The sequence below is a fragment of the Pseudophryne corroboree genome, chromosome 6 (genome assembly GCF_028390025.1).
Source record: "Pseudophryne corroboree isolate aPseCor3 chromosome 6, aPseCor3.hap2, whole genome shotgun sequence".
Lineage (NCBI taxonomy): Eukaryota > Metazoa > Chordata > Amphibia > Anura > Myobatrachidae > Pseudophryne > Pseudophryne corroboree.
In genome coordinates, this window is record NC_086449.1 from 118,518,508 (window position 1) to 118,662,686 (window position 144,179).

The following is a 144,179-nucleotide window of genomic DNA, read 5'->3' on the forward strand; positions in this document are numbered from 1 at the left end:
TTAGGCATGTGTGGAAAAAATGCTGCAAAGTAACAATGCTTTCAAAAATATGTGTAAATAGTTTATTTTTAGCAATTAACAAAATGCAAAGTGAATGAACAGAACAGAACCACATCAACATTTCAATATCCAAATCAAATCACCCTTTGCCTTCAAAACAGTATCAATTCTCTACATACAGTTTTTGCAGAAACTCGGCAGGGAGGTTGTTCCAAACATCTTAGAGAACTAACAACAGATCTTCTGTGGATGTAGGCTTTCTCAAATCCTTCTGCTCTTCATGTAAATCCCAGACAGACTCTATGGTGTTGAGATCAGGGCTCTGTTGGGGCCATATCATCACTTCCACATCACTTCCAGGACTCCTAGTTCTTCTTTACTCTGAAGATAGTTCTTAATAACATTGGCTGTATGTTTGGGGTCGTTGTCCTGCTGCAGAATAAAATCTGAACACAGTAGTCTGACATCTAGGGGTACAGCTGAAATAGCAACATTGTTTTGGGCACCTTGCTGGAGCTTTGGAAGTTCTTTTATTCCCCCTGCTGCACTGTGGCTGGTGGAGAGAATCAGATGACTGGACCGGAGCTTGCGGTTAGTGGAACAGTAGTCAGTTGATCACTGGCAGCACTCAGCAGCAGGAGATGGCAGGAAAGGCCGCCCCTGCAGAGTGAATTGCACTGTCAACAGCAATGGGGATCAGGCAGCATCGGACTGGGGCATAAAGGACCCACTGGAGGAATGCAGTGTTAGGGGCCCATGCTTAAAGAGTGTGGCCAGGTACCATGGGTTGAAACCAGCCCACACAGAGACTTGAACAGCCATTAGAGACCATGTATCTGACCCTCTAATAGAGTAACAGTGTATAATTTGAGTGTACTGTCTGGAACCTGACATTAGAGGAAGGGGTGAGACCCTCAGGCAGTAGGGCCCACCAGATAGTTTCACTGTACCCCTGTGGGCCAGTCCAACCCTGGGACCAGGGGAGATTCTGCGGCCTCACAAAGGGTAATCTTAACATTGCTTTTGTAACACATTTTTCCAAGCAGTTAAATTATTGGAGAATAACATTATTGTATAAATGGTGTAATTCACATTAATATGCAACATAACATCCCAATACTCTGCTGTACTTACCAGGCATGACATTGTAGTGACTATAGCTTTATGATGATGAATAGTAGGCTGTGCCCCATCACAAATCACCTCCTCTTCCACTGACTTTCCAGCTGCTGGGAATCTTCAAGTTGCAGATATCAACTGTCACTAACTCATGGGTATAGTCCCAACTTTTCAAGATTTGACACTGGAGACTTTTTGATCATGGTAATGGTCTCAGTTTTCCATACTGACCAATGAAAACTGTACAATTCCATTTATTACGTTTATACTCGCCTACTCTCTTGAAATATCTGGGATATAGGCTTGTAGTGCATCACAAGGCCAGATTAACAGTGGAGCGGATGCAGCTGCAATTCCAGGCCCCCTATGAAAATATGCTCACCTCCCACAGGATCTGCTGTGAAGGTGTACACAGCAAGATGTATTTTTCCTGTTACAGCCTTAAAGAGCCATCTGACCAAGGCCCTCCTCCAGTGGCGTAACTACTGTGGGTGCAGCTGCTATGGGGCCCGGTCGGCTTCCAGGTCCATTGCTCCCGGCGCACAGCGTCTATTCACTGTAGTCAGAGGGAGAGGGGGCATGCCAGCGGCTCACAGAGCGCTGGGCATGCCCGCTCAGTGCTGAAAAACGGGGGCGTGGCTAGCGATGGCGGCACTCCCTCGAAGCCACGCCCCTTCTAGAGGCCACACCCCCTTTTGGCCCTCCTTGTACAGGAAAAAAGTTGGGAGGTATGCAATAGGCACTTCATAAATTTCATCTCCAGGCCCACGTGAACCTTTATCTGGCATTAAGGGCCTAATTCAGGGGTGGTATTCATGTGACCGCCGGTCTGCTGACCGACAGTCACATGACCTCCTCCACCATCCCGCCGGCTCAGTATCCCGATGGTCGGCATGCCGACCAACCGGGACTATTTCCACACGTGGGTGTCCACGACACCCATGGAGTGGGAATAGAACCTGTGGCGACCGCAGGTCGCCACCGAGCCCGCAAGGGGCTTGCTGCACTCGCCCCCGGCGTCGGTAAGCTGACCGGCAGTCAGGAGACCGCCGGTCAGGCATACTACACCCCTAATTCAGATCTGATCGCATCAGCAAATTTGTTAGCTAATGGGCGAAACCATGTGCACTGCAGGGGGGGCAGATATAACATGTGCAGAGAGAGTTAGATTTGGGTGGGGTGTGTTCAAACTGAAATCAAAATTGCAGTGTAAAAATAAAGCAGCCAGTATTTACCCTGCACAGAACCAAAATATAACCCACCCAAATCTAACTCTCTCTGCACGTTATATCTGCCCCACCTGCAGTGAACATAGTTTTGCCCAATTGCTAACAAATTTGCTGTTGCGATCAGATCTGAATTCGGCCTTTAGAGCATATGCCGGGTCCAGATACAAATTTAATTCTCAGTAGCAAACGGACTCTGGAAAATCTTGCCAATTATGACAGGTCTCACTATACTGTGCTAGCATTTGGCTGACATAACATGCTGGGACTTCTAGTACTACAAACTGCAGGTTATGTGGTCCTGCTGTAAATACATCACTGTCAATATTTTGCAGGGACACTCCTGCTGAGCCCTACAACGCTGCTCCTGTCATGGTAACCCAGTGTGAGATTCTAGTGCACAAGTCTGCATTTTAATTACTCAATAGCAATAAAAGTTGACTTCTAAACCCCAGAGAATACCAACAGATGGTAAAACAATGCATCTAACATGCAAACAGGGAGGGATTTTATGGCGCAGTTTAATAGAGCCGGTCAATATTGGAAAACAGGGACATTTCCAACAACAAAAACTGGGACTCTTGGAAATTGGTGTCACACATTAAATATTAAAGTATTATTTCTGATAAAGGCATGAAAACTAACTGGGAACCACATATTTAAAGGTAGTATGTATAATTATGAATCCAGTATAACAAATCCAGCATTATAACAGGGAGAAAACACTGATGAGTGATATATGTCTTACTCCCTGGCTTTGAACACACACTGATATGCAAATACATCTCGTTTGCATACCAATATTAAGGCTAGCTTGCATATGCATGAAGGGAGGGGTTATGTAGGGTAACACTACAATGTATCAGGGAAGTAATGGGTTAAAAAGATGGACGCCTATTGTTTTGCCCACAACTAACATGGCTGTTTCGGCGGCTCTGCCCGTTATCGGTCACATGGTCTCGCCCGCTAACCCAAGCGCCTTTTTCCCTGACCGCTCTTTCCCATCAGCAAATGCGAGCTGCTATTCCACTCACGTCCGCCCCTCCCTCTCTGACTCACTGAATCCGTCCAACAACAACCAAACGGCCCCTCCTACCGATGACGTAAACCAGCCAATCAGCAACCAGTTTCAGCCGCTGTTCCTTGGCTGGTTTCCTCCCTGACCTACTGTACTCACAGCTCCTCCCCTATGTAGCAAAGACCGGTTTCCATGCACTGAGGATACGCCCACAACGTGATATACACACAACAACTCCACCCCTTGTTCCGGCTGTTCTATTCACCTCCCGCTGCATTTTCCTGCGCTGTTCTGTCTTTTTGTCTGTGGACCCGCCGCGCTGTTTCAATTACCTGTCTGTACGCCACCCGCGCTCTTCCAAGCAACTGTACATCCACCCGCCGCGCTGTTCCAGGCTTCGCCATACCTCCCCGGGTTTCAGCTTTCAAGATGGCCGCCGCATCAGCCCGGGGTGTCTCCGCGCTCCGTCGCTGCTGCCTCCTGGGACTCCCGGTAAGAGATCACCCTCATCTCGCTCTTTCACCGTTTCTTTCCGACTACTGCTTCTCCCGGTGCTACGGTGGCTGTCTCTCTAACCGCCCGGCTCCACCCAGGGCCGCCTTCCGACCTCTTTCCAGGCCCTGGCCTAAGGCCTACGCCGCCTCAGCGAGCCGGGGACTTGCGTACATTTTGTTGCCGGCTGGGGGGGCGGTTGGTCCGGCTGATGTAGGGCATGATGCGAGAGTGTTTGTATCGTTCTGCTGCAGTGTATAGTTAAGTGCAGTGGCCGCTACATCGTATGTGGGCAACTGTGTGCTTCTGTCATGTCCCCAGACTGGGCATGCTGCTTCTTCTAGTGATACTGAGCATTATATAATGTGTGTTACAGGGAATTGTGTCTGAGCAGCTCCTAATTCCTTACACATGGGGTGAGAGTGTGTACACACAGCCCATAATGCCCACACAGCAGCTCTGAGTGTTTGTATACAAAACAAGCAACATGTGACTTTCCTGGACTGCAAGTCCCAGCATCTCCTGCCAAGCAGCTCCTGACATAGCATGCTGAGACTTGTAGTTCTTGCAGGAGCTCCATGGTTACAGATAGCCAACGCTTACATACATGGCAACCAGGAACATGATTAGTCTTATCCTGCTAGCTTTCCCATCATTTTGGTTTTGTGTCCTGTTGTGTGAGGTCATCGTTTTGTGGTGTTGAATGTTATTGGCTACATTAGTGTTGGCATAGCCAAAATGTTTTGCACACTTTTATTTATTTATTTGTTCTTTTATATAATTTGGACGTACAACTGACAGCGTGTGTTTATCACTAGATGCCTGCAGGTTATGATGCTGTGTTCAGTGATGTTGTTATTGTGATGACATTTTATTCAGTTAGTGCCACAATGTGTATTTAGCGCCGTACAGGTGTTAGAACACATGTAACACATGCTTATGTTTATATATGTGGTGAGTGACAGGTGCCTCTGTATAAAAAGTATTGCTGTCTGCTATAGGGTTTCGTTGCATCATTTTGGAGTTGGCTTGATATTTTCACACTTAGCAATTTTGCAGAAATTGTTTCATGCCACATCGTTCACCATTTTGGTCTGGGTTTATTAGCAATAGATTGTTCCTTGGCTTTCAGGAACAATGTTAACTTATTCGATAATTAACCTAGACATAGAATTTGATGGCAGATAAGGACAACTTGGCCCATCTAGTCTGCAAGTATCACAGCTTGTCTGTGATCTTAATGTCTGTCGTTGTGTTTACTTCAGCTAACATACTGCGAGTAGTATAGTTGCATGCAAAATTAACAACGCTTCCAAAGTAAGCTTAATTTTCATCTTGTACATTGACATTGTATAGTAGGCTGTCGCTAATATGACACAGTAAGTATGTTTTTGCAATTACCATGTGTCTTATTCCTTTGTTTAGTAGATGGGGTAATCTTTTTCCTGGTACATTTAAAAATATTGTTTTTGGGTACATACAATGTGCTGCTCCATAGTGGTGGTACTTATTAAAACTTGTGACATACACTCCTTTTTCTTTTCTCAGGTTTGAGACGATCATTCTTTGTCGCATTGTCCATCACCTGGTATAACAGAAGTCTTCCAGGTTATATTCTGTCCTACTTTGTCACAACATACCAAGAATCCTAGAATTTGGTACGGTTGGCGTGACAGGAGCTTGGTGTATGCTATGGTGAGCCAGCCTCCGGGCAGCGCCAGCCTCCTTTCCTCCCTCCAGGACCAAGGCTAAACCTCTATGGATATACAGTCATCATGGTGAAGTTGGCAAATCCTTTGTATACGCAATGGATCCTGGAGGCCATCAGGAAGGTGAAGAAACAGAAGCAGCGCCCATCAGAAGAGCGCGTCTGCAATGCTGTGTCCACTTCGCATGGCCTTGATCGCCACACTGTCTTGGAGCAGCTGGAACTCAGTGTTAAGGATGGAACAGTGCTTAAGGTTACCAACAAAGGGCAGAACTCCTACAAGGACCCTGATAACCCAGGCCGTTTGTCACTACCTAAGACTGGTAGGAGCCCAGGGCGGCCAGAGGGTGTGGACTGGCACCGGCTCTTGAGAAGGGCATTGGAAGGGCTCTCCGAGCCAGGGGGCTCTTCGTTGAAGAGTATTGAACGCTTTCTGCGGAGTCAGCGGGATGTTGGGGCAGCTTTTGGTGCAGCTTCGGCTTTCCACCAACAGCTAAGGCTTGCAGTTAAGCGGGCACTGGGCCATGGGAGAATCGTAAAGGATGGATCGCTGTACAAACTAAATTCAAAGCAGACAGAGGGCAAACAGGGATGGGAATCGTTGGCCTCGCTGCCGCCAGTGTGTCTACTGTCTCATGAAAAAGACAAGGTGAGTAAATGCCTGTTTGCCACTTTAGAGTTCCTGCCTCAGAGCAATTCCTCAGTTTCTGGATGGTGGCATCATTTTCCTGAGTTCATCTTCATGCTGCCTATATTATTCCGGTGCCTGTGGACACCATGCGAGTCACTTCGTGTTTGTAAATGGATCAAGATAATGTATAGTTCCTGTATTTATTTTGTTATAAGGAAGAACATGAGGTCCGTGGGAAGTTGGTTGAATACTGTTTATGGTAATCTAAAAATGACACACGCCATTGGCATGATTCAGTTCACAGAGAGTTGAATAGCGCTGGGAATTAGCTCCCGGGGCTATTCAATACAGCGCAATGGTAAGTCCGAGAATGCCCGTTCTCCCGGACTAAACATTGTGCCAGGCACTTAAGTGCCTTGCACAATGCTGTTTCCATCGCGATAAGGGTAGAAATCAGCATCGGACCGGCGCATTTCTCGGATATCTGCTCGCATCCCTCCAGGGGTGCGAGAAAAAATACAGTCGTCTGGTGTCACAGGGGGCGCTGTATTGAATAGCCCCAGGAGCTAATTCCCGGTGCTATTCAGCTCTCTGTGAATTGAATCGTTCCCTAGGAAAAAAATAGTGTATGCAGGCATATTGATCAGTCGGCATGCCAGATCGTCTAACATGTCCGATAATATATTTTGAAGTTGAAAATTGGCGGCGGTGTATGTGCTGCTGCTGTTGACCGACGGGCATTTCCCCTGTTCTTTCACGGCGGAGAAACCGGGAAATGTCCCTACCCCAGGGGAGAGACATATATGTTGGCCATTCACTGTGAGATATCTCAGAGCAGATGCCTACGATATCTGATGGGTGTCAGGCTGCTAGATAAAATACCTGTCGGTCTGACAGGCATTATATTCGTATATTCCCAGGATTACTCAGCAGTGTTACTCATGGTAATGGCAGTAGAAGGCATTTATATCCCTTTTTTTCTGCTGCCGCAATAACCCGGGTTATTGCTGGGTCTAGCCGGGTCACAGCTCTTTGTAAAAGGGTCTCAACTCCCCCCCCCCCCCCCCCCCCAAAAAAAAAAAAACCCTGGTCCAGTTACCTAAGAATCCGGCCATGGCTGCCAGGGTCGAATCCGGGTAGGACCCGGGTAAGCTGCAGTATACATTTGTGACCCTGGTAATACTAAAACCCTATAGAGAGCCGGCTCCCCTTTGGCAGAGGGAAGATCCCCCACTCACCCAGGTCCAACCTGTGGTGTGAACGGTGTTTAAAGCCAATGTGATATGGCTGGAAACGGTGTTCAATTACCTGGGTCGGACACACGTTTTTTTTTTTGTTTTTGTTTTTTGGTGAAAAAGGAGTAATTGTGTTTGTAGGATAAGATCAACAAGCTTTCCTCTTTTCTTCTACAGCTAGTCCCATAGGGGTGTAAATGTTTCGGACACCAAAGTGCAAGTTGCATTGACTTCAGCATCCTCCTATTGCACCAGCATTTTAGAATTTGTTTTAATCCTTAAGTCTTGATGTATTGGGTTGCTTTTGTATAATTATAGCAGTGGTATCAAACTATTGTCAGTTATTTCTGTGCACTCGTTTGTCATAGACAGTCAATTCTACTGATGGCTTTGGGGCCGATTCAGTTGTTTTGGGTGGCTAAAACAAGACTTTTTAGACACAGAAACTATTGTCAATATTCATTTGTATTTGGGTGCCCGTGCACATTGCGCATGTCTCGCCCAAACAGACTTGATTTAGCCACCTAAAATGGCTCAACCCGTCTAATCTCCCTGCTTTGTTTGGACGCCCAAAGTGCTGAGTTTCCACACTTTTTTTTTTCTCACACCCCAGGAGGCTGCGAGAAAAAATGTCAGACCCGTGGCTACTGGGCGTCTAAATGGAGCAACAATTGTTTTGTTCTGTTTTGCGTCCTGGGGGTAGCCGCAAGGGGAAACAATTGAATCGGCCCAGTGAGGTAAAATCCTTAATGTATTTTGGTGTTGGTGCTTTTTTTATTTTTGAGCATGTACCCAATAGTACCTTAGTCTATAGGGGGTCATTCCGAGTTGATCGTAGCTGTGCTAAATTTAGCACAGCTACGATCATTCACACTGACATGTGGGGGATGCCCAGCACAGGGCTAGTCCGCCCCGCATGTCAGTGCCCCCCCCCCCCCCCCCCCCCCCCCCGCAGAAGTGCAAAGGCATCGCACAGCGGCGATGCCCTTGCACTTCAAGAGTAGCTGCCGACCAGCGCAGCTTTAGCGTGCTGGCCGGGTGCTACTCGACGCTCCCCGGCCCGCAGCGGCTGCGTGTGACGTCACGCAGCCACCGCGGACCCCCCCTCCAACGGTCCTGCGTTGGCCAGACCGCGCTCGCTTAACGCCGCCGTCCAGCCCCCTCCCGCCCAGCGGCTGCCTCTGCCTCAGAGGCGATCGCTAGGCAATGACGGCTGCCATGCACCGGTGCATGCGCAGTTCCGACCTGATCACTGCGCTGCGAGAAACTGCAGCGAGCGATCGGGTCGGAATGACCCCCCTAGTGTTTTCAGTACCTAATTAAATTGGCAAGAGAGCTGGCAGACTCGGTGGGCAATGAGGTTTTTTGTACAGGAAATGTTATTTTGGAATTTTATGGATGATACACACACACTATGCAAATGTATGAACAGTTATGGGGGAGAAGCGGTATCCGCGCATGTTATGTGCGCTATACCGCTTTTCCCCAATGTATGATGGCTGTGGTGCGGGCACAGTCACAGGAGTGCTATGCGCCCTGATATGCGCAGGCAATGTATGAATGACCGTTCCGACACCTGCAGTTGTCAATTTTACCACATACACGTGGTCAGCTCAGAGCTAACGCGCTGTCTCTTCTTCCCGGCCGGCTCCTCTACGAGTGTGCGGGATCCTACTACTCACGCAAGATCACCAGTCCGGAGACGGCACCGCCACAGGCTATCCCTGCTGTGGTGTATGTGGTGAAGTTGACAGCTGCAGGTGTTGGAACGGTCAGTCATACATTGCCTGCGCATGTCTGGGCACATAGCACTACTGTGACTGTGCCCACACCGCAGCCATCATACATGGGGGAGAAGCTGTATAGCGCACATAACATGCGCTGATGCCGCTTCTCCCCCATAACAACTATTCATACATTTGCATAGTGTGTGTGTCATTCATAAATTTCCAAAATAACATTTCCTGTACAAAAACTCATGGCCCACCGAGTCTGACGGCTCTCTTACCAATTTAATTAGGTATTGAAAACACTATAAACCAAGGCCCTATTAGGTACATGCTCAAAAATAAAAAAACACCAAAATACATTAAGGATTTTACCTCATTGGGACCGATTCAATTGTTTTCCCTTGCGGCTATCACCAGGGACGCAAAACAGAGCAATTCAATTGCTGCTTCGTTTAGACGCCCAGTAGCCACGGGTCTGGCATTTTTTTCTCGCAGCCTCCTGAGGTGCAAGAAAAAAATGTGTGGAAACTCAGCACTTTGGGAGTCCAAACAAAGCAGGGAGATTAGACGGGCTGAGCCTTTTTAGACGGCTAAATCCGGTCTGTTTGGGCGCAACATGCGCGATGTGCCCAGGCACCCAAATACAAATGAATATTGACAAGAGTTTATGCGTCTAAAAAATCCTGTTTTAGCCACCCAAAACATCTGATTAATTTATTTATTTATTGTTTGTGTCCGTAGCTCTCATCTAAATTGATAGGAGTTATTCAGTTGTTTGATGCTGGTTGCTCATTACTTATCACACCCCCTAAGATGTGAGCAAAAATTGGTCTAAAGTCTGGCGTTTGGGAACCCAAACAGCAGCTCACTCAGTAGTTTGCACAGGTTTATCCGCTTTACACTGCTAATCCCAGTGCGTTTGGGTGCAACATCTGCGATAAGTTACGGGCATTCAGTGGCACAAACAATTGAATAGCTCCCATCGCTTTAGACGGGGAGCTACAGATACGAAAAAAACAATTGAATTCACTCCTTAAAAGTTAACCATTCTATATTTGCAGCACTATCTACCCACTTGCTATTTTCTGTTTCCATGATGGCAGTCTTTAGACTGTTGGGTAATGACAGGATGTAATGGGCATTTCAGAGTGTCCTCTTTAGGACCCACAGGATGGTGCTTTAGACTTCTGCAGAACATGTTCATATTCCTGGTCTGTACAACAGGCTGCGATGTGATAACTCGTTTCCAACTTTCCAGCTATCGCCTATGAATTGCCTCCTGCTACACTAACATGCTATAAATATGTTTTGCTGTGAATGTGGACCAACATACATTTATCTAACAAACATGAACAGATGGGTGCCTTGTTTCCAGACTTATGTTCAGCAATGCTGTCAGGATTTCCACGGCAACTGCCTCCTTCCCTCTGTCAAGTAATGACTAGTTTACATAACAAGTTTTATACATTTTTAAGGTACAAAGGAAGCTTCCCCCGCATCGTGTCCATTGTGTAAGGAATAAAATGCACCATGCCAGTAAAATCACAAGCTGGCAACAGGTTGTAGGGTAGCTCCATTAGTGTATACTATCTCGAAAATGTGTTTATAAAATGTTAGTGCTTATTTTCAAAGAGGGGAATTCAATTGTTTCTCCCCACGAACACTACTAGATGGCGCCCAATGGAGCATGTCAATTGTTGCTCCGTTTGGGCACTCTGAGCCGCAGGGAGACATATTTCAGTTGGCAGCCCCCTGTGCTGGTTAGCTGAAATTCGCTAGAAGTGACTTGAGTGTGCAAATGGCACTTTTCGTGTTGCGCCCAGCACTTTGGTTGGGGTTAGCCATGTTACACAGCTAAACCCAGCCTGTGTGGGCGCGATAAAAAAAAATACAATTGAATTGAGCCCCCCGGTCTCCCGTCACTTTAGACGGGTAATTGGGCGAGCAAAGCAATTGAATCGCCCACTTAGAGCTAATGTAATACATACCATAGCACGCATAGGGAGTCAGAAAATAGTCAGTTTTGGGGCAGTGGTTACCATAAGGATCTTTATCTGTGGCAGTGCCACAGGTAATAAAAAAAATACTATGTGGCACGTAGTGCCATGGTGCCTGGCTGTGCGCATATTGGCCAGTCACTGTGGTGTTGGCCTCACTAGTTTCCCACGAGGGAAAACTTGCAATGCTGACTGGATTCGATGTGACGTTTCAGAAAGGCACGTCACATCAATGCCAGGAACTGAATATCCCCCCCCCCCCCCCCCCCCCCCCCCCCCCAATCTTAGTCCGAGCCAGTCAGTCACCAAGCTCCTTGTGATCATGCGGAGGAGAGATGTTGGGAACTTATGCTAAGCACATTCTGTGTATCTGGTTGAATTAACTAATTTAGTAGCAGCTTAATCGAAATAATAAGAATTTACTCACCGGTAATTCTATTTCTCGTAGTCCGTAGTGGATGCTGGGAACTCCGTAAGGACCATGGGGAATAGACGGGCTCTGCAGGAGACTGGGCACTCGAAGAAGGAATTAGGACTACTGGTGTGCACTGGCTCCTCCCTCCTATGCCCCTCCTCCAGACCTCAGTTAGGGAAACTGCCCGGAAGAGCTGACACAATAAGGAAAGGATTTGGAATCCCGGGTAAGACTCATACCAGCCACACCAATCACACCGTACAACTCGTGATACTATACCCAGTTAACAGTATGAATAACAACTGAGCCTCACGAACAGAAGGCTCATAACAATAACCCTTTAGTTAGGCAATAACTATATACAAGTATTGCAGACAATCCGCACTTGGGATGGGCGCCCAGCATCCACTACGGACTACGAGAAATAGAATTACCGATGAGTAAATTCTTATTTTCTCTGACGTCCTAGTGGATGCTGGGAACTCCGTAAGGACCATGGGGATTATACCAAAGCTCCCAAACGGGCGGGAGAGTGCGGATGACTCTGCAGCACCGAATGAGCAAACTCAAGGTCCTCCTCAGCCAGGGTATCAAACTTGTAGAATTTTGCAAACGTGTTTTATCCCGACCAGGTAGCAGCTCGGCAAAGTTGTAAAGCCGAGACCCCTCGGGCAGCCGCCCAAGAAGAGCCCACCTTCCTCGTGGAATGGGCTTTGACTGATTTAGGATGCTGCAGTCCAGCCGCAGAATGTGCAAGTTGAATCATGGAGCAGATCCAGCGAGCAATAGTCTGCTTAGAAGCAGGAGCACCCAACTTGTTGGGTGCATGCAGGATAAACAGCGAGTCAGTCTTTCTGACTCTAGCCGTCCTGGAAACATAGATTTTCAGGGGCCGGACTACGTCCAGCAACTTGGAAGCCTCCAAGTCCCGAGTAGCCGCAGGCACCACAATAGGTTGGTTCAAATGAAACGCTGATACCACCTTAGGGAGGAATTGGGGACGCGTCCTCAATTCTGCTCTGTCCATATGGAAGATCAGATAGGGGCTTTTACAGGACAAAGCCGCCAATTCTGACACCCGCCTAGCCGAAGCCAAGGCCAAAAGCATGACCACTTTCCACGTGAGATATTTTAATTCCACGGTCTGAAGTGGCTCAAACCAATGTGATTTTAGGAATCCAACACAACGTTGAGATCCCAAGGTGCCACTGGGGGCACAAAAGGGGGCTGAATATGCAGCACTCCCTTAACAAACGTCTGAACTTCAGGCAGTGAAGCCAGTTCTTTTTGAAAGAAAATAGACAGGGCTGAAATCTGGACTTTAATGGATCCCAATTTTAGGCCCATAGTCACTCCTGACTGTAGGAAGTGCAGAAATCGACCTAGCTGAAATTCTTCTGTGGGGGCCTTCATAGCCTCACACCAAGCAACATATTTTCGCCATATGCGGTGATAATGCTTTGCTGTCACATCTTTCCTAGCTTTTATCAGCGTAGGAATGACTTCAACCGGAATGCCCTTTTTCCACGAGGATCCGGCGTTCAACCGCCATGCCGTCAAACGCAGCCGCGGTAAGTCTTGGAACAGACAGGGCCCCTGCTGTAGCAGGTCCAGTCTGAGAGGCAGAGGCCAAGGGTCCTCTGAGATCATTTCTTGTAGTTCCGGGTACCAAGTCCTTCTTGGCCAATCCGGAACGATGAGTATAGTTCTTACTTCTTCTCTCTTTCTTATTATCCTCAGCACCTTTGGTATGAGAGGAAGAGGAGGGAACACATAAACCGACTGGTACACCCACGGTGTCACTAGAGCGTCCACAGCTATCGCCTGAGGGTCCCTTGACCTGGCGCAATATCTTTTTAGCTTTTTGTTTAGGCGGGACGCCATCATGTTCACCTGTGGCCTTTCCCAACTGTTTACAATCAGTTGGAAAACTTCTGGATGAAGTCCCCACTCTCCCGGGTGGAGGTCGTGCCTGCTGAGGAAGTCTGCTTCCCAGTTGTCCACTGCTGACAGTGCTATCACGTGATTTTCCGCCCATCGGAGAATCCTTGTGGCTTCTGCCATCGCCATCCTGTTTCTTGTGCCGCCCTGTCGGTTTACATGGGCGACTGCCGTGATGTTGTCTGACTGAATCAACACCGGCTGGTTTTGAAGCAGGGGTCTTGCCTGACTTAGGGCATTGTAAATGGCCCTTAGTTCCAGAATATTTATGTGTAGGGAAGCCTCCTGACTCGACCATTGTCCTTGGAAGTTTCTTCCCTGCGTGACTGCCCCCCAACCTCGGAGGCTTGCATCCGTGGTCACCAGGACCCAGTCCTGTATGCCGAATCTGCGGCCCTCTAGAAGATGAGCACTCTGCAGCCACCACAGCAGAGACACCCTGGCCCTCGGGGACAGGGTGATCAGCCGATGCATCTGAAGATGCGATCCGGACCACTTGTCTAACAGATCCCACTGAAAGATCCTTGCATGGAACCTGCCGAATGGAATTGCTTCGTAAGAAGCTACCATCTTTCCCAGGACTCGCGTGCAGTGATGCACCGACACCTGTTTTGGTTTCAGGAGGTCTCTGACCAGAGATGACAACTCCTTGGCCTTCTCCTCCGGGAGAAACACCTTCTTCTGTTCTGTGTCCAGAATCATACCCAGGAACAGCAGACGCGTCGTAGGAACCAGCTGCAACTTTGGAATATTCAGAATCCAGCCGTGCTGTTGTAGCACTTCCTGAGATAGTGCTACTCCGACCAACAACTGTTCCCTGGACCTCGCCTTTATAAGGAGATCGTCCAAGAATGGGATAATTATAACTCCCTTCTTTCGAAGGAGTATCATCATTTCGGCCATTACCTTGGTAAATACCCTCGGTGCCGTGGACAGACCAAACGGCAACGTCTGGAATTGGTAATGGCAGTTTTGTACCACAAAACGGAGGTACACCTGGTGAGGTGGGTAAATGGGGACATGCAGGTACGCATCCTTGATGTCCAGTGATACCATGTAATCCCCTTCTTCCAGGCTTGCAATAACCGCCCTGAGCGATTCCATTTTGAATTTGAACCTTCTTATATAAGTGTTCAAGGATTTTAAATTTAGAATGGGTCTCACCGAACCGTCTGGTTTCGGTACCACAAACATTGTGGAATAGTAACCCCGTCCCTGTTGAAGGAGGGGAACTTTTATTATCACCTGCTGGAGGAACAGCCTGTGAATTGCCGCCAGCACTACCTCCCTGTCCGGGGGAGTAGCTGGCAAGGCTGATTTGAAGTAACGGCGAGGGGGAGACGTCTCGAATTCCAGCTTGTATCCCTGAGATACCACTTGTAGAACCCAGGGATCCACCAGTGAGCGAACCCACCGGTCGCTGAAGTTCCGGAGACGGGCCCCCACCGCACCTGGCTCCACCAGTGGAGCCCCAGCGTCATGCGGTGGATTTAGTGGAAGCAGGGGAGGATTTCTGTTCTTGGGAACTGGCTGTATGGTGCAGCTTTTTCCCTCTACCCCTGCCTCTGGGCAGAAAGGACGCGCCTTTAACCCTCTTGCCTTTCTGGGGCCGAAAGGACTGTACCTGATAATACGGTGCTTTCTTTGGCTGTGAGGGAACCTGGGGTAAAAATGTCGACTTCCCAGCTGTCGCTGTGGAAACGAGGTCCGAGAGACCATCCCCAAACAATCCCTCACCCTTGTAAGGCAAAACCTCCATGTGCCTTTTAGAATCCGCATCACCTGTGCACTGCCGAGTCCATAATACTCTCCTGGCAGAAATGGACATTGCATTTATTCTAGAAGCCAGCCGGCAAATATCCCTCTGTGCATCTTTCATGTATAAGACTACGTCTTTAATATGCTCTATGGTTAGCAATATAGTGTCCCTGTCAAGGGAATCAATATTATCAGACAGGGAATCGGACCACGCTGCTGCAGCACTGCACATCCATGCTGAAGCAATAGCAGGTCTCAGTATAGTACCTGAGTGTGTATATACAGACTTCAGGATAGCCTCCTGCTTTCTATCCGCAGGCTCCTTTAAGGCGGCCGTATCCTGAGACGGTAGTGCCACCTTTTTTGACAAGCGTGTGAGCGCTTTATCCACCCTCTGGGATGTCTCCCAACGTACCCTGTCCTCTGGCGGGAAAGGGTACGCCATTAGTAACTTTGAAATTACTATTTTTTTTGTCAGGGGAAGCCCACACTTCTTCACACACTTCATTTAACTCATCTGAATGGGGAAAAACCACTGGTTGCTTTCTCTCCCCAAACATAATACCCTTTTTAGTGGTACCTGGGTTAATGTCAGAAATGTGCAACACATTTTTCATTGCCGTAATCATGCAACGGATAGCCCTAGTGGAATGTACATTAGTCTCGTCGTCGTCGACACTGGAGTCAGACTCCGTGTCGACATCTGTGTCTGCCATCTGAGTTAGCGGGCGTTTTTGAGCCCCTGATGGCCTTTGAGACGCCTGGGCAGGCACGGGCTGAGAAGCCGGCTGTCCCACAGCTGTTATGTCATCGAACCTTTTATGTAAGGAGTTGACACTGTCGGTTAATACCTTCCACATATCCATCCACTCTGGTGTTGACCCCGCAGGGGGTGACATCACATTTATCGGCACCTGCTCTGCCTCCACGTAAGCCTCCTCATCAAACATGTCGACACAGCCGTACCGACACCGCGCACACACAGGGAATGCTCTGACTGAGGACAGGACCCCACAAAGTCCTTTGGGGAGACAGAGAGAGAGAGTATGCCAGCACACACCACAGCGCTATATAAACAGGGATTTACACTACACAAAGTGATTTTCCCTATAGCAGCTATAATACACAGTTTTGCGCCTAAATTTAGTGCCCCCCCTCTCTTTTTTACCCTATTGAGCCTGGAAACTGCAGGGGAGAGCCTGGGGAGCGTCCTTCCAGCGGAGCTGTGAAGAGGAAATGGCGCCAGTGTGCTGAGGGAGATAGCCCCGCCCCTTTTTCGGCGGGCTTCTCCCGCTCTTTATATTAATATTATGGCAAGGGATTTTTACACATATAGTTTATTAGACTATATTATGTGTTTTTTGCCATTTTAAGGTAATCTAATTGCAGCCCAGGGCGCCCCAGCGCCCTGCACCCATCAGTGACCGGAGTATGTGGTGTGCATGGGGAGCAATGGCGCACAGCTGCAGTGCTGTGCGCTACCTTAATGAAGACCGGAGTCTTCAGCCGCCGATTTCCAGGATGTTCTTCTGGCTCTGCAAGGGGGACGGCGGCGCGGCTTCGGGACCGGACGACCGAGGCTGGGCCTGTGTTCGATCCCTCTGGAGCTAATGGTGTCCAGTAGCCTAGAAGCCCAAGCTAGCTGCAAGCAGGTAGGTTCGCTTCTCTCCCCTTAGTCCCACGTAGCAGTGAGTCTGTTGCCAGCAGATCTCACTGAAAATAAAAAAACCTAATAAATACTTTCTTTACTAGGAGCTCAGGAGAGCCCCTAGTGTGCAACCAGCTCGAGCCGGGCACAGATTCTAACTGAGGTCTGGAGGAGGGGCATAGAGGGAGGAGCCAGTGCACACCAGTAGTCCTAATTCTTTCTTAGAGTGCCCAGTCTCCTGCGGAGCCCGTCTATTCCCCATGGTCCTTACGGAGTTCCCAACATCCACTAGGACGTCAGAGAAATCAAAGTAACCAGAGGGATTTATGTTAAAGCATTCAATATACTCCATTTATTTCAAGGAATTGTGTCCTTAAATATATAGTGTGGATTAAGGGTAGATTTGCTATGGAATAGTTTGTCAAAGCCACGAGCATCTGCTTCTTAGTAAATCTACACCTTGGAGTTGCTGCTTCTACTTCATAATGGTATGTGATTTTTGCAAGTCCTTTTTACCGTGGTTAGTGGGTGCATGTTTTCCATGTTCCTTTTAACATATCTTCCTGCTCGAGATTGCCCAATGCCTGGATAATGAGACAAGATGGATATAGCTGGGTACATACTGTATGTGATGAGAGCAGAATGATGTGTACGACCTCCTGGCTTCTTGACGGGTGTTACTTGTACGATTGTCTGAGCACAGTAGGACTGGGTGTGCTTTATTAGGACGGGGGCTCCACCATTTACAGTAAAGAGAATTGGATGTACTTGTTATCAGTGTAACTCTATATCATGATTATTAAAATATGCACACGCAAACCAATTTTATTTGAATAACTTGACCTCTTTCCCAAATGTTAGGAGCTACAAATATAAAATGAGTCCTGAATGTATTTGGGAATGGGACTACACATAGTCTATTGTATCTGTTTAAATTCAGACCTTTATTTGTCACACAGGACACCTGCCATGTACAGGCAGCCCAGTTATATGGAAACAAATATAATGTGACATGTCCTGAAGTGAGAGATTTTTTTTTATTTTTATTTTTTTTTGGGGGGGGGGGGGGGGGGGGGATTTGGAGGAATGTAGAGATACCGGGAAGTGTGTGGTCATTTCTCAGCCTTTTTTGGGCTAATATCAAGTGTAGTATCTGTTCTGGGAAGGACCCAGGGTGGTGACCCAGAGTTCTTTAAAATCTCTAGCGATGGCCATCCTTATAGACTCTGTGGGTGATATTTAATTGTTAGAGGAGCGGCAGCCAGTAGGTGGTGCCCAGCGGAGCTATTCAATTGTTGCCCCATTCGTGCGCCGGTGCCTGCATTTCAGCTCGCTGTCTTTGGGAGGTGGCAAGCTGAAATGAGGAAAGAGTGAAGTGTTTGAGCGCTCAAATGGAACTTTTTGCGTTGCGACCATTAAAAACTGCGCACTTTCTGGGCGCAACAAGTGAAATAAATAAGCAAAAATGAATATGTTCTCCCACCCACCAATCTCCCGTCACTAGGTGTGGGGGATGTGGTATGGCCCAGAGCAAAGTCTGTTGGTGTTGTGTAGCAGAACTGATCGCTTCTTGGACCCCTGTGCCTTATGGCTCCATGGCCTGGAAATGAGCGAACCATTTCCCTATTTGAAGATTGGCTGAAGTGACTGCCCTGTGCAGTCTTTATGAGCACCTCGGACACATGAGCACCAATCCCAGAGAGAGGAAAAAAAACACTTCAGAAACCTAAACCCTTTGGGGCCACAGTCTGATCTTTTAGTTGACCTGCATTGTTTCCTCTGCTTCTGTCTCTCAGAACAGTGATAATCAGAGGCATATGGCGGTTTGGGTGAGGCCTTGAATCTTATTCAAATTGTTTTCCTTTCCGCTGTTGGCAGGTAATTCCACAGCTAGTTTCCCACCAACAGAAAAAGAGACTGAGCCTGCAGCAGAACCGTTCAGTGTGTAACAGGGCTTGACATGTACTAGGGATGTCATGGATTGCCCATGAGACTGAAAGCATTTACTGCTGGCACCTAACAGTAGGATGTACTTTCCATCAATGACAATGGATCTGCATCTTTATTGGCTCCTAAATTTATACATTTTTTGGTCCTGATGTAACGAGTGGGCCCTAATTCAGAGTTATTTGTAATAAATGTAGCACAAGCTACTAATACCCCTTTCACACTGACAAATATTTCCCGGGTTATTGCACATGAACGCGCATCAACCCGGGAATTTGCTCAGTGTGAAAGGGTCCTGAAAGAATATCCCGGGTCGAGCATCCCAGCATTTCATCCCAGGTCTCAACCTGGGTTGAATCCGGAATCGACCCGGGATGCGGTGCAGTGTGAACGGTTAAGCCGGGTCAAGGCGACCCGGCACCCGTTCTCTGCATAGGAGGAGGCGGTGCTTAGAGATGATTATATCCAAGCACCGCCTCCGGTAGCGTCAGCAGTGACGTCACCAACCCAGCAATATGCCGGGTCGGGCCGCAAGTCTGAAGGCGTCGCACCTGGGAAGCACCAGTGTACACATTCCCAGGTGCGACCCGGCTATTGTCAGTCTGATAGGGTATAAATAACACTGGGGAACACAACTTTTGGTGACGAAGATGTTAGATTCTTTTTGGGGTAATTTGGGGTTTCAGATTCTGAAAATGACATTAGTTTTTGTCCATGAGGTATGCTTCTTAAGATATGACATGTATCTGTACAAATGTATACATATTGTATTATGCATGTGATAATGCCAGTCAAATGAAGGTACAAGGATCAATTCCAAGAAGCCTAGCACTACACGAACAACAAAAGGAAAGTTTCTTCATTGAGACATGTTGCTGAAACCACGTTTCTTTGATTTCATGTAATTAAATGTTCCTGGACATTCGCGGTGGATGCTCTAACAGTAGTCGGCCGTCATATGCGTATCCCATTGTACCATTCTTCCATGGTCCTTATTTCCTGGTGAAATGGCTCACCCTGTCTCTTATATCACCAAGACAATGTGGAAATCTATTCAAATGACTGTGGAGGTAATGCACTTTGATGCCCGTGTTACAACCAAGTGTACGGAAGAAGTGCGCATTTTCTCCACGAGTTCAGTGTAGTTAGTGGCATTATAATTCCCAAGAAAAGTATGAACATGTAAAGTACACGCGCAAGCCTCTTTAGAACGTCGGCAAAATCATAAGTAATCCTAAGAACAATAGGTAATGACGTCAAAAATATTGAAAAAAATTAGAGCTCCTAGAACGAAATGGATGCTGTTTTCGGAATCGGCTGCACATAAATTCTAGGAACTACAGGTTTTTTTTTTTTTTTTGTTTGTTTGTTTCCAGTGTAATTTATGTCAATTTGCACTTAACAGGAGGTAGTGGCACAGAGCCACACATTGCTCACACACAGCCTCTGATTGTCATCCTGACATAACTCTTGGAATCTCCGGATGTAGAAAGGCCTAGGAACGCTCCATACTCCCTGCCACGGGTGGTAGTCATGTCACCGCCAGTCGGCTGACCGACAGACCACATGACGGCTCACTATCCCGATGGTCGGCATGCCGACCAACAGGGACTATTTCCACTCGTGGGTGTCCACGACACCCATAGAGTGGGAATAGAACCCGTGGCGACCGCAGGTCGCCACCGAGCCCGCAGCGTGGCGAGCGCAGCGAGCCCGCAAGGGGCTTGCTGCACTCGCCCCTCCCCGCCGGGATCCCGGCGTCGGTATGCTGCCGGGATCCCGGCGTCGGTAAGGTGACCGGCGGTCAGGAGACCGCCGGTCACCCGTACTACACCCCCTGCCACAAGTCTGTTGTGAAAGCACCGTAGTCAGCTGTGTATGATCTGTGAATGTTGTCTAAAAGGAAATCTAAATGACATAAGCTTGCTGTATTAGATCAGAACCTGTATTCAGATAGGAGTATTTACTAGTCTAAAGCTGTACTGTCCTAGTAACTTACTAGGATGGTTATTTGGTTTTGTACATATACAGTAAATGCTGCCTCCTTGTGGAGAATTGTATGTGATTTTGAATAGTTCCCTGAGCTATTCAGTTGTCTGCATAGTGCTCGGTATATAAGTTGGGAGATGTAGGTTACAGCGCTTGATGTACAGGGTTTAATGGTGGTAAACGGTATTACGCTGTTGGCAAATGCAGCACTAGTTTAGCTGGATTTCTATAGTCACCTTGGGAGGGTACAAGCAGGAATCCTATAGTCACTGGTTTACAGCGCAGCCAATTGAATAGCTCCAGGCACTCATTCCAGGAGCTAAACATCGCATTCAATTGAATTCCCCCCCATAAGTGTTAGTATTTGAAGGCAGCAAATCTGAGTGTGGTTAACATAGTCTCTGCGAAATGCAGGCTATTCTGCTACCCTGGTGTTGTATCAACAAGCAGTGCCTAATACCTGCCCATGTTACTGCATGATGAGGGGGCGCACTGTCGGGGCTGGTGGCTAATGTCCTTTATACATGTGACGTCCGTCCTTAGTGGAGTTTGTATCCATTGTGACTGCAGTGTACACTACAGAGGAGAATCCGAGTGCAGCAAAATACAAAATGTATCATCACGCATGAAGTATAAAGTCCTGTGTAATAGAACGCACACAACGGATCTATCCATCACCAGTACTAGTCTCTCGGCACACGGTTATTAGATATTTAGATTTACATACAAAGCATTCTGAGAGCTGACTTGGTAGTTATGTTGGGGAACACGAAGGCAGTTGCCATACTATCTAAGACTTAGGTTCTCAAACTCTGTCCTCAGGACCCCACACGGTGCATGTTTTGCAGGTCTCACAGAATCACAAGTGAAGTAATTAACTCCACCTGTGGACCTTTTAAAATGTGTCAGTGAGCAATTAATACACCTGTGCACCTGCTGGGTTACCTGCAAAACATGCACTGTGTGGGGGTTAATGAGGACCGAGTTTGCAGACCTATGATCTAAGGCCATGTACTCTCTGGCTGTCTGTTTAGAATTTATTTTCATATGCACTTAAAATAAGTTTATACTACTACTAGGTAAGTGCAGGACAAGGGTGAGCACAGTATGACCTATGGGAGTCTGCTCCACCAGCGTATACACCAGCAGCTGTGCTGTCTGGATGCTACGTGTACCTTTCCTTGTGTTTACACTCCATAGGGGCCCAGGCATTTGGTTCCTCCAGGTGCCTTATGAAAAAGGTCTGTGACAGCAGCTCTTTATCAGACACCTATAGGGGCTGGTGCAAGGATATTGGCAAAATGCATGTAGGTCAGCAGATATGCAAAGTGTTCCCAACTAAAAATGTGTTGGTCTCTTAATCTGTATCATGTACGTCTGGCTTACGACAAGTCGTCGTCATCCATAGGTACCTGCTCTATTGTAGGATGGGCAAAATCCTGAATGTTAACCAGGCAGGTCATAGATAAAGATTCCCTCTGATGATGATTAGGACACAGAGAGTTGCACTTTCCTATACACCTGATCTTCCTGTAATGATGAATAGCAGAGTTCTTATGCAGTAATATGGCCGTTATTACTCCTCTCACTAGGCATGCACAGGATTCTATGGGGTCAATTCTATTCGGCAACTTATGAATAGCGCCGGGAATTAGCTCCCGACGCTATTCAATTCAGCTCCAGTTAAGTCGGCGATGTCCCGTTCTCGCCGACTAAACAGGTCGAATTGTCGGGAGAACGGGCATTCTCCGACTTAACTCCCCGGCGCGAGGCTGATTCCCGTCAGAATCAGTCTCGCGCCGGCCGCGAGGCCGCACTTTTTATGTCGGGTTTCTTCTCTCATCCCCCGGGGATGAGAGAAGAATTCCCGACAATTGCGGGTCACTAGCAGCTGAATTGAATAGCGTCGGGAGCTAATTCCCGGCGCTATTCTTAATTTGCCGAATAGAATTGACCCCTATGTCCAGGTAAACATGGTTACATTAACAGGAAATTACTTTCCCATTAATCCTGTATGGTCACTTTCTACGTGTGGCGTTAATCTCTCTACAAGGGCAGTTCTGCCAGTCATTTGTGGGATACGTATAATCTAGAGCTGGAAAGGGGGTGTACCACACATCTAGCTCACACGCCTCACTACCGGTAAGAAGTGTGAGAGTTATACACTAGCGCAGGACGGTACCTTTTTGTCTCTCCGGTCAGGTGATGCCAGCAGTGGGAGTATCTGGAAGTTATTTATATCCTCAGCTTGTTGTGTTTCTGGGTGTCAGACCAATGACAAACTCTTCCTGCTTCCCCTGTCTGTGATACTTTGTACTAATCCTTCTATATGGGCAGCCTGGTGTCATTTGAGACAGGGAGATGACCCCTTACCAGCTGCTACATTTCTGACCCTTTCATAGCCCTCACTTGTTGGCAGTGTTGGTTCGTGTTTTCTACAGAGCTGGCTGTGTTGTTCTTCCATAAATAAGTAATGCATGGGTGTAATTTTTGTATGTTATGCCTACATATCGACTTCATTTAGTTCTCACAAACGAGCAGAAGTTGGCGTGCTTAGCTTACTGTGAAGATAAATAAAGAGGACTGGGATAACTGTGACCGTTACCGGTAGGGACTACAGATGATGAGGCACAACGCGTGCAGCCTGCTGGGGTTGAATGTTACAGTGACCGGAAAAAAGTGAAGCCAGTTAAAGTAGTGCCCATAGGGGTATTCCTGTCCAGGAGGTGACCATAGATTAAAGGAGTTAGGGTTGACATTGGTTAAATGGGCTCCAGGTCATGTCATTGAACAGGACCACAGTGGTAATGGATGGGCAGGGCATCAGAATGTTCTCCTTGCCAATCCGGGATGAGCATAGTTGCAGTGGAGGTCAGTTTATTAGTGGCAATGGACAAGATGCAGAGCACTTCTGTGCCCTACGTATGGTTACATAAAGGAATATCTTAAAGGGGCTGTGAACATGGCGCTGTTTCCGGAGTTCCAATAGCACAGCGTAGGCTTCACCTGCAATTCGTTCCTATTTACAGTGACCTCTTAGCCTTTCTCAAAGTTGTACAGAACTTTGGTTAGTGTGTGTGTGTGTGTGTGTGTGTGTGTGTGTGTGTGTGTGTGTGTGTGTGTGTGTGTGTATTACACACATACGCACGCTCAAACGGACATCATCCATTATTTTTTTTTATTTTTATTTTTTTATTATATACTGTATTCTTATTTTTGTTATATGCAGTTTCATTCCTGGGGTCCCACATGTTGATCTGCAGCCTTCACATACTGGAACCTGTGAAGAGGCTATCCATTAGTAAATTGATAAGATTGCTTGCTTATTCTTGTCGGGTGTTTTTTGTAGTAACTGCAGCAATCCCCTGTTTATCCATAATGCAGTTCCACAGCAGTAGATCAGACCTGCTTTCTCTGTTATGTACAAAGCTTCCTGCACCTCCCCGAGGCCATGGTAAAAGAAAAGTTGGTACTGGATAGAACAGAAGACTAGAACGTTTATTAGATTATTTGTATTTAAAAAAAAAAAATAATAATAATAATTGTTTTTACAGCTACCCAAATAAGTTGTCTGAGTGTAGGATGCTGCAATTTACTATTCCTGCTTTAATAAGTGATGGGACTCTTCCAGAGCACCTGGTCTGAAAGTGTTCTGAGCAACAAATGGGATCCCTGAGGTGGCAACTTTCTTAGCCCTGCGGTGCTTGCACGAGACCGCTACCTGTCTATTACATAGTGTATTTATTTATAAGCTTTTCTATACCTCCTGCATAAATACATATTAATTGCACAAAATAGACTCCTCATTATTATCATATTATATATTTGTGCACCCCACCCAATCTCAAGTGAAATAGACAAAGCAACCCGGAAGATTTCTAGAAGACAGCGGTATCCCACTGCTCACAATATGGCAGAGCTGAGACTTGTAGTTCCATGGAAGCTGGGCAGCCGTAGGTTGCGTAGTGGTGATGTATACATTACAGTTTAGGTTGAGAGAAGTATTGTAAGGTTTCCATGTCTCCCTCAGTCTATTGTCTCTGCCTGACAGCTGCAGTACAGCTAATAGTCTTAAGTACACAACAGGGTGGTCTTCTCCTAATTGTTTTACAGCATCCCTGGAGTGAGCACTGGTTCTAGGGAATAACTAGCCAGAGCCAGCCATCCCAGTACAGATCTATACAATGGGCATGTCCGTAATGCACGTCTCGCAACAAACGGCACACCCTCAATGTCTGCAATCTAGAGGGTGATATTGTCCACGTGTGTGTGTGTGTGTGTGTGTGTGTGTGTGTGTGTGTGTGTGTAAACTGCTAGGGAAGTGAGTGCACACGTATCGGTGTGGGCTGTCTCCTCTGATAAACAAGCGTCTCGTATTCCTGCAGTCCCGTCTCGGGTTCTCAGCTCTTCTCTCTGCAGATGGAGAACATCTGCTGTGACCGGGGGACAGCTGGGAGCCTGTCCACTACTTCAAGATGAATTGTTTTCATAGTATAGCTGTCCATTGTTTCTGCTATATGGGTAAAATTGTAGTATGCAGTTACCTGTTGTAAGCCATACAGCAAGTTAAGCCCCATACACACTAGGCAATCTTTATTAATGATGTAGACGATAACAACATTTCTGTACTATACCTTCCAGTGTGTGTGCACTATTTTGACAACTATGCGCACTTCTGTCTTCTGTCGTTTGTACGTGCAGGGCAGTTTTGACTATATCGTCTGAAACTGCGTGTTCACGTTGGTGGGAGGATGATGTCACTGAACGATTTTGTTGCCTGGGAGTTCAAGGGCAAACACTGAAAATATCGCTCATGGAGCATATAGTCTAGTGTGTATCCAGCTTTGGACTGATCCCTGCGACAGCCGCTTTATAATGTCTAGTGGCACTTTTAAAAATTTTTATTTATGCTTTATGAAGTCTAATATACATTTGTCATTGTTTTGGAAATCTGCCCACACAAAATATGACTTAAGTTAAATGGAGAGATGTTGATTTATGTTGAAGGTAGTTTTCTCAGAAACGCCTCCATTTACCTGCATGGGATCCTTAATGAGCTCTGACACCACCTATGAGCGTGTATGTTTTGTAGGTGAGCTCACAGAAGGACTAATCGCTGATTTCTGTCTGTTGGATGGCCGTCCTGAGCTCCGTGTAAGGGTTCCCTAACACCTCCAGCATTGCTGATGTTGTTCTGGGGTCACTTTTGCTGATGGTCTGGTACTGGGTGCCATTAAACATGGAGCACCCTCATTGGGCCTTTGTTACAGCACCACACACCCCATCAGGACCAATTGGAGCAGTCCCTCTTTCCTCTGTGACGCTATAAAGCGGCCACCAGGAGAAACCATGGACAGGAAGTGAACGAGCCCGGCCGACATGGGCGAAAAATGTTTTCGGCAGCGGGACCCCAAAGGCATCTTAACAGCAGCAGCAGGGAAACACTGACACATCGGCACTGGTAACCCCATTTACACGAAGCAGCGGGAGCGGCGACTGGACACCAGCTGGTGCAGCACAGACAGCGGACAGGTCTCTCTCCTCACCATCATCTTTAGTGTTTAACTCGCACACACACGGAGATACTGCACACGATATACCAGTGTGGCTCTCTTTTTGGAGACCATATGCATTTATTAAACACAGACTATGAAACCACTCTGTTTTTGTAAGTTTTAGTATTCATTTTTGATCCTACCAATACCTTTTCATACCTGTGGATTTTAAGTGTTTTATATATTTATCCGGTTGGTCAGTATCATTGAAATTGCGAATTGTGAACAGCATGCACTATATGTATTACACTGGGTAAACACCATTATATCTGTCAGTAACGGATCCCACAAGATCTATTGTCTGGTCCCTGGTTTCCTTATAGATGGGAACCTTACCACACTCCCTTTGACACTTCAGGGAGTCTAGCAGAGCTGTCTATAACTCTTGAACCTTAAGTTTTGGAGCTTCTGAATAGTACAACCTCCCCCATCTTGTTATTGAATATCTTGAGTTATTAGCACCATTTACCTTTTCCTTCTGTGTATTTTCTCCTTTCTGGGACTCTCTCATTGGTGATCCAGTGAACCCTTTTACCAACGACAGTTATCCAACTGGTAGGTCCACATTCTCTGCCTAACACCAACAGCAGATACCACCTAGATATCACTGACTAGGGATAACCATAGCCTTTGGTTTTTCGTGAACTCCCATCAATGATTCAGGAGAAAAATTACTGAGTTTCTAGTGACTATCATACCATACTGCATATGTCCAATCATGTCCGATCTTGGAAGCTATACAGTATAGGGTCAAGCCAGTACCTGCTGGGAGACCACCCGTGAATACCTGGTGCAGTAGGTCAGGGCCTTTGGGACACTCCAGTCTAACATTGACAGCAGATTCACCTTTAGCTTCTCTGCCTTTGCAGCTGATTCTTGACAGCAAGCATATAACCACTCTGCCTTCCACCCAGAGTTTGAGATATTAGTTTTGCTGTATTCATGTAAGGTATTTCCTTGTCTTGACCTATGTACTGGTTACCGTAAATCTATGCACTGGACATTTAGAATCACTACCTTTCTGCATAAAGATATTCCTTTGATATGTTTGGTTATTGCAAAATTCAGGTACTGGACTTCTATCTGTCACCACAGCATATAGATTAATTAAGCAGAAGAGATATCCCAGTGATACAGGTGCGTTTAATTCAGTCCAATACAGAGCACTGTTAAATTATTTCTCTGACGTCCTAAGTGGATGCTGGGACTCCGTAAGGACCATGGGGATTAGCGGCTCCGCAGGAGACTGGGCACAACTAAAGAAAGCTTTAGGACTACCTGGTGTGCACTGGCTCCTCCCACTAAGAACCTCCTCCAGACCCCCTTACAGAGCCAGAAGCATGAAGAGTCCGGAAAATCGGCGGCAGAAGACTTCGGTCTTCACCAAGGTAGCGCACAGCACTGCAACTGTGCGCCATTGCTCCTCATGTACACCTCACACTCCGGTCACTGATGGGTGCAGGGCGCTGGGGGGGGCGCCCTGAGGGCAATATATGACACCTTGGCTGGCAAATCTACATCATATATAGTCCCAGAGGCTATATAGATGTAAAATTACCCCTGCCAGTATTCCAGAAAAAGCGGGAGAAAGTCCGCCGAAAAAGGGGCGGGGCTTCTCTCTCAGCACACTGGCGCCATTTTCTCTTCACAGTGCAGCTGGAAGACAGCTCCCCAGGCTCTCCCCTGTAGTTTTCAGGCTCAAAGGGTTAAAAAGAGAGGGGGGGCACTAAATTTAGGCGCAATATATGTATACAAGCAGCTATTTGGGGAAAAATCACTCAGTTATAGTGTTAATCCCTGCATTATATAGCGCTCTGGTGTGTGCTGGCATACTCTCTCTCGGTCTCCCCAAAGGACTTTGTGGGGTCCTGTCCTCAGTCAGAGCATTCCCTGTGTGTGTGCGGTGTGTCGGTACGGCTGTGTCGACATGTTGGATGAGGAAGGTTACGTGGAGGCGGAGCAGAGGCCGATAAATGGGATGTCGCCCCCTGTGGGGCCGACACCAGAGTGGATGGATAGGTGGAAGGTATTAACCGACAGTGTCAACTCCTTACATAAAAGGCTGGATGACGTAACAGCTGTGGGACAGCCGGCTTCTCAGCCCGCGCCTGCCCAGGCGTCTCAAAGGCCATCAGGGGCTCAAAAAACGCCCGTTACCTCAGATAGCAGACACGGATGTCGACACGGAGTCTGACTCCAGTGTCGACGAGGTTGAGACATATACACAATCCACTAGGAACATCCGTTACATGATCTCGGCAATGAAAAATGTGTTACGCATTTTCTGACATGAACCCAAGTACCACATAAAAGGGGTTTTATTTTTGGGGAGAAAAAGCAGCCAGTGTTTTGTTCCCCCATCAGATGAATGAATGAAGTGTGTAAAGAAGCGTGGTTTCCCCCGATAAGAAACTGGTAATTTCTAAAAAGTTACTGATGGCGTACCCTTTCCCGCCAGAGGATAGGTCACGTTGGGAGATATCCCTTAGGGTGGATAAGGCGCTCACACGTTTGTCAAAAGGTGGCACTGCCGTCTTAGGATACGGCCACCTTGAAGGAACCTGCTGATAAAAAGCAGGAGGCGATCCTGAAGTCTGTATTTACACACTCAGGTTATATACTGAAACCTGCAATTGCCCCAGCATAAATAGTGCTGCTGCAGCGTGGTCTGATACCCTGTCAGATAATATTAATACGCTAAGACAGGGATAATATTTTGCTAACATTGAGCATATTTAAGACGTTGTCTTATATATAAAGGATGCACAGAGGGATATTTGGCGGCTGGCATCCAGAATTAATACAATGTCCATTCTGCCAGGAGGGTATTAGAAACCCGGCAGTGGACAGGTGATGCTGCCTGTAAAAGGCACATGGAGATTCTGCCTTATAAAGGTGAGGAATTGTTTGGGGATGGTCTCTGGGACCTCGTATCCACAGCAACAGCTGGGAAGAAAAATTTTTTTACCTCCGGTTTCCTCACAGCCTAAGAAAGCACCGTATTTTCAGGTACAGTCCTTTCGGCTTCAGAAAAGCAAGCGGGTCAAAGGCGCTTCCTTTCTGCACAGAGACAAGGGAAGAAGGAAAAAAGCTGCACCAGCAGCCAGTTCCCAGTATCAAAAATCTTCCCCTGCTTTCTCTGAGTCCACCGCATGACGCTGGGGCTCCACAGGTGGAGACAGGTGCGGTAGGGGCGCGTCTCGGGAACTTCAGGGACCAGTGGGCTTGCCCACAGGTGTATCTCTAGGTTCTGCAAATAGTATCACAGGGATACAGGCTGGAGTTCGAGGCGACTCCCCCTCGCCGTTAACTCACATCAGCCTTGCCTGCTGCCCCCGGAGAAAGGTAGTACTGGCGGCAATTCACAAGCTGTACTTCCAGCAGGTGAAATCAAGGTACCCCTCCTTCAACAAGGCCGGGGTTACTATTCCAAAATGTTGTGGTACCGAAACCAGACGGTTCGGTGAGACCCATTCTAAAATTGAAAGCCTTGAACACTTATATACGAAGGTTCAAGTTCAAAATGGAATCGCTCAGGGCGATTATTGCAAGCCTGGAGAATTTCATGGTATCACTGGACATCAAGGATGATTACCTGCATGTCCCTATTTACCCTCTTCACCAGGAGTACCTCAATATTGTGGTACAGGATTGTCATTACCAATTCCAGACGTTGCCGTTGGTCTGTCCCTGGCACCGAGGTATTTACCAAGGTAATGGCCGAAATAATTATCCCGTACTTGGACGATCTCCTTATAAAGGCGAGGTCCAGGGAGCAGTTGTTCGTCGGAGTAGCACTATCTCGGGAAGTGCTACAACAGCACGGCTGGATTCTTAATATTCCAAAGTCGCAGCTGGTTCCTACGACGCGTCTACTGTTCCTGGGTATGGTTCTGGACACAGAACAGGATAAAAAGGGTTTCTCCCGGAGGAGAAGTCCAAGGAGTTGTTGTCTCTAGACAGAGACCTCCTAATACGTATACAGGTGTCGGTGCATCAATGCACGCGAGCCCTGGGAAAGATGGTAGTTTCTTACGAAGAAATTCCATTCGCCAGGTCCCATGCAAGGATTTTCCAGTGGGATCTGTTGGACAAGTGGTCCGGGTCGCATCTTCAGATGCATCGGCGGATAACCCTGTCTCCAAGGGTCAGGGTGTCGCTGTTGTGGTGGCTGCAGAGTGCTCATCTTCAAGAGGGCCGCAGATTCGGCATACAGGACTGGGTCCTGATAACCACGGATGCCAGCCTTCGAGGCTGGGGGGCAGTCACACAGGGAAGGAACTTCCAAGGCTATGGAAAAGTCAGGAGACTTCCCTACACATAAATATTCTGGAACTGAGGGCCATTTACAATGCCCTAAGTCAGGCTAGACCCCTGCTTCAACACCGGCCGGTGCTGATCCAGTCAGACAACATCACGGCGGTCGCTCATGTAAACCGACAGGGCGGCACAAGAAGCAGGATGGCGATGGCAGAAGCCACAAGGATTCTCCGATGGGCGGAAAATCATGTGTTAGCACTGTCAGCAGTGTTCATTCCCGGAGTGGACAACTGAGAAGCAGACTTTCTCAGAAGACACGACCTCCACCCGGGAGAGTGGGGACTTCATCCAGAAGTTTTCCAAATGATTGTACACAGTTGGGAAAGGCCACAGGTGGACATGATGGCGTCCCGCCTCAACTAAAAGTTACAAAGATATTGCGCCAGGTCAAGGACCCTCAGGCGATAGCTGTGGACGCTCTGGTAACACCATTGGTGTACCAGTCGGTGTATGTGTTCCCTTCTCTGCCTCTCTTACCCAGGGTAATGAGAATAATAAGAAGGAGAGGAGTAAGAACTATACTCATTGTTCCGGGTTGGCCAAGAAGAGCTTGGTAACCAGAACTCCAAGAAATGATCTCAGAGGACCCATGGCCTCTGCCGCTCAGACAGGACCTGCTGCAGCAGGGGCCTGTCTGTTCCAAGACGTACCGCGGCTGCGTTTGACGGCATGGCGGTTGAACGCCGGATCCTGAAGGAATAGGCCCCAAAGGAGAAATTTCAGCTAGGTCGATTTCTGCACTTCCTACAGTCAGATGTGACTATGGGCCTAAAATTGGGTTCCATTAAGGTCCAGATTTCGGCTCTATCGATTTTCTTCCAAAATTGAACTGGCTTCACTGCCTGAAGTTCAGACTTTTGTTAAGGGAGTGCTGCATAGTAAGCCCCCGTTTGTGCCTCCAGTGGCACCGTGGGATCTCAACGTGGTGTTGGATTTCCTGAAGTCGCATTGGGTTGAGCCACTTAAATCCGTGGAGCTATAATACCTCACGTGGAAAGTGGTCATTCTGTGGGCCTTGGCGTCGGCCAGGCGTGTGTCAGAATTGGCGGCTTTGTCATACAAAAGCCCTTATCTGTGTTTTATATGGATAAGGCGGAATTGAGGACTCGTTCCCAATTCCTTCCTAAGGTGGTATCAGTTTTTCATGTGAACCAACCTATTGTGGTGCCTGTAGTCAGGGCCCTGAAAAGTATGTTTCCAGGACAGCTGGAGTCAGGAAAACTGACTCGCTATTTCTCCTGTATGCACCCAACAAGCTGGGTGCTCCTGCTTCTAAGCAGACGATTGCTCGCTGGATCTGTAGCACGATTCAACTTGCACATTCTGCGGCTGGACTGCCGCACCCTAAATCTGTAAAAGCCCATTCCACGAGGAAAGTGGGCTCTTCTTGGGCGGCTGCCCGAGGGGTCTCGGCTTTACAACTTTGCCGAGCTGTTACTTGGTCGGGTTAAAACATTTTTGTAAGAGTCTACAAGTTTGATACCCTGGCCGAGGAGGACCTAGAGTTTGCTCATTCGGTGCTGCAGAGTCATCCGCACTCTCCCGCCCGTTTGGGAGCTTTGGTATAATCCCCATGGTCCTTACGGAGTCCCAGCATCCACTACGGACTACGAGAAATAGATTTACCGGTGAGTAAAATCTTATTTTTCTCTGACGTCCTAGTGGATGCTGGGAACTCCGTAAGGACCATGGGGAATAGCGGCTCCGCAGGAGACTGGGCACAAAAGTAAAGCTTTAGGACTACCTGGTGTGCACTGGCTCCTCCCCCTATGACCCTCCTCCAAGCCTCAGTTAGATTTTTGTGCCCGGCCGAGAAGGGTGCACACTAGGGGCTCTCCTGAGCTTCTTAGTGAGAGTTTAGTTTTAGGTTTTTTATTTTCAGTGAGACCTGCTGGCAACAGGCTCCACTGCATCGAGGGACTAAGGGGAGAAGAAGCGAACCTGCCTGCTTGCAGCCAGCTTGGGCTTCTTAGGCTACTGGACACCATTCGCTCCAGAGGGACCGAACACAGGCCCAGCCGCGGAGTCCGGTCCCAGAGCCGCGCCGCCGGCCCCCTTACAGAGCCAGAAGCAAGAAGAGGTCCGGAAAAATCGGCGGCAGAAGACATCAGTCTTCAACAAGGTAGCGCACAGCACTGCAGCTGCGCGCCATTGCTCCTCAGGCACACTTCACACTCCGGTCACTGAGGGTGCAGGGCGCTAGGGGGGGGCGCCCTGAGCAGCAATGTAAAACACCTTGGCTGGCGAAAATACTCCACATATAACCCCCAGGGCTATATGGATGTATTTTAACCCCTGCCAGAATTCACCAAAAAGCGGGAGAAAAGGCCGCCGAGAAGGGGGCGGAGCCTATCTCCTCAGCACACGGGCGCCATTTTCCATCACAGCTCCGCTGGAAGGACGTCTCCCTGACTCTCCCCTGCAGTCCTGCACTACAGAAAAGGGTAAAAAAGAGAGGGGGGGCACTAATTTGGCGCAGTTTTGATAATAACAGCAGCTATAAAGGGAAAAGCACGTTATATAGTGGTATTCCTGTCTATATATATAGCGCTCTGGTGTGTGCTGGCATACTCTCCCTCTGTCTCCCCAAAGGGCTAGTGGGGTCCTGTCCTCTATCAGAGCATTCCCTGTGTGTGTGCGGTGTGTCGGTACGATTGTGTCGACATGTTTGAGGAGGAAAATGAGATGGAGGCGGAGCAATTGCCTATAATAGAGTTGTCACCCCCTAGGGAGTCGACACCTGAGTGGATGAGCTTATGGAAGTAATTGCGTGACAATGTCAGCTCTTTACGAAAGACAGTTGACGATATGAGACAGCCGGCTACTCAGCTTGTGCCTGTCCAGGGGTCTCAAACGCCATCAGGGGCTCTAAAACGCCCGTTACCTCAGATGGCAGACATAGACACGGATACTGACTCCAGTGTCGACGATGATGAGACAAATGTGACTTCCAGTAGGGCCACACGTTACATGATTGAGGCAATGAAAAATGTTTTGCATATTTCTGACAATACAAGTACCACTAAAAAGGGTATTATGTTTGGTGAGAAAAAACTGCCTGTAGTTTTTCCTGTATCCGAGGAATTAAATGAAGTGTGTGATGAGGCGTGGGTTTCCCCCGATAAAAAACTGATAATTCCTAAAAGGTTATTGGCATCATACCCTTTCCCGCCAGAGGATAGGGCACGTTGGGAAACACCCCCTAGGGTGGATAAAGCGCTCACACGCTTGTCTAAACAGGTGGCACTACCCTCTCCTGATACGGCCGCCCTAAAGGAACCTGCCGACAGAAAGCAGGAGAATATCCTAAAATGTATATACACTCACACGGGTATTATACTGCGACCGGCAATCGCCTCAGCCTGGATGTGCAGTGCTGGGGTGGCGTGGTCGGATTCCCTGACTGAAAATATTGATACCCTAGATAGGGACAGTATATTACTGACTATAGAGCATTTAAAAGATGCATTTTTATATATGCGTGATGCGCAGAGGGATATTTGCCGACTGGCATCAAGAGTTAGCGCGCTGTCCATTTCTGCAAGAAGAGAGGTATGGACGCAACAGTGGTCAGGTGATGCGGATTCCAAAAGGCACATGGAAGTATTGCCTTATAAGGGGGAGGAGTTATTTGGGGTAGGTCTATCAGACCTGGTAGCCACGGCAACTGCTGGAAAATCCACATTTTTACCCCAGGTAGCCTCTCAACATAAGAAGACGCCGTATTATCAGGCGCAGTCCTTTCGGCCCCATAAGGGCAAGCGGGCAAAAGGCTCCTCATTTCTGCCCCGTGGCAGAGGGAGAGGAAAAAGGCTGCAGCACACAGCCAGTTCCCAGGAACAGAAGCCCTCTCCCGCCTCCGCAAAGTCCTCAGCATGACGCTGGGGCTTTACAAGCGGACTCAGGCACGGTGGGGGCCCGTCTCAAGAAGTTCAGCGCGCAGTGGGCCCACTCGCAAGTGGACCCCTGGATCCTTCAGGTGGTATCTCAGGGGTACAAATTGGAATTCGAGACGTCTCCCCCTCGCCGTTTCCTAAAGTCTGCTTTACCGACGTCTCCCTCAGACAGGGAGGCAGTATTGCAAGCCATTCACAAGCTGTATTCCCAGCAGGTGATAATCAAGGTACCCCTCCTGCAACAGGGAAAGGGGTATTATTCCACACTGTTTGTGGTACCGAAGCCGGACGGCTCGGTGAGACCAATTTTAAATCTAAAATCCTTGAACACTTACATACAGAGGTTCAAATTCAAGATGGAGTCACTCAGAGCAGTGATTGCAAACCTGGAAGAAGGGGATTATATGGTGTCTCTGGACATCAAAGATGCTTACCTACATGTCCCAATTTACCCTTCTCACCAAGGGTACCTCAGGTTTGTGGTACAGAATTGTCACTATCAGTTTCAGACGCTGCCGTTTGGCTTGTCCACGGCACCCCGGGTCTTTACCAAGGTAATGGCCGAAATGATGATACTCCTTCGAAGGAAGGGAGTTTTAGTTATCCCTTACTTGGACGATCTCCTGATAAGGGCAAGATCCAGGGAACAGTTGGAAGTCGGGGTAGCACTATCTCAGATAGTGTTGCGGCAGCACGGTTGGATTCTCAATATTCCAAAATCGCAGCTGATCCCGACGACACGCCTTCTATTCCTAGGGATGATCCTGGACACAGTCCAGAAAAAGGTTTTTCTCCCGGAGGAGAAAGCCAGGGAGTTATCCGAGCTAGTCAGAAATCTCCTAAAACCAGGCCAAGTCTCAGTGCCTCAATGCACAAGGGTCCTGGGAAAAATGGTGGCTTCCTACGAAGCAATCCCATTCGGCAGATTCCACGCAAGAACCTTCCAGTGGGATCTGCTAGACAAATGGTCCGGGTCGCATCTTCAGATGCATCAGCTGATAATCTTGTCACCAAAGACAAGGGTGTCTCTCCTGTGGTGGTTGCAGAGTGCTCATCTTCTAGAGGGCCGCAGATTCGGCATTCAGGACTGGGTCCTGGTGACCACGGATGCCAGCCTGAGAGGCTGGGGAGCAGTCACACAGGGAAGAAATTTCCAGGGCTTGTGGTCAAGCCTGGAGACATCACTTCACATAAATATCCTGGAGCTAAGGGCCATCTACAATGCTCTAAGCCTAGCAAGACCTCTGCTTCAAGGTCAGCCGGTGCTGATCCAGTCAGACAACATCACTGCAGTCGCCCACGTAAACAGACAGGGCGGCACAAGAAGCAGGAGGGCAATGGCAGAAGCTGCAAGGATTCTTCGCTGGGCGGAAAATCATGTGATAGCACTGTCAGCAGTGTTCATTCCGGGAGTGGACAACTGGGAAGCAGACTTCCTCAGCAGGCACGACCTCCACCCGGGAGAGTGGGGACTTCATCCAGAAGTCTTCCACATGATTGTGAACCGTTGGGAAAAACCAAAGGTGGACATGATGGCGTCCCGCCTCAATAAAAAACTAGACGGGTATTGCGCCAGGTCAAGGGACCCTCAGGCAATAGCTGTGGACGCTCTGGTAACACCATGGGGGTACCAGTCAGTGTATGTGTTCCCTCCTCTGCCTCTCATACCCAAGGTACTGAGAATTATAAGACGGAGAGGAGTAAGAACTATACTCATTGCTCCGGATTGGCCAAGAAGGACTTGGTACCCGGAACTTCAAGAGATGCTCACAGAGGACCCGTGGCCTCTACCTCTAAGAAGGGACCTGCTCCAGCAGGGACCCTGTCTGTTCCAAGACTTACCGCGGCTGCGTTTGACGGCATGGCGGTTGAACGCCGGATCCTGAAGGAAAAAGACATTCCGGATGAAGTCATCCCTACCCTGATCAAAGCCAGGAAGGATGTAACCGTACAACATTATCACCGTATTTGGCGTAAATATGTTGCGTGGTGCGAGGCCAGGAAGGCCCCTACAGAGGAATTTCAACTGGGTTGTTTCCTGCATTTCCTGCAAACAGGACTGTCTATGGGCCTAAAATTAGGGTCCATTAAGGTTCAAATTTCGGCCCTGTCGATTTTCTTCCAGAAAGAACTGGCTTCAGTTCCTGAAGTTCAGACGTTTGTCAAGGGGGTACTGCATATACAGCCTCCTTTTGTGCCTCCAGTGGCACCTTGGGATCTCAATGTAGTTTTGGGGTTCCTAAAATCACATTGGTTTGAACCACTCACCACTGTGGACTTAAAATATCTCACATGGAAAGTGGTAATGCTGTTGGCCCTGGCTTCGGCCAGGCGTGTGTCAGAATTGGCGGCTTTATCCTATAAAAGCCCTTACCTAATTTTTCATACGGACAGGGCAGAATTGAGGACTCGTCCTCAATTTCTCCCTAAGGTTGTTTCAGCGTTTCACCTGAACCAGCCTATTGTGGTACCTGCGGCTACTAGGGACTTGGAAGACTCCAAGTTGCTGGATGTAGTCAGGGCCCTGAAAATATATGTTTCCAGGACGGCTGGAGTCCGAAAATCTGACTCGCTGTTTATCCTGTATGCACCCAACAAGCTGGGTGCTCCTGCTTCTAAGCAGACTATTGCTCGTTGGATTTGTAGTACAATTCAGCTTGCACATTCTGTGGCAGGCCTGCCACAGCCTAAATCTGTAAAAGCCCATTCCACAAGGAAGGTGGGCTCATCTTGGGCGGCTGCCCGAGGGGTCTCTGCTTTACAACTTTGCCGAGCAGCTACTTGGTCAGGGGCAAACACGTTTGCTAAATTCTACAAATTTGATACCCTGGCTGAGGAGGACCTGGAGTTCTCTCATTCGGTGCTGCAGAGTCATCCGCACTCTCCCGCCCGTTTGGGAGCTTTGGTATAATCCCCATGGTCCTTACGGAGTTCCCAGGATCCACTAGGACGTCAGAGAAAATAAGAATTTACTTACCGATAATTCTATTTCTTGTAGTCCGTAGTGGATGCTGGGCGCCCATCCCAAGTGCGGATTGTCTGCAATACTTGTACATAGTTGCTGTTACAAAAATCGGGTTTTTGTTGTTGTGAGCCATCTTTGCAGAGGCTCCGCTGTTATCATGCTGTTAACTGGGTTCAGATCACAGGTTGTACGGTGTGATTGGTGTGGCTGGTATGAGTCTTACTCGGGATTCAAAATCCTTCCTTATTGTGTACGCTCGTCCGGGCACAGTATCCTAACTGAGGCTTGGAGGAGGGTCATAGGGGGAGGAGCCAGTGCACACCAGGTAGTCCTAAAGCTTTACTTTTGTGCCCAGTCTCCTGCGGAGCCGCTATTCCCCATGGTCCTTACGGAGTTCCCAGCATCCACTATGGACTACGAGAAATAGAATTATCGGTAAGTAAATTCTTATTTTTCCCGCTTTCCTTGCCGCGTGCGCCTATACGGATATTCATCAGTTCACTAAAGAATTAGTGAGACTATTGGGAGACTATATTTCTGCTGCAGGGTACACTGGGCTCCACAGGGAATGACATTGGGGTGTAGAGTAGGATCTTGATCCGAGGCACCAACAGGCTAACAGCTTTGACTGTTCCCAGAATGCATAGCGCCGCCGCCTCTATAACACCGCCTCCGTGCACAAGAGCTCAGTTTTGTAGTTGGTGCCATGCAGTGCAGGCATACAACAGGTGGGCTGCTCCAGCAGCCCTCAGAAGAGCTTTTTTAAGTGAAAAATGAAAACTTCAAGGGCTGCAGCAGAGACACTGTGAGTGTTAGATGTCAGTCAGACATCTCCTGCTGCAGCTCCATCACCTCCCCCAGCGGTGCTGTGTACTCCCACGCCCTGGTTGCCGGGTACTTACAGCGGAGGCTCCGGTTTTCATCTGTCAGTCACACACCCCACCGCAGCTCTCCTGGATCGCGTGGCCGCACTCAGGGAGGAGGTAAGTGGGTCCCCCAGACGGGACCCGCTGGAAATCGCGATCCAGCGCGGCCGGTGGGACACTGTGGTAGTACAGGGACCCCACTAGACCACCAGGGCAAGGGCACAGGTTGGTTTTACTAAAAACCGTTTACTATAAAGCCCGCAGTACTTGGTGGTGAAGTCCAGCATGGGGATAAGGCTTTGACCTGTAGCACCTCCCCCAGCCCCAGGGCATCATTTAGAGTAAATGTTCCCGCCCTGGAGCTGCATATCTCTCCCTCACTCCCTGTCAGCGTTTGGGCGCTATTGGGACAAGCTGAGCTGATCCTGGGACTGTTTGGGCAAATCCTCCTCTGTAAAGCCGCCTGCATGTCAGCGCTGTGCATTTTACAGGACACTTAAGTCTTCTGACAGTGTTAGTTAAGAAACAGTGCATTTAGTCAGGGTTATTTAGTACAAGTACCCTGTGATATACATCCAGTCTTTACTGTGCATTGATATATCTATTGAGTGTATAGCTATACTTAGGGGTCGATTCAATTCAGCAACAGTTGACTAGCGCCGGGAATTAGCTCCCAACGCTAATTCGAACTACTGCTTCCAGCAGACACTGTAACATTGGGCTTAGTTAATATAACAGCATTCTTAGGTAATTGTAATATGTGTAAAAAAAGTAGTTTGATCTGTAATTGTTTTGTACTTATGTGATGGTATCTGTCCCCCTCAGCATTTGTTTGTTTTAATTTTATTGCTCTCCTCACTGACCCTCTGTGGTTGTTTGGTAGTGAGGTGTGGCCTTAATCAGGGGAAATGCAAACACTTGGTATTTGGTCTACATATTAAGGGATACATGGCTGACAAGCCAGGCTGACATAGATAGGGTGGAGAAATATAAGTGGATCAGCCTTTACTGTACTTAGCCTGTACTTAAACTGTACGAAAACTGCAAGCACCAACAACAACTACACATTTACTTCATTGCAACTTCTAATGTATGTACAGGTTGAGTATCCCATATCCAAATATTCCGAAATACTGACTTTTTTTGAGTGAGACAGTGAAACCTTTGTTTTTTGATGGCTCAATGTACACAAACTTTGTTTAATACTCAGTTATTAAAAATATTGTATTAAATGACCTTCACGCTGTGTGCAAAAGGTGTATATGAAACATAAATGAATTTTGTGAATGTACACACACTTTGTTTAATGCACAAAGTTATAAAAAATATTGGCTAAAATTACCTTCTGGCTGGGTGTATAAGGTGTATTTGTAACATAAATGCATCCTGTGCTTAGATTTAGGTCCCATCACCATAATATCTCATTATGGTATGCAGTTATTCCAAAATACGGAAAAATCCGTTATCCAAAATTCCTCTGGTCCCAAGCATTTTGGATAAGGGATACTCAACCTGTATATGTGTAATGGTTGCCTTGTAATTGGCATTGCATGTGTGGGGAAGTTGCACAGTGAAACCGTTTTTCTCTGACGTCCTAGTGGATGCTGGGGACTCCGTAAGGACCATGGGGAATAGACGGCTCCGCAGGAGACTGGGCACATCTAAAGAAAGATTTAGGACTATCTGGTGTGCACTGGCTCCTCCCCCTATGACCCTCCTCCAAGCCTCAGTTAGATTTCTGTGCCTGGCCGAGCTGGATGCACACTAGGGGCTCTCCTGAGCTCCTAGAAAGAAAGTATAGTTTAGGTTTTTTATTTTACAGTGAGACCTGCTGGCAACAGGCTCACTGCAGCGAGGGACTAAGGGGAGAAGAAGCGAACCTACCTAAGTGGTGGTAGCTTGGGCTTCTTAGGCTACTGGGCACCATTAGCTCCAGAGGGATCGCACACAGGACCCGACCTCGTCGTCCGTTCCCGGAGCCGCGCCGCCGTCCCCCTTACAGAGCCAGAAGCAAGAAGGTCCGGAAAATCGGCGGCTGAAGACTTCTGTCTTCTCCAAGGTAGCGCACTGCAGCTGTGTGCCATTGCTCCTCATGCACACCACACACTTCGGTCACTGATGGGTGCAGGGCGCTGGGGGGGGGGGGGCGCGCCCTGAGCAGCAATATTAACACCTTGGCTGGCAAAACTGACACCATATATAGCCCCAGAGGCTATATAGGTGTAAATTACCCCTGCCAGAATAACACAAAAAGCGGGAGAAAGCCCGCCGAAAAAGGGGCGGAGCCATCTCCCTCAGCACACTGGCGCCATTTTCCCTCACAGCTCCGCTGGAAGGATCGCTCCCTGGCTCTCCCCTGCAGTCCTGCACTACAGAAAGGTTAAAAAAGAGAGGGGGGGCACTAAATTTAGGCGCAGTATATATATATATATATATATATATATATATATATATATATATATATATATATATATATATATATATAATACAAGCAGCTATAGGGGAAAACACACTGTGTATAGTGATATCCCTCTGTTATATAGCGCTCTGGTGTGTGCTGGCATACTCTCCCTCTGTCTCCCCAAAGGGCTTTGTGGGGTCCTGTCCTCTGTCAGAGCATTCCCTGTGTGTGTGCTGTGTGTCGGTACCGCTATGTCGACATGTATGATGAGGAAAATGATGTGGAGGCAGAGCAAATGCCTGTAAATGTGTTGTCACCCCCTGAGGGGTCGACACCTGTGTGGATGGACTTATGGAAGGAATTACGTGACAGTGTCAGCTCCTTACATAAAAGGTTTGACGACATAGGACAGCCGGCTACTCAGCTTGTGACTGTTCCAGCGTCTTAAATGTCATCAGGGGCTTTAAAACGCCCGCTACCTCAGATGGCAGACACAGATGTCGACACGGATACCGACTCCAGTGTCGACGACGATGAGACTAGTGTACCCTCCAATAGGTCCACCCGTTACATGATTGAGGCAATGAAAAATGTATTACACATTTCTGATAGTACCCCAGGTACCACAAAAAAGGGTATTATGTTCGGTGAGAAAAAACTACCTGTAGTTTTTCCTGCATCTGAGGAATTAAATGAGGTGTGTGAGGAAGCCTGGACTTCCCCCGATAAGAAATTGATTATTTCTAAACGGTTATTGGCAGCGTACCCTTTCCCGCCAGAGGATAGGTCACGTTGGGAAACATCCCCTAGGGTAGATAAAGCGCTTACACGTTTATCAAAACAGGTGGCACTACCGTCTCAGGATACGGCCGCCCTAAAGGATCCTGCTGATAGAAAGCAGGAGGCTACCCTAAAAGCTATATATACACACACGGGCATTATATTGCGACCGGCGATTGCATCAGCATGGATGTGCAGTGCTGCTGCTGCGTGGTCAGATTCCCTGTTGGATAATATTGATACCCTGGATAGGGACAATATTTTGCTGACAGTAGAGCATATAAAAGACGCTGTCTTATACATGCGCGATGCACAGAGGGATATTTGCCGGCTGGCATCAAAAATAAGTGCAATGTCCATTGCCGCCAGAAGGGGGTTATGGACTCGGCAGTGGTCAGGTGATGCCGATTCAAAAAGGCACATGGAAGTTTTGCCTTATAAGGGGGTGGAACTGTTTGGGGATGGTCTTTCAGACCTCGTTTCCACAGCTACGGCTGGGAAATCGACATTTTTGCCACAGGCTACCCCACAGCAAAATAAAGCACCGTATTATCAAGTACAGTCCTTTCGGCCCCATAAACACAAGAGGGCTCGAGGCGCATACTTTCTGCCGAGAGGCAAAGGTAGAGGGAAAGAGCTGCAGCATACAGCCAGTTCCCAAGAGCAAAAGTCCTCCCCCGCGTCCGGTAAGTCCACAGCATGACACTGGGGCTTCACAGGCGGACCCGGGTACGGTGGGGGCCCGTCTCAGAAATTTCAGCACACAGCGGGCTGTCTCACAGGTGGATCCCTGGATCCTTCAAGTAGTATCTCGGGTACAGGCTGGAATTCGGGACCCCCCCCCCCCCCCCCCCCCCGCCGTTTTCTAAAATCTGCCTTACCAGCAACTCCCTCTGCCAGGGAGGCAGTGTTGGTGGCTATCCAAAAACTGTATTCACAGCAAGTGATTGTCAAGGTACCCGTCCTTCAGCAAGGAAAGGGTTACTATTCCACAATGTTTGTGGTACCGAAACCGGACGGTTCGGTGAGACCCATCTTAAATTTAAAATCCTTGAACACGTATATCAGAAAGTTCAAGTTCGAGATGGAATCGCTCAGGGCGGTTATTGCGAGCCTGGACGAGGGGGATTACATGGTCTGCATATTCAGCCTCCTTTTGTGCCCCCAGTGGCACCTTGGGATCTCAATGTGGTTTTGGAGTTCCTGAAATCACATTGGTTTGAACCACTTAAGACTGTGGATTTGAAATATCTCACGTGGAAAGTGGTCATGCTGTTGGCCCTGGCTTCGGCCAGGAGTGTGTCAGAATTGGCGGCTTTTGTCATATAAAAGCCCTTATCTGATTTTCCATATGGATAGGGCAGAGTTGAGGACTCGTCCTCAGTTTCTCCCGAAGGTGGTATCAGCGTTTCGCTTAAACCAGCCTATTGTGGTGCCTGCGGCTACTAGGAACTTGGAGGATTCCAAGTTACTGGACGTAGTCAGGGCCCTGAAAATATATGTTTCCAGGACGGCTGGAGTCAGGAAAACTGACTCGCTGTTTATCCTGTATGCACCCAACAAACTGGGTGCTCCTGCTTCTAAGCAGACTATTGCTCGCTGGATTTGTAGCACTATTCAGCTGGCGCATTCTGCGGTGGGACTACCGCAGCCTAAATCTGTAAAAGCCCATTCCACAAGGAAGGTGGGCTCATCTTGGGCGGCTGCCCGAGGGGTCTCGGCTTTACAACTTTGCCGAGCTGCTACTTGGTCAGGGGCATACACGTTTGCAAAATTCTACAAATTTGATACCCTGGCTGAGGAGGACCTGGAGTTCTCTCATTCGGTGTTGCAGTGTCATCCGCACTCTCCCGCCCGTTTGGGAGCTTTGGTATAATCCCCATGGTCCTTACGGAGTCCCCAGCATCCACTAGGACGTCAGAGAAAATAAGAATTTACTGACCGGTAATTCTATTTCTCGTAGTCCGTAGTGGATGCTGGGCGCCCGTCCCAAGTGCGGATTGTCTGCAATACTTGTAAATAGTTATTGTTACACAAATCGGGTTGTTATTGCGAGCCATCTGTTCAGAGGCTCCGTTGTTGTCATACTGTTAACTGGGGTTCCTATCACGAGTTATACGGTGTGATTGGTGTGGCTGGTATGAGTCTTACCCGGGTTTCAAAATCCTTCCTTATTGTGTCGGCTCTTCCGGGCACAGTGTCCTAACTGAGGCTTGGAGGAGGGTCATAGGGGGAGGAGCCAGTGCACACCAGATAGTCCTAAATCTTTCTTTAGATGTGCCCAGTCTCCTGCGGAGCCGTCTATTCCCCATGGTCCTTACGGAGTCCCCAGCATCCACTACGGACTACGAGAAATAGAATTACCGGTGAGTAAATTCTTATTATTATTGGCATACTCTCTGGTGTTTACCTCCTTGGATCATTTGGCCATTGTGGTCCAGGTACTATATCTTTACATTTACTGAGGTGTAGTCGTGGTGTACAGGACAGAGTGTGATTCCTGATTAGTAAAAAACAAACAAAAAAAAACAAAAACAAACACTGAGCAACATCCCCAAACAGGTAATTTCAACTTTAAACTTGATATTTATTTTGTACTGTCTGGACATGGCTACTAATAACAAATGCACAGACAAAATTCTTAAAGCTATGTGTGCAAATGCTAGGAGCTTAGGAGACAAAATTCCAGAGCTAATTGCAATAATGACAAGGGATAACCTGGATTTTGTGGCAATTACAGAGTCATGGTGCAATGAGAATCCTGACTGGGCCATGGCTATACCAGGATACAATTTATTTAGGAAGGATAGAATAGGAAGAATAGGAGGAGGGATAGCAATGTATGTGGAAAAAAAGCATAAATGCTACTTTTAATACAAAATATTGAAGACAAAACTGAGGCACTTTGGGTCACCATAGAAACCGCAGAGAAGGACATTATTCGCATTGGGGTGATCTATAGACCACCAGGCCAGGGGCAGGATTTGGACAGGAACCTATTGTTGGACATCACTAAAATGGCTTTAAAGGGAGAAGTCATAATCATGGGAGACTTTAATTTACCTGATGTCAATTGGGAGGGGTCTTTTGCAAGTTCAGCTACAAGTGGCAAATTTCTACATTCCTTACAGGGAGCATCTCTCAAGCAATTGGTGAGGGAGCCCACTCGCAAAGTCTCAATATTTAGATTTAATTCTTACAAATGGTGATGGGATAACCGACATGTGGGTGAGCACCTGGGATCCAGTGATCATCAAGCAGTATCTCCTATATATTAGCCCTGTGACTCGGTGCCTGGCCCTCTAACACTGGGTAGAGTCACAGCGGTGGGCGGAGTTACACAGCCCACCCACCACATGTGCAGCAAGTCTCTCCTCCTGCTGTCTGTCCATCTACCCCCTCCGTCATCAGCAACTCTGACTCCCTGGCTGCGGCGCCGGGCGAACAACTGCTGCTGCCGCTGGCATTCACGTTAGGAGGGACAGGTGGCGCAGTAGAAGGCTTCATAGCCCTCCCTGCGCTGCGTACACAGACCCGCCACCTCCACGCTCATCCAGACATGGCGACAGGGGGGTCAGAGGCGCCCCGGTGATGAAGTATACAGTATTACAATTGCCGCCCGCAGCCTAACCTTAGCCTGTCACTTCGTTTGGGTCGTGCCGCTGCCCCTGCCCTTCACCACCGGAACTACCGCAGATGCCAGCCCTGCGGTGTGCACACTACCCGCAGCATCCCGCCGGCGCCGAACACGGGGGGGGGGCGGGGGGGGGAGAGGAGAGGGAGGACACACACCAAAGTACCAGCGTTTCTGCCGTGACAGGAGCCGAGTGAGATAGTCCTCTGCAGGCTGCAGCACTTGGCTCCTGCCACAGAGAAGAGCCGGCACACACATTCCAGTCTCCGGGGGCTGCCAGCATCTACAGGCAAGCTGGACACACCCCCGGAGCAAGAGAGAAAATACCCGTGAGGCCACGCCCCTTTCAAATTAAGCCACGCCCCTTTCCAGACGTCGCACGAGTGTGTGTGTGTGGGGGGGGATGCATATATAAATGCATATGTATGTTGAGGAGGGGGGCTAGGGTGGTTTGGAGGGGAGGGTCCCAAGCTATCACTGTACAGGGCCCCAAGTATTCAGTTGCCGCCCCTGCGCACGCCACATTCCAACGCTGCCTCCCTACATCCCCAGAGGCTCTAACTCCACAACACACGGCCGGCCCGACAGCCCAGAGACAGGGGGATTAAACGGACAGAGTGCGTGATACTGTGGAGGGAGATATCTCTGGACGCTGCACCAATTTCACAGGTGAGAGTGCACCGCTGTGTTGGGGGCAAACTGGGAGCCAGGAGAGAGCAATGCCACCCCGGTCTACCCTTCTGGTGTCTACCCCCTCCACTACTTTCCATGTTCTCTTCATCAGCTTCCTCACTGGGGACTCCCCTGCCACCCTGCGTCTCTGTATGCCCTCCCTACCACCCCGCGTCTCTGTATCCCCTCCCTGCCGCCCAGCCTCTCTGTATCCCCTCCCTGCCGCCCAGCCTCTCTGTATCCCCTCCCTACCACCCCGCATCTCTGTATCCCCTCCCTACCGCCCTGCGTTTCTGTATTCCTGCCCTGCGTCTCTGTATCCCCTCCCTACCGCCCCGCGTCTCTGTCCCCTCCCTACCACCCTGCCTCTCTGTATCCCCTCCCTACCACCCTGCCTCTCTGTATCCCCTCCCTACCACCCTGCCTCTCTGTATCCCCTCCCTACCGCCCTGCCTCTCTGTATCCCCTCCCTACCGCCCCGCATCTCTGTATCCCCTCCCTACTGCCCTGCGTCTCTGTATTCCCGCCCTGCGTCTCTGTATCCCCTCCCTACCACCCTGCGTCTCTGTATCCCCTCCCTACCACCCTGCCTCTCTGTATCCCCTCCCTACCACCCTGCCTCTCTGTATCCCCTCCCTACCACCCTGCCTCTCTGTATCCCCTCCCTACCACCCTGCCTCTCTGTATCCCCTCCCTACCACCCTGCCTCTCTGTATCCCCTCCCTACCACCCTGCCTCTCTGTATCCCCTCCCTACCACCCTGCCTCTCTGTATCCCCTCCCTACCGCCCCACATCTCTGTATCCCCTCCCTACCGCCCCGCATCTCTGTATCCCCTCCCTACCGCCCCGCATCTCTGTATCCCCTCCCTACTGCCCTGCGTCTCTGTATTCCCGCCCTACCGCCCCGCATCTCTGTATCCCCTCCCTACCGCCCCGCATCTCTGTATCCCCTCCCTACCGCCCCGCATCTCTGTATCCCCTCCCTACCGCCCCGCATCTCTATCCCCTCCCTACTGCCCTGCGTCTCTGTATTCCCGCCCTGCGTCTCTGTATCCCCTCCCTACCGCCCAGCCTCTCTGTATCCCCTCCCTACCGCCCTGCATCTCTATCCCCTCCCTGTGTCTCTGAATACCCTCCCTACCGCCCCTCTGCATCCACCCCTCCCGCATCTACAGGCTCCCTGCCTCATCTGCGGTCCCCCCCCCCCCACCTGCTACATTCTGTACATTGTGCCCTGCAGCCACTCTTCACGCCATCGCAAGGGGCTACGCCCCCCTCACCATCGGACGCCCTTTCGTCGTGCAATTTTTAACCACTAACAAACCTAGGAATGCAGGTAATACTCCATATAATACAAATATTGAACCCCAGCAAGGCGGGCTGGGGTTAAGGGGCGTAGCCCCTTTCGACTGTGTGAAGAGCGCCCGTAGGGCGCGATGAAGCACCTAGTGGTTTAGTATAAAGACAGGATCCAACTCTTGTCACACACAAACAAAGGTGTTAAATTTTAGAAATGCTGACTTTGCAAAAATGGGGAGATGTTTAAGTGATTCACTGGCGGACTGGAGGAACTTTTAAGGAGTGCAGGAGAGGTGGGGAAAAACTGAAAAGTGCAATACTAAGTGCAACAGACCTTTGTATTAAAAGGGTTAGGAAAAGCACCAGGAAAAGGAAACCAGTGTGGTTCACAAAAGAAGTATCAACTAGTGTGAAAGCAAAAAAGATGGCTTTTAGGAAATACAAACAGACTCAAAATAATAACGACAAAGAGGTGTATCTGGACAGACGGAAGGATGCTAAGAAAGTGATAAGACATGCAAAGACAGAAGCTGAGGAGAAAATGGCCCAGTCAGTAGAGAAAGGGGGCAAAACTTTTTTTAAGTATATAAGTGAAAGGAGAAAATCAAATGGAGGAATAATAAGACTTAAGACAGAGAGTGAGCATTTGGTGGAGGGAGACAAGGCAATAGCAGATCACCTAAATAATTATTTTTGCTCAGTATTTACTACAGAAGATGGTATGGGGCCACAGTTAAGTTGCAAGGACATTCATAAAAATATGGTAGATGAAAGTACATTTACAGAGGAGAAGGTCCTAACAGAACTTTCAAAACTAAAAGTGGATAAATAAATGGGACCAGATGGGATACACCCAAGGATACTCACAGAGCTAATAGACGTGCTGGTTACACCTTTAACAGAATTATTTAACCAGTCTCTAAGTACAGGTGCCATTCCAGAGGACTGGAAAAGAGCAAATGTAGTTCCACTGCACAAGAGTGGAAGCAAGGAAGAAGCCGGTAACTACAGACCAGTAAGCCTTACATCAGTAGTGGGGAAAGTAATGGAAAGACTATTAAAAGACAGAGTTGGGGAATATCTTAAATCAAACTACTTACAGGATCCAAAACAGCATGGATTTACTGGTGGGAGATCATGCCAAACAAATCTTATTGACTTTATTGACTCTGTGACGAAAATAATAGATCAAGGGGGAGCTGTAGATGTAGCATATCTAGACTTTAGTAAGGCATTTCACACTGTCCCACATAGCAGACTGCTAAATAAACTTGGAACGCGTGGGGGTGGATTATAAAACAGTTAAATGGATAAGAAATTGGTTGCAGGATAGGAAACAGACAGTTGTAGTTAATGGAGTGCAATCTATGGAGGGAAATGTTACCAGTGGAGTACCCCAGGGATCTGTACTTGGTCCAGTTCTCTTTAATATCTTTGTTGGTGACATTGCAAGTGTTATTGAAGGGAAGGTATGCCTTTTTGCAGATGATACAAAGATATCCAACAGGGTAGACACACCGGGAGGGGTAAAACAAATGATTTATGACCTAGGTAGGCTTGAGAAATGGTCAAGAACGTGGCAACTACAGTTTAATGCTAAAAAATTCAAAATCATGCACTTGGGTCTCAAAAACCCAAAGGCTAAATATAGTATCAAGGGTACTATAATGGAAACTACTGAGGAGGAAAGGGATTTAGGAGTCACTATTTCAAGTGACTTGAAGGCAGGAAAGTAATGCAACAAAGCAATGAGAAAGGCAAGTCAGATGCTTGGTTGCATAGGGAGAGGAATCGGTAGCAGGAAAAAAGAAGTGATAATGCCGCTGTATAGGTCATTGGTACGGCCCCATCTGGAATACTGTGTCCAGTCCTGGAGACCATATCTCCAGAAGGATATAAATACATTAGAGAGTGTACAAAGAAGGGCAACTAAAATGGTGCATGGCCTACATCACAAAACTTACCCGGAAAGGCTAAAAGATCTTAACATGTATAGTTTGGAGGAGAGAAGGGTAAGGGGGGACATGATAGAAACTTTCAAATATATCAAGGGTCTTAACAAAGTGCAGGAGGGAAACATTCTTCAAAGGAAGATAAGTATTAGAACTCGAGGACATACACTGAGACTGGAGGGGGGGAGGTTCAGGGGAAATTTAAGGAAAAATTACGTCACAGAAAGGGTAGTGGATAAGTAGAATAGCCTCCCATCAGAGGTGGTAGAGGCTAACACTGTAGAGCAATTTAAACATGCTTGGGATAGGCATATGAATATCCTTACAAAGAATTAAGGTTCAAAAAGGGTTGAGATTGCCTAAAGGATAAAAAAAAAAAAAAGGAGCAGACTAGATGGGCCAAGTGGTTCTTATCTGCCATCAAATTCTATGTTTCTATGTATTCAATTAAGCTAAAGTTAAGTCTGAGAATGGGCGTTCTCGCCGACTTAACAGATTGTTTTGTCGGGAGAACGAGCATTCTCCGACTTAACTACCCGCGGCGATGCTGATTCCCGACAGAATCAGCCTTGCGCCGGTCATGCTTCAGCTCTTTTGTCGGTTTTCTTCTCTCACCCCCTCGGGCTGAGAGAAGAATTCCCGACAATGGAGGGTACCTAGTCGCTGTATTGAATAGCGCCGGGAGCTAATTCCCGGCGCTATTCAACTGTTGCTGAATTGAATCGACCCCTTAGTATTACTCTGTATTGCTAGTCCAGTGCAGTTTTATAGCATGTTATAATTTTCTGCATTGTACAATGTGACTGTGTGTGTGCGCATATAGCTGCTGTGTGACCTCCATTTAGTGTATCTCACTCAGATTGCTATCTCTATATTCTGCAACCTGAGGGGTCTAAGTGTGTCAGGGTTATATTTAATATAGGTGTTTCACAAGATATACTTATTGTGTATTTTTCTCTGATTTTTAGTCACCATATACCTCTGGAACTCTCGGTTTGTCAGGTGTTGTGCTGCTGATATTGGAGGTAATTCTGAGTTGATCGCAGCAGGAACTTTGTTAGCAGTTGGGCAAAACCTTGTGCACTGCAGGGGAGGCAGATTTAACATGTGCAGAGAGTTAGATTTGGGTGGGTTATTTTGTTTCTGTGCAGGGTAAATACTGGCTACTTTATTTTTACACTGCAATTTAGATTGCAGATTGAACACACCCCACCCAAATCTAACTCTCTCTACAAATGTTATATCTGCCTCCCCTGCAGTGCACATGGTTTTGCCCAACTGCTAACAAAGTTCCTGCTGCGATCAACTCAGAATTACCCCCATTCTACTATGTTGCCTTGAATTGAGCTTTCAAATATGTCCGCTACAAGGGGCGATGGAGCTGGGGCTGATCCCACAGTGCGTGGTGGTGACGCTGCTGACACGTTTGAGGAAAATATAGCAGCAGGGTTCGGGTTCTGGGGGTTCCTTAACCCCCCCCCAGTGGGACCATAGCAACGGGGGTTCAAAAAGATCCACCTTGGGCTACTTTCTCCACGTTATTGCATACGCTGCTAGCTAGACTTATGCCCCCTATGGGACCTCCTGTGCCGGTACAACCGCTAATGGTCCCTGTGGTTAATCCGCCATGGGCAGATCAACTGTCTACTCAGTTACAGCAATTGAACCAATCACTGACTAAACAGAAATCTCACCCTCGTCCGCCTAAGACTAAGGGGTCCTCTAAGCGGGCCATTACTTCCTCACAATTCACCACCGTCCCAGACACCTCGTCTGATGAGGATGGCGTATATACTGACCCCACAGACACGGATTCTGATACTTCTGATGGGGAATCTGTTTTACAGGTGGATGTTCCTGACTTGTTGGAGGATATCAGGTTAATCCTTCAAATTACTGATGACCCAGAGCCTGATACTGCCTCTAAGAAACAGGACAGATTTAAACATCAGAAAGTGGTTAAACACGTTTTACCTCACTCTGACCATTTAGTTGACATTCGTCAGGAATCCTGGGAAAATCCAGGAAAGAAATTCACGCCTCACAAGAAGATGCTGGCTCGCTATCCCCTCGCGGTGGAGCTAAGTAAAAATTGGGAGACACCCCACCAGTGGATTCGCAGGTGGTGCGGCTGGTGGTATCCTCAGCTCTGCCTGTAACGACCGTCACGTCTCTGAAAGAACCGACAGATAAGCGCGTGGAGGGTTGTTTAAAGGCGTAGGACCACCGTACTGAGGAGTTGTTGAGCGGGGCACTGCGCCTTGGCTGTCACAGCAGCAGCACGCCGCACACCCTTAACACTGCCTGAAGGTGATGGCTATGGTGAGTACAAACCGGGGGCTCTGGGGGATCGCCCTGGTTCAAAGTGCGGCTGAACGCCGGCGCATTATTTGGGACCCTCTCTTGAACTAGCACTTGTATGATTTTTTTTTTTAAAGCAAATGGGAGACCTTGCCAGTATAAATATTCACTAGCTCCGGCACCATTGGAGGGGGCGGAGCTATCTCAGTGCGGGACCAGAGGCATTTTGGCGCCTTTCTCTGCTTAAATGCAGCCACAGACAGTGCGCACACAGCGCTTCCTGCCTCACAAGACACACTGGAAAACTCGTACAGGGTGTAGCAATGGGGGAGAGCCGCTATTGTACGCTATCTGGGTCCCCTACAGGACAGAATTTATTAGTATTTACTGTGATATAGTAAGCTGACAGCCTCACTAGGGCTGTATAGCTAGGGGTGTGCTGGTGTCCTCCTCTCTGTGCGTCTCCTCTCACATACAGTAAGGGCAGGCTTTAAAAATATTACGGTCTGTGTGTATGTTATTGTGCTTACTGTGAAACATGGGTAACACAAGCTGTGCAGTGTATTCCACACCAGATTCTCTCCATTATCTGATTCTGTTTCATGTGAACAATGCAGCCAATCTTCACAAATCAGTGAAGGCGCTGGTGGAGAGTGTTCAGAGCCCGCATGGTTAGGGTTTCTTAAAAATATGATCTCTGATATGTCATCCCAGCTCACTGCTAATGTTCAGAAAACTCTGCTACTACAACAGGCTGTTGCAGATTTAGCTGCTAGGGCAGATGTTACACAGCCCCCCTCCTTTCATGCAGGACCACAAAAGCGTGGTTTGCCTGCTCTACTATCTGACACAGATGAGGATATACAGGAGGATGGGGAGGACTTGGGCCCCGTTAGTGGGGATCCCGATTCTGCTCAGGGTATTGAACCCCTAATTCTGGCTATACGGGACGTGTTAAAGCTCCCTCTAGAGGACACTGCGTCACAGCAGTCGTTTTTCTTTACACAAAATAAGCCTAATGTCACTTTCCCTGATTGATGACCTATTCAAACTGGCCTGGAAAAAGCCAGACAAAAAATTCCAAGTGTCAAAAAAAGTTATTGTCCCGTTTGCTCCTGAAGGTAGGAAATTTTGGGAGGAACCCCCGGGGGTTGATGTATCGGTCTCTTGACTCTCCAAAAAGGTGGTGCTGCCTGCCCCGGGATCTTTTACCATAAAGGATCCTGGGGATAGGAAAACAGAAGCTACACTCAAATCTATTTACATGGCAGCAGGTGTATCGCAAAGACCAGTCATTGCGGGTTGCTGGATGACCCATGCCATTCATTCATGGGCCACTGAAATTCAGGAGGGCCTCTCCGGGGCTATGCTTCTGGTCACCATGGTGACCCTCCTAAAGCACTTTCAGGACACTACACGCGTCAACTGTGATTCGCTCAAGGAGATGGTTAATATTAATGCTAGGACCTCTGCCATGGCAATGTCGGCACGCAGGGCTTTGTGGTTGCGTCAGTGGATAGCGGACGCGGAATCCAAACGCAGTGTGAAATCCCTCCCCTTTTCAGGGGATTGGCTGTTTGTGGTTGAATTGGTTTGTGATTTGAATTGAATTTTAAAAAAAGTTGAATTGAGATGAGGGACTGGAGAGGGGGGAAGAGCCATGGGCAGACGGAGGACAGCAGCGCTGCAGGAGGATGTGGCACAGCCAGCCGCCAGACCTCAGGGCAGCATCCACCCGGCTCCAGCAAGCGGGACCTCACTTGCTGGAGCCGGGTGGACGCTGCCGTGAGCGGTGGCTATGACACATCCTCCTGCAACGCTGTGCTGTAGCGCTGCTGTCCCCCGTCTGCCCGCGGCTCCTCCCCCTCTCCTTCTCTCAGGTCCCTCATCTCAGTTCAACTTTTTTTTTAAGTCGAACTGAGATGGTCGGAAACGGGGCCAAAGCCTGTCGAATTTGGCCCAGTTTCCCTCAGAAGCACGTGAATCTGCAGCTATAACGCCGATTCACATACTATTCGACAAGTCGAATTCCCCGACTTGTCGAATAAAAATGCTGGGGACTGAATAGGTCGGAACCCCTTCCGACCTGAAAAATTCGAAAAACTGCTGTCTTTTTGACAAGACTGTTGTTTCGACCTTAGTTGAATATACCCCTTAGTATGTAGGTGTTTTTGTTCTTGCTACCCAATGCATTACCTTACACTTTTCGGTATTGAATCTCATTCTCCATTTAGCTGCCCACGCGTCTAGTTTCACTAAGTCGTTCTGAAGAGACTCTGCATCCCCCTCCGTATTTATAACCTTACACAATTTTGTATTGTCTGTATTGTCTGACACCATGCTCTCTAGGTCGTTAATGAAAATGTTAAACAATAGTGGTCCAAGTACAGACCCTTGTGGCACACCACTTGGCAACTTCAGTCCAATTTGAAAATTAACCATTAACCACAACACGCTGCTCCCTATTATCTAACCAATTTCTGACCCAAGTGCATATTGTGCTCCCTAGCCCTATTTCTTGTAGCTTATAGAGAAGTCGCATGTGTGGTACTGTGTCGAAAGCTTTGGCAAAGTCTAAAAAGATTATATCCACCTCCTTACCCTGATCAAGGTTCGCACTTACTGTTTCATAAAAGCCAATTAAGTTGGTTTGACATGATCTATCCTTAACAAATCCATGTTGGTTCCCTTTAATGACCTTATTGGCATCAAGGAACTTCTGAATACTATCCCTTAGAATACCTTCCAGTACTTTCCCCACTATAGATGTAGGACTAACTGGTCTATAATTACCCGGTTCGGCTTTATTTCCCTTTTTGAATATTGGGACCACCTCTGCTATACGCCAGTCCTTGGGAACCATAGCTGATATAGCTGATTCTTTTAAAATTAAAAATAGTGGTCTTGCAAGTTCAGAATAAAGCTCCATAAGAACCCGTCGGTGAATTCCATCAGGGTAAACACAGAGAAACTAGTAGACCCTTGTTGGGGAGCACTCTATTTTAGAAAGACTGTAGTATTAATATTGTCAAAATCTGATAAGATCAAAAGATTTTTAATAGTATCATATTAAAATTAGGGCGTTTCAGTTCTGCCAAAAGGTGCAAATTAATAAAAAATGGTATAATGTATAGCTGAAGGCTATGATACACAATAAGCCGGATAATTTATATAGCCATTGATATAATGTGGAAAAAATTTCAATGATATCTTTATATTGGGAAAATTAATGACCATCATTTATTGTGCGTACGATCTTTAAGAAAAGATTGGTGCAGGGGATTGAATCATAGGTCACAAACCAACATATAGGATGTATCCAGTTTCTCCGTAATGTCCCCCATTGGTGACCTCTGGGTATGGCATACAGCAGTAAATTGCAGTACCTGGATGTTCCTAGGTGGTCTCTCATCAGAGTACTTGCCCAGCCTTCCACTGCTTGGCTTCCAAGATCATATGAGATTGGGCATCTACAGTGGGGTATGTCCGCAGATGCTATGCTTATCCCTCTTGTCACTATGTTTGAATAATCAGTGGCCGCCTTGTGCAAAATGGTAACAACATGTTTGAGTATCTAATGTCACCCAAGACATTAGATACTCAAACGTGTTGTTACCGTTTTATGTGCAAAGTTCCCCCGGTGGCGAATTAGGTCCAGCTGCACTGACCTTTCCCTCGAGTTCTTGTCAAAGCTCGCTCAGTGCCCTTGCTATCTCCGGCTCACTGCGGTGGACGGCTTCCACGTGCCTCGCAATTTTGGAATATGGCCTCTCACACCATAGGCAGAAGTTTTTCTTCTTGTTATATGTTCTGGAACCATCCCCTTTTCTCTAACGTCCTTGAGGATGCTGGGACTCCGTAAGGACCATGAGGAATAGACGGGCTCTGCAGGAGATAGGGGGGCACTTTAAGAAAGCTTTGGACTCTGGGTGTGCACTGGCTCCTCCCACTATGACCCTCCTCCAAGCCTCAGTTAGATTTTGTGCCCGGCCGAGGTTGGATGCACACTAGGGGCTCTCCTGAGCTCTTAGAAAGAAATAGACTTAGGTTTTTTTATTTTCAGTGAGACCTGCTGGCAACAGGCTCACTGCAGCGAGGGACTAAGGGGAGAAGAAGCGAACTCGCCTGCTTGCAGCCGGATTGGGCTTCTTAGGCTACTGGACACCATTAGCTCCAGAGGGATCGACCGCAGGCCCAGTCCTTGGTGTTCGGTCCCGGAGCCGCGCCGCCGTCCCCCTTACAGAGCCAGAAGCAAGAAGATGGTCCGGAAAATCGGCGGCATGAAGACTCAGTCTTCACCAAGGTAGCGCACAGCACTGCAGCTGTGCGCCATTGCTCCTCTCACACACTTCACACTCCAGTCACTGAGGGTGCAGGGCGCTGGGGGGGGCGCCCTGAGGCAGCAATAAAAACACCTTGGCTGGCAAAAATACCTCAATATATAGCCCCAGGGGCTATATATGAGGTAAATACCCCTGCCAGATTCCATAAAAAAGCGGGAGAATAGGCCACGGAAAAGGGGCGGAGCTATCTCCCTCAAGCACACTGGCGCCATTTTCCCTCACAGCTCCGTTGGAGGGAAGCTCCCTAGCTCTCCCCTGCAGTTTACAACACAGAAAAGGGTTAAAAAAGAGAGGGGGGGCATTTAATTTAGGCGCAGTATACATTATATAAAAAAAGCAGCTATAGGGGACATAACTCAGTTAGTCCCTGCATTATATAGCGCTCTGGTGTGTGCTGGCATACTCTCACTCTGTCCCCCCAAAGGGCTTTTGTGGGTCCTGTCCTCGTTTAGAGCATTCCCTGTGTGTCTGCGGTGTCGGTACGGCTGTGTCGACATGTTGAATGAGGAGGCTTATATGGTGACGGAGCAGAGGCCGATATATGTGATGTAACCCCCTGTGGGGCCGACACCAGAGTGGATGGATAGGTAAAAGGTATTAACCGACAGTGTCAACTCCTTACATAAAAGGATGGATGATGTAACAGCTGTGGGACAGCCGGCTTCTCAGCCCGCGCCTGCCCAGGCGTCTCAAAGGCCATCAGGGGCTCAAAAACGCCCGCTCTCTCAGATGGCAGACACAGATGTCGACACGGAGTCTGACTCCAGTGTCGACAAGGTTGAGACATATACACAATCCACTAGGAACATCTGTGACTTGATCCCGGCAATAAAAAATGTGTTACACATTTCTGACATTAACCCAAGCACCTCTATAAATGGGTTTTTAGGTTTGGGGAGAAAAAACAGGCAGTGTTTTGTTCCCCCATCAGATGAATAAATGAAGTGTGTGAAAAGCGTGGGTTCCCCCGTTTAGAAACTGGTAATTTCTAAAAAGTTACTGATGGCGTACCCTTTCCCGCCAGGAGGATAAGTTACGCTGGGAGATATCCCCTAGGGTGGATAAGGCGCTCACACGGTTGTCAAAAAAGGTGGCACTGCCGTTTTAGGAACGGCCACTTTGAAGGTACCTGTTGATAAAAGACAGGAGGATATCCTGAAGTCTGTATTTACACACTCAGGTACTAGACGGAGACCTGCAGATCGTGCTGCTGCAGCGTGGTCGGTGACCCTGTCAAACATGAGAACATATTAAAGACGTCGTCTTATATATGAGGGATGCACAGAGGGATATTTTGCCGGCTGGCATCCAAAATGAATGTAATGTCCATTCTGTCAGGAGGGTATTAGAGACCTGTCACGGGACAGGTGATGCTGACTTTAAAAGGATTCTGCCTTATAAGGGTGAGGAATTATTTGGGGATGGTCTCTGGGACCTCGTATCCACAGCCACAGCTCGGAAGAAATATTTTTACCTCAGGTTTCCTCACAGACTAAGAAAGCACTGTATCAGGTACAGTCCTTTCGGCTTCAGAAAAGCAAGCGGGTCAAAGACGTTTCCCTTCTGTACAGAGACAAGGGAAGAGGGAAAAAGCTGCACCAGTCAGCCTGCTCCCAGATTCAAAATTCTTCTCTCGCTTCCTCTGAGCCCACAGCATGACGCGGGGGCTCCACAGGTGTAGCCAGGTACGGTGGGGGGCCGTCTAAAAAATTTCAGAGATAAGTGGGCTCGCTCACAGGTGGATCCCTGTTTCATTCAAGAAGTATGTCAGGGGTACAAGCTGGAATTCGCGACATCTCCCCCCAGCCGTTTCCTAGATTATGGCTTGCCGACAACTCCCTCAGGCAGGGAGGCTGTACTAAAGGCAATTAATAAGCAGTATTCCCAACAGGTAATACTCAAGTGCCCCTACTTCAACAAGGACGGGGTTACTATTTTACACGGGTTGGGGTACCGAAACCGCATGGTTCGGTGTGACCCATTTATATTAAAATCCTTGAACACATACATAAAAAAATTCAAGTTCAAGATGGAATCGCTCGGGGCGGTTATTGCAAGCCTGGACGAGGGGGATTACATGGTATCCCAGGACATCAAGGATGCTTACCTGCATGTCCCCATTTACCATCCTCGCCAGAAGTACCTCAGATTTGTGGTACAGGATTACCATTACCAAGTCCAGACAGGACTGTACAAGGCACCGAGGGTGTTTACCGGGGTAATGGCCGAAATGATGAAACTCCTTCGAAAAGGGAGTTTTTAATTATCCCGTACTTGGACAATCTCCTTATAAGGGCGAGGTCCAAGGAGCAGTTGCTAGTCGGGGTAGCACTATTTTGGAAAGTGCTACAACAGCAGAGTTGGATTCTAAACAGTCCAAAGTCACAGCTGGTTCCTATGACACGTCTACTGTTCTGTTCTGGACACAGACCAGAAATAAGTGTTTCTCCGGGAGGAGAAAGCCAAGGAGCTGTCATCTCTAGTCAGAGACCTCCTGAAGCCAAAACAGGTATCGGTGCATCATTGCACGCGAATCCTGGGAATAAGGGTAGCTTCCTACGAAGCAATCCCATTCGGCAGGTTCCATGCAAGAATTTTTCAGTGGGACCTGTTGGACAAGTGGTCCGGATCGCATCTTCAAATGCATCGGCTGATAACCCTGTCTCCAAGGACCAGGGTATCTCTAAAATGGAGGCTGCAGAGTGCCCATCTTAAGGAGGGCCGCAGGTTCGACATACTGGACTAGGTCCTAGTGACCATGGAGGCCAGCCTTTGAGGCTGGGGGCAGTAACACAGGGAAGAAAATTCCAAGGACTTTGGTCAAGTCAGGTGACTTCTCTACACAGGCAAGACCTCTGCTTCAAAACCAGCCGGTACTGATCCAATCAGACAACATCACGGCGGTCGCCCATGTAAACCAACAGGGTGACACAAGAAGCAGGATGGCGATGGCAAAAGCCACAAGGATTCTCCGATGGGCGGAAAATCATGTGTTAGCACTGTCAACAGTGTTCATTCCCGGAGTGGACAACTGGGAAGCTGATCTTCTCAGCAGACACGACCTCCACCCGGGAGAGTGGGGACTTCATCCAGAAGTCTTCCAAAGGATTGTACACCTTTGGGAAAGGCCACAGGTGGACATGATGGCGTCCCGCCTCAACAAAAAGCTATAAAAGATATTGCGCCAGGTCAAGGGACCCTCAGGCGATAGTTGTGGACGCTCTGGTAACACCGTGGGTGTACCAGTCGTTTTATGTGTTCCCTCCTCTGCCCCTCATACCAAAGGTATTGAGAATAATAATAAGAAGGCGAGGAGTAAGAACGATACTCGTGGTTCCGGATTGGCCAAGAAGAGCTTGGTACCCAGAACTTCAAAAAATTATATCAGAGGACCCATGGCCTCTGCCGCTCAGACAGGACTGCGGCAGCAGGGGCCCTGTCTGTTCCAAAACTTACCGCGGCTGCGTTTGACGGCATGGCGGTTGAACGCCGGATCCTGAAGGAAAAGGGCATTCCGGAGGAAGTCATTCCTACGCTTATTAAAGCTAGGAAAGAGGTTACAGCAAATCATTATCACCGCATATGGCGGAAGTATGTTGCATGGTGTGAGGCCGAAAAGGCCCCAACAGAGGAATTTCAACTAGGTCGATTTCTGCATTTCCTGCAAGCAGGAGTGAATATGGGCCTAAAACTGGGCTCCATTAAGGTACAGATCTCGGCTCTGTCAATTTTCTTTCAAAAAGAACTAGCTTCAGTACCTGAAGTTCAGACTTTTGTAAAGGGAGTGCTGCATATTCAGCCCCCGTTTGTGCCCCCTGTGGCACCTTGGGATCTCAACGTGGTGTTGAGTTTCTTAAAATCACATTGGTTTGAACCACTAAAAACCGTGGATCTGAAATATCTCACGTGGAAGGTGGTCATTGGCGGCTTTGTCCTGTAAAAGCCCTTATCTGATTTTCCATATGGATAGGGCAGAATTGAGGACTTGTCCCCAGTTTCTCCCTAAGGTGGTGTCAGCGTTTCACCTGAACCAGCCTATTGTGGTGCCTGCGGCTACTAGGGACTTGGAGGGCTCCAAGTTGTTAGACGTGGTCAGGGCCCTGAAAATATATGTTTCCAGGACGGCTGGAGTCAGAAAATCTGACTCGCTGTTTATCCTATATGCACCCAACAAGCTGGGTGCTCCTGCTTCTACGCAGACTATTGCTCGTTGGATTTGTAGTACAATTCAGCTTGCACATTCTGTGGCAGGCCTGCCACAGCCAAAATCTGTCAATGCCCATTCCACAAGGAAGGTGGGCTCATCTTGGGCGGCTGCCCGAGGGGTCTCGGCTTTACAACTTTGCCGAGCTGCTACTTGGTCAGGGGCAAACACGTTTGCAAAATTCTATAAATTTGATACCCTGGCTGAGGAGGACCTGGAGTTCTCTCATTCGGTGTTGCAGAGTCATCCGCACTCTCCCGCCCGTTTGGGAGCTTTGGTATAATCCCCATGGTCCTTACGGAGTTCCCAGCATCCACTAGGACGTCAGAGAAAATAAGAATTTACTCACCGGTAATTCTATTTCTCGTAGTCCGTAGTGGATGCTGGGCGCCCATCCCAAGTGCGGTGTATCTGCAATACTTGTACGTAGTTATTGTTAACTAAATCGGGTTATTGTTGAGCCATCTGTTGAGAGGCTCGGTTGTTTCATACTGTTAACTGGGTTTCATATCACGAGTTATACGGTGTGATTGGTGTGGCTGGTATGAGTCTTACCCGGGATTCAAAATCCTTCCTTATTGTGTACGCTCGTCCGGGCACGGTGTCCTAACTGAGGCTTGGAGGAGGGTCATAGTGGGAGGAGCCAGTGCACACCAGGTAGTCTAAGATCTTTCTAGAGTGCCCAGCCTCCTTCGGAGCCCGCTATTCCCCATGGTCCTTACGGAGTTCCCAGCATCCACTACGGACTACGAGAAATAGAATTACCGGTGAGTAAATTCTTATTTTTTCACAGGGAGCACTGCTGGCAACAGGCTCCCTGCATCGAGGGACTGAGGAGAGAGGAGCAGACCTTCTTGTCTAAGATAGGCTCTGCTTCCTCGGCTACTGGACACCATTAGCTCCAGAGGGGGTGAACGCAGGTTCTTACTGGGCGTCCACCCCTGGAGCCGCGCCGCCGTTCTCCTCACAGAGCTAGAAGAACAGAAGACAGAAGTCGTCAGGCGGCAGAAGCCTTCAGCCTCACGGAGGTAACGCACAGCACTGCAGCTGTGCGTCATTGCTCCCAAACACCTCACACACTCCGGTCACTGTAAGGGTGCAGGGCGCAGAGGTGGGCGCCCTGGTCAGCAATATAAACACCTCTTATGGCAAAAGACAATATACATGTACAGGTGGGCACTGTACATGTATATAAAAGAGCCCCCGCCATATTTTTGTAAGTTTGAGCGGGACAGAAGCCCGCCGCCGAGGGGGTGGGGCTTCTCCCTCAGCACTCACCAGCGCCATTTTCTCTCCACAGCACCGCTGAGAGGAAGCTCCCCGGACTCTCCCCTGCTTACCACGGTGAAGGGGTGTTTAAAAGAGAGGGGGGGGGGGGGGTCACATAATTGGCGGATAACCTATTATACAGCGCTGCTGGGGGAAAACATTTTGTGTTGGTCTCCAGGATCATTGCGCTGGGGTGTGTACTGGCATACTCTCTCTCTGTCTCTCCAAAGGGCCTTGACAGGGATACTGTCTTCGGGAAAGGGGTTCCCTGTATGTGTGTGTGTGTGAAGTGTGTCGGTACGCGTGTGTCGACACGTTTGACGAGGAAGGCTCGCTTAATGTGGAAGGGGAGTGCTTGAATGTCATGTCGCCGTCGGCAACGCCGACACCGGAATGGGTGGATATGCTGAATGTCTTGAATGCAAATGTTAATCTATTGCATAAAAGGTTAGACAAGGCAGAAGCTAGGTATCAGTCAGGTAGCCAGTCCATGCCTGTTCCTGTGGCGCCAGGCCCTTCGGGATCTCAGAAGCGCACCATATCCCAGATCGATGACACAGATACCGACACAGATACTGACTCTAGTGTCGACTATGAAGATGCAAAATTACAGCCGAAGGTGGCAAAAGGTATTCTGTACATGATTATTGCCATTAAAGAGGTTTTGCATATTACTGAAGAACCCCCGGTCCCTGACACGAGGGTACACGTGTATAAAGGGAAAAAGCCTGAAGTCACCTTTCCATCCTCATTTGAACTAAGTGAATTGTGCGAAAAGGCTTGGGAATCTCCGGATAGGAGACCACAAGTTCCCAAAAGGATTCTTATGGCGTATCCTTTTCCACAAACTGATAGGATACGCTGGGAATCTTCGCCTAAAGTAGACAAGGCGCTGACACGCTTGTCCAAAAAGGTGGCACTGCCTTCTCAGGATACGGCTTCCCTCAAGGAACCTGCTGACCGCAGGCAGGAAATTTACCTTGAAGCACATTTACACTCATTCAGGTACTATTGCTAGACCGGCTATGGCGTCTGCCTGGGTTTGTAGTGCGGTTGTGGCAGGGGCAGAATCCTTATCTACGGAGATTGACACCTTAGATAGGGATGCTATTCAAATGACCATAGAGCATATCAGAGATGCTGCCTTGTATATGAGAGATGCTCAGAGAGACATTTGTTTATTAAGCTCCAGAATAAATGCTATGTCTGTTTCTGCTAGGCGGCTCTTGTGGACCCGACAGTGGACGGGAGATGCCGATTCAAAGCGGCATATGGAGTCCTTGCCTTACAAAGGGGAGGAGTTATTTGGAGACGGCCTCTCGGACCTTGACGCTACGGCTGGTATGTCGAATTTTTTACCTTATGTTCCCCCGCAGCATACAAAAAAGGCACCTCATTATCAAATGCAGTCCTTTCATTCCAATAAAAACAAAAAGGTACTGGGATCGTCCTTTGTTGCCAGAGGGAAAGGTAGGGGAAAGAAGCTGCACACAGCTAGTTCCCAAGAGCAAAAGTCCTCCCCTGCCTCTGCAAAGTCCACCGCATGACGCTGGGGCTTCCCGGGGGGAGGCAGATCTTGTGGGGGCTCGTCTTCGGTTTTTCAGCCACGTCTGGGTTCACTCGCAGGTGGATCCCTGGGCATTAGAGATTGTTTCTCAGGGATACAGGCTGGAATTCGAAGACTTGCCTCCTCGCCGGTTTTTCAAATCGGCTCTGCCGGCTTCCCCGTCAGAGAGGGAGCTAGTGTTGGCGGCAATCCAGAAATTGTATATTCAACAGGTGATTGTCACAGTTCCTCATCTCCAGCAAGGAGAGGGATATTGATATTACTCGACCCTGTTTGTGGTTCTGAAACCGGACGGTTCGGTCAGACCCATTTTAAACCTGAAATCTCTGAACCTGTACTTGAAGAGGTTCAAGTTCAAGATGGAATCACTCAGGGCGGTCATCGCCAGCCTGGAGGGGGGATTGGATGGTGTCCCTGGACATAAAGGATGCATACCTTCATGTTCCGATACTCCCCCCCCCCCCCCCCCCCTCATCGTTCCTGAGATTTGCAGTGCAGGACTGTCACTACCAATTTCAGACGTTGCCGTTTGGGCTTTCCACGGCCCCGAGGATTTTCACCAAGGTAATGGCGGAAATGATGGTGCTCCTGCGCAGGCAGGGGGTCACAATTATCCCATACTTGGACGGTCTCCTCATAAAGGCGAGATCTCGGGAGAAGTTGCTGGACAGCGTGTCTCTGTCCATGAAGACGTTGCAGATACACGGCTGGATTCTCAATATACCGAAGTCCCAGCTAGTCCCTATAACGCGTCTGACCTTTTTGGGCCTGATTCTAGACACAGACCAGAAAAGGGTTTTTCTTCCGATCGAAAAGGTTCAGGAGCTCATAGCCATGGTCAGGAACCTATTAAAACCAAAAAAGGTTTCAGTGCATCATTGCACGCGGGTCCTGGGGAAGATGGTGGCTTCATACGAGGCCATCCCTTTCGGCAGGTTCCATGCGAGGACCTTTTCAATGGGACCTCTTGGACAAGTGGTCCGGGTCCCATTTACGAATGCATCAAAGGATCACCCTGTCTCCCAGGACCAGGGTATCTCTCCTGTGGTGGCTGAACAGTGCTCACCTGCTAGAGGGTCGCAGGTTCGGCATTCAGAACTGGGTCCTGGTGACCACGGACGCAAGCCTCCGAGGCTGGGGAGCAGTAACACTGGGAAGAAATTTCCAAGGTCTCTGGTCAAACCTAGAGACTTGTCTCCACATCAACGTCCTGGAGTTGAGGGCCATATACAACGCCCTGTGTCAAGCGGAGGAATTGCTTCGGAGAAAACCGGTTCTGATTCAGTCGGACAACGTCACGGCGGTGGCTCATATAAACCGGCAAGGCGGAACAAGGAGCAGAGTGGCCATGGCAGAAGCAACCAGGATTTTACGCTGGGCGGAAGGCCATGTAAGCGCACTATCAGCAGTGTTCATCCTGGGGGTGGACAACTGGGAGGCGGACTTCCTCAGCAGGCACGACCTGCATCCGGGAGAGTGGGGACTGCCTCAAATCGACATGATGGCATCCCGTCTCAACAAAAAGCTAAAGCGGTATTGCGCCAGGTCAAGGGACCCTCAGGCGGTAGCGGCAGACGCTCTGGTGACACCTTGGGTGTTCAGATCGGTCTATGTGTTTCCTCCTCTTCCTCTCATACCCAAAGTGTTGAGAATAATAAGAATGAGCAGGGTCAGAACAATCCTCATTGTTCCAGATTGGCCACGGAGGACTTGGTATCCGGAGCTGCAAGAGTTGCTCACAGAAGATCCGTGGCCTCTTCCTCTAAGGCAGGACCTGCTGCGGCAAGGGCCCTGTCTTTTCCAAGACTTACCGTGGCTGCGTTTGACGGCATGGCGGTTGAACGCCGGATCCTAGCGGAAAAAGAAATTCTGGAGGAAGTCATTCCTACCCTGATCAAGGCTAGGAAAGACGTGACGTTAAAACATTATCACCGTATATGGCGGAAATATGTTTCTTAGTGTGAGGCCAGAGCTGCTCCTACGGAGGAGTTCCATTTGGGCCGTCTGCTTCATTTCCTTCAAACAGGATTGACTTTGGGCCTAAAATTAGGGTCCATAAAGGTCCAAATTTCGGCCTTATCCATTTTCTTTCAAAGAGAATTAGCCTCTCTTCCTGAAGTACAGACTTTTGTGAAGGGGGTGCTGCATATTCAGCCTCCCTTTGTGCCTCCGGTGGCGCCTTGGGATCTTAACGTGGTGTTACGTTTCCTCAAGTCACCTTGGTTTGAACCACTCAAAACTGTGGAGTTGAAATACCTCACGTGGAGGTATTTCATGTTGTTGGCATTAGCCATGTTGTTGGCATTAGCCATGTTGTTGGCATGTTGTTGGCATTAGCTTCGGCTAGACGCGTTTCAGATTTGGCGGCTTTATCACATAAAAGCCCATACTTGGTTTTTCACGTTTATAGGGCAGAGTTGAGAACTCGTCCTCAATTTCTGCCAAAGGTGGTCTCATCTTTTCATATGAAATGACCTATTGTCGTGCCTGTGGCTACACGGGACTTGGAGTATTCCGAGTCTCTGGATGTGGTCAGGGCTTTGAAGATTTGTGACCAGAACGGCTAGAATCAGGAAGACTGAAGCTCTGTTTGTTCTGTATGCGGCCAACAAGGTTGGCGCTCCTGCTTCAAAGCAGACTATTGCTCGCTGGATCTGTAACACGATTCAGCAGGCGCATTCTACGGCAGGATTGCCGTTACCGAAATAGGTTAAGGCCCATTCCACTAGGAAAGTGGGCTCTTCTTGGGCGGCTGCCCGAGGGGTCTCGGCATTACAGTTGTGCCGAGCAGCTACTTGGTCGGGGTCTAACACCTTTGCAAAGTTCTATAAGTTTGATACCCTGGCTGAGGAGGACCTCCTGTTTGCTCAATCGGTGCTGCAGAGTCATCCGCACTCTCCCGCCCGTTTGGGAGCTTTGGTATAATCCCCATGGTCCTTACGGAGTCCCAGCATCCTCAAGGACGTTAGAGAAAATAAGATTTTACTTACCGGTAAATCTATTTCTCGTAGTCCGTAGAGGATGCTGGGCGCCCGTCCCAAGTGCGGACTTCTGCAAGACTTGTATATAGTTATTGCTTACATAAGGGTTATGTTATAGTTTTTCGGTTGAACCGTGGCTATGTTGTTGTTCATACTGTTAACTGGGTAAGTTTATCACAAGTTTTTTGGTATGGATCTCGCCCTTAGATTTACAAAAATCCTTCCTCGTACTGTCCATCTCCTCTGGGCACAGTTTCCCTAACTGAGGTCTGGAGGAGGGGCATAGAGGGAGGAGCCAGTGCACACCCAGAGTCCAAAGCTTTCTTAAAGTGCCCTATCTCCTGCGGAGCCCGTCTATTCCCCATGGTCCTTACGGAGTCCCAGCATCCTCTACGGACTACGAGAAATAGATTTACCGGTAAGTAAAATCTTATTTTCGGGTAAGAACCTGGACTGACACGCCGTGATGTGTCTGTCGGTTCAGGCAGCCGTCTGTGGAGGAAGCCTCTGCTTCTTCCAGTGCCTGTCTCCCGTGAAAAGATGTCTCTTCCCCGCTGCTGTCATTTGAACTGCTCAACTCTGATGAGTCGGGGAGATAGTCTTCATCACTGCCGTCCGTTTTACGGTCTGGCATGTCCGCGTTCATTGTCTTAAGGAAACAAGCCAGGGACTTCCGGGAGTGGAAAACAAACCGAGGGTAAGAGATATAATGGTGAACTTCTGGGGGTGGGAGACAAACCAAGGACTTCTGGGAGTGTGTGACGCTGTGTGCTTCTTTCCTGTTTTTTTCCTGCATAGTTAAAAAACAAAAAAACGCATGCACCTGGGTTGTCCAATATCCCCATCCACTGCTGCAGCACAAGGGGTAAAAAAAAAAAAAACACGCATAACCAAATCGAACCCCCCCTAATAAAAACACACACAAAAACAAACAATTTTTCAAACCCCAAAAAGACCCCCAAAATAAACAGTACAAGAAAAATACCTTGGCCGGCAGCGGGGTTTGTCCAGTATCCCCATCCGCCACTGCAGTGCCTGGGGCAAGAACAAGGGGGTATGATAACTTCCCACAGCGATGACATTCAACCATGGCCAATAATTAAGGGAACCAGCAGACCTCTGAACCCTGCGGTGCTAGGCGGCAGTCAGGGTAGCCAGAGGAGGTGACCCCTCCAATCACCATCACCACCCTGCAGGGTCTGTCGCACACCCCACCATCTAAGTTGGGGAAAAGGTAGCTATCACCCCCCTCCAGAATGGAGAGGAGGAGTACGGACAACCTCAATCGAGAGCCCCCACCTGTGCTGCTCGCTCACAAGCAAGCATCGGGGAATCAGGCAGCCATCCGGATCCTGCAGTGATGCGGGTGGAGGAGTGGCCGGTGGAGGTGACACCTCCGGACGACATCACCGCCCTGCAGAACCTGTCCCGCACCCCCGCCGCCTAAGGGGGGACGAGGGTGGTTATCACCCCACCTCCGAGATGGAAAAGGAACTGACAACCTCCCGCAACAGCCCCCAGCTGTGCCACTCAGCTGAGGGCAAGCATTATGGGATACAGCAGCCCTCCAGACGCTGCGTTGATGCGGAAGGCTACTGGCAGGATCAACAAGGTAGCTCTCGGTAGTCAGCGGTGACAGGGGGTGAGCCAGCCGACGTCTCAAAAGCAGCAGGGAACCCCACAGAGGAGAAGGTTCCACACACCAAGCAGGCACCAGCAAGAGGAGTAGGCACGGTGGATGGCTGTTAAGTGCGGGCCAAGTGAGAAGTTCAGAGTCAGAAGGACAATGGGGCCTGCTCTGTGTGGTGCCCAGGCGCCAGTGCACATCGAGCAGCCCCCAGATAAAGGGGGACAGCACCCGCTTGATCTCACATTTTTCTCCTCACCAAACAACCCGTTCACTAGGAAACCAGTGCAAGCCGTCCTGGGGGATGGTTTGGGTAAGCAGCGATTTAAAAAGGTTGCCTCAGGCCTCCTGTCCCAGGTCCCCGCCGGTCAAGGTGAGGGTGAGCCATCCGCCCCCAGGGAACCCCGCTGCCCCCAACCCACCACATCCCGATCTACATCTGACAGGTTTCATCTTGTCCGGGGGGGGGGGGGGGGTGAAAGGGTGTAAAAGGTTCATCTCGCAAAGGGCTGTGCCACTCTCCGGGATACAGTGTGTGATACATGGGTAGTCCCAGGCCCACTCAGTGCACAGCTTCCACCAGCTCCCTCCAAATGGGCCTCCCACTCTCCCTTTTCTACTGGACGGACTCCAGCTAGCTTTGCTCAGAGCCTGTGCTTCTCCCTTACGCCATACGAGACTCTCCTTTCTCGCACACTATCTCTTTCACTCTACCTCCGCCCTGTCTGGCTCTTCTCTCCGCGGGGCCCCGCAGCTGAACCCTTCCGTGCAGCCACCTCGCCCTGGGTGCACACAGGGCCCTCTCCAGGGGCTCACGATTAGCGGCCATTGACAGACCGCATCCTTGGTTCATGGTGGCGCTCGTGCAGTTCCCAGGAAATCATGTGCTCCACCAGGGTCCAAGGGTGAGCTTTGCTAGGTGATGGGGTCACTTCCCCAGCACCCCTGGTGTTGTCAGGCACCTGCTGGGCTGATAGACTGAGCAGTCCATATTGGTTGGAGTCAGAAACAAGGCCCACCCAACTCTGGCCCAGAGCACTGGGTGGACATTTGGGGATTAATAAACCCTTACAGTGGAGGATTTCCAGGCACGCCGTGGGCAGAAGAAGGGCCGGGTTCGCCTGGAGCTGGCCGGGACCCCCTGGGTTCAAGCCAAGCGAGCGTCCCTCTCCGCCAGGGCACAGGGAGCCACATCGATCGGGTTGCAGGACAAAGAAAAGAGGACCTTCTATCGAGTACCTATATTTTCCTGGCTGGACTCTGGTCTCAGCCTGTGAATCTCTCAGGGGGGTTCTCTCGGACGTAGCAGGACAAGTGATGCACAAAACACTTTTGATGTACACTCTCCAATTTTCCACAGGCTCTTGGCACCACTCCCGGCCTGAGGGTTTGCCCATCCACACTCATCTGCATAACGTCCACAAATTGCAGTACCCAGTTCAGCCCGCCAGGGGGCGCTGCGGCAGGGAGAGAGGAAGACAAGCCAAGCCCACTCCGTGGGCTCCACAAACACCCAGAGGAGCCCCCTCCCGGCCTCGGAGGGGAGGTCCGAGGAATGGTAGACTGGAAGTTCCGGAGGGACTGCACTCCCCCCATCTGCCCCCAGGGGCGCTGCACCAGGGGAGAGGAAGCAAGGCCAAGCCCAGTCCACGGGCTCCAACCAACGCCCAGAGGAGCCCCATTTCAGCCTTGGAGAGGAGGTCAGGGGATTGGGAGACTGGAAGTCCCAGAGGGACTGCGCTTCCCCATCTGCCACTGGGGGGCGCTGCACCAGGGGAGAGGGAGCCGGGCCAAGTCTGGTCCGTGGGCTTCAACCTACGTCCGGAGGAGCCCCATTTCAGCCTCGGATTTGAGGTCGGAGGGACAGGAGACTGGAAGTCCCAGAGCGTCCCTCCCCACCAGGGCATGGGGTACCACATCAATCGGGTTGCGGAACAAAGAAAAGAGGACCTTCTATCACGTACCTGTCTTTTCCCAGCTGGACTCTGTTCTCATCCTGTGAATCTCTCAGCGCGGTTCTCTCGGACTTAGCAGGACAGGTGATGCGCGCGACACTTTTGCAGTACACTCTCCGATTTTCCCCAGGCTCTTGGAACCACTCCCAGCCTGAGGGTTCGCCCATACACACTCATCGGCATGACTTCCACAAATTGCATTACCCAGTTCAGCACGCTGGGGGCGCTGCCCCCAGGGTAGAGGGAGCCAGGCTAAGCCCGGTCCGCAGGCTCCAACTGATGCCCAGAGGAGCCCCATTTCAGCGTTGGAGGAACGGGAGACGAAGTCCCGGAGGGACTGCGCTTCCACCGTCTGCCACAGGGGGGCGCTGCGCCAGGGCAGAGTGAGCTGGGCCAAGCCCGGTACATGGGCTCCAGCCGACTCCCAGAGGAGCCCCATTTCGGCCTCGGTGGGGAAGTCGGAGGAACGGGAGACTGGAAGTCAGTCAGGTGAAGTCCGTTTCTTTAACACATAATCTGCATTGCGCACTCATACACACAGTATGGTCTGGTAAATGTGATTCTTGAGGACATGCCCTATTCTGATGCTGAGTAGTTGGGACATGCCCTTACTATCACCTCCTGGGGTCTGACTCGTGGGGACCTCATTTCAGGTTAAAAGTCCCACCAGTGTTGGTGTGCTGTCCGGTCTGTGTCACCATAAGGATAGGAATACGCGTACACACGCACGCGTGTATATAAAGCGAGAGTTTACACCTGATTGGTTAGAGAATAAAGTTGATAGTAATAGGTACATTAGAAATGTGGGCCTGTATGATTGGTATTCCTAGTCGTATCTGCAATCCGGATTCAGAGCGCATGCTGATGAGCTCACAGGCATTTTGGCTGTCCAGTAGCTCCCTCACCAAGCAGACACCACAGTCTCCATTAGCTGTTCTGCCATTGCAGCTTGTAGGCAAGGTTTAATAATTTGCAGATGACCATGATTTTTAATTGAAGTGCCTTCTGGGATAGGAAGAAGCCATGATATCCTCTCTGGGTTCACCCTGCAATAGAGCATCTGTGTGTCTTGTGGGGTGGAGGCAGACACTTGGATGTTACTGATACTTAAAGAAGTGCACAGACATTATTTATGCCCTAAAGTTGTGAGGGAAGGGAAGACTAGTAATGCCACCAATACTGTAAAACACCGATATGTGCACAGCCGAGTGAGTGGTACATTGTGAACAACTGAAAAACCAGACACTTTGTAAATAAATCCCTGTCTGTCCTGAAAAAGAATAATAAAAAATGCTTTCTGTGTATCAGTAGCGTATGTACGACTTTTGGTTTAAAGTGATTTGTGTTTTCTTTTCTGGGAAGTTTACTTACGATTGAGCGATGTTTGGAAGAAATGTGTTTTCCATTTGTGATTTAATGTATCTTAGTCTTCATGGGTGTATATGTGACCTGCATACACATTATTCATATGTTAGGAAAGCTTTTATGCTTTTTGGTGTAGTAATAATTTTATTTATATAGCGTTTTTCTACAAATGCCTTTACAATATAATTGAGTGTAATACGTTAAGATTTAAAGAAAAAGAAACTGATCATAAAATGCAAAGGATAAGTATGGCCACACATACCAATACCCCTTTCACACCGCAGCTATAACCCGGTAAATTGCCGTTTTTTAAGCCTTCCAAAACAGTTCTAGCTGCCGTGTGAAAGGGCCACTTTGAATTTACTGGTTACAGATTACTGGTATTTTAAAACTGTTAAAAAGCAGGGTAATCCAGCGGCATTTAGTACTGATCCCCCTACGCAGTTCAGACCTGTTTTCATTGTGCAATGTGTGAGGCTCAGAAACGGTATTTCTCTGACGTTCTAGTGGATGCTGGGAACTCCGTAAGGACCATGGGGAATAGACAGGCTCCGCAGGAGACTGGGCACTCTAAAGAAAAGATTAGGTACTATCTGGTGTGCACTGGCTCCTCCCTCTATGCCCCTCCTCCAGACCTCAGTTAGGGAAACTGTGCCCGGCCAGAGCTGGGTGTTCCTAGTGGGGTCTCCTGAGCTTACTAGTAAAGAAAGTATTTATTAGGTTTTTTATTTTCAGTGAGCTTCTGCTGGCAACAGACTCACTGCTACGTGGGACTAAGGGGAGAGAAGCAAACCTACTTGCTTGCAGCTAGCTTGTGCTTCTTAGGCTACTGGACACCATTAGCTCCAGAGGGTTCGAACACAGGCACCTGTCCTCGATCGTCCGTTCCCGGAGCCGCGCCGCCATCCCCCTCGCAGAGCCAGAAGAACAGAAGCTTGAAGAAGACGAAATCGGCGGCAGAAGACTCCTGTCTTCATTTAAGGTAGCGCACAGCATCGCAGCTGTGCGCCATTGCTCCCAGCACACTTACACACTCCGGTCACTGTAGGGTGCAGGGCGCTGGGGGGGGACGCCCTGGGCAGCAATTGAAGTACCTTTTGGCAATAAAAATACATATATACAGTCTGGCACTGTATATATGTAAAAACCCCCACCATTTTTTTTACACAGAAAGCGGGACAGAAGCCCGCCACTGAGGGGGCGGGGCCTTCTTCCTCAGCACACCAACGCCATTTTCTCTTCACAGCTCCGCTGGAAGCAGCTCCCCAGGCTCTCCCCTGCAGTATCCAGGTACAAGAAGGGTAAAAAAGAGAGGGGGGGGCAAATAAAACCTATAAGGCAGCTATTGGGTAATCACTTATTATAAGTGAAAATCCCTGTGTTATATAGCGCTGTGGTGTGTGCTGGCATACTCTCTCTCTGTCTGCCCAAAGGACTTTGTGGGGTCCTGTCCTCAGTCCTGGGCATTCTCTGTGTGTGTGCGGTGTGTCGGTACGGCTGTGTCGACATGTTTGAGGAGGGTTACGTGGAGGCGGAGCAAGGGCAGATAAGTGTGGTGTCGCCCCCGTCGGGGCCGACACCTGATTGGATGGATATGTGGAAGGTCTTAAACGACAATGTAAGCTCCTTACATAAAAGGTTTGATGACGCTGCAGCCTTGGGACAGCCGGGGTCTCAGCCCGCGCCTGCCCAGGCGACTCAGAAACCGTCAGGGGCTCATAAACGCCCTCTATCTCAGATGGTTGACACAGATGTCGACCCGGAGTCCGACTCAAGTGTCGACGATGATGAGGCACATTTACAGTCTAAAATGACCAAGGCCATCCGATACATGATTATTGCAATGAAAGATATATTACACATTTCTGAGATTAACCCTGTTAATACCAAGAGGGTTTATATGTTTGGGGAGAAAAAGCAGCCAGTGACTTTTCCCCCATCTGATGAATTAAATGAATTATGTGAAGAAGCGTGGAGTTCCCCTGATAAGAAACTAGTGATTTCTAAGAGGTTACTGATGGCGTACCCTTTCCCGCCAACGGACAGGTTACGTTGGGAAACATCCCCTAGGGTGGACAAGGGGCTGACACGCTTATCTAAAAAGGTGGCCCTGCCGTCTCAGGATACGGCCGCCCTAAAGGAGCCTGCGGATAGAAAGCAGGAAGCTATCCTGAAGTCAGTGTATACACACTCTGGTACTCTACTGAGACCTGCTATTGCTTCAGCCTGGATGTGTAGTGCTGTAGCAGCATGGACAGATACTCTGTCAGACGACACAGATTCCCTCGACAGGGATACTGTTTTGCTAACCCTGGGCCATATAAAAGACATCGTCTTATATATGCGGGATGCTCAGAGGGACATTTGCCTGCTGGGCTCTAGAATTAATGCTATGTCCATTTCTGCCAGGAGGGTCTTATGGACTCTGCAATGGACAGGAGATGCTGATTCTAAAAAACACATGGAGGTTTTGCCTTATAAGGGTGAGGAATTGTTTGGGGACGGTCTATCGGACCTTGTGTCCACAGCGACAGCTGGAAAGTCGACTTTCTTGCCTCAGGTTTCCTCACAGCCTAAGAAAGCACCGTATTATCAAATGCAGTCCTTTCGTTCTCAGAAAGGCAAGAGGGTCAGGGGCGCATCCTTTCTTGCCAGAGGCAGGGGTAGAGGTAAGAAGCTGCACCATGCAGCCAGTTCCCAGGAACAAAAGTCCTCCCCTGCTTCCACTAAGTCCACCGCATGACGTTGGGGCTCCACAGGCGGAGCCAGGTGCGGTGGGGGCGCGTCTCCGAAACTTCAGCAACCAGTGGGTTCGCTCACAGGTGGATCTCTGGGCTATACAAATTGTATCTCAGGGATACAAGCTGGAATTCGAAGCGACTCCCCCCCGCCGTTACCTCAAATCAGTCTTGCCAGCTTCCCCCATGGAAAGGGAGGTAGTACTGGCGGCAATTCACAAGCTGTACCTCCAGCAAGTGATTATCAGGGTCCCCATCCTTCAACAGGGAAGGGGTTACTATTCCACAATGTTTGTGGTACCGAAACCGGACGGTTCGGTGAGACCATTCTGAATTTAAAATCCTTGAACACTTATATAAAGAAATTCAAGTTCAAAATGGAATCGCTCAGAGCGGTTATTGCAAGCCTGGAAGAGGGGGATTTTATGGTCTCGCTGGACATCAAGGATGCTTACTTGCATGTCCCCATTTACCCACTTCACCAGGAGTACCTCAGGTTTGTGGTACAGGACTGTCATTACCAGTTCCAGACGTTGCCGTTTGGCCTGTCCACGACACCGAGGATATTTACCAAGGTAATGGCCGAAATGATGATACTCCTTCAGAAGAAGGGAGTTATAGTTATCCCGTACTTGGACGATCTCCTCATAAAGGCGAGGTCCAGAGAGCAGTTGTTGATCAGCGTAGCGCACTCTCAGGAAATGTTGCAACAGCACGGCTGGATTCTGAATGTTCCAAAGTCGCTGCTGATTCCTACGACGCGTCTGCTTTTCCTGGGCATGTGTCACGATCCGGGTATCTGGACGCCATTACTTACCCTTCAGATGCCTCCTGAGGCTGGCTCAGCGTTCCAGGACCGGATCCCATCCGTTACACTGATGTCCACATTCCTGCCTCCTCTCCTGTCACTCTGAGACGCGGTCACCGTGGCGCCATGTAACATCTGGAATGGCGTTCCCCGCGGCCTCCACCGCTGTCCCCGAGTTCCTGCATGCAGAGTGTCAGAGTGGCGATTACGTCAGCCGCGGCCTCCGCTGTGCCCGCGTGGTTTAGATGTGCAATCATCAGTCTGGCGTCTCCTGTGGCCGGCGCCGCCATTGCTGTTTCAATTCTCACATGGATTACAAACCAAACTTCCCTCCAAGTGTCTGCATGGGCGCAGCCATCTTGGATTTTGTCATCTGATCATTTCCACCAATCTGCTGTCTGTATTGTTAATCTGCATAATTGCCTAGCCAACCCCTTCCTTGCTGCAGGTATAAGTAAGCTGTGCCTGAGCAAGGAAGGCGTCAGTGCTTTGGTTGTCTAACCTAGTTCCAGTTTGTCTCTCTCCTGTGGTTGTCTTCCAGGTTCCAGCTCCTGTCTCCAGACTTCTGCTATAGAGACCCGCACCAGCATTCCATCTGCGGTGTAGCCTGACTCTCCGATCCATTCTGGACTCACCTGTTTCCAGCTACAACAATCACCTGCTTCCAGCCCAGCTTCCAGCAGTGTACAGCTTCTCTTAAAGGGCCGGTGTCCTTTCTGCAGTTTACCACTCTCCACCGGTATTATTATTTCACCGCTCTCAAACAATCACCTGCTTCCAGCCCAGCTTCCAGCAGTGTACAGCTTCTCTTAAAGGGCCGGTGTCCTTTTCTGCAGTTTACCACTCTCCACCGGTATTATTATTTCACCGCTCTCAAACTCCAAACTTCATTATTATTTCATCGCTCTCAAGTTCGTTTATTATTTAACTGGTTCCAGCCAGTATCCACTCCGTACCAACAACAGTCTGGTTCCAGCCAGTATCCACAGCAGCCGTTTTACCTTCAGCAGCCCAGCCTTTCCTGGAACATCAGCTGGTACGATCCTGGGTTCTCTCCATTGCTACAGTCAGGCCTGGTAAGGACTTTCCAACTAGAAGATTATAAGAACTGTCTCACACTACCAGTGCCTGTGGCCCTTGCCACCCTGTAGTACCCAGGAATTGTATTTATCCTCTGTTGACTTTTATGTTTCCTTTTACTGCTGCTGTGTTACGGAGTTTGTCATAATAAACATCATTGACTTTTATCCTGGTTGTCGTGGTCACGCCTTCGGGCAGTTATTCTACATGTCTAGGGGTCTGATACAGCCTCCCAGGTTCCGTTACATCTCAGCCCCTACAACTGAGGCTGCCTCCCGTCAGCTCAGGCCCTCAGTTGTGACAGCATGATTCTGGACACAGAACAGAAGAAGGTGTTTCTCCCGGTGGAGAAGGCCCAGGAATTAGCATCTCTGGTCAGGGACCTCCTGAAACCAAAACAGGTATCTGTGCATCACTGCACGCGAGTCCTGGGAAAGATGGTGGCTTCATACGAAGCCATTCCCTTCGGCAGGTTCCATGCAAGGATCTTTCAGTGGGATCTATTGGACAAGTGGTCCGGATCGCATCTTCAGATGCATCGGATGATCACCCTGTCCCCAAGGGCCAGGGTGTCTCTTCTGTGATGGCTGCAGAGTGCTCACCTTCTCGAGGGCCGCAGGTTCGGCATACAGGACTGGGTCCTGGTGACCACGGATGCAAGCCTCCGAGGATGGGGGGCAGTCACTCAGGGAAGAAACTTCCAAGGGCTGTGGTCAAGTCTGGAGACTTCTCTACACATAAATATACTGGAACTAAGGGCCATTTACAACGCCCTGAGTCAAGCAGAGCCCCTGCTTCAAAACCGGCCAGTGCTGATTCAGTCAGACAACATCACGGCGGTCGCCCATGTAAACTGCCAGGGCGGCATAAGAAGCAGGATGGCAATGGCGGAAGCCACAAAGATTCTTCGGTGGGCGGAGAATCACGTGCAAGCACTGTCAGCAGTGTTCATTCCGGGAGTGGACAACTGGGAAGCAGACTTCCTCACCAGACACGACCTCCACCCGGGAGAGTGGGGACTTCATCAAGAAGTCTTCACACAGATTGCAAAGTGATGGGAACTGCTACAGGTGGACATGATGGCGTCCCGCCTCAACAAAAAGCTAAAAAGATATTGCGCCAGGTCAAGGGACCCTCAGGCGATAGCTGTGGACGCCCTAGTGACACCGTGGGTGTACCAGTCGGTATATGTGTTTCCTCCTCTTCCTCTCATACCCAAGGTACTGAGAATAGTAAGAAAGAGAGGAATAAGAACAATACTCATTGTTCCGGATTGGCCAAGAAGGACTTGGTACCCGGAACTGCAAGCAATGCGCACAGAGGACCCATGGCCTCTGCCTCTCAGACAGGACCTGCTGCAACAAGGGCCCTGTCTGTTCCAAGACTTACCGCGGCTGCGTTTGACGGCATGGCGGTTGAACGCCGGATCCTAGCGGAAAAAGGCATTCCGGATGAAGTTATTCCTACGCTGATAAAGGCTAGGAAGGACGCGACAGCAAAGCATTATCACCGTATATGGCGAAAATATGTTGCTTGGTGTGAGGCCAGGACGGCCCCTACAGAGGAATTCCAGCTGGGTTGATTCCTGCACTTCCTACAGTCAGGGGTGACTATGGGCCTAAAATTGGGGTCCATAAAGGTCCAGATTTCGGCCCTATCCATTTTCTTTCAAAAAGAACTGGCTTCACTGCCTGAGGTTCAGACGTTTGTTAAGGGAGTGCTGCATATTCAGCCCCCTTTTGTGACACCAGTGGCACCCTGGGATCTTAACGCGGTGTTGGATTTCCTGAAATCCCACTGGTTTGAGCCACTTAAGACCGTGGAACTAAAGTATCTCACGTGGAAAGTGGTCATGCTGTTGGCCTTAGCATCGGCTAGACGTGTGTCGGAATTGGCGGCTTTGTCATGTAAAAGCCCATATCTGATCTTCCATATGGACAGGGCAGAATTGAGGACTCGTCCCCAATTTCTCCCAAAGGTGGTATCATCGTTTCATTTGAACCAACCTATTGTGGTGCCTGCGGCTACTCGGGACTTGGAGGACTCCAAGTTGCTGGACGTAGTCAGGGCTTTGAGAATATATGTTTCCAGAACGGCTGGAGTCAGGAAGGCTGACTCGCTGTTTATCCTGCATGCACCCAACAAGCTGGGTGCTCCTGCTTCAAAGCAAACTATTGCTCGCTGGATCTGTAGCACGATTCAGCTGGCTCATTCTGCGGCTGGATTGCCGCATCCAAAATCAGTGAAAGCCCATTCCACAAGGAAGATGGGCTCCTCTTGGGCGGCTGCCCGAGGGGTCTCTGCTTTACAGCTTTGCCGAGCGGCTACTTGGTCGGGTTCAAACACCTTTGCAAAGTTCTACAAGTTTGATACCCTGGCTGAGGAGGACCTTGTGTTTGCTCATTCGGTGCTGCAGAGTCATCCGCACTCTCCCGCCCGTTTGGGAGCTTTGGTATAATCCCCATGGTCCTTACGGAGGACGTCAGAGAAAATAAGAATTTACTCACCGGTAATTCTATTTCTCGTAGTCCGTAGTGGATGCTGGGCGCCCGTCCCAAGTGCGGACTTTCTGCAATACGTGTATATAGTTATTGCTTAACTAAGGGTTATTGTTATGAGCCATCCGTTGAGTGAGGCTCAGTTGTTGTTCATACTGTTAACTGGGTAAGGTTATCACAAGTTGTACGGTGTGATTGGTGTGGCTGGTATGAGTCTTACCCTGGATTCCAAAAAATCCTTTCCTTGTAATGTCAGCTCTTCCGGGCACAGTTTCCCTAACTGAGGTCTGGAGGAGGGGCATAGAGGGAGGAGCCAGTGCACACCAGATAGTGCCCAGTCTCCTGCGGAGCCCGTCTATTCCCCATGGTCCTTACGGAGTTCCCAGCATCCACTACGGACTACGAGAAATAGAATTACCGGTGAGTAAATTCTTATTTTCCAAACCACAGAAGGTGATAGGCTGTCTCCATGCGTGATGTCACCAGGCAGAAGCAGGAAATAAACTGGAGGAAACACATGAGAGTAAAGAAGCATTTTATTATACAGAATACAGTTTAAGATGGCAAATTGGAGTGATGAGGAGGTTAGGGAGCTGCTTAGGATGAGAGGGGATGAAGAAATTGCTAGACAAATCACTGGGACAGTGAAAGATGCAGTAATCTACAAAAACATGGTAAAGATGCTTGAAGCTGCTGGGTACCATCGTACGACTAGCCAAATTATTAATAATTAATAATTATTAATGTGTGGGCCAGTAGAGTCCATTTAAAATGACAACCACTGTTTTCTATGGGAGAAACGGGTACAGTGTGAAAGGTACCAAAACGGTAATGAAATGGTAATATACCAGTTACAACATGCGATGTGAATGGGGTTTAACTGCTCAGACCCGTTTTAAGAACCATTTAAAGAACCGTTTCAAAAGCAGGGTTTGCGATGTGAAACATTAGTTTACATTGTGCAAGATAAGAAATACGTGAGAATAAGACCTACAAGGGTAAAATGGAAAGTGGCTAATAAGGTACCAAATGATGGAATAAATCCACCTGTTGTTCATAATTCCCATGTACGTACCTGGCGAGGCAGCCATTTGGGAGCACTACGCAGCTTACAGTGGGCAGGATGAGCAGTAGAAGTGTTAAATGCAGCCGGGAAGCACAGCTTGCCTGACGTCTGCTCCTCACCCACCCGTCCACTAAAACTGTGTATGAACACCTGCAGAAATTTCCACACAGCTTTTGACATGACGGTGGCGTGCTGGACACGTGTTTTTTTTTTGTCATGGTAGAATGTTTTGGCCATTGTTCTCTTATTCTGATGACTTGTTATATTTAGTTTCTAATATTTTATTTACTACAACATTTATGACCTTGTGGATCTTGTCTCCACAGCCAGTTGCAGAGCCCATCCCAATATGCAGTTTTTGTCTGGGAACAAAGGAACATAACAGAGAAAAGAAACCGGAAGAACTTATATCGTGTGCAGACTGTGGAAACAGCGGTGAGTTTAGACTCAGAGTTCGTTTGGAGTAGCGGCTTTGTGCTGCCTCTGTTTCCTAGTGAGCTGGCGGCATTCTTATGTATATTCATTTGAGCACATACAGTTACTTCCTCCATTAGTGTTTAGGGGACAGGTATAAAGTGCTCCTCAGTTGGTTCATGTCTCCATTTCCTCTGCAGGTCCATTTATCTCCTTGCTTGCTTAGATCAGTGTTTCTGTGGTGTAATACACGGTGCTCACCACTTGGTGTCACACTGATAAAGGGAGAAGAAGCCTCGTGGATTGTGCAGTGTGTTCGTGACTTGGATCCCTGGGGAACATACTAGAATATTACAGCAGTTTAACCCCACATAGAAATTATAGTAATAAAATGCTTATTTTGTTATTATCAAGACTTGTAGCTTTTATATCTTTCCCAGTTTATGGAATTCCGGTTTTTGTTCTTTCTATAGGTGCATCATTGGAGGTCCATGGTATATCTCTAGAATTACAGCAGGATCTTGGGTTCCATGGGGGAAGGGGGGTTAAAATGAAAATACTCTGTATTGATGACGCACAGTAAATTCATCTTGTATGGACTTGCCTGTCCCCATGCACATTGCTGAGGAAATGGTTGTGTCTCTCCCTGATACGTCCCATATTCCCAGTCTAGGCTTCCGATTCCTCATAATGTCCCTACTACTCCGCTTGCCAAGGGGTGGGTATATTTTGGCTGAGTATAATGACTCTGACATTGCTGTTCTATCATTACAAGTTATCCTGTCCCCTTTCTCACTATTTCCTGCCTGCCCACCTTCTCTCTCTGTAGAACATCTGGAATAATGAGTAATGGGAGCTGCTGCCAGGCTGGCTTAAGGGCAGAGTGGTGAACCGCAGAGCTCTGTGAATGAAGTGGTAAATTTACTAAAGATTTTAAAACAGAGAATTTGTGATGTTGCCCATAGCAACCAATCAATCAGGTGCTGTCTATAATTTTCTAAAAGGCAATAGAGAAATGATAGCATCTGATTGGTTGCTATGGGCAACATCAACATTTCTTTGTTTTAGAAGCTTTAGTAAATTTACCCCTAAATGTGCTATTAGTTACACTGGACATCTTACCTACCTGCGTGTAAAGCTAGGCTGCACCTTTTGTGCCTGAGAGAGGACATCTCTTCATATTACACTAGTGCTGTTCTCAACTCTGGGAGCTGTCCACTGAGGAGAAAAATAGCAACATTTGGGATGCTAATGTATACAGTTATATATACATCAATAATATTTACATTTATATACTCCATGTTGCATTGTATACCTCACAGTAGTGCCCCATCTTCATGTAACACCGCACAGTAGTGCCCCATCTTCATGTAACACCGCACAGTAGTGCCCCATCTTCATGTAACACCGCACAGTAGTGCCCCATCTTCATGTAACACCGCACAGTAGTGCCCCATCTTCATGTAACACTGCACAGTAGTGCCCCATCTTCATGTAACACTGCACAGTAGTGCCCCATCTTCATGTAACACTGCACAGTAGTGCCCCATCTTCATGTAACACTGCACAGTAGTGCCCCATCTTCATGTAACACTGCACAGTAGTGCCCCATCTTCATGTAACACCCCACAGTAGTGCCCCATCTTCATGTAACACCACACAGTAGTGCCCCATCTTCATGTAACACCATACAGTAGTGCCCCATCTTCATGTAACACCACACAGTAGTGCCCCCAATTCAGTTATGTTTAGTCTTTGCAGAATGGAAATTATCCTTATTAGGAGCATCAATAATAATTAACTTTCCCTTTCTTTTCAAGCTTAGCTGCTCTAATTAATCACACCAGTGTATTGGGGTATCACGCATACACACGTGTGTGTATAATACTTAAGTTTTCTCTGACGTCCTAAGTGGATGCTGGGGACTCCGTCAGGACCATGGGGATTAGCGGCTCCGCAGGAGACAGGGCACAAAACTAAAGCTTTAGGATCAGGTGGTGTGTACTGGCTCCTCCCCCTATGACCCTCCTCCAAGCCTCAGTTAGGTTTTTGTGCCCGTCCGAGCAGGGTGCAATCTAGGTGGCTCTCTTAAGGAGCTGCTTAGAAAAAGTTTTTAGGTTTCTTATTTTCAGTGAGTCCTGCTGGCAACAGGCTCACTGCATCGAGGGACTTAGGGGAGAGAAGTTCAACTCACCTGCGTGCAGGATGGATTGGCTTCTTAGGCTACTGGACACCATTAGCTCCAGAGGGAGTCGGAACACACTGGGGTTCGTCCCGGAGCCGCGCCGCCGACCCCCCTTGCAGATGCTGAAGATTGAAGGTCCAGAAACCGGCGGCAGAAGGCTTTTCAGTCTTCATGAAGGTAGCGCACAGCACTGCAGCTGTGCGCCATTGTTGTCACACACTTCACACCAACGGTCACGGAGGGTGCAGGGCGTTGCTGGGGGCGCCCTGGGCAGCAATGTATAATACCTTATTCTGGCTAAAAATACATCACATATAGCCCCTGGAGGCTATATGGATGTATTTAACCCCTGCCAGGTCTCAGAAAAACGGGAGAAGAAGCCCGCCGAAAAGGGGGCGGGGCCTATTCCCCTCAGCACACAGCGCCATTTTCCCTCACAGAAATGCTGGTGGGAAGGCTCCCAGGCTCTCCCCTGCACTGCACTACAGAAACAGGGTTAAAACAGAGAGGGGGGGCACTTATTTGGCGATATGTATAAAAAAAATGGTGAACTGCTCAATCAGATAGTGATGTCACTCAGGTGCTAAAAGGGAGGGGTAATTCTGTGAAGGAAAAAACAATGGTTCCCTAATGCACACTGAGTGAATAATATTCCTACATAATAGTCAGATAATACGGAGATCTTGGTTGCGTATATCTGCAGATATAGGGTTAAGCCCCCAGGCCGATCGACAAGGCCTCTCCGTCACTGGGGGTCCCTAATATTAGGTATGGGTCCGGGGTGCAGGACCCCATAATGTCGGCACAGGTCGGCTACCCCAGGTCAGCACACAGGTGAGAGTTAATAGGGTTAATAAGAAGCACAGAAGTGCTATGTGAGTGGTGTGATTAAAATAATACAAAAATATATACAAAGTGATAGGGAAACTCATAAGTGTTAATAAAGTGTTAGGGTGTGCCGACCTGAAGCAGCCCAGCGATACCGACACAGGGGCCACCACACCCCACACCCACCCCATAAATAATTCCAAATATGTCTGGGTTGAATTCCCAGTGTAAGGCCACATGGTAATGGCTCCTACAGCATCTGAGAGCCAGCTTACCTGGGGATACCCCTGACTTCCCCCTATGGCAGTCTAGAGTCAGCAATCCCTCCTAATGCTGACCCGTTCATGCCTCTCAATACAATGCAAAAAAATGGTGAACTGCTCAATCAGATAGTGATGTCACTCAGGTGCTAAAAGGGAGGGGTAATTCTGTGAAGGAAAAAACAATGGTTCCCTAATGCACACTGAGTGAATAATATTCCTACATAATAGTCAGATAATACGGAGATCTTGGTTGCGTATATCTGCAGATATAGGGTTAAGCCCCCAGGCCGATCGACAAGGCCTCTCCGTCACTGGGGGTCCCTAATATTAGGTATGGGTCCGGGGTGCAGGACCCCATAATGTCGGCACAGGTCGGCTACCACCAGGTCAGCACACAGGTGAGAGTTAATAGGGTTAATAAGAAGCACAGAAGTGCTATGTGAGTGGTGTGATTAAAATAATACAAAAATATATACAAAGTGATAGGGAAACTCATAAGTGTTAATAAAGTGTTAGGGTGTGCCGACCTGAAGCAGCCCAGCGATACCGACACAGGGGCCACCACACCCCACACCCACCCCATAAATAATTCCAAATATGTCTGGGTTGAATTCCCAGTGTAAGGCCACATGGTAATGGCTCCTACAGCATCTGAGAGCCAGCTTACCTGGGGATACCCCTGACTTCCCCCTATGGCAGTCTAGAGTCAGCAATCCCTCCTAATGCTGACCCGTTCATGCCTCTCAATACAATGCAAAAAAATGGTGAACTGCTCAATCAGATAGTGATGTCACTCAGGTGCTAAAAGGGAGGGGTAATTCTGTGAAGGAAAAAACAATGGTTCCCTAATGCACACTGAGTGAATAATATTCCTACATAATAGTCAGATAATACGGAGATCTTGGTTGCGTATATCTGCAGATATAGGGTTTAAGCCCCCCAGGCCCGATCGACAAGGCTTCTCCGTCACTGGGGGGTCCTCTAATACTAGGTATGGGCCTGGGGCGCAGGACCCCCACTATGTCGGCACAGGTCGGCCACCCCAGGTCAGCACACAGGTGAGAAAATTAATAGGGGTTAATAAGAAGCACAGAAGTGCTATGTAAGTGATGTGATTAAAAATAATATATACAAAGTGATAGGAAAAAATAATAAGTATTCTCCGTATTATCTGACTATTATGTAGGAATATTATTCACTCAGTGTGCATTAGGGAACCATTGTTTTTTTCCTATATATATATATATATATATATATATTAAAATGCTATAAGGGAAAAACACTTATATAAAGGTTGTCCCTGTATAATATAGCGTTTTTGGTGTGTGCTGACAAACTCTCCCTCTGTCTCCCCAAAGGGCTAGTGGGGTCCTGTCCTCTATCAGAGCATTCCCTGTGTGTGTGCTGTGTGTCGGTACTTGTGTGTCGACATGTATGAGGACGATGTTGGTGAGGAGGCGGAGCAATTGCCGGTAATGGTGATGTCACTCTCTAGGGAGTCGACACCGGAATGGATGGCTTATTTAAGGAATTACGTGATAATGTCAACACGCTGCAAGGTCGGTTGACGACATGAGACGGCCGGCAAACCAATTAGTACCTGTCCAGGCGTCTAAAACACCGTCAGGGGCGTTAAAACGTCCTTTTTACCTCAGTCGGTCGACACAGACACGGACACTGACTCCAGTGTCGACGGTGAAGAAACAAACGTATTTTCCTTTAGGGCCACACGTTACTTGTTAAGGGCAATGAAGGAGATGTTACATATTTCTGATACTACAAGTACCACAAAAAAGGGTATTATGTGGAGTGTGAAAAAACTACATGTGGTTTTTCCTGAATCAGATAAATTAAATGAAGTGTGTGATGATGCGTGGGTTTCCCCCGATAGAAAATTATTGGCGGTATACCCTTTCCCGCCAGAAGTTATGGCGCGTTGGGAAACACACCTTAGGGTGGATAAGGCGCTCACACGCTTATAAAAACAAGTGGCGTTACCGTCTCCAGATACGGACGCCCTCAAGGAGCCAGCTGATAGGAGGCTGGAAAATATCCTAAAAAGTATATACACACATACTGGTGTTATACTGCGACCAGCGATCGCCTCAGCCTGGATGGGCAGCGCTGGGGTGGCTTGGTCGGATTCCCTGACTGGAAATATTGATACCCGTGACAGGGACAGTATTTTATTGACTATAGAGCATTTAAAAGATGCATTTCTATATATGCGAAACTCTGGCATCAAGAGTAAGTGCGATGTCCATATCTGCCAGACGATGTTTATGGACACGACAGTGGTCAGGTGATGCAGATTCCAAACGGCACATGGAAGTATTGCCGTATAAAGGGGAGGAGTTATTTGGGGTCGGTCCATTGGACCTGGTGGCCACGGCAACAGCTAGAAAATCCACCTTTTTTACCCCAAGTCACATCTCAGCAGAAAAAGACATAGTCTTTTCAGCCTCAGTCCTTTCGTCCCCATAATATCTGCCCTGGGATAGAGGTAAGGGAAGAAGACTGCAGCAGGCAGCCCATTCCCAGGAACAGAAGCCTTCCACCGCTTCTGCCAAGTCCTCAGCATGACGCTGGGGGCCGTACAAACAGGTGCGGTGGGGGGTCGTCTCAAGAGTTTCAGCACACAGTGGGCTCACTCGCAAGTGGACCCCTGGATCCTACAAGTAGTATCCCAGGGGTACAGATTGGAAATTCGAGACGTCTCCCCCTCGCAGGTTCCTGAAGTTTGCTTTACCAACGTCTACCTCCGACAGGGAGGCAGTATTGGAAACAATTCACAAGCTGTATTCCCAGCAGGTGATAATCAAAGTACCCCTCCTACAACAAGTAAAGGGGTATTATTCCACACTATATTGTGGTACTGAAGCCAGACGGCTCGGTTGAGACCTATTCTAAATGGAGTCACTCAGAGCAGTGATAGCGAACCAGGAAGAAGGGGACTATATGGTGTCCCTGGACATCAAGGATGCTTACCTCCATGTCCAAATTTGCCCTTCTCACAAAGGGTACCTCAGGTTCGTGGTACAAAACTGTCACTATCAGTTTCAGACGCTGCCGTTTGGATTGTCCACGGCACCCCGGGTCTTTACCAAGGTAATGGCCGAAATGATGATTCTTCTTCAAAGAAAAGGCGTCTTAATTATCCCTTACTTGGACGATCTCCTGATAAGGGCAAGGTCCAGAGAACAGTTGGAGGTCTGAGTAGCACTATCTCAAGTAGTTCTACGACAGCACGGGTGGATTCTAAATATTCCAAAATCGCAGCTGTCTCCGACGACACGTCTGCTGTCCCTAGGGATGATTCTGGACACAGTCCAGAAAAAGGTGTTTCTCCCGGAGGAGAAAGCCAGGGAGTTATCCGAGCTAGTCAGGAACCTCCAAAAACCAGGAAAAGTGTCAGTGCATCATTGCACAAGGGTCCTGGGAAAAATGGTGGCTTCTTACGAAGCGATTCCATTCGGCAGATTTCACGCAAGAACTTTTCAGTGGGATCTGCTGGACAAATGGTCCGGATCGCATCTTCAGATGCATCAGCGGATAACCCTGTCTCCAAGGACAAGGGTGTCTCTTCTGTGGTGGCTGCAGAGTGCTCATCTACTAAAGGGCCACAGTTATGCATTCAGGACTGGGTCCTGGTGACCACGGATTCCAGCTTGAAAGGCTGGGGAGCAGTCACACAGGGAAAAAATTTCCAGGGAGTGTGATCAAGTCTGGGGACTTCTCTCCGCATAAATATACTGGAGCTAAGAGCAATTTACAATGCTCTAAGCTTAGCAAGACCTCTGCTTCAAGGTCAGCCGGTATTGATCCAGTGGGACAACATCACGGCAGTCGCCCACGTAAACAGACAGGGCGGCACAAGAAGCAGGAGGACAATGGCAGAAACTGCAAGGATTCTTCGCTGGGCGGAAAATCATGTGATAGCACTGTCAGCAGTTTTCATTCCGGGAGTGGACAACTGGGAAGCAGACTTCCTCAGCACGACCTCCACCCGGGAGAGTGGGGACTTCATCGAGAAGTTTTTTCCACATGATTGTGCACCGTTGGGAAAGACCAAAGGTGGACATGATGGCGTCCCGCCTGAACAAAAAACTGGACAGGTATTGCGCCAGGTCAAGAGACCCTCAGGCAATAGCTGTGGACGTTCTGGTAACACCAGGGGTGTACCAGTCGGTGTATGTGTTCCCTCCTCTGCTTCTCATACCAAAGGTACTGAGAATTATAAGACGTAGAGGAGTAAGAACTATACTCGTGGCTCCGGATGGGCCAAGAAGGACTTGGTACCCGGAACTTCAAGAGATGCTCACAGAGGACTCAGGGCCTCTGCCGATAAGAAGGGACTTGTTTCAGCAAGTACCATGTCTGTTCCAAGACTTACCGCGGCTGCGTTTGACGGCATGGCGGTTGAACGCCGGATCCTAAGGGAAAAAGGCATTCCGGAAGAGGTCATTCCTACCCTGGTCAAAGCCAGGAAGGAGGTGACCGCACAACATTATCACCACATGTGGCGAAAATATGTTGCGTGGTGTGAGGCCAGGAAGGCCCCACGAAGAAATTTCAACTCGGTCGATTCCTGCATTTCCTGCAAACAGGAGTGTCTATGGGCCTCAAATTGGGGTCCATTAAGGTTCAAATTTCGGCCCTGTCGATTTTCTTCCAGAAAGAATTGGCTTCAGTTCCTGAAGTCCAGAAATTTGACAAGGGAGTACTGCATATACAACCCCCTTTTGTGCCTCCAGTGGCACTGTGGGATCTCAACGTAGTCCTGGGATTCCTCAAATCACGTTGGTTTAAACCGCTCAAATCTGTGGATTTGAAATATCTCACATGGAAAGTGACCATGATGTTGGCCCTGGCCTCGGCCAGGCGAGTGTCAGAATTGGCGGCTTTGTCTCACAAAAGCCCATATCTGATTGTCCATTCGGACAGGGCAGAGCTGCGGACTCGTCCCCAGTTTCTCCCTAAGTTGGTGTCAGCGTTTCATCTGAACCAGCTTATTGTGGTACCTGCGGCTACTAGAGACTTGGAGGACTCCAAGTTGCTAGATGTTGTCAGGGCCCTGAAAATATAGATTTCCAGGACGGCTGGAGTCAGGAAAACTGACTTGCTGTTATCCTGTATGCACCCAAAAAAAACTGGGTGCTCTTGCTTCTACGCAGACGATTGCTAGTTGAATGTGTAGTACAATTCAGCTTGCACATTCTGTGGCAGGACTGCCACAGCCAAAATATATAAATGCCCATTCCACAAGGAAGGTGGGCTCATCTTGGGCGACTGCCCGAGGGGTCTCGGCTTTACAACTTTGCCGAGCTGCTACTTGGTCAGGGGCACACCCTGGCTGAGGAGGACCTGGAGTTCTCTCACTCGGTGCTGCAGAGTCATCCGCACTCTCCCGCCCGTTTGGGAGCTTTGGTATAATCCCCATGGTCCTGACGGAGTCCCCAGCATCCACTTAGGACGTCAGAGAAAATAAGATTTTACTTACCGATAAATCTATTTCTCGTAGTCCGTAGTGGATGCTGGGCGCCCATCCCAAGTGCGGATTGTCTGCAAAACTTGTACATAGTTGTTGTTACAAAAAAAATCGGGTTGTTATTGTTGTGAGCCGTCTGTTCAGAGGCTCTTACGTTTGTCATACTGTTAACTGGGTTCAGATCACAGGTTATACGGTGTGATTGGTGTGGCTGGTATGAGTCTTACCCGGGATTCAATATCCTTCCTTATTGTGTACGCTCGTCCGGGCACAGTATCCTGAGGCTTGGAGGAGGGTCATAGGGGGAGAAGCCAGTACACACCACCTGATCCTAAAGCTTTAGTTTTGTGCCCTGTCTCCTGCGGAGCCGCTAATCCCCATGGTCCTGACGGAGTCCCCAGCATCCACTACGGACTACGAGAAATAGATTTATCGGTAAGTAAAATCTTATTATAAGTAATTTAGTAACATAAATTGTAAGAGATCTGTGCTTACTCCTTTTTGATGGATGCACTGCACACATTGGCTGAGACTCCCGGCTGGTGTAGGGAGGTGCCCTGCCAATAATGTCTAACGTGAACACTTTTACATCTGATCTGGGCCCTCAGGTTTGAGCTGCTGTATGGCCAATCCCTTTGTTCAAATATTTGAAAGCCCAACAATATAGAATTTGAAGTTGCCTGTACGTAAGGAGGTACAAGCTGAAATGAGCGATATTAAACCCTATTCCTGATCACGGGACTTGTAGATGAAATGTACACGACACCAGGGTAACTCGCACTTACTTGAACGACTGCATTTGGAAAAACGTTATAGTTTTGCAAATTAACCATTGATGTGAAAATGTTGAGTCTCTCTACATATGTGGTCTTCCTCTTACCCCTTTGTAGGTCACCCGTCCTGTCTCAAGTTCTCACCAGAACTCACAGCGCGCGTTAAAGCCCTGCGCTGGCAGTGTATCGAATGCAAGACCTGCAGTTCGTGCCGTGACCAGGGCAAAAATGCTGTAAGTCTTCTGCCATTTTATAAAAAGTCGGGAGAATATTGCCTATAGTCCTGTCTTTGGTAGCACCGATCATCTGTTCTACCATGTCATCCTTTAGTGACCAAGAACAGTCATATTCTTTCTGAAAATGGGTGGTACTTATCTCTGTTGGATGTATGGGTATTTGCTATAATGATCAAAGTAAACCATTTGTAACACATTACATATTTTTTTGTATGTAAAGGTTAGAAAAAGGGAATCTTTTTTGAAGCCTATATTTATTTCTACAAAAGTTTAAGCCCTTAACGTTAGCGGTTGTACGGCCTTTCAGTGAAAAATATATGGCAGTATACAATGAGTAACTTCCTCATGATTTCCTAAACAAGTAGTGTTCCCAACTTTCCAGCATATAAAATTATTGTATTTGGTTTATTGCGTTGTAAGATACAAAGGTTTGTAGAAAGTTGGGTCTGACTTTTACCTTTGCTTCCAGGACAATATGCTATTCTGTGACTCGTGTGACCGTGGGTTTCACATGGAGTGCTGCGAGCCACCTCTCACCAGAATGCCGAAAGGTAAGATCGGGCTCATGGTGCGGTTTTGTGTCCCGTCCCTCTTCTCTATACTTCCTTATTTATTGTGCACTCGCAACTGGCTCTGCAACATTTTGGTGTGTTGTTCCCAATCTTTAGCCACCCACTTAATTCCCCTTCCTCTATCCTCTCCTCCATTCCCAGGTATGTGGATATGTCAGATATGTCGACCTCGAAAGAAAGGTAGGAAGTTACTTCACAAGAAAGCAGCACAGATCCGCAGACGTTACACTAACCCCATTGGGCGCCCCAAGAATCGTTTAAAGAAGCCGAATACAACGTAAGTGTAATAGTCAGCATTTACCTATGTAATGGAACAGATCTACACGAATCACTGCAGATTCTTAGGAGGCCTTTGTTTAAACTTGATGACTTTTCCATCTTGTAGGACTAAAGCCCCTTTTGGAAAAGGACGTGGTAGCCAAGGCAGAGGGAGGAAGCGTAGGATGTCCTCCTGTACGTCGTCGTCAGAGGATGATGGCAGGAGCTCCGAGCGCTCACGTGGTGGCGACACTGCTGTACCCTTTAATAAGAAGACAAAAGGTCTTATTGACGGGCTGACAAAGTTCTTCACCCCCTCTCCTGATGGCCGCAAGGCACGAGCAGAGGCGTTAGACTATTCGTTACAGCGTTCACGCAAGAGGGGACCACGGAAGTCTGGACAGACAGACTGGGGTAAGAAACTCTGCTAATACTATTTAATGGGTTGCACCAAACTTTGCGCGGTGTGCTCTTTAAGTATTTGCAATTTGCAGATTCATTGGAGTGACATGCTTTTAGCTGTTCTGGCACATGTCCCTGTATTGTGCTTTTGTCACAAGCTGCTGTTTGTCTCATACTACGGGGCCAATTCAATTGTTTCCCTGTTCTGGCGCACATGCAGCCGGTGGAAAACATTTCAGCTTGCAACCTCCTGAGGTGCTAGCTGAAATGTGCCAAAACTACGTGTGAGCGCCCTAACCTGGGGGGTGACACACGACACAATTGAATAGCTCCAGTGGGCATCTGCAAAACAATTTAATCGTCCCCTATGTGTTCATAGGGTATGTTCTGCTATTTATTTATTTATTTATTTTATTTGTGTGTGCTTAATAGTAGTTACATTTTCTTCTGCATTGCCTTTCAGTAATTTTTATTTTTGTAAATCTTGTGTTACTGGAATAAGATTATATATTTATGACTGACCATGACAGTGAGCAGACTGGATATGTAGTCTTTGGTCATTGCAGTCTGTAAGTTTTTACCAACTTTGTTTTCTTTCTCACCAGACAATCAGGATGTATGGGAATGCAACGCGGATGGGGAAGATCGGCTTGGAATGGTTTCTGAAAAAGAAATGGAACTGTTTGAAGATATCCAGCAGCAGGCACTGCAGGTAAGAGCTCCTCACCCATGTCCAAGGTGATGCTGCCCGCTTCTTTGTTGCTCCATGAAGCATAGCACTATCGCTTCTTGGCTCATCCCTCCCCTGATGCTCGATGGAACAGTCCGCTGGTTGCTAGCCCTAATTCTCCTGTTTTGCTTTCATTGTAATTCATGATTCGCCACAATCTTGAGAGATGACTTTGGAGATAGATAGTTTTATAGGGATCATCTCTTTGACAGCTGTAAATGTCTGTCGAGTGCTCAGATGGTCTAATGGATAAGGAACACGGTGCAGTTGTCTGCTGGTATATGTCCTTTCCTGTGAGGGTAATGCAAACAACAGTTGGCGTGACCTTTGTTGCCTTCACTAAAAAAATGTCACCCTGAATATCGGGAAGATTGTAAACTGGTCACAGGTCTCCTTGTCCAATGCAGGCTGTTTCCCTGTGGTTTGACATTAAACAGGGCAAGTGAAATTCTAATGAGGGAACTTAATGGAACAGCTAATTTTATAGTATTTCATGTGGTTGCCTCCAGTAGTCTTCAGTTCAAAGCACGGTTTCCACTACAATCTCAGTTAAACACTGCTATGGGCACTGGCCTAGAAAGTTCATGGTGGTGATCTGCGACAGAAGGTTAGGGCCCCAGAGTAATAGTGCCTTTACTCTCCAGTTACCCACCTGAGGTCCACCGCTATATAAATGGAATGTTTGGATAGCTTGTATGCTGCCTCTTGGGTTGGTGGTATGTGGTCGGACATGACTGACTACCTGTGGTTATGTCCAGTCATGTGCTGCAGAACTCTGGATCCTCCTTCCAGATTTGAGCGGTTACCACTAATTCTTGATGACGTGTGACCCTTCCTGACCTATGTGTGGGGAAAAAGAAAAGTAGCTCAGTGGGAAGTACCACAACAACACGGTAGCACAAACTGTGATGATATGCTTTGTCGCCTGTCTGCAAATATGTCAATAGTGAGCTATTATTAAGGGGTTGGATGTTTTGGGGTCTACTGCAGTTTCAATAATGCACATTGGTACATGGATTGTCTGTACACACATTTCAGGATTCTTTTTAAAGTTCTATTAATATTTTGATTTAATAAAGAAATCTCTCGAAATTCTATTCTAAAATGCAATTATAATTTTTTTTTTCCCCCCTGCAATTAATGCACTAAGCTGGTATAGTTCCACTCCATCACAAAATAGTCCCCATAAAGTTCTTATAGCCAGGTTTAGATTTCATAGGTTATCTCAGCACTTCTGTACCCCAGTATAGGCCATTATCCATTGCCCCTCAGTCCTGCCCTCTGGGCACAGCATTGCACTGTACATAAAATGTATCCTGCAGCCAGTGGTATGACCGCTTGTCAGCTGTAACAGTTTCCGGGTTCTTGGTCACTTCTCCGGTATCCATCAGGTTAATTGAAGTATCCCTGTGGCTGATCACAGGTGTGATTATCCCCACAGGAAAACTCGCTACTACAGTCACCTAGGCACAAGTAGAAGGGGGAGGGAGTAGGGAGGAGAGAGCCCAGGGGAAGGAAGAGACAAACAAGTGCGAGAATCACAGGATTAAAAAATGGGAGGTGTGTAACAGCTTCTCTGGATCCCACGGCCCCCCGTTCATATATCCCTGAGCCATGTGTAAGCAGCTGTATTGGAGTCCTGGGACCACTCTGATCCTGGGTATTCAGCTGGAGGAAGGTTTGGGGAGAGAAAGCAAAAGCCAGTCACACATCACACAGGTCAGTGAGTCTTTTATCATATGGCTCCTACAGTATAATACAAGCTTTTACTTATTGGTGCTGCTAGCCAGCCATAATCTACTTTACAACGTGTTCCTAGAAAAAGGAATTGCAAAATTGCGTAATAAACTGCAGGAACTGTTTTAACACTTGAAATGACCTTTCTGATCTACATCCAGCATCTATGAAGGTCTTTAGCATTGCTTGTATGTAACCTTTTAGCTCTGCCTTGTTAGTCACATTCAGCTGTCTTATTGCATCAAAAGCCAAATAGACTTTGATCTCTCTCTCTAATTGTTAAAAGTTGCGTAACGGTGTGTAGCCGAGTTGTACATAAAAATATTAGTGTACACAGGATTTACCTGTTATTTCTCTAGCATCCATAAGGGATATTGGGGGGAAACTAGTACGATGGGGTATAGACGGGTTCCAAAGGAGCCAGTGCACTTTAAATTTCTTCAACTGGGTGTGCTGGCTCCTCCCCTCTATGCCCCCTCCCACAGGCAGTTTAGAAAAAAGTGCCCTCTGGAGAGGATACACATCTCTGCTGCTCCAGAGAGTTTTCTTTTAAACTTTTTGTTATTTTCGGTATGCTGTCTGGGCAACAGTATACCTGCACCGTAGGAGTTAGGGAAGGGGCAGTCACTGGCCTTACGAGGTGCAGAGTCGCTTCCCCGCTGCAGGACCACCGTCCTGAGGGGTTGTTCAGCAGGGCGCTGCCCCTTGACTGTCACAGCCGCAGCACGCTGCACACCCCTAACGCTGCCTGAAGGTGACATCGGTGGTGAGTACAAACCAGGGGGTCCCCCGGTTTAAAGTGCTGCTGACCACGGGCGCGGCATACAGGACCCTCCCGGGAAAGGGGGAGTCCCCCTAAGATCCCCCGTGTAGAACTGGCACAAAAGGCTTGACTAGCACTTGTGTGATGTTTTAATCTAACTAGGAGACACTTTGGCAGTAATAAAAAAAATATATATATATCTCAAAATAACAACCAAGTTGCGCTAGTATCAAGTTAGACCACCTCGGATATGATAGTCCTTGGGGGAATCGGCAGCTTATCCCCAAACAGGTCCCCTTGCCAGTGGAGAACCGGTGTAATTATCGAAGTAAAAGGTTGTGTGGGGAGCGCTCAAAGTCCACTATTAATTCTTATAAGATCTTTTCAAAGAGTCGTCCTTCCAATTGTAGGTTAGCCGGAAGAGTGACTGATGTTCTTAAAATAGACCCTCACACCAAAAGTCACCCAACGGCGAATCACTCATTAGTCCATATCCTTTTTCAATTGATTCATTTTATTTTTTTTTCCTTTAAAAAACTCTTACATTGTCTTGACATTCATGGGTAAGATGGTTTCAGTGGGACTTGCTGTCCACCCCGGTCAAGGGGGAAGCTCCTAAGATAGCCTGTCCACCCACTTATGTCTAAGACAGTCATCCAACGCGTTTCATCTATACAGACTTCATCATGGGTGTTTTTTCTAGGCGTAAGAGAGATGTCTTAACTGCAAGTTTTAGGGGGGGTGGTTCCCATAAAATGTGCAAATTATTAAAACCTAATAGTGGTATCCTAATGATCAGGTAATTGCAAAGCTCCAGCAATCCTTATTGATAGTAAGTTCTTGGTTGAACTGCAAACTGGTGCTTCTGATCCTACTGCTGTCCTGGCTCTTAATCTTAATTAAGGCCAGGATATCCCTCCTGTGGTGGCTACAGTCCGGCTTTCCAGGAAATTGGATGAGTTTTGGGATTCAGGATTGGACCCTTCTCACGACGGATGCGAGTCTGAGAGGATGGGGAGCTGTCACCCAAGGGGCGCAGTTCCAGGGCAGGTCGTCGACCCACGAAAGCCTTCTTCCAATCAATGTTCTGGAACTTCGGGCGATCTACAATGCTCTGCTTCAAGCCTCTCCTCTGCTCACGGATCACGCAATCCAGGTACAGTCGGACAACGCCACGGTGGTGGCGTATATCAACCGACAAGGAGGGACAAAAAGCAGAGCCTGTATGCAAGAGGTGTCAAAGATACTCCTCTGGGCGGAAAGAAATGCAGGAGCCCTGTCAGCTATTTACATTCCGGGTGTGGACAACTGGGAGGCGGACTTCCTAAGTCGTCACGATCTCCACCTGGGAAAGTGGGGGCTCCAACATCTGGTGTTCCAGCAGATCGACTGGTGGGGTTGCCCACAAATAGATGATGGCTTCTCGTCTCAACAAGAAACTTCCCTGGTATTGCTCACGGACCATGACCCTCAGGCGAGGGCAGTGGATGCACTGGCGTCGCCTTGGCCGTACCGGCTGGTCTACCAATTTCCTCCGATCCCATTGCTCCCAAGGGTGCTAAAAGGAATCAAGGTATCCAGGCAATTCTAATTGCCCCGGATTGGCCTCGGAGGGCGTGGTACACGGATCTTGGCCTTACCGGCTGGTCTACCCGTTTCCTCTGATTCCGTTGCTCCCAAGGGTGCTCAAGCGCATCAGAAATCGGGGAGTCCAGGCAATTCTGGATGCCCCGGAGTGGCCTCGGAGGGCATGGTACGTGTATCTTCTGGACATGTCCGTCGAAGACCCTTGGCCTCTACCACTCAGAAGAGATCTTCAACAAGGACCGTTCGTTTACCCGGACTTACAGCGACTTCGTTTGACGGCATGGAGGTTGAGCGGAACATCTTGGCTCATAAGGGCCTTTCCAAGAAGGTTATCGCTATCATGGTTCAGGCCAGGAAACCTATGACGTCAAAACACTATCATATCTGGAGGAGATATGTCTCTTGGTGCGAGGAATGCATGTATCTGCCTGCAGAGTTTCACTTGGGACGTTTCTTAAGTTTCCTGCAGGATGGTGTGGATAAGGGCTTACGTCTGGGTTCCATTAAGGTCCAGATTTCATCTCTCTCAATTTTTCTCAGAAGAAATTGACTGACCGTGTTGCCAGAAGTCCAGACCTTCTTGCAAGGGGTACTCCACATACAACCTCCTTTTGTGCCGCCTACGGCACCCTGGGATTTGGATGTAGTGTTGGAATTTCTACAGTCCTCCTGGTTTGAACCTCTGATGACGGTAGAAAACAAGTACCTCACGTGGAAGACTGTGATGTTACTGGCCCTGGCTTCTACTCGACGTGTCTTGGAATTGGGGGCATTATCGTGTAAAAGTCCGTACTTGGTCTTTTACGAGGATAGAACGGAGCTCCAGACTAGACAGCAGTTCCTGCCGAAGGTTGTCTCCGCGTTTCACCTGAATCAGCCAATTGTAATTCCGTCCAGTTCTGGTGCCTCTGCTCCTCTGGACGCATGCTGTGCGTGCCTTGAAGATTTATGTCAAGCGCACGGCTCTGGTCAGAATTACGGATTCCTTGTTTGTGCTATATGATGCGCAGAAAAAGGGTTGCCCTGCTTCAAAGCAGTCCATTGCTCGTTGGATTAGGCTTACTATCCAACAGGCCTAGGTGTCGGCAGCCTTACCTGTTCCTAAGTCTCTGAAGGCCCACTCTACAAGATCAGTGGGCTCTTCCTGGGCGGCTGCCCGTGGAGTCTTGGCCTTGCAACTATGCCGGGCTGATACCTGGTCGGGGAAGAACACTTTTGTGAAGTTCTACAAGTTTGATACCCTTGCCACAGAGGATACCCAGTTTGGGCAGGCGGTGTTGCAGCAGTCTCCCCACATTCCCACCTGTTCTGGAAGCTTTGGGATGTCCCCATCGTACTAGTTTCCCCCAATATCCCTTATGGATGCTATAGAAAATAGGATTTTAATACCTACTGGTAAATCCTTTTCTCTAACGTCCTAGTGGATGCTGGGGACTCCGTAAGGACCATGGGGAATAGACGGGCTCCGCAGGAGACTGGGCACTCTAAAGAAAGATTCAGTACTAGCTGGTGTGCACTGGCTCCTCCCTCTATGCCCCTCCTCCAGACCTCAGTTAAGGAAACTGTGCCCGGTAGAGCTGACATTACAAGGAAAGGATTTTGGAATCCAGGGTAAGACTCATACCAGCCACACCAATCACACTGAACAACTTGTGATAAACTTACCCAGTTAACAGTATGAACAACAAAAACAACTGAGCATCACTCAACCGATGCTACATAACCATAACCCTTTGTTAAGCAATAACTATATACACCTATTGCAGAAAGTCCGCACTTGGGACGGGCGCCCAGCATCCACTACGGACTACGAGAAATAGAATTACCGGTGAGTAAATTCTTATTTTCTCTTAACGTCCTAGTGGATGCTGGGGACTCCGTAAGGACCATGGGGATTATACCAAAGCTCCCAAACGGGCGGGAGAGTGCGGATGACTCTGCAGCACCGAATGGGCAAACACAAGGTCCTCCTCAGCCAGGGTATCAAACCTGTAGAATTTTGCAAAAGTGTTTGAACCCGACCAAGTAGCAGCTCGGCAAAGCTGTAATGCCGAGACCCCTCGGGCAGCCACCCAAGAAGAGCCCACTTTCCTTGTGGAATGGGCTTTCACTGATTTCGGCTGCGGCAATCCCACCGCAGAATGAGCCTGTGAATCGTGTTACAGATCCAGCGAGCAATAGTTTGCTTTGAAGCAGGAGCACCCAGCTTGTTGGATGCATACAGGATAAACAGCGAGTCAGTCTTCCTGACTCCAGCCGTTCTGGTTACATAAATCTTCAAAGCCCGGACTACGTCCAGCAACTTAGAAAAGAAAGTATTTTGTCAGGTTTTTTATTTTCAGAGAGCTTCTGCTGGCAACAGACTCTCTGCTACGTGGGACTGAGGGGAGAGAAGCAAACCTACTCACTGCAGCTAAGTTGCGCTTCTTAGGCTACTGGACACCATTAGCTCCAGAGGGATCGAACACAGGTACCTAACCTTGATCGTCTGTTCCCGGAGCCGCGCTGCCGTCCCCCTCGCAGAGCCAGAAGCAGCAGAAGCAAGAAGACATCGAAATCGGCGGCAGAAGACTCCTGTCTTCACTTAAGGTAGCGCACAGCACTGCAGCTGTGCGCCATTGCTCCCGCAGCACACCCACACACTCCGGTCACTGTAGGGTGCAGGGCGCAGGGGGGGGGGGGGGCGCCCTGGGCAGCAATTAAGATACCTGATGGCAAAAGTATACATATATACAGTCAGGCACTGTATATATGTGCGAGCCCCCGCCATTTTTACACATGAGAAGCGGGACAGAAGCCTGCCGCTGAGGGGGTGGGGCCTTGTTCCTCAGCACACCAGCGCCATTTTCTCTTCACAGCTCCGCTGGAAGGGCGCTCCCCAAGCTCTCCCCTGCAGTATACAGGTGCAATAGAGGTAAAAAAGAGAGGGGGGGCACATAAATTTAGGCGCAGAGATAGAGAGATATATATATATATATATATATATATATATAAAAACAGCAGCTACTGGGTAAACACTAAGGTACAGTGTAATCCCTGGGTTATATAGCGCTGGGGTGTGTGCTGGCATACTCTCTCTCTGTCTCCCCAAAAGCCTTTGTGGGGTCCTGTCCTCAGTCAGAGCGTTCCCTGTATGTGTGCGGTGTGTCGGTACGCCTGTGTCGACATGTTTGATGAGGAAGGATACGTGGAGGCAGAACAAGTGCAAATAGATGTGGTGTCGCCCCCGACGGGGCCGACACCTGATTGGATGGATATGTGGAAGGTGGTAAATGATAATGTAAGCTCCTTACATAACAGATTGGATAAAGCTGTAGCCTTGGGACAGTCGGGGTCTCAACCCATGCCTGCTCCCACAGCGCAGAGGCCGCCAGGGTCTCAAAAGCGCCCAATATCCCAGTTAGTTGACACAGACGTCGACACAGAATCTGATTCCAGTGTCGATGACGATGATGCAAAGTTGCAGCCTAAAATGACTAAAGCCATCCGCTACATGTTTGTGGCAATGAAGGATGTGTTACACATTTCTGAGGAAAATCCTGTCCCTGACACGAGGATTTATATGTATGGGGAGAAAACGCAAGAAGTGGCTTTTCCCCCGTCACATGAATTGAATGAATTATGTGAAAAAGCATGGGATTCCCCTGATAGGAAGGTAGTAATTTCCAAGAGATTGCTAATGGTGTATCCTTTCCCCCCAACGGACAGGTTACGCTGGGAATCCTCCCCCAGGGTAGACAAGGCGTTGACACGCTTATCTAAGAAGGTGGCCCTGCCGTCTCAGGATACGGCCGCCCTAAAGGATCCTGCGGATAGGAAGCCGGAAGCTATCCTGAAGTCTATTTACACACATTCTGGTACGCTGCTGAGGCCAGCAATTGCTTCGGCCTGGATGTGTAGTCCGGTAGCAGCATGGACGGATACTCTGTCTGAGGAGTTAGATACCCTGGACAGGGACTCTGTTCTAATGACCCTGGCACATATCAAGGACGCGGTCCTATATATGCGGTATGCCCAGAGGGACATTTGCCAGCTGGGCTCTAGAGTTAACGCAATGTCCATTTCTGCCAGAAGGGTCTTATGGACTCGGCAATGGACAGGGGATACCGACTCTAAAAAACAAATGGAGGTTTTACCTTATAAGGGTGAGGAATTGTTTGGGGACGGTCTCTCAGACCTAGTTTCCACAGCTACGGATGGGAAGTCAAATTTCTTGCCTTATGTCCCGCCACAGCCTAAGAAAGCACCGTATTACCAAATGCAGTCCTTTCGTTCGCAAAAGAGCAAGAAAGTCAGAGGTGCATCCTTTCTTGCCAGAGGCAGGGGTAGAGGAAAGAGGCTGCACCACGCAGCTAGTTCCCAGGAACAAAAGTCCTCCCCGGCTTCCACTAAATCCACCGCATGATGCTGGGGCTCCACAGGCGGAGCCAGGAGCCGTGGGGGCGCGTCTCCGACATTTCAGCCACCAGTGGGTTCGCTCACGGGTGGATCCTTGGGCTATACAAGTTGTGTCTCAGGGATACAAACTGGAATTCGAGGTGACGCCCCCTCACTGTTACCTAAAATCGGCCTTGCCGGCTTCCCCCATGGAAAGGGAGGTAGTGCTGGCAGCAATTCACAAGTTATACCTCCAGCAGGTGGTTGTAAAGGTTCCTCTCCTTCAACAGGGAAGGGGTTACTATTCCACTATGTTTGTAGTACCGAAACCGGACGGTTCGGTCAGACCCATCTTGAATTTAAAATCCCTGAACATTTATCTGAAGAAATTCAAGTTCAAAATGGAATCGCTCAGAGCGGTCATTGCAAGCCTGGAAGAGGGGGATTTTATGGTGTCTCTGGACATCAAGGATGCTTACTTGCATGTCCCCATTTATCCACCTCATCAGGAGTACCTCAGATTTGTGGTACAGGACTGTCATTACCAATTCCAGACGTTGCCGTTTGGGCTCTCCACGGCACCGAGAATATTTACCAAGGTAATGGCGGAAATGATGGTGGTTGGAAGTGTTGCAACAGCACGGCTGGATTCTGAATATCCCAAAATCGCAGCTGATTCCTACGACGCGTCTGCCCTTTCTGGGCATGATTCTGGACACAGACCAGAAGAAGGTGTTTCTCCCGGCGGAGAAGGCTCAGGAGCTCGTGACTCTAGTCAGAGACCTCTTAAAACCAAAACAGGTGTCGGTGCATCACTGCATGCGAGTCCTGGGAAAGATGGTGGCATCATACGAAGCCATTCCCTTCGGCAGGTTCCATGCGAGGATCTTTCAGTGGGATCTGTTGGACAAGTGGTCCGGATCGCATCTTCAGATGCATCGGCTGATCACCCTGTCCCCCAGGGCCAGGGTGTCTCTTCTGTGGTGGCTGCAGAGTGCTCACCTTCTCGAGGGCCGCAGGTTCGGCATACAGGACTGGGTCCTGGTGACCACGGATGCGAGCCTCCGAGGATGGGGGGCAGTCACTCAGGGAAGAAACTTCCAAGGGTTGTGGTCAAGTCAGGAGGCTTGTCTGCACATAAATATCCTGGAACTAAGGGTCATAAACAACGCCCTGAGTCAAGCGGAGCCTCTGCTTCGCAACCAACCGGTGCAGATTCAGTCAGACAACATCACCGCAGTGGCTCATGTAAACCGCCATGGCGGCACACGAAGCAGAGTGGCGATGGCGGAAGCCACCAGGATTCTTCGTTGGGCGGAGAATCACGTGCATGCACTGTCAGCAGTGTTCATTCCGGGAGTGGACAACTGGGAAGCAGACTTCCTCAGCAGGCACGACCTCCACCCGGGAGAGTGGGGACTTCATCAAGAAGTCTTCACGCAGATTGCAAGTCGGTGGGAACTGCCACAGGTGGACATGATGGTGTCCCGCCTCAACAAAAAGCTAAAAAGGTATTGCGCCAGGTCAAGGGACCCTCAGGCGATAGCTGTGGACGCACTGGTAACACCGTGGGTGTTCCAGTCTGTCTATGTGTTTCCTTCTCTTCCTCTCATACCCAAGGTACTGAGAATCGTAAGAAGAAGAGGAGTGAGAACAATACTCATTGTTCCGGACTGGTCAAGAAGGACTTGGTACCCGGAACTGCAAGAAATGCTCACAGAGGAACCATGGCCTCTGCCTCTCAGACAGGACCTGTTGCAACAGGGGCCCTGTCTGTTCCAAGACTTACCGCGGCTGCGTTTGACGGCATGGCGGTTGAACGCCGAATCCTAGCAGAAAAGGGCATTCCGGATGAAGTTATTCCTACGCTGATAAAGGCTAGGAAGGACATGACAGCAAAGCTTTATCACCGTATATGGCGAAAATATGTTGCTTGGTGTGAGGCCAGGAAGGCCCCTACAGAGGAATTCCAGCTGGGTCGATTCCTACACTTCCTACAGTCAGGTGTGACTATGGGCCTAAAATTAGGGTCCATAAAGGTCCAGATTTCGGCCCTATCCGGCTTCACTGCCTGAGGTTCAGACGTTTGTTAAGGGAGTGCTGCATATTCAGCCCCCTTTTGTGCCACCAGTGGCACCTTGGGATCTTAATGTGGTGTTGGATTTCCTAAAAATCCCACTGGTTTGAGCCACTTAAGACCGTGGAACTAAAGTATCTCACGTGGAAAGTGGTCATGCTGTTGGCTTTAGCTTCAGCTAGGCGTGTGTAAGAATTGGCGGCTTTGTCATGTAAAAGCCCCTATCTGGTTTTCCATATGGACAGGGCAGAATTGCGGACTCGTCCGCAGTTGCTGCCAAAAGGTGGTGTCATCTTTTCATTTGAACCAACCTATTGTGGTGCCTGCGGCTACTCGGGACTTGGAGGACTCCAAGTTGCTGGACGTAGTCCGGGCTTTGAAGATTTATGTAACCAAAACGGCTGGAGTCAGGAAGACTGACTCGCTGTTTATCCTGTATGCATCAAACAAGCTGGGTGCTCCTGCTTCAAACTATTGCTCGCTGGATCTGTAACACGATTCAGCAGGCTCATTCTGCGGCGGGATTGCCGCAGCTGAAATCAGTGAAAGCCCATTCCACAAGGAAAGTGGGCTCTTCTTGGGCGGCTGCCCGAGGGGTCTCGGCATTACAGCTTTGCCGAGCTGCTACTTGGTCGGGTTCAAACACTTTTGCAAAATTCTACAGGTTTGATACCCTGGCTGAGGAGGACCTTGTGTTTGCCCATTCGGTGCTGCAGAGTCATCCGCACTCTCCCGCCCGTTTGGGAGCTTTGGTATTATCCCCATGGTCCTTACGGAGTCCCCAGCATCCACTAGGACGTTAGAGAAAATAAGAATTTACTCACCGGTAATTCTATTTCTCGTAGTCCGTAGTGGATGCTGGGCGCCCATCCCAAGTGCGGACTTTCTGCAATACGTGTATATAGTTATTGCTTAACAAAGGGTTATGTAGCATCGGTTGAGTGATGCTCAGTTGTTGTTGTTCATACTGTTAACTGGGTAAGTTTATCACAAGTTGTTCAGTGTGATTGGTGTGGCTGGTATGAGTCTTACCCTGGATTCCAAAATCCTTTCCTTGTAATGTCAGCTCTTCCGGGCACAGTTTCCTTAACTGAGGTCTGGAGGAGGGGCATAGAGGGAGGAGCCAGTGCACACCAGATAGTACTGAGTCTTTCTTTAGAGTGCCCAGTCTCCTGCGGAGCCCGTCTATTCCCCATGGTCCTTACGGAGTCCCCAGCATCCACTACGGACTACGAGAAATAGAATTACCGGTGAGTAAATTCTTATTTTCTTGTAGTCCGTAAGGGATATTGGGCGCCTGCCTCAGTGCGTTGACTTTTCTGCAGGTTCTTACTCTGCAGTTACCCGTTCAGCTGTTGTTACCTGCCGTTGCTGGTTGTTCTATGTTAGTGGTGTGCTGGTGTGTAAATCTCGCCACCTTTTGTTATCATGTTCCTTCTCTCATATATGTCCTTTCTCCTTGTGGCACGTTTTTTACCTGTAACTGCCTATGGGAGGGGGCATAGAGGGGAGGAGCCAGCACACCCAGTTGAAGAAATTTTAAGTGCACTGGCTCCTTTGGACCCCGTCTATACCCCATCGTACTAGTTTCCCCCAATATCCCTTATGGACTACGGGAAAAGGATTTTCTGGTAGGTATTAAAATCCTATTATTCCATACATCAGATAAGCATAATCTCTGTGTGTGTGTGATGAGGTTTCTTGCAGACTGATTTTGGGTACTGCTTCTGTTGCAGAGAGTTGGCGTCAGTGGTCCCCCTGACCCGCAAGTCCGCTGCCCATCAGTCATAGAATTTGGCAAATACGAGATTCAGACGTGGTACTCTTCTCCGTACCCACAGGAGTACACAAGGTGAGATATACTATAAGCCAAATTGGGTTAAAAGTCCCTTGCTATTTTTTGGATACTCTTCTAATGGAGAATTGTACATTTCCTTTCTTTCTTTTTTATTTTATTTATTTATTTATTTTAATAAACCATTTTTTATTGAGACATCATGGAAATCACAGCATAGATTAAGACGTCTTTCTTTCTTTTTTTTATTGTGTTAAAAATATTGCATTTTGTATTCAGCAAACATAACACTACATTACACCTGGTAATGTACATTGTCACTATTGAGATGGCCCGGGCGTCCTGGGAAATGCAGTACATAGCACATTATGTATAAGGTATGACATGTAGTGTAAACTTGTTATATGCCATGGAACACTAAAACCTCTCCGCAGACCTGATCCTCCGCCTGCGTACTGCACCAAATAATAGTTTTTGCCGTTCTCTTCACGTAAATGAATCTCATTGTAAAAACGTTGTTTTTTCTGTCTCCCTGATTCAGGCTCCCCAAGTTATACTTGTGTGAATTCTGCCTCCGTTACATGAAAAGTCAAAACATGCTACAGCAGCACATGAAAAAATGTGGCTGGTTCCACCCGCCTGCCAACGAAATCTATCGCAAGGACAACCTCTCTGTCTTTGAGGTAAGTGGGACAGTAACAGATGGCGTATCACCTTCTCAGATGACTTATCCCAGCAACTGCCCGCTCTGCTGTCTGCCCAGTCATGTATCCATGTCCTGAGCTCATGCCCTGGAACGTTCTGTGCTGGTCTCACTTCATCACTTTGTTCCCCCTACGTTGTCCACCAACACGCCCAGCCTCTGAACACTACCATTAATATTCACTTATGGTGATCCTGCTACAATGGAAATAGTACTGAAACAGCTATACTTAACAATATTGACCTGTGCACACATAGTATGCAGAATTGTTACTGGTATTACTTTCCCCCTCTGTTCCACCTGGCAGCCCATTTGTGTTATTTGTACACCCTACATTTGCAGTGCAATACATTTATAATGAATGATTGCCACTGGATAAAATGTTTAAACACCACTATGTATGTATATGTATATATATATATATGTATGTGTATATATATATATATATATATATATATATATATATATATATATACACAAGCAGTAACTGTCCTATAAACAGGATTCTTCAAGATTTTTGTGAAGTTTTACACAGACTTTTCCAAATACCCCTGGGAGTTCTAGTACCCCAGGTTGAGAAACACTGCTGTAGCACATAGCAACTGGTTGATAATGTGACATGGTTTCCCAGTGCAGTTTAGAGTAAGATTGGAAATATCTGGGTTCTATGGGTTACAGCACTCTGTAGCTGTATAGAACACATACCTCCAGTCTGTGTAGGTGACAGATTCTCTCTCTAACCGGGGAGATGGAAAGGTATTCCAAGATACTCATGTTATTAGAACATCATTGACATTTTTACATTACAATAGCCTATATTGTAAATTGCTTGTTCTTAGATGGCAACAAAGGTCTGAGGATTATAGGGTCTATTTACTAAGCCTTGAAGAGAGAGTGAGATATATTTACCAAGCCTTGGAGACAGATTGAGATAAAGTACCAGCCAATCAGCTCCTAGCTGCCACGTTACAAGCTGTGTTTGAAAAAGGACAGTTAGGAGCTGGCTGGCTGGTACCTCATCTCCGTCCACTTTATCTCTCTCCAAGGCTTTGTAAATAAACCCCTATGTAACTAGGTTTGCATCACGAGTTTTGACTTGGCCTATCTCCCATGCAATTTGCAGCATACATGCTTGCACTGAGATAATCAGACATAATGGCATGTAATATGCAGCAGCCAGGCTATTCACTAACCACCCCCATTCCTGACACATAATACCCAGGAGCTCCCAATACATTTACCATAGATTTCAGACAGCAACCTTCTGCATCAGTACTGCAATCAGGAGACATGTGCAATAGAAACACATCTCTCCAGTGCGTCGGACATTGGCAGTGCGTGTGACTCCACATCAGGCCCCTAAATTCTACTTCCTTCTTTGGCCGTCTTTAAAATGGCAAACCTATTCTGAGATTGGCTATATAGGGTTTTGAAAGTCAATATTATAGGTACAGGTACATAAAGAAATTTCTGATTCGTTACTCTCCCACTTGCACCCTTTGATTCGCAGATGGACTATTAGCAGTACCTAGATTCTCAGCTACTTCATTTGAGGGTTTTGCTTTTAGCTTTGCGACTCTGGTACTATCGGAGTGGCTGGCACACTAGAAACCTTCCAGAACCTGAATACTTGCCTGCCTGTTAAAGCATTTGGTTTATGCCTATTGTAGGGGGTTTAACCTGCAAATGTAAAACAAAACAAAACATTTGAGTAGTATTGAGAGAAGTGCTATACAGGTTGAGTCTCCCTTATCCAAAGTGCTTGGGACCAGAGGCATTTTGGATATCGGATTTTTCCGTATTTTGGAATAATTGCATACCATAATGAGATATCATGGTGATGGGACCTAAATATAAGCACAGAATGTATTTATGTTACATATACACCTTATACACAAAGCCTGAAGGTCATTTTAGCCAATATTTTTTATACCTTTGTGCATTAAACAAAGTGTTATTCACACAATTCATTTGTTTCATATACACCTTATACACACAGCCTGAAGGTCATTTAATACAATATTTTTAATAACTTTGTGTATATAACAAAGTTTGTGTATATTGAGCCATCAAAAAAAACAAAGGTTTCACTATCTCACTCTCACTCAGTCTGTATTTCGGAATATTCCGTATTTCGGAATATTTGGATATGGGATACTCAACCTGTATAATAATGTTGGTGATGATCATATAACTATTATCATTCTGTCTTCAGGTGGATGGAAAGGTGAGCACGATCTACTGCCAAAACCTCTGCCTTCTGGCCAAGCTCTTCCTCGACCACAAAACCCTGTATTATGATGTGGAACCCTTCCTCTTCTATGTGTTAACGCAGAATGACTCTAAAGGTTGTCACCTGGTTGGATATTTCTCCAAGGTGAGTGGACTACTCCACAAGCTGGGCACCTCTGTCTCCTGATGATGGGAAGGAGGAGCCTCTTGCTCAAATGTTTTTTGTTTTTGTTTTTTGGGGAAATGGGTTATGCAGATTTTTTGTTTTTTTCCCCTCAGCTTATTCCAGATGTCCTACTAGGAAGAGTAATTACAATACGGTTGTGTCACATTGACCTTTATCAGACTTTATCAGTGTAAGCTATTGTGCGGCAGACCACACCTCCTGTTGTTCCCTTGTTCTGGAGGTCCTTCTGGTCTCCACTGATTGATGTGGAGATATTGTCTGCTGTAGATGTCGTCTCGGGCAGCATTGCATTGTGTAAATGTCCTATTTTAAGGGCTGATACGGCTATTGCATTTCAATTTCTTTATTCAGCGTTAGTTATTTTGGATGATTGCGCTGTACTTCAAAGATTCTTGAGAGAGGTTTTTAGTTGCCTCAGGAGCTTTGCTACTAGTGCTAAAGAGTTTTGGTTCTATTGTGCAGATTGCCTGGATTGCTTTGTTTTACTATTGAGCTTTCAGTTCTGGTTGAACAATTTATTTTATATTAAGCAGTGTCCGTGTGTATAAATGTGCAGCAGTGTGCCAGTCCAGCGCAAAATGTCCTAATTGAGCCGTTGTCAGAGTGATGTCAAAGATTTATTTTTTTCTTTTGAGTTTTTAATAAAAATGGAGTATCATTTACTGACGTTGCACAAGGCTGCAAACCAAGACCACAGCAGACTATTACAGTAATGGGAGATTTCACACTTGTTTGCGCCTCCTTCAGCAACAGAGCTATTCAGTTGTGGCTCCGTTTGGGAGTGCAGTCATCTACCAGCGCCTTCATTTCAGTTCGCACCCCCCGAGGGTGGCAAGCTAAAATTGGCAAAAAGGGATCCGTTTGGCCACCCAAACATGACTGTAAGCGTTGCGTCCATTACTTTGGTCGGGTTTACCTGCTTTTCTCAGCTAAACCCAACTACTCTGGGCAAATAAGACAATTGACTATCGCCCCACAATCTCCCGTCACTTTAGGTGGGAGATCAGGAGCGATAAAACACTCTCTATCTCACAGATGTGACACCTTTTTTTTACTTCAGTCTGTTGCTATGCATTTGTAAATTTAGGGTGGTGTTCATTCTGTTGCGCAGTGTGGTTAGTTTGATCTGGCATTATTCATGGTCTAAAGGCCTTAGTTACACCTGATTGCAGCAGCAAAAATTTTCTCTAATGGGTAAAACCATGTGCACTGCAGGTGGGGCAGATATAACATGCGCAGAGAGAGTTAGATTTGGGTCAGTTGTGTTCAAACTGAAATTTAAATTGCAGTGTAAAAATAAAGCAGCCAGTATTTACCCTGCACAGAAACAAAATAACCCACCCAAATCTAACTCTCTCTGCACATGTTATATCTGCTCCACCTGCATTGAACATGATTTTGCCCATTAGAGAACAATTTCGCTGCTGCGATCATGACCTAAGCCCGCCAGCCAAATGCGCATTTGCCCTTTTTCCCCAGTCTAATACAGTATAATAAAAAATAAAAAAAAGTCCTAGTTCAGGTTTGGAGCCTTGAGCAATGTGGGTATAGAACAGTTACCATCTCATGTTTGTAAGATAATGGAATTTTTTTTTTTGGTATAGTTTCCCTTCTAATATCACTGTATGCAGGTCCACTTTTTATTTTTTTGAGCTTTCCACAGTTGTTCAGCCTCCTTAACATGTTGCTCTGACTCGGGCTATAGACAAGCTTATGCTACTTATGATTTTTGGCCTAGAGAAAAGCAACAGATCATTCACACTAAATGACAAGTGTAAAATTCCTCCGTTAATTAGACTGCAAAGTATCTACTGCCCCCCAGAGGTATCCAGAAGGGGATGTCTGCTAGTGCTGATGACACACACATGTAATCAGCCATTCCCTTACAAATCTGAAAATAAATTGTAATGTTTGGGATTTTGTCCCTCCCACTAAACACCCAAAAGCAAAGCGTCTGTCTGTGGAGTTGTTTCTCTTACCACAAGGTGGCAGAATGGAGTTGTGAGTTCTTATTAGTTCCCTGCTGGCTTGGGTTGCACAGAGAAAGCATTAGCCATGCTGGTGTGGCATTATTCTATCATTCACAATCCTCAGCATACCCATTGTATAGATCAGTGATTGGACACACATACACTGTGAGGATAGGCTTTTAGCATCCTAGTTGTTCTGTGGAATCGTCATGCAATACACTAGCCGTTCTCGACTATAGCTGTGAAATGTGTTCTAGGATGCATCCGGGCACAGTTATTATATAGGAAAATAAGTTTAAAAAAAATCAGGGGTAACAAACCCTGATATTTCTTCGGGTGCTGCGGTCAAGATATGTGATTAGCTCGGCCGGTAACAAATGCATTTACACCCGTAAACACAAAGGTTCAGTGAAATGCGTGTGTTTTCGGTTGAAATGGCCCAGTTTTTGGACAAAAAGGGGCTGGTATCGGGCATTTTGCTTCGCCTGCCGGAGGCAGGGGATACAAAAACCCAGATAAGCCGCGGCACCCGCCGGCTTATCGGGGCTAATTAGATAGCCCCCGGCGGCGATACATTACACCTGACTTGCTGACGGGGTAATTGAATATCCCTTAATGCAAGCAGAGTTACAATGTATAGAATAGAGGGCTCGTACAACTAGATTACATTTTTTATATATTTAAAGCTGTGAAATGTGAATGCAGAATGTCTTATTACTTTTCCTACGTAATGCAATGGTGTACACATTCTAGGCATCCGGTTTATAAGACTGGGAACTGCACTGCAATATGGATATGAACATAAGTGTATATGAAAAGCCCTTAGTAAGTGCCGTCAGACTATTATGCTGACAAGCCTTCTTGGAAATTGGGTAGACAGACCTGCCTGTACAGTGACCTGTGTGAAAGCTTGTAGCATACATATACTGTCACCTGCTTATCTCCTGTGTGGGAATGTCATAGCCAGATAGCCAGCTTCTCAGGGAGGACAAAACTATGAAGCATCAGTGGTACAGGGTCTCCACCGTACATTCACTGCTAATAAGGGATGAGGGTCCAGATGTGCCTGGTAACCTACGGTGTACTAAATCCATTTTGCATGTGTTTATAGAGCTCTTGTTCTGTCTTACAAAGAGCTGTATATGAAGTCCATCCACTATTAGTAGATAGAGTTCAGGCCTTAATGCAGTCATAACATACATTACACCTGTACTGGGAAGAATATTACGTTTCAGGTATTTGTGTTTGAAGTAGGTGCTTCTATCACCTCCTTTCCTGGCTGTGTGAGTGGATACTTTTTCTGTGTTCTAACAAATTGCTGTGTTCCTCTCATTTGTCTTCAGGAGAAACATTGCCAGCAGAAGTACAACGTGTCCTGCATCATGATCCTCCCCCAATACCAGCGAAAAGGATACGGCCGTTTCCTCATAGACTTCAGTAAGAAGAGGAGACAACGGGAGGGAGGGGGCAGGGTCCACTGCAGTGAGAGAAGTGACACTATATAGCTTGTCCTTACACTGATATAGAGCACATTGGCAAAAATTCTACAACTGGCCATTACTACAATAGACATACACTTGGCCAACTCTGCTACCTCTCTCTGACTGCTAGCGCCTCACCTAATGTTTTCTTTTTCTCTTTAAGGTTACCTCCTCTCTAAACAGGAGGGCCAAGCAGGCTCCCCAGAGAAGCCACTCTCTGATCTAGGTCGCCTGTCTTACATGGCTTACTGGAAGAGCGTGGTACTGGAGTGTCTGCACTACAATAAGGAGCGCCAGCTGAGTATCAAAAAACTTACCAAACTGACTGGCATCTGCCCTCAGGACATTGCTGCCACACTACAACAATTGCACATGTTGGAACTGCGAGGGGACCGGTAATATTTCATCTCCTTCCCTTTTGTTTTTTCTCACTATGAGTACCTTCTATTTGGGTTCATCACTAACCGGAGTCTTCTGTGCCACGTTTAATCTGTGTAGCGTTGTGTTGGTGCATCGGGAGCAGCAAATCCAGGCACACATGACCCGCCTACAAGCCCGACCTCGACAGGTGGAGGTGGATCCAGAGGCGTTGAGATGGACACCAGTCATAGTCACTAACTCGGTCGTGTCAGACGATGAGGTAGAGTCTGAAGAAGATGAGAGTGAAAGGCAGCAGGTCCAGGAAAACCATGTGAGTACCAATTGTTGTGGACATATATATATTAGACTTTTTTACCGTTCACTAGTAAATCTGGTTGTGAATGTCTCTCCACTTATCTGGTGGCATGTCCTTTCAGAAGTGACAACTTTTCCCTGTGTGTGTCTTTAGTTCTAGGCTTGGAAATTACTTGCTGGGGAAAGTCTTCTATTCTACATTTCAATTTCTTTAACTACAGTTCTCTAAATCGTTTCAGCTTATCTAAAAGAATGGTTTAGTACATCCCAAGCGTCGTGTGTGTACCCGCTCCATAGTGTCCTGTCCACAACACAGGTATCTCTAGTAATGGTAAGGTTTCCTTGCCACCCACAGATAATGGAGTCTAGTCCTAAGTGCAGTGCTTAGCATCACCGTGGACGTCACATGACAAACACATGTTGCCTTTACATGGATATTGTATCAGAGTGTAAATAGATTTCATGTATTGTTTATAGGCACGGGGTACAAGTTAAGGGCCAATAATGGGCATTTTAATGAATTCTAAATAATAGTAAAAATTAAATTAGTTTTTTTTTTAAGACCTAACAGTCTGTAATTTTTATCTATAGCAGCCAACGTTGAGAATCATCACAGAGTTCAAGGAAAGAGACACCTGCCCTGTGGATAAAAAGAAAAGCCCGCCACGGCCAGTCAGCTCATCATCTCCAGTGCCCTGTTTCAAAAACACCCGTCATTTTCAAGACTTGTTGCCCACTAACAATCCACCATCAGGCAGAGGCCGACGAGGGAGACGAGGAAGAAGAGGTCGAGCACCCTGCTCCTCTTCCAATCGCAGTGCAGACCTGTTGCAGTTACTGGCCAGAGAGGCCCCAGGACCTCCTAGGCGAAATGGGGAAAGAGGACGTTCTGGCTCTCGGAGAGGAAGGCTGAAGCGGTTGGCAGATTCTGTGCTGCGAAGGGACTTTATGGAACAACAGGAAAGACTCGCTCAGCGTTATGAGAATGAGCGCCCCCAATTGAGACGGTTTAGTGAGAGCAGCGAGGAGGAAGAGGACGACGACGATGAGGAGGATGATGAGGGAGAGAACCACAGTCTGCGTTCAGATTCCCCACCTATACTTACCAAGCCCACACTCAAACGCAAGGTGAGAAGCCCCTGCAGTGCCCTTAAGTGTGCATGTTGCCTCTGCACAGTGGCAACAGCCATCGTGTGGGCTCTTCTGCTATTTAAAGTTTAGCCTATCATATCTCCATGACCCAGTGAAGTCCTGAGGCCCTATGACGAGCCGCATCCATTTGTAATGTCACTGCTGCTTAGTGAATCCATGGTCGTTAAATAGATTTAAAATCTTGTCATGCGTATGTTAAAACTTCCAATAAATTGAACATTTTGGTCTAAATTCAGATCTTCGTTTAAACCTGGAAATTAGTGTTGTCTCATTTGGGGTTTTAGTTAAACACAGCTGTGATGGACAAAGAGTAGTGACACTGTGGATGGGTCTGGTGATACATTTGGGTCCACTAAGTGTTCTTTTGTCCCCCTTCCTCCTATGGATACATCCAGCCATGGCTGTTATATTGTGTGCAGTATTCCAGGATTGAGGCTAGCCTTTACCTTGCATGGCATACTTGGGACTAAAACACAACTATTGGTCATTTTCTGCTTGAGAGAGTACCCTGATATCCTGCACTTTACCCAAGTCTGCTTTATAGCAGTGCTCTATATTGGAATGTGGTCCGGGGTAGTCTGATTGACCTGGTTTAATAAACTGCCCTACATCTGCAGTGTATGCTATATTAGATTGCTTTTGCCTGTTCATATATATGATTTATTAACATTTACATAACATTTACGCCTTCTGTTTTATTTCTTTGCTTTCAGTATATTGTGTTAGGAGCTTCAAAATAAAGACCTCAAATACAAAGCTCCATAGCACAAACTACTGAACAGGACAGTGTCTGATTATTGGCCTACCTTGAAAGGTCGCAGTTGGCAGTGCGGTCCCTGAGACATTGTGCTGTGCATTTATTTTGTCCTTGCAAGCAACTCTAAAGCGAGTACTCTGTTTGTGTTCCTGTGCTATGTTGGCAGTTGTGCACCAGCCAGTGTATGTAGATTGTGACCGCTACAGTTTTATTGCTGAAGGTTTTAGTGAACTTATTTAAGTATATTTCAAACTTCTGAAGTGTTAAGGTTTATTCTGAGCATTTCTGTCTCGATTGTCCCAGAAGCCAGGACCTCATCGGAAACGACGTGTGAGAAGACGCAAACACCATCACAACAGTAGCGTGGTGACTGAAACCATATCGGAGACCACCCAGGTTTTAGATGAACCATTTGATGACTCTGATGCTGAGCGTCCGATGCCAAGACTAGAGCCAGAAGAGGAGGGCAACGGCCGTGGCGGCCCATTCCCACCAGGCTACTTCCCCTACCTCACTCCACACACCCTGCTAAGACGCAGTCGCCAACTAAGCAGGAGGAGATTAAACAATGAGCAACTGCAAGGTTAGACTGTACTAACTATATGTTTATTTAAACTAATAATAATTATCTTGCCTTTCTGTACAAATATTGTGTAGTCACATTTTAAGCTGACATTATATGTGGCTTTACTTCATGGTGCTTACTTACTATATGTCATCATTTCAGTGTCATCAGTACAACCACCTGTCTCAAACCTGCGGACTCCAGAGAAAGCAAATGTCTTGCCCGATCCCACTACTCCAGCCCCTGTTAAGAAGAAAGGTTGGCCTAAGGGTAAAAGCAGGAAACCTCTCCACTGGAAAAAACGACCAGGACGGAAACCAGGATTCAAGCTCAATAGGAATCCACCTCCGGCACCAGCTCCTACACCTCCGCTTCCCGCGAGGCCAGGACGCAAACCCAGGATACGAACAGAGGAAGAACCTCCTGCTGAAGACAAAGTCCCTGAGATAAAGGAACAAAAAGAGGAGGAGGCCCAAGCAGTAGCTGAAAAACCTAATGAAGCTGAGGAGCCTGTAATCGCTACTGTGCAGCCAGCATCTCCCTCTGAGAGCAGTAGTAGCAGTGCCAGCAGTAGTGATGGCTCTTCCCGCGAAGCTGAAAATCGCTCTACATCTCCAGAACAACAGAGGGAGACTGGTGAAGAGCCACAACCTGTTGCTGAGGAAGGAGAGCCAGAAGAAGAGGAGGAAGAGCAAGAGCGAGTGCTGGATGAAAAGGAGGTAGCAGTGGTTGTGTCTAATCAACAGGAAGACCACGATGCAGATGATGAAGATGAAGGAGCAAAGGAGGCCGATGAAGGGGCAGAATTGGAACAGGTCCTCGCCCCCGAGGAGGAGTCTGAACCACAGAAGCCTTGTGTGAGAAGTAGTGAAGATGAGGAGAAGATCGAGTGTGAACAGGAAGCAATGGTGGGCACAGATCAACCTCCATGCCTAGAAGAGGAGGAAGAAGACATCTCAGAAAAGGTAGATGAAGAACCTAAAGAGGATGAAGAGGAGGAGGAGGAGGATGGGGAAGAAGAAATCCCGCACACAGAGCTAGATTTAGAGACTGTGCAGGCAGTGCAGTCATTAACACAGGAAGAAGGAAGTGAGCGTGATGATGGCACCTATGGAGATTGTGAGGATGAGACTCTGACGGCCTGCCAGACTTTGCAAAGTTTTACACAGGCAGAGGAGGACCCACAGCTGGGTTTGTCAGACGAATGCCATCCCTCAGCCCATGACAGTCCTATATCTTCTGTTCACTCACACCCTAGCCAGTCTGTACGGTCAGCTAACAGTCCCAGTGTGCCTCCAGCCCTGGAGAGTAGTGGAACAGGTGGATACCCTCAGATTAGTCCAGATGCAGGTTCCCTCTCTGCTCCTTCTATGCAGAACCTGGAAACGACAAGTCCTATGATGGATGTTCCTTCAGTGTCTGACCATTCACAGCAAGTGGTTGATAGTGGGTTTAGTGACTTGGGCAGTATTGAGAGCACGACTGAAAACTATGAAAATCCCAGCAGTTATGACTCGAGCATGGGGGGTGGCAGCATTTCCTCGCAAAGCAGCTGTTCATATGCCAGTGGTGGAAATAACAATGGAGCTGGGGGATTGCCTTCCTCTGCCAGCATGGCACAGAATGGGTGTGCTGTGAGCCAACAAATGGCTGGAATGGCAAGCATGCTGCAAACCACCCAGGCCTGTAGCATCAAATCACCACACAGTTGTGCCTCAGAGCGTCCTCCTAGCAGCAACAACAACCAGCCGCCACCGCCGCCTCCTCCACCACCTCCATTACCCCCACACCAACCACAGCCTCCCCAACAGCAGCAGCCCTCAATGTCCCAATGCAGTATGAACAACAGCTTTGGCCCCTCGCCAATGATTATGGAGATACCAGACCAGAGTAATAGCAGCAATCTCAGCATATACCCAGGGGATTTTGGGGCTGGTGGCTACTCCCAGCCCTCAGCTACCTTTAGTCTGGCAAAGTTGCAGCAGCTTACCAACACGATCATGGACACCCATCCTATGCCTTACAGCCACGCGCAGGCCGTCACATCCTATGCAAACAGTGTGTCCCTTTCTAACCCAGGCCTGTCCCAGCTCACTTCTTCCCATCCTTTGGCGGGGGCATCCCAAGCACAAGCCACCATGACCCCACCTCCTTCAATGAACCTACTCCAATGTAACATGTCAGCAGGCAACCTTGGCATCCCACATAGCCAGCGCATTCAAAGTCAGATGTCTGCCAAGGCGCATATCTCCATCCGTTCCAAATCTGCACCACTGCCCGCTGCGCCCTCCCCTCATCAGCAGCAGATGTATGGGCGCAGCACGCCAGGTATGCAGCCTACCACCCGGGCACTCACCGTCCAGCGAAGCATGAACATGGGTGTCAACCTTATGCCCACCTCACCGTACAATGTCAACACCATGAACCCACTCAATGCTATGGGCGGGTACCGCATGTCACAGCCTATGGTCAACAGCTCATATCATAGCAACGCAGCCTATATGAACCAGACAACACAGTACCCCATGCAGGTTGGCATGGGCATGATGGGTGCCCAAGCCTATACCCAACAACCTATGCAGCCGAACCCCCATGGAAATATGATGTACACACCTCCTCCACACCACTCCTATATGAATTCCCCAGCTGTCCCCAAACAAACTCTCAACTCGCCCTACATGAGGAGATGAGGGAGGTACCGGTATCACCCGAAGAGTTACCCCTCTGCCCCTCATTTTCTCTTGCAGACTATAAATACGGCCTTTTATACTGACAGGACTTTTATTCCCTCTACCATTTATCCCTTTGCTGTAGATTTAATATTATGTTTTTTTATTGTTATTTTATTTTTCCCCCTTGAAAAAATATAATTTTGTGGGGTTTTCTGTTACTCTTTTCTGTAGAAAAAAATATTTTTTCTCCATTTTTCTCTTTCACTCTCCAGTTTATATGAAAGTGTCGGTGGAATTATTCTTTCCCCCCCCACCCCCCCCTTCATTTTTTTTTTTTTTTTTTTAATATAAAGAAAAAAAAGAAAAAATAGCAGATTCAAACGGTTTTAGCGGAAAATCGCACGGAAATAGGAAAGTGACAAATCTTGTTTTTAGCATTCAAGTTTAAAAAAAAAATCAAATTGCAAAGACAAAAAAAAATGTAACCCTGTAGCCTTATTCCGTCGCAGGCTTCCACAGAGCCACGACAACTGTATACTTTTACTGTGCGTCCGCTATCTCTTTTCTTTTGCTCATCATTTTCAATCTCTAAGATGAGGTTCGAAGGGAGAAAAACTTAAGACATTCTGCTGGGGTGCAGAGGAGCATTAAGCATTATGATGGAGATCAAGAATATCCTGTTTCCGGCAGATACGCAGGAAGCTATCCTTTCCTGTGGAAGTGGGCCTAACTGGCTGAAGTACACGCTGTGGTATATACCATGAAGCATTGATCACCGCATCTTCTGTCAGATACATTCTACATCCGCAATTAATTGCGGACTGTGGTATTTTGCTTTGGCCTATAGCATAGCGTGTATATCTTCCTCCCAACCTTAATGCTCCTCTGTTGTTCACCTCACAGGCTGACATCTCTTTCTTTTACCCTAATAATAAGCACTTATTGCCGCAGATGTAAGGGAGGTGTATAGGAAGAGTTTGTGTATGTCATCAAATTGATGGTCATATTATTGTCTGTGCATCTCGACGAGTATTGCTTTGTCCCCCTTAAATCTGTGCTCAGAGCCCTGGTCACTGGAGGATGATGGGTCCTTGACCAATAGGTATCATTGAGTGGGCATAGGACAGTCCCCCCTATGCATCGTATAAGTCTGTACATTCTTAGGCTTGTGCATCGGGGTGGAATTTTATCACTATTAATCAGAAGTGTAAAATGGCAGCATCTCATTTGTTTGTATTTTAATACTCTTAAATTTTATTTTGTGGTTTAAATATTTAGTTTAGAGACCCTATGTATATATTATAATATATATTGTCACTCTCCACCTGATACGTTCAGATCCATGGAGGGCAGGCTAGGGTTTTAACCCCTTTGCCACATTTTCCGCATAGTGTTAAAAGGGAAATACTTATTACTATATAGTATGTTGATGCTTTTGACACTGGTGTTGACGAACGCCTTGTCATAGCAATAATGTGTGCCTGCCACTTTGTGTGCCCGCTGAGGCAGATGTACAAAATGACAGTGGCTGTGTAACACTAACCCACTCCCTCACAAGACCAGTGCCTCTGTACAGATATTTAATATTCCCTCATCACCAATGCTCCTATCCAACTCTTCCTCCCTCCATGTTTCTTCCATCCTCTCCCACACTTGCCATGTTGTCTTCTATAGATGTGTCCGGTTCTGATTATGTAAGAATGCATAGACCAATTTGCCATACTTATAACAATGTCCTGTTCTTTGCCTGTGTGAAAACCAATAGATCTGTTTAAAGTGTTTATCAGATGTAACACTGGCAGGTGTGATCGGATGGCGGAGAGAGAGAGATGTGACTATCCATTGTACATGACATCTGTTCTATGGTTAAAGGAAACAGACATATACACGCAATGGGGACATGTATACATACATGCAGATATTACAGAAGCAGTACATTCTATAAATGACTCGCACAAAATATCACACTAGAAAATCGTGGTTTTAGAATTGTGATTATCTAGATGGGTTTATGCTGTGTAATTCTAAACAGTTGTGTGCGGAGTGATAATCTGCTTCATGCTGTATGGCTAATGCCGGCCTCAGGTGCTGCCTTCTGGGAACATTGGCCACGGTGAACAGCTTGTGACCCAAAAAAATCCTTCGGGTGGTTTTCGGACATGTTTGATAATGGCGTCAGAATGTTATCACAGCTATTGACCTGTGTGAGAGAGTATGCCAGATGTGACTGCGGCTGCTTGTCCATTGTGTCCGCTGCATAGCACCAAATTGGACTTTGATGATTAATCTGGCGCAAACTCCGTTGGGGCCAAATGCAGGGTGGAGATCAGGTCACTTATCAGAGCACAAGGCAGATGGAAGTTGTGTGTACAGGAACAGCGGTTTATACATATCCCCCCGGGTCATAGTCCTACACTCTCTGATATACAGACATCATAGTATCCTAGCCAGGTCATGCCTAACACAAGCTCCAGTTACCAGAGCACTGCACTGCATCATCTATGTACCTACATTTACACACGATGTTCCATACATCGCAGGCCACTCTCAGCTTCTCAGACTGCCAATTATTTATTGACACTGTGACTCCTCGCTAACTAATGGTTAAAGGAAGGCAGAGTCCGTATGATATGTATACACACTCGCATCTCTTCCCTCCGGTACATTTCTAGGGTTTTAATAATGGCTATTTCTAAACGGTTTTATTCTCCTGCCTCATATTGTAATTTTATTATTAATATTTTATTTTTGTTTTCTAATTTCCTTTCCTCCGGCCTTTTCTTGACGTTGTGGGGTACTGACTGCCCCCGTCTGGTTTGTATGTAATACTTTCACCCCAAGTTCCCATTCCCTCTCCTTTCTAGTAAGTGCTTTCAGAAAAAAAAACTGTACATTTTAACGTTAAAAAAAAATAAATTATGTTGAGACATTTTGGAAATATGTTTGTAATGTGTAGTTATTGTTTAGAAATAACCTGAATGCATCGTCCCACCCAGCGATCTGCATGTCTTCAGTGTGGATTAATAATCATCGGGGGTGTACGTAAAGCATTGGGTTTGCATACATCTCGGAATAAGGCCCTACGTCCATTTCTCTGCCCACATGTGTCCCATACACAATAGTGTGCTTTGGTTTAGAATATCCTGTATTAGAAGCTGGATACTGTCAGAGACTTACAACAGCTGGGCATCTGGTTGGAGTATGAAATTGAGGATGATACAGACGTCTATTACGGCTGGTGCACAGGAAATACACAATAAGCGTGGGGAGCCGATCAGAATGGGCAAACGTTAGAAATATTTCTGGTAGAATCTGGTATCCTGATTGCACCAGTTTTTCCTTAATGTGTGTATGTAATGTGATAGCTTCATCAACCCAAAACACACCCAGTACGATTTAAGGAGGAGTGCAAATGTATTAACGTGGAGAAGGCATAAGGAAGTGATAAACCAGTGATAGGTGCAAGGTGATAAACGCACCAACCAGTCAGCTCCTAACTGTCAATTTGCATATTGGAGCTGATTGGCTGGTGTGTTATCACCTTGCACTTATCACTGGTTTATCACTTCCTTATGCTTTCTCCAGGTTAATACATTTGCCTCACTGTCTCTCTCCATCACTCTATTATTCTGCACGTAAGTGACTGGGATACAAGCAATATACCGGCTGTCGGGAACCCGGCGTTCAGGAGACCAACACTGGTATCCCGACAGCCATCATTTTACCGGCAAACAAAATCCCAACACTCCCCCAGTATTCCCACTCGTTTGGGGGGTCCACGCCACTAACTGAGTGGGAATAGAACCTGCCAGCGGGCACGGTGCGTGGCGAGTGCACTTGCTGCCAAGATTCCGGCAGACAGGACGCTGCTGTCGGTATAGTGACAGCCGGCATCCCATCTGCTGGGATATCATGTGTTCTAAATTAAGCACAGCTACGATCAGGTCGGAATGACCCCCATTGCACAGTGAGCCTGCATTGCGAGCCTATAATTCGTAGCTGTAAGCGATGTGTGTGTGAAAACTACACGATGACGGGGTTTGTTTAGAAATGCCCTCCGGAACCTTCACAGTTGCTCCCGACTGTACACATTTGCAGCATTAATGCAGATCTGGAAACATTGACTCCCTGAGTTAAGTCTGTGATCCCTCAGAGATGTGATTCCTGCCTACAGAATCGCAGTTGGAGGCTGCTACAGTACATGCCACAAAAACCATCCCGACTCTTCCTTGTTTTTGCAGCCGCTCCCATTTACCTCCCACAAAACATCTGCTTCCTGCCAATCACTGGCGCATGAATACTCACACTGAGCGTAATTGGAAGTCTGTTGCTGCGAGTGTGTATTGTGGCAGTGATGCATGCACATTGACCGGTAATCGCTCCATTGCAAAAGCGCTGGCATGGCGTACACATGCGACTCAGGTCCGGAGTGTCTGGCTTCATAAAGCAGGTATGTAAAGACACAATGGGAGCGTGGGGTGAGCTGCAATACAGCAGGTTATACCACACAGCTATTATTAACTCTCATGATGGGGATTGACTCTTAATGGTTTATGCACTTGAAACATTCATTCAGTTTTTGTATTACATAATTTATCTCCTTACTGACCCTTGCTTGCTTAACTTGGCACTTGCGTTGCAAATATCATGTTATTTACATTCATGTCATTATTTATTAACAATTACTTATATAGTGCAACATGTATTTCACGGCACTTTACAGAGAGTGTTCGCGCTTTCACATCATTCTGTGCCCCAGGGAGCTTACAACCAATGTTCCCTATCATTAACCATCACACTAGGTTTAGTTTTTGTCAGAATCCAGTTAACCTACTAGGATGTGTTTGGAACGTGGGAGGAAAATGAAGTACCCGGGAGAAAGCCATGCAAACACGGGGAGAATATATAAACTGCACACAGGGCCGTGGTGGGAATCAAGCACATGACCGCAGTGCTGTCATGCTAGCCATTACACCAACCATGCAGTATTAGCTGAGAGTTGTAGATTACACAGCAGGTGCGGTTTTCAGGTTTGCTAATGCAAATCTATTGGGGCAGTGCATCGTGGGAGTGTTTGTGGTCATAGAGGAAGCGGGGAACCAGGCGTTATGCACAGAGACCTCTCTGACTGGGATGTAGTTAATATCCTGGCGGTCAGAATACCGACGTCGGGATCCTGACCGCCGAGAATGCTGACAGCTGCGCCAGGGCTATTCATATTCCTGGGGGTCCATGACACCCATAGAGTGAGAATACAACCTGTGGCGAGCGCAGCAAGCCCACAAGGGGCTTTCTCCCCGGTGTCGGTATACTGACCTCCGGTATCCCTGCCGCCAGGATTCCATCCCTAACCACTTTGACCACCATGTACTACACCACAGTGACTGTCAGGTGGTACAGGGTTAAAAGAAAGATCACAAAGCAAGCACCTATACTAACACTTTACAGAGGTAAATATACAGCCCGATTCACGGCTGCTGTTGGTACCTGACTGCCCAGTATACTCTGTGCTGTACTGTATTTGGAGAAGCTGATTTTGGTGCTTCCCTGTCTTGCAGCCCTGGTGCTGTGTGTAGCCAGAGTATGTGTGATTTGTTCCTTGTGTCCTGTACACACACCGTCCCTCATATCTCTTCCTCGTTTATTTTCTCCAGGTTACTATGGAAATAGTATTTCTACTACACTGAAAACATTTCATGTAAGGCTACATTAGTTTCATTGTTACATGAATAACATGAATGAGTTTTCACATTGTAATATGACTTTTAGTGAGTGGGGCAGAGGAAATACTTGGTCATTAAATTAGATGCTCGCTTGTATAGCAATACATGGCGGTACAGCGCATGCATAAACAGGGCGGCTTACGCCAAGCATGGTTGAAGCTTACGCAAAAAGATGTTAGAAACGTTATTACATTATTCTACAGAGGAAAAGGATTGGGATTGTTTTTGCAATTAAGGCCGGGATGTAATGAATTCCCTGATCGCCATCCTGCACTGCCGCCAAACTTGGACTTCATTACATCCCGCCCTTAGACTCTTCGAGGCTCTTCTGTGCGATGACCACAATGTGTATCGTGACCACCAGCAGCGCAGAGTTTTTTCCCTTGCATACCATAGAGGTGCACGCGCAAAATTGGCTAACTTTTTTGTATCACAGCATCCTATAGCATCAGCACCCCTAGGCCCAACGTTTCTTATTGAGATTCAGCAACCATTCTAATACGCAAATTGTGCTGATCTGCCCTCCTTAGGTTCAGTTATATTGCAATGGCAGGGTTGCCCACATGTTTTATGAATGGCAGCCACCAGCACTAGTATTCACATTGAACATCTATAATTGATTTGGTCCTGGATCACCGATCCATGGAAGGGGTTCACTACGGTATGCCGGCGGTCGGGCTCCCGGCGACCAGCAAACCGGCGCCGGGAGCCCGACCGCCGGCTTACCGACTGTGTGGCGAGTGCAAATGAGCCCCTTGCGGGCTCGCTGCGCTCACCACGCTACGGGCACGGTGGCGCGCTATTCGTGCCACGCTATTTTATTCTCCCTCCAGGGGGGTCGTGGACCCCCACGAGGGAGAATAAGTGTCGGTATGCCAGCTGTCGGGATCCCGGCACATGCGCATGTGTCGCATGTGCTGTGCCAGCGTACTGAAGACCACCCCGTGGAAGAGTCTAAGAAGAATCGTATTCGGTGTCAGCAGTTTGATGTGCGGTGATGCTGCCATCTTCTATTTACCTTTGTCTAGCACTGGCCTAGCTCAGTACACAGACCACAAATCATTACCCGCGGACGGTGCTAAAACGTCACTGATTTTTATGTACGAAAAATTATTTAAGACAGGTTCCATCCAATCTGTCACCCTACGATATTCCCTCCTCTAGTGAAAGGTAAAGACCGTGCCATTGAAAAATAAAAACACTGGGTGGAATGTACTAAGCGGAAAATGCAGTAAACCCCCTGTTTACCGTGTTTTTCTAATGTACTATCCCCCGGCTTCCAGGTCAGCGCCGCGGAGGGGTTTGCCAACTTTTGCTGGCGGTACCCCATAGAAGCCTACAGGCTTCTTTCCGCAGTGCTGTGAGGGATCCGATCGGATCCCTCCCAGCATGCCCCGTGGCCGCCCCCGTCATTCTGCACATGCGCAGAATGACACAGGCAGACGAAACCCGGAAGTCAGGTAGACGCCAGGGATTACGAAGGACAGACCCTTATCGGAAGAGCTGTAATTCGCAATGCTAAGTGCATGTGTAAGTACATATGCGCTTAGCATCGTGACTACGGGTGGTGATGTTGCATAGTACATCCCACCCACTGAATGTTAAGCCATCCGGGCTGCACCAGCTTTTCCCTAGAAAGTAATAAATTGGCTTTGGACTTAATAGTCATGTGGGATACTGTGAAGTTCTATTTCCATTCTACTGCATGTGGCAGATTTAATTAGCCACAAGCCCCCCACTAGAGCCTTGTGCACGCTTCCGGTTATTGGGGGTCATTCCCAGTTGATCACTCGCTAGTTTTAGCAACCGTGCAAACGCTATGCCGCCGTCCGCTGGGGAGTGTATTTTAGCTTAGCAGAAGTGCAAACGTATGTGCAGCCGAGCTCTGCAAAAACAGTTTGTGCAGTTTCAGAGTAGCTCTGAACCTACTCAACGCTTGTGATCACTTCAGCCTATTTGTGTCCGGATTTGACGTCATACACCCGCCCAGCCACGCCTGCGTTTTTTCAGACACGCCTGCATTTTTGCATACACTCCCTGAAAATGGTCAGTTGACGCCCAGTGCGACTTAAAACTTCGCTAGAACCTGTGCAAAACAACAACGGCTTTGCACCCGTGCGATGCGAGTGCGCATTGCGATGCATGCGCAGAAAAATCACTTTTTAGCCTGATCGCTGCGCTGCGAACAACGGCAGCTAGCGAACAACTCGGAATTACCCCTCGTTATGTAGGTAAAAACACTTATTCTGTGTACAAGCAAAAAGAAGTGGTTTCCTACCCGCAGTGTCCTGCAGAGTCTCATCCCAACTTTGTGCTTAATTTAACCTGCCCCAGTGAGTATAAATGGTTATGCTCTTCACAGCCTAAGCATCTGGTATGAATGGTGCACGCATGAGTGCCAATTTCTGGTCACCATTAACCAAGCTCTAACCCTTTCCCAGGTCTCGGCTGGCTGTTGTCCACTCTGTTTACTACATATTGGTAGCTGCACCACAGTGGAGCCAAGTTGACAAGGACTCCCCCAGCCTCTTCGCTACTGCTATCAGTTGGAGTACCGCAAAGCTCAGTCCTAAATCCTCTGCTATTCTCAATCTGTAGGAACATAGAATTTAATAGCAGATAAGAACCTGCTCTTTAGGTTTAAGGTACCTTGGCAAACTTACCAGCTCTTATGGATATCAGTATAATCTTTGAATGATGTACAAATCTACCTATCATCCAGTGCTGCAAGTATGGCGGTACTGCGTACCGGTAAGAAATTTCCAGCCAGGCTGGGCCATATGTATAACTGGCACTGTGGGGCATATCTTGCATTGTGGGGGCATATGTGTATCTGGCACTGTCGGGGCGTAGCTGGCACTGTGGGGGCATATGTGTATCTAGCACTACTGTGGTCATGTGTGTATCTGGCCCCCCATATGTGTTTCACGCCCCCATTGTCATTGGCCACAGCCAATTTTTGCCGGCACGTGCACACAGTACCACTAAGAAATTTTTTCTACTTGCACCACTGCTATCATCCCCAGATTTGTCACCAACTGTATTGGTCTGTTACTGATTGTCTTTATACCATTTCATTTTGGATGTCACCTCGCCACCTCAAACTTTCTTTTTGGATTTTTTCTTTACATTGAGGCATCATATAATAAATTACATAATATACAATTAACACTGCAAATGTTACAATATGGAGTTAACAGTAATACAGGGTGATTCAAAAGTCGCAGTACACCCTTTTGTTTCAAAAACTGTGTAGGAAATGGGAAAAATTACTTAGATTCAAGATAGCCGATTTCAAGATGGCGCCCATATTCGGTACATACCCTAAAAGATAGCCCACCTCACCCATACCTTACTGGAGTCTTCCGTTATCCCATTTCCTGCACAGTTTTTGAAACAAAAGGGTGTACTGCGACTTTTGAATCACCCTGTATATCAAATCTTGATCATATCAAGAAAAGGTGCTTCAAGTTCTTCAATTTTATTCAATAGAAGGTTTAGAGGATATACCATTAATATAGAGACATTTTACTGTTCTAATGTCAATAGAAGAGCAATATGCAGAAATTCAAATATATATATTTGGTTGCAAGTTCGACACATTATCGTTGGAGCCTGGGAGGTGGATGCTGACCTTTAAGTTAAAGAGATCTGTGGAACCGCTGCTGTCATTCTAGTGAGATACCAAGTAGTTGGGGCAGATGTATTAAGCCTGGAGAAGTGATAAAGAAGTGATAAGTGCAAGGTGATAACGCACCAGCCAATCATTACAGGTTTCAAAATGACAGCAGCTGATTGGCTGGTACGTTATCACCATCTACTTATCACTTCTTTATCAATTCTACATGCTTAATACATCTGCCCCAGTGAGTATTTCTTAAGCTATGTTGTATTTGTGGTTGTAAGCTTAATCTTTCCAAAACAGAAAATTTCCACCGGCCAATAGTAGTTACCAACCTGATATCTCTAGCACTGTTGATAACTTGGCAATCAACCCTACCCCACAAGCTTCCTGCCTAGGTCATTCTTGACTCTGAACTGTCCTTTATTTTCCACATTTGGTCTGTCTCCAAATCCTGTTACATACATCTAAAAAACATATCCACAATATGCCCAAATCGTAGCAAGGCACTGCAAGAACGGTCATCCATGCACTCATTATCTCCTGCATTGATTAATGCAATTTGTTTTGAACGCAGCTGCCACTAAACAGTGCAATCTAGATTGCATTCTAACGAATTCAATATAAAATACTTTCACTTACATACAAGGCTATTAACCAAACTAAACCAACATCCATCTCTTCACTTATCTCAAATATAGCCCAGCTCAGCACAACATCTATGTCTCTAATAATCCACATGCATTACTTGCTCTCATTCACAGTTAAAGTACTTGTTTTATTCTGCACCCACTCTGTGGAATGCCCTCCCATGAAAAATAAGCCTGGGTACACACCTGCATGATGTTACATATTGGAATGGCAAATTGTGCAGTGTTTATACACGGCTGATATATTGTGGTTGGCCATGCTGCACGGCCACTCAGAAGATAGTGTGTGCGAGGTGATGCAGTTTAATGAAGGATGGAATGCGATATCATTCCGGATTTAATTAAATCATTTAAGTGTGTACCTGGCCTTAGACTCTCCTCTAGTCTCCAAAACTTAAGGAGTACCATCAAGGCTCACCTTAACAGACAAGCTTATCCAAACTCAGGAGCCACCCACATAACCTCCATAAGCTATCCTGCCCAATTACTTCCCCTCTATAAAGTCTACACATAACATATTTTCTCTTCACTTTCGCATCCTCCAGACCCTTTCCCATCATTCCTGTGTGACTATCATATAGCCCACCAGGAGCCTCTGCAATCTGGCTGGACCAATATGCAATATGCAGCCCTTGTATATCAATACCCCTTTCCCTATCGAGCAGGTGTGGGGAACCTCAGGCCCGCGGGCCGTATAAGGCCCGCAGAGCCACTTGGCCCGGCCAGGCTCACCTAACCGATGGAGATACGGGGCGCCCACTGAGATTTTGTTACTAGCGGGGGTCCAGCTTCTTCCCCTCAGCAGCAGCCAGAGGCAGGAGCTCACTGTGTGTGTGTGTGTGTGTGTGTGTGTGTGTGTGTTAAAGGTACTACTAGGGGGCATATCTAAAGAGGCATAATGGGGCATAACAAGTGACTGGGGGCATATCGACTGGGGCATAACTACTGACTGGGGGCATATCTACTGGGGGCAGGCTCATTTTTTAGTTGATAATTTTTGTACGCACCCGAAGGATTTTATAAATATCCAAATGGCACTTGGTAGAAAAAAGGTTCCGCACCCCTGCTATAGAGTGTAAGTTTGCGGGCAGGGCCCTCTTACCGCTCTGCCTGTTATAACCCAGTCTTGTTTTATTACTATTTTGTTCACACTAACCAAGCTTTTGGAAGTCTTTCTAGCGGAGTGATTTTTTGCGGCACAAAAGGAGGGTGTTCGTAGACTGAGATCTCCAATAAAATGACGTGTGGGAATGTATAGCTCGTGTACATACCATGAAGGTAGCTCAGTGTATATTAACTAAGGTGTACGTAATGTACGTTTGGTGGATTCTTGCGGTTATCTCAGTTTGCTGAGCATGTGTTCTTGTCTGCATCAAGGTATTTGTTGCCTCATTAGGGGTCCATCTTGGGTAAGTGGTCAATAACTGTAACCCCTGGATATTGCCACATATATTCCATTACATACAGTTGAAGCTGCAGCCTTCCTTGCGAGGGCAATATACTGTACAGGACAAAAAGCTGAAATTGCCTTGCTTAGATTCTGTGACCTCACTGAGAATCTTGTAACTCCACCAATGCATTTCTGCAGAGTAACAGGGCAGGTATGTACTTCCTGGAACAGTCCCTATCTAATATTTCAGCCTCTCCATAGGAGTGAAAGGATAAACCTATTTAGAAACTAAAAGTACATAATTACACAGCTCAGTAATGTACATCTTTGGTAAATAGCTATTAAATAGACCCACTGCAGAACTCTTTCCACGGCTGTGGGTTTGGCCACCATAGTGGAAAATTGGGGAGGGGCCTTGTTTTTTCAGTCTACTGCTCTTCTGAGAATGTGCCCTTAGGAGGGGTGACCAATCACCAGACCCTCTCACTTGTACTGTAATACCATGCATCCTCAGCCACTGTCAATAGTGTGATCACTGTTCCCATTATCACCTGCTATGAAGTATTTACTATCCTTGCTCTCTCCTGAATCAGTACAAGAGAGCTAGGAGGAAAGACCATGCAGCAGGGCCTCCTCACCAGACCATCGATGGCTGCATTGGTGACTTACCTTTCAGGCAGACCTAGTGTTAAGGCGTAATGTTTGGTGGAAAGCGATAAGGTGACATGTATGATAACCAAGGCTTTAGGTTGCAAGTTTAGGTCAGGGCTACGCCTCTCGCTTGCAGGCATAAATATTTATATTCCATCCTCTAAGGAGTATTGATTGCTCTCCAGCTAGGCAGAGCAGAGGAAAATGCAGAGAATAAATGACAATAGTGAGGATCACAGTGAGCCGCTTTGATATAGGCTGCCGTGTCCTTTACGTGAACATTGAGGTTTGATGCAAGGGTGAAGGGCTGCAGGAGTGTGTGCATGCCTCCTCTCCCCCTCTGTGACTGATCTGCTGCTATAAATATCCTAAGAAATGGCTGAGCCAGAACCTGAATAAAAAGCTGGCAAGAAATCAAAGAGCAAGTTATAGATCGCTCTGCTTTGCTGTTGTGGTGTGCAAGTTAATATGCAGCAAGTTAGGAAAAAGCCTTGCAGTGTAATATTCATATCTTAGCCTCTACTCACACAGGTCATTTTTATCAACTCACCTTATTCCTCAGATACAAATGTTTTTGAGATAAATACTGTGTGTGTTTTTGCCATCTCTCAAGCATGTTGGTGGTGTGTGTTTCTCCAGACGCCTACAGCTTGTGTATCAGGTATGGTTCATACTACTGGTTTGATTATTTGAGATCAAATTATCCACAGATCACTATCTGTGGGTGGCTGAAACTACCTGATCTACCGAGGCATAGGATTGATTTGTTGTCAAACAGGGCTAGCAGAAAGTGCAGTCATGTGACAGCGACATGTCTCTGTGTGGTCAGTATCATATTTCTGTAATATATGGGCCCAATTTTGTCTTGCCAAATTGGGAATATTGTAGATCAGGTCACTCTTCCTTGTATGAGACACTTAAAATATTGATTATTCCTAGAAATGTTCACAATCATGTGGCTGAGGAGTCCATTGTCTTCTACTGTAAACATGGGATGGTGTATATTTATACATGTACAATTTTATGTAATGTGTCTTATATCAGACTTGAAGCCATTTATTTATTTCAGGTCTCATTTTTGTACCATACTTGCTGACTCTCCCTGTTCACCAGGCAGAGACTCTGAAAAGTTGTATCTTCTCTCTGGCTTGCACAGGCCACAGAGAAGAGAAAGTGAGGGTATGCCAATAAGTACAGTAGTAAAGATGAAAAGAAAAAAAGGTGAGTGGCTTACGTTGCCTAAACTATAATGCCCAAACAGACAATCGGATCAAAATTTGGATTGACCTCCAGTGTGTAGAATTTAATAAACTACAAAAATGCTGCTGTCACTTTTTTTACCGTTTCTGTTACGGGTGCTCCTCTGGTAACGTCAAGAACCATGGATTAATATTTCCTTACATTAAGACGTCTCAAATTTACATCTCTATAGATTTACCAAATTTTTAACACTCGATTTTATATTTACAACTGTGTAAATCAGAAACACCCATATGAAGAACGGGTAGAACAGCTAGTAATAAAATAAAGTGCTGATAAGAGAAATAGACAGACGAGGGGAAGAGAGAGATGGAGTAAAAGGGGGGATAAATAGAAGGCAAGGGAGTGCTGAAAAGATGAAGAGAGTAGGAAAGAGCAAGTAAAATCCAGGCAGTATAGAGGCTATATATATATATATATATATATATATATATATATATATATATATATATATATATATATATATATATATATATATATATATATATATATATATATATAGTAAACGTCGGTTTACTTAAAGGACTAAAAAGCATATACCTTAAACACACTTGATACACTTTAATATTGAGCTGCTGCTGCCGCAGTAATTAACCTTTCACCTTTATATTATTCATAAACCTTACGTACACAAGGTCGCACAGTGTACGCACTCTGCGTACGTACTCCTAAAGGGCGTAGTGACTACACAGTTTGCGTACACAGGCCTATACGCTGTTAGCACAATGCAGCAGCCCGAGTGGCTGCAAATACACTTTAAACCTTAGCAGGGAAAGGAAACACAACACCAGATTGTATTTAAAATGCCGGGTTCCGACACACCAACATATAATTACTGAAAGGGGGTTACAATAACAATACAATACAATCATGGCTACAGTCAATGGTACATACGTGTTTAGTTTCGCCTGCGCTTCCCAGTCTGGTCCTCAGTCATCAGGGTAGATGACCTTCAGAGTCTGTGATAGTGACCTGGCATGCACCTGGCTCTTTATACAGTGGATCAAAACATAATACAATAGACACTGTGCTCTTTCATTGGTTCGGGGGTGGGACATATCCTGTGCATCGGGGATCATTGGTCAGCTCAAGAGGTGGGCGATGGCTAAGACTTGAGATGTGATTTCTGTTTGCATCTGAGTTCCCGCCCCATGACCAGTTAAACCCGTCACATTAATCATACATAAATCTGGTATTATTAATAACTTAATGTTGTAATATATGATGATATTCTTATTCCCACCAGATTAATATTTACGTGACTCTGAACAATATAAAATCCCACACATGATATGATTATCTTTTTCCATCCTCAAGATATACATATATCCACATATATCCATATCCACATATATATATATATATATATATATATATATACATACATACACACATACTCCTGCTATTACAATTTGTTAGGATATATATATATATATATATATATATATATATATATAATATAATATGAAATAAATTCAGGCGGCACTCCACAGACTTAATGAAAAAATAACAACGTCCTTTATTCCAACGGCGTTTCGAGGTAAACACCCGTCTTCAGGGACAAACGTGTACATAAACAGTCCAACATACAGATACATATATACCACGCCCAAGTAAACAATTACTTGTGGATCAATCTCACGTGGCTGCCGCCGCCCGCCATCCTCCCTCACGTCTGAACAACGCGTCTCAGGGATAAGACCACATCATGCAGCGACAGTCAGGTTGAACTCCGCTAGCTAACTAGTTGCCTAGCAACATACATAAACAGTTATCTCCCATAGAATATATTATTGCAGTAAATTTCACATTAACTTAATATTAATATATTATTATAGCCAGCTTTCTATAGAGTCCACAAAGTTAAAAACACAAATAAAAACATCTATTTACCGGCTGATAGTATTTGCACACATGACCGTTTGTATACCAACTATTTAAATTGACCATATCATAATATCTAGAGAAAACATTGAAGTCCCAATGTCTCATTGAGACCTTTTGGTGCCACAGTATCCAGAGAGTATATCAATCTACTCTCCTTTTGTAACAGGATTTTTGCTCGGTTGCCGCCTCTGAGCGTTTGTGGTACATGGTCAATTATGATTGCTCTAAGTGAAGCTATTCCATGTCTCGCTATGGCGCAGTGCCTTGCTAACGGCTGGTCACTGGTACCAGTGCTAAGGGCTTGTTTGATGGCACTTCTATGAAGCGCCATACGTTCCCTGAATTGCCGTTGAGTCTTTCCTACATACGTTAGTCCACATGGACATAACATGTAGACAATGTATGTAGAAGTACATGTAACTGTATGCTTTATTTGAATTCTCTTTCCTGTATGTGGGTGACTAAAATGTATGTAGAAGTACATGTAACTGTATGCTTTATTTGAATTCTCTTTCCCGTATGTGGGTGACTAAATGTCTGCCCCGTTATTAGTGTATTACATGTTACACATCCTAGGCACCTATAACAGCCTGCCTTTTTCCTCAGAAAGTGCTCTGTTTTTTTCTTAGTCAAGTCCGTAATGTCCAATTATATTTCTACCCCGGGTGTAGCTTGGAAGTATCTTAGTGTTAAGCAGCAGTGGTAGATCCCGGTCAGTATTAATTATAGGCCACCATTTTTTCACCTGCTTAGTTGCTAAATCCGTACCAATTGTGTATTTATTAACCCATGGGATACATTTGTTAGGTGTATCTTTAGTATCCTTCCTCTGTTTACTTGGTAACGAAGTGTCCTCCCTAGGAATACTTAAGACCCTTGTCTTGGATTTTTCCTAAAGTTCCAAATCGTATCCCCTATCCACAATTTTTTTTATCATATTATCTAAAGCCTCCACTGTGGCTTCTGAATCTGAAGTGATTCTTCTGACACGTAGCAATTGTGAATAAGGTAAACCTCGTCTCAATGCTAATGGATGGAAACTGTCATTTTGTAAGAGACAGTTCCTGTCCGTCTCCTTAAAGTATAACGACGTGGACAGTATACGCTCTCTCACAGTGATGTTAACATCCAAAAAGTGTACATTTTGTCAATCAATTTGATAGGTCAATTTAACAGGACTACAGGAAAACTTGTGGTTTTCAATTATTGTAATGAGCTCTTCCTGTGATTTAGACCAAAAGATCAATAAATCATCTATATAACAGAGATATAGCTTCACACCATCAATAAGATTAGAGCCATCATAAATCAAACGTTTCTCAATAGAATTCATATAGGCATTGGCATACGATGGGGCCACTGAGGACCCCATCGCACACCCTGTCCGTTGTAAGTAAAATTCTCCGTCATATAGAAAATTAATTTCTATTCAGTATCAACGTCAATAACTCCAGGAACAATTCCACCGGTGGACCCTTGTGATGAGGGTTACCCGTGATTAGGGCTTTCACAGTCTCCACACCTGCGTCATGTGGGATGCAGGTGTAGAAGCTCGTGACATCCGCACTGCACAAAGTAATTTACTCCAACGGTTCATCCAAATTTTTTAAACAATTTAACAATGTGGTCGTATCTTTTAGATACGATGGGATCATCTGTATACATGGATTTAACAAAGCATCCAGGTACACCGATATTGGGCGATAAAAGAATCAATAGCTGAGACTATGGGACGTCCCGGAGGGTCCCTTAATGCTTTATGTATCTTAGGGACTGTATAAAAAAAGCGGCACCTTAGGGAAATCCACTGTTAATGCTCTCACCAACTCTGGAGACACACAACCCATATTGTATGCAGCTGTTAACACAGAATCTAATTCACATTTAAATTTAACAGTTGTATCTTTAGATAATTTTTCATACACATGAGCATCTGATTGTTCTAGAACATTCACACTGATAGGTAGTCAAGTCCTGAATCACTGTAGCTCCTCCCTTATCGGCATTACGTATTATTATGTCAGTTCTTTCAGACAAAGATTTAAGTGGCAATTTCTCGTCAGGAGATAAGTTGTTGTTGTTATACTGAAAATGTCCCTTTACATTTTCATGCTCCATCAATCTAGAAAAAGTTTTAATAGATGAATTATACGTTACCGGGGAGAATTTTGATCTCGGTGCGACTCTTTTTACTTTGGCTGGAATCTCCAAAATCATAGGACTGACTGTATTAGTACTTTTCCCGAAAAGTTCCTTAATACATAAATTCCTGTTAAGTCTATAGGTGTCCACTTTCCATTGAAAGGGATCCCTTGGAGTAGTGGGAATGAAGGAAAGTCCTCTAGACCAGGCATGTCCAAACTGCGGCCCTCCAGCTGTTGAGAAACTACACATCCCAGCATGCCCTGACACAGCTTTAGCATTCTCTGACAGCAAAACTGTGTCAGGGCTTGCTGGGATATGTAGTTTCACAACAGCTGGAGGGCCACAGTTTGGACATGCCTGCTCTAGACAAAAGTCTCAACTCAGCTGTCGTCAGTGGGGTTGTTGATAGATTGAACACTGTTTCTGTTAATGTCGCGGGGATCTCCTGCCTCTTCCCCCTCTTGTTCTGCTTCGTCCTCTTGTGGGCGGTCCATAGTGGGTAGATCTGGTTTGTAGCCCCAAAGGGTGACTACTAGCATTAGTGGCCGCAATTTGAACATCTGATTCACTTGCCGATGTGCTAGATGGATCATACTCTCTGTTTTGAGGTCGTTGTCTTTTTTTGTTTAATAAAACTCCTTTCACTTCTTGGATTATTACTGCTTAGCCAGGAGTAAACTCTTCTCTGTTCATAATCCTGTTTTACTTTATAAAGTTTTTCTTTCTTAAAAGCAATGAGGTCACGTTTGTATTGGTCCATATGTGTGGTTAACTTGTCCATCCAGGTATTTGTGGTATCTTGTATAAGCTTGGGTTTATGGGTCGTTTCAAATGTGGATAATTGCTCTCTGATTGCACTTAGTTCTCTAGTAGATTCCTCTATCACGAGGAGGAGCAAATCCATTGAACATTTATTGAGTATTGCTACCCATTTTCGACAGAAGGCAGCATTGTACCTTCCTATAGTGGGCATGTTTTTTATTTGAAACCCTCTCTGTATTTGGTTGCTCCTATAGTAATCCAAGAGGTTAATGCCATGATAAAGGAAGTCGCACTCCTTCTGTTTTAATCGTACCCATTGCTTATATAAACTCTCTGGTATTGGACAAATATCTTCATCATCCATACATCTTGTTGTTAAAATTGCTTATGCCTCTGAATCAGAGTAACTAAATCTCTCACTGGTATCCAAATGCAGTAATTTCAATGCTTGATCAATATCAGTATTATTAGCTGTCATGTTGTGCAAAATCTGTGTTTCAGCCGGTACTGATTAAAACAATGTATAACAAATGTCCATCTGAAGGTATATAATAGTATCAATTTTTAAGTGCTTTAGGGTGCCTTGGCATAGATCACTTACTAAAGTGCTGCTGCAAGCAATCCAAATATAGTCCAAATAGCCCGGCACTCCTTTAGTCGCACCTGCTGTATAAATTTATCTTGCTGGGGTGCCCTCCTAGACTCCAACACGTCCACATATTAAATAAATTCAGGCGGCACTCCACAGACTTAGTGAAAAAATACACACAAAATCTCCAAGAGTTTAGACTATGACTGTTATTACCTCAGATTTCTAAATGTCTGGTTTGTACTTTTGTTAGCTATTGCTAATTGAGTTTCTCTTCAAACTAGGTTCATGGATATTGTCTTTCTTGTTTGCCCTGTCCTCAGATAAGACAATGACAATCCAGTATTTTTTTGTCTTCGACAGAAACTGGGCTACCCTAATACAATAGGAGTAAACAAAGGTGTTTGTCTTCTTTATAGAATTTCAAAGCTTTGTGTAAATAAGGCCATTGTATTTGAGTCTCTGGGAGTTTAATTTATTTGTGACCCGTCTTCATGCTATTAGAAGAGAAAGCAGACAGTGAGTGATTTATGCAATATATGGATTAGATATATGATATGTCTTTGTGGCTTTTCCATGCGAGTACAAATTCCACTGTAATTACTCATACCACGCTCTAATACGCAGGACCGCGGAAGCGACCATACGCAAATTGCAAATATATGCACGCTCGGTCGTATAAGTACGCACACTGAGGCCATCTATGTGGTGTTTGTACGTAATGTGTGTACTGTAATATTTTCTGACTTCGACAGTCCACCCTTTGGCAGTCATCAATAACTGCCACTAACTAATCAATAAGCAGGAAAAAAAATATTACCTATACAATATATACAAAAGCTTGGATGATCGGGGAGAGTTGTAGGTGGGAAAATGTATAGCCTAGTGGGATAGTAAAAAACATGTATTATGAATCAATGTCTGAGGGGCATGTATCATCGTTCCGTATATGTTCTAAATAAGCTTTAAGGTATTGCGAAGTATACATTAAATCCTTCTCATCCCGTATTAAGGGTCTGTAAATGGGCCAACAAACACTACCGAGCTCTTTTCAGCTTCTTGTTCCAACAAATGGGGTGCACATTTAGTTGATGATACATGGAGGGAGAATATATGTGAGTGCTAGTATATGTGGATATCACCTGTTGACTATGTGTGCCATTAACTGGAGGTTGAAGAGATGAAGATAAGACACATATATAAATATACATTCACATAAACATTTTGGGTAGGGCTGACGTCTTTTCCAGTTGGATGTATCTGGGCAGAGGGGGAGACAAAGAAAAACGGGTGAAAGAAACAGGCCATGAAATTCATTTGCAATCCTTATCATAACACTGTCTCTATGGATGGATCATAAATTAAATCTGCTGCTGTAAAAGCGCCCTCGCTCCTTAGACTCATCAAATTTGTGCCGTGCTTGCGCCGCGTTAGAATTTGAACACACCTAAATATCAAACCAATAATTATGATGACTCCCAGGATACAAAGGAGAAACTTCCCCACACTCATAATGACATTTTGAGCCCACTCTCCTAAACCTGAGAACCATTTGCGTGGGTTCAACCATGAGACCCAGCCGGTCAGTTCATTATTCACAGTCGCTAAGGTAAGGTTGTGTTTCCTCTTGAACTCCCACTTCAACTGCAAGATCTCGTCCATCTTTTGATCGATGATCTCCGTTGGGTCGTCCGTGCTGTTCGTAATATATGTACAGCACTTCACACCATATTGAGTTGCCAGAGTAACACATTACCCACCCGTCACGGCTGTGACGTAATTAAGGACCATCCTGTGCTGGATCAGTTCCTTCTTGTAGGCTTGTAACTCCCTTCCCGTATACCTGAAGGTGTCATCATACATCTCAGTGATATTATCTATCAAGTTCGCTAGCGCATGGATATACCTATAATTTATAGTTCCTCTGGCAGTACGGGTGATGTCTAATGCGAGAAGGAACTGAATCCCGGTGGATTTGTGGATCAAATCAGAGGCTGCGTGCTCTGCCCTATCTATGAGGTGTCTCTTGATGTGTTCATAGTGAGTATAAGCAGGGCTGTTTCTAGCCAATTTGGCTCCCGGTGCGAGATTTCAAAATGCGCCCCCCCCCCCTCATTGACATAAAATAAAAAAAATGTCCCCCCCCCCCCCCCATAGATATAAAAAGAAAAAGCATGCACGCGCCGAAGGCACGCACGCTCCCGGCAAGGGTGTGTGGCCTCATTAAAATGGTGTGGTCTCATTAAAATGGGTGTGGCCTCATGTGATCTTACCATCACGGCCACCACAGGGGGGGGGGGGGTCCCCATTTTACACATTATAGCAGGCACGTGTCCCCATTTTACACATTACGGCAGGCAAGTGTCCCCATTTTACACAGTACGGCAGGCACGTGTCCCCATTTTACACATTACGGCAGGCACATGTCCCCATTTTACACATTACGGCAGGCAAGAGTCCCCATTTTACACATTACAGCAGGCAAGAGTCCTCATTTTACACATTACGGCAGGCAAGAGTCCCCATTTTACACATTACGGCAGGCAAGAGTCCCCATTTTACACAATACGCAGGCGAGTGGCCCCAGAAAGAAAGAAAGAGTAATACTTTCGTTTGCAGTGGTCCTCCCGCTTCCCGCTCTTCGGCCGCCTCTCCCTCATCCTAGCTTGCTGGCAGGCTTCCCGGGCGGCTCCCCTTCCTCCCCATCAGTAGTCTGCTCAGGGGCGGAGTTTCGTGTAATGACACATTTGCATCATGACATCACAACGCATCATTGCACAAAACTCAGCAAGTATAATTATTGGATTACATGTCGCTCGGGCGCCGCCGCCCCCCCCCCCCCCCCCCCCCCTAAGAAGCAAATCCATCCTTAAAGTGACCACAGCAAGCAGCAGTCTGATTGTGACCGTGAGAGACTGCTGGCTGCAGAATCCTCACTGCGAGGTCGGTGGAATCTGCTGCAGTGCTGCCTGTCCAGTCCCGGTCCTCCTCCCCTAACACCGCCGCAGCCCGCAGGCCACACGCACCCATAGAAAAGCCGCCTCCAGCTCCAGTGACTCCTCCGCTCCGTCAGCCGCCCTGCCCTGGTGCCTGAGTGACTCACTTGTCACTTCAACAATGGCGTCCACCCACTCCTCCGTGGCGTCTATTTTACAAAGTTAAACCCCCGGAGTGTGACGTCAGGACGACATGACGCAATCGCGTCAGAATGCATAACTCCGCCCAGCGAGCGGAGTAAAACAGAGGGGCGGGGAGAGGCAGGAGATTAAAGGCAGCAGCTGCCAGCAGGAGCCGCGGCGGGCGACCCGTGCAAATGCACGGCTCGCACGCCTATAGAAACGGCCCTGAGTATAAGGAGCCTGTGCACTGCGGTGAACGTCTTTCATTTTATCATGGGTTATGGTCATGACCTCTGGTAGTACTCTCCCAATACAACACAATCCCTCTGAGCTCGTGGCAAGCCACTTGTACGCTTTCCTCCCACATATGAAATAGGCATCATCTGGGACAACATAGGGGACAAAATATGACATCACCATATTGCAAATTTTCCAAGTAAAGAAACCAATCCCTAGTTTTCCCATTTGTTCAGTACAAGTATCGGGCTGGATGAAATGGGCACAATACCCTGACGATACTTTTCCAACCCACATGGTCTTGCTTCCACGGGTATACCTATACCAAAAATACCTCCCACTGTTGGCTATCTGGCGTGCAAGTTCAGCAGACAATATCCCTTCACAGTGCCTCCGAGCTCCATGACTACCATAGCGCTTACTGATACCAGCCTTTACTCGAGTGATGTGCTGCTCCTGAGATCCTACAAATTCCTACTCGCCATCAGAACCCATTCCAGATCCCTGCTCGACCTCTCTGGGACCCTCACCAAAACAGATTGTCCTGATCAAAAACAGAATTACTAGTAGAACCCGAAACGCAGTGTCTTGTGATAGATCCACTTCGTTAGGGGAAAGAAGGAAAATAAGAAGGAGAAAAGAAAGGAAAATGCAGGGGGAGGTGAAAAAAAGAAAATGGTGCGACAACCGTCCTAGATCTTGTCGCTCTCCGTGCTCAGGTACCTTTCAACAGTACTGCCTCTCAACTTTCCCAGAACAAACACTCTAGTGATACGAGGTCCTCTACACCTTGCTCTTTGTCACGAGTTTTCTCCGGGTCAGCGACCTTCTTGCAGTGGGACGAGTGGACCCAAGTCGCTCTTTCAGCGACTTTTAGTGCTGTCGTGCTGGTTAACAAGACTTGGTATGGTCCTTCCCACCTGTCTATGAGGCAACCTGAGCGTAAGAAATGTCGAATCATCACATAATCCCCAGGCTCAATGTCATGACAATAACTGATCGGTAGGTCAGGAATCACCAGCTTTAAATGTCTTTGTTGATTTCTCAGCTGCTGGCTCATCCCAACCAAATATTTCACAGTCACTTCATTATTACATTTCAAATCATCCTGGGGGTCTATCATTACATGAGGTTGTCGACCAAAAAGAATTTCAAAGGGTGATTAAGTTAAGTGGAGACCTGGGAGTGGTTCTGATGCTGTACAACACTAGTGGCAAAGCTTCTGGCCACAACGATCCAGTTTCAGCCATTAATTTGCTCAGCTTCCCATCAGTTTGCACATGACCTGAAAGACTTCACCTGTAAAATGGGTACCCCTATCACTTTCAATCACTCTAGGGATACCATATCTACACACAAATTCCTGCACAATTTTCTTTGCAGTATTTGTGGCAGCAGAGAACGCTTCTACCCAATTGGAAAATGCATCAATACAAACTAACACATTTCAAATTCCTACAGGGTGGTAACTGTATGAAGTCGATTTGTATTACCTGAAAAGGTCCATCTGTCGGAGGGATATGGGATGGCTCTGTTGGTATTGTCTTTCCAATATTCTTCCTCAAGCAAGTAAAACATGTCTCTCTTACCTGCATGAGAAGAGAATCCTAGTGCACACCAGTAGGCTCCAGCTTGCACATACCCTCTTTGCCTAGATGAGTCAGACCGTGTGCCACCTCAGCTAGACTTGGAAGATATGCTCTGAGGGCTACTGGCTTACCGTGTCCACCTGTCCAAAGTCCTGAGGACTCCTGGCCATACCCCTTTGCCCTCCAGACTGCCTTGTCCTGTAGGGAACACAAATTTTGCATTTTAATTTACTATCGTGTGTTATCAGTTGTGTGAAGTAAACCGTCTCTGGATGAGAGAAGAGAGGGGAGTAATAGTAAATAAATAAATAAAAAATGTCAGGTTTGGCATTCACCAACAGGCTGTCACACCATCATGCATATCTGTTTCTGCACACAGTCTCCCTTCACCAGTATTCTCATTCTCCACCCTTTGTGCATGACCAGGCACACTGCATAAATACTGGTGACCTTGTTCTGGTGAGATATACTGGATTTGGGCAGAACTCTGATAGACCGAGTAGGCATGTGGCGTTTGAACTGTAATCTGGTCCATGTATTGTACCCTCCTGTCGATGAATGTAAGAGATGAGGGGAAACGTTGAAGAAAAATCACATAGAGGTTAGTAACAGATAAGTTGTAGAGGCAAAGAGGATTTTATAAAATTTGACAACTGGATTGGGCACTATGGGGAAGTGATTCTCTACTGTCTGCTCCCCTTTAAAAAAAAAAATCTATGTGTGTCGTATCTCTGCTGGGACTATCCCAGCCATCAATCCAGTGTCCTGTCCATCCTAAATTCATAGGGAACCCGGTATCTGTGAGATAATTTCCTCTTCCTGTGATGGACATGAATCTAGAACAGTGAAATGCAACATTAGTCTTTGTGGGTATCCAACATACTTTGTACTTCCTGGGCGGGAGCACGCTATATGTATACCATCTCTAACAAAACTCCAGTTAAGTTAATCAGGGGCCATTTCTGCTAGATAAAGAAGCAAAAGTTTAGAGGCCTCATCTTAACCCCAGCAAGTTTTGTGAAAAAGGGCAAAGTTGCATTTATTCCGTTCTTCCCATTTAACCGAATCTGTGTTTTCTATATGGCTCGTGATTCCTTACCATATGTCCCTTGATCCCGTCTATGTGTTTAATAATGTGGCTTATTTTCTCTGTCTAGGGGTCTATATTGACTATGTGTTCTACTATACCTACAATCTCTGACAAAATGCCCTTTATTTCTACAAATGTAACATATTCTTGTTCGTGATGTACCACCAGGGGTCTGGGGTTTTGGCTGATGGGGCTTTCCTGTCAGAGCCTGTAAACTTATTGTCATCAGCTTCTCCTCCTGTTGTTTTCTGCGCCTAGCAATATTCTTGTGGTGTTCAATTGCGCACTCTCGAAGACAAGCTACTGTGGCCCCTCTTCAATTAGGCAAAGATGTTTGTACCCTGTCCCTTACTGTCTTATTGAGCCCGTCCATTAGCACAGAGACACCCACCTCCCTGTATTTTGCATCGTTCTCTGTATCTGATATCCCAATGTATCTATCCATTATTTGCAGGGCCCGATGGAAATATTCAGATGCCATTTCATTTTCTCTCTGTTTTATGGAGAAAATTCTTCTCCACTTAACAGTAGTGGGGAAATACAACTCTAGGTGCCTGTTTATTCATTCCACATTCTCCTGATTGTTTCCGTCGGTCATAGGACTATCCGACTCTAATCTACAATCAGTGTTAAATTTTTGGGTGTCAATATTAGGGGTTAGGCACGCTTTCAAAAATATCCGCCAATCTTTCCTAGCTGGTTCATGAGCATTACCCAGATCTCTGATAAACTTCTGACATCTGGCTAAATGCTTCCGGGGATCGGGGAATTCTGAAATGATTGACCGCAGCTCAGCTCTGGGCCACGGGCAATACATTGCATTATTCCTGGTGAGGATTACTCCCTGACTATCAGTTACCCCATTGGGAGTTACTATTTCCAAGACAGGATGTAATCCTACCATTCTGTTCCTAATCTGTTTGCTGTAAGGTGTTGTTGTCTCTGTGCAATGACCCGTCTCACACTTACCGGTAGCTGTGACCTCACCAGTTCTTTCATTGGGGAATACTGTTACTGCTCTAACTGGGTGGACAGGACCCACCTGAGTTTCCTGCAAGGTGACTGCCTGGGTCCTTCATCTTCCTGTGACCTATAACCTTGAAGAGACTTCAAAACAGGATACATCTTGCAAAAATTAGGGTTAATACATTTATCTTGCATTCTATTATCATTCATAGATATACCATTGACTGTAACCATCTCTTCCATCTCGACCTGTGTCGATAATGATGTGTTTGTGTCCTCATTCCTGCTAGGTTTGGAACCTGCTTTGCGAGTTTGTTCCCTTTGCATCTCCCCCTCTTGTTGCCACAGTTTTAAACAATCGTTATGTCTAATCCTTTGTTTTCTGGATTTAAGCATATTTTACTGCCTACATTCTGCAGTACCTCTGGTTCAAAGCTGCCCACCCTAGGGAATGATACCCTATAGTTGTCAGTCATACATACCCATTCGTCACAATAAACTTCAGCGTGTGGACCATATTTTCACACATGATAAACCTTGCTGACCCTTTTGGTCTTTTTTCTTCAGCCTGAACCCTGCACAAACGTCTCTCACTTGAGCAACTGACTCCCATATTTGTGGGTCTTTTTAATAACAAAAAAATTCCCACAAACACCAAAATACTCAATGCAAGTAGACGGTGGAAGTATCTCCGAGCGCCTTCCACTCGCTCTCGCCCACGTTTGCCAGTACTACGATACACTGTTGATAGTGGATCGCAATGTACCCAACTTAGGGCTCCTATCAGACCTTACAGCACCGTGATTTCTCTCGGTGGAGGTTCTGTTGGAATATTTCCCTGAGAGAGGCAGCGAAAAATTCCTTTTCGGTATCTTCCTACTGGAATTTTTGTAGGGTGAAAAGCAGAGAAATTAGATAACTATCATTCACCCTTTCCAGTGGAACCCCACCAGGGAGATTTCCTGACGTTATCAAAGAAAAACCCCTTTGTCTATACAATCACGTCTGCATATGCTTTTCCACAGTGCATATGACACAATGGTATCACGTTGTGCTGTGTAGAACACACGGACATGCAATACAATCGCACAGCCTATAGATACTAGTTATCTATATGCCCTATGATTGCTGTAGACCACCTAGCCTAGACCACTCCAGATCACCTAGTTGTATGGGACACCTAGACCACCTAGTTCTAATCATGCAAGATAGCGAACCCTACGCCACCGAGCCTCTACTAACCCAGTGTTACCACTCCAGAATATCACCTAGTTCCCGGGTTCAGCTCCACTCACTCCGCTTTCACTCACTCAAATACACCTTGTTTTTCTGTACAGAAAATTTTCACTCGTTCTGATTGGTAGCTTTACCCCCAGAGGCAATACAGTTTAAACAAAAGTTTTATACTAATCTGCTTTTGAAACCAGATAGTGATGTGCTATTGTAGCATGGCTACTGTCGCACCTTTTTACTGAACAAAACTATCGTGTAATTTGTACTTATCCGCACTCTTACGCACTTTGCGTAAACATGCGACCGTGCGTGTCTTTTACGCTGCGTGCGCAGTCCTGTACTTTGTCCGAGACACATGTACAAAACCGTGCGTCCGCAATAAAACAAATCACACAACTCTATAAATGTGAACAATACTAACTACTATTGCCCACTAGACACAACTTGTTCTGTATAACCCTTTATACAGACCTGCGTTTGTGTCTTTACACTTCCTTAAATACTGTTATTTCAATTTTAACTATATAGCAACAAATGTATCCGTTTCACACAGATCTAAACAAATCTAGCAGTCTACATCTTGCGGCAACAATGTGAGAGGGTATGCAAAGTATTGGTGCCCTTTGTGTACGCTTTTGGGGCCAAAAAAATTCACAGATTTTTAAATAGCTTTTTTCCTGTTTTACGGGTTCTATCAGCACCTCTGCAGACCAGACAGAGCAGACGCAATCTAACAGTGCACAAATGGAGTTTTCAGCACATCCATTAACCAGGAAAAGGTTACGTAGGATAACTTTCCGCCCTTTGCTGATAGATTAAGTCTGCTATGACCTGTTAGGCTGTGAGCATGTGAAAAACCGGAGGAGCCCCCAATTGTAAACGTCGGTTTACTTACAGGACTAAAAAGCATATACCTTAAACACACTTGATACACTTTAATATTGAGCTGCTGCGGCCGCAGTAATTAACCTTTCAACTTTATATTATTCATAAACCTTACGTACACAAGGTTGCACAGTGTACGCACTCTGCATACGTACGCCTAAAGGGTGTAGTGACTACAGTTTGCGTACACAGGCCTATACGCTGTTAGCACAATGCAGCAGCCCGAGTGGCTGCAAATACACTTTAAACCTTAGCAGGGAAAGGAAACACGACACCAGATTGTATTTAAAATGCCGGGTTCCGACACACCAACATAATTACTGAAAGGGAGTTACAATAACAATACAATACAATCATGGCTACAGTCAATGGTACATACGTGTTTAGTTTCGCCTGCGCTTCCCAGTCTGGTCCTCAGTCATCAGGGTAGATGACCTTCAGAGTCTGTGATAGTGACCTGGCATGCAGCTGGCTCTTTATACAGTGGATCAAAACATAATACAAT

The 144,179-nt window shown here is 47.2% G+C and overlaps 1 protein-coding gene across 2 annotated transcripts; it reads left to right on the plus strand.

Moving 5' to 3' along the window:
- The first annotated feature begins 3,344 nt into the window (after nt 1-3,344).
- Nucleotides 3,345-118,814, plus strand: KAT6A (lysine acetyltransferase 6A). 2 transcript variants are annotated; one of them, XM_063931752.1, is made up of 17 exons: nt 3,345-3,855; nt 5,404-6,212; nt 79,324-79,432; nt 89,066-89,181; nt 89,654-89,735; nt 89,898-90,033; nt 90,142-90,428; nt 91,022-91,128; nt 103,424-103,539; nt 104,024-104,165; nt 106,401-106,562; nt 109,918-110,011; nt 110,219-110,450; nt 110,554-110,746; nt 111,322-111,858; nt 112,946-113,222; nt 113,367-118,814. In XM_063931752.1, the coding sequence occupies exons 2-17, from the start codon at nt 5,631-5,633 to the stop codon at nt 115,892-115,894; spliced, it is 5,700 nt and encodes a 1,899-aa protein (XP_063787822.1). In that variant the 5' UTR covers nt 3,345-3,855; nt 5,404-5,630; the 3' UTR covers nt 115,895-118,814. The 2 variants fall into 2 exon arrangements, with proteins under 2 accessions (XP_063787822.1, XP_063787821.1); XM_063931751.1 differs by having other exon boundaries at nt 3,346-3,855; nt 112,943-113,222.
- Nucleotides 118,815-144,179: the final 25,365 nt, after the last annotated feature.

Coding starts and splice junctions, on each gene's coding strand:
- KAT6A (XM_063931751.1), top strand. CDS start 5,631: ATGGTGAAGTTGGCAAATCCTTTGTATACGCAATGGATCCTGGAGGCC. Junction 90,429..91,021: donor GTCTGGACAGACAGACTGGG/GTAAGAAACTCT, acceptor CTTTCTCACCAG/ACAATCAGGATGTATGGGAA. Junction 110,747..111,321: donor AGCAGGTCCAGGAAAACCAT/GTGAGTACCAAT, acceptor TTTTATCTATAG/CAGCCAACGTTGAGAATCAT.